The 144179-nt window shown below is 43.6% G+C and overlaps 1 protein-coding gene and 1 long non-coding RNA gene across 6 annotated transcripts; one reads left to right on the top strand and one right to left on the bottom strand.

Annotated features, from left to right (window-relative positions):
- Nucleotides 1-27111: 27111 nt before the first annotated feature.
- On the bottom strand, nucleotides 27112-133329 carry LOC135914303 (uncharacterized). 5 transcript variants are annotated; one of them, XM_070522853.1, is made up of 4 exons: nucleotides 133250-133329; nucleotides 129083-129223; nucleotides 46620-46684; nucleotides 27112-27734 (listed from the first exon to the last, which is right to left on the bottom strand). In XM_070522853.1, the coding sequence occupies exons 1-4, from the start codon at nucleotides 133300-133302 to the stop codon at nucleotides 27454-27456; spliced, it is 540 nt and encodes a 179-aa protein (XP_070378954.1). In that variant the 5' UTR covers nucleotides 133303-133329; the 3' UTR covers nucleotides 27112-27453. The 5 variants fall into 5 exon arrangements, 2 of the variants coding, with proteins under 2 accessions (XP_070378954.1, XP_070378955.1); XM_070522854.1 differs by lacking the exons at nucleotides 27112-27734; nucleotides 46620-46684 and adding exons at nucleotides 101489-101619; nucleotides 107017-107081; XR_010568265.2 differs by lacking the exons at nucleotides 27112-27734; nucleotides 129083-129223; nucleotides 133250-133329 and adding exons at nucleotides 40955-41111; nucleotides 47107-47143.
- Nucleotides 73204-86937, top strand: LOC135914267 (uncharacterized). The gene is made up of 3 exons (XR_010568258.1): nucleotides 73204-73256; nucleotides 84678-84731; nucleotides 86881-86937. It is a non-coding gene; the product is annotated as an uncharacterized lncRNA (long non-coding RNA).
- Nucleotides 133330-144179: the final 10850 nt, after the last annotated feature.

Genomic DNA, 144179 nt, shown 5'->3' with positions numbered 1-144179 from the left:
GACAATGTAGGTCATCATGCAATACTGGACGCCTTAGAAGCTGTCGGGATTGGTGGACGCACCTTTCGCTGGATATGCAACTATTTGAATGGGAGATCTCTTTATATTTTGACTGAAGATGGACCAACGCAGCCTAGCTATACCAGTCGTGGTGTACCGCAAGGCGGAGTACTCAGCCCTACCCTTTTCAACCTGGTGCTCGTTGGTCTCGCTGATTCGTTACCGCAAACCGTTCAACTCTCCGTATATGCAGACGACATTTGCATATGGGCTTCAGGCGTGACACGTGTACAAGTCCGCGCACGACTTCAAAAAGCCTCAACGGCTGTGTCAAGATACCTAAGAAAACAAGGCCTGGAGCTTTCCGCTGAGAAATGTGCACTCGTTCCTTTTACTCGCAAATAGATGGCCCCTTATGCTTTGCGGATTAATGACCAAATTATACGATATAGCCGAAAGCACCGATTTCTTGGCGTCATCATTGATAGAGACTTGTCTTGGAGCCCTCACATCTCGTACATGACAAAGCGTTTGGCCGCCATTGTGGACCTTCTTGCGTTTCTCGGCGGGAAGTCCTGGGGCGCGACAGTACCGTCAATGTTGCAGCTATACAAAGCACTGTTTTTGGGCTTCCTGCGGTACAGCTTACCTGTAATAGGAAATACTTGCACTACGAATATTCGCAAACTCCAGAGCGTGCAAGCCCAAGCACTCAGGACTTGTCTCGGTCTCCCCAAAACAACGTCATCGATTGCGACAGTGGCTATAGCCAGAGACGCTCCTTTGACAGTATACATTGATACAGATGTCCTGAGAGCGCACATCCGACACCTGACTCGGATCCCCTCACACCATCTTGCTTACTTGCCAGCAAAAAGGCCACTTTCAACTTTTGCTAAAACTATTGCAAGACATCAATCGTACTTACCATCAGACTTTACGCCCGCTACACGATTGTCAGATCCACTGTGGTGTCTGCACCAGCCCCAAGTTCAACTGACAATTCCAGGAATCGGAAAAAAAGCTGGAGCGCCATTGCAAGCTTTGAAACAAGCAACATTGGAGCACATTCACAACGTGCACAGATTCCGGCAACATGTCTACACAGATGGTTCGGTGAAACTCAACAGCTCTGCTGCTGCAGTCATCATCCCGGCACAATCTGAGAAAATCAAATTAAGAACTTCATGTGTGACCACATCGACGGGTGCAGAACTCGCGGCGCTCCGTGCTGCACTTGATTTCATTAAGCAGAAGCCTCCGCAACAATGGACAGTCTTTAGTGACTCCAAGGCAGCCCTTCAGTGCATACGAAGCCCAATGCGCCACGGACCGAATGAACAACTGGCCTCAGAAATTCGGCACATATATCATCAAAGCTATGACAAGGGACACGACATAATATTTCAGTGGCTTCCAGGACATAGTAACATCAGCGGGAATGACCACGCCGACGAAGCCGCCCGATCTGCACATGAAAGTGGTCAGCGAGTCGTCATTCCGTTTTCGCGAACAGACGCTGCGGCTGAGTTGCGATTGATGTCCCGTGAGTGTACCTTGCCCCTGTGGGACTCAAATGTTTTCACCATGTGTCGGTTGCGTTCATTGTCTCCGGACATACGGATGCACCTCCCGCCTGGATTACCACGACGTGAACAGACCATGCTCTACCGTCTGTGGCTAGGCGTTGCCTTTACAAACGCCTATGCTTTCCTCATAGGAATGGCCAACAGCCCCACGTGCGACACATGTAACATCGACGAGACGCTCGCACACATTATCTGTGTCTGCCCGCGATACAGTGCTGAGAGACAAGTGATGTGCAGTGTACTGGACCAGTTGGACAATCGTCCACTTTCAGAACTAAAAGCTTTAGGCCAATGCTCCGATAGGACATCCGCGTTGAAGGCCTTACACGCGCTAGTAAGGTTCTTGCGGTCTACGGGGCTTCACGAAAGACTCTAAAGGGCAAGATATAGTCCGGCGTAACGCGCGCGCGCGGCCACGCGCGGCGCGGTTAAGCGACGTTGGTGAAAAACGCGCACTCTACAGTTCGGCGTCACGGCGTAGCCGGCGTGCCCAGGCGCGCTTGGCGAACTCAACGCCGCCGGCGCGGAGATAGAGCGTGTTCTATTTCACGCGGCTGACGCTAGAGCAGAATGCACTGCGCGCTGTAGCGGCAGCGAGCAGAAGGCAGAATGGCGGCCTGCGGTGCGCGTACTGGTTTTTCAACATCCGTGTGTGATGACAGCGCGAGTGAGGACGCCTGCTTGAAGCGATTATCAACCATCCATGTGTATACGATGTGAAACGCACGCTACCCGAACGGCGCGCATGCGCCATGTAAACAGCTGTTCGCCGCGGCGAAGTTGCGCTCCCGGACGCACAGATGGCGCCAGCCTCGAGCTGCGCGCGCACGCCGAACTCTAGAGGAAGCAAATTTCTTGCACCCCTGGCGTCGCTAGCGCAGCGTATCCGACTTCGCCTGCCGCGGCCTGGCGCGCCGAGAACGCCGGACTATATCTTGGCCTTAAGAATGCCGCCTCCTACCGCTCTGTAGTGTACGCGCTTTGTTTGTGCTTGTCTCCCTTTCTATCTCCCCCTTCTACTCTGTTTCTCTTTTTATCCCTCTTAACCCTTCCCCCTGCGCAGGGTAGCCAGCCGGAACTACCTCTGGTTAACCTCCCTGCCTTTCTCTGCATTATTTTCTCTCTCTCTCTCTAGTACTCAACAACTCGTTGCTCAAGACATCCTTGTATTATAGTACAAGACGAACTAAAATGGTGCTTGTCCAGTTTTGTTTCACTTTTAGAAAAAATAAATTATTGAACGTTCCGTCGACAACGACCCGGGTTGTCGAAAGGTTTCGTTTTCGCTCCGCACCGCCCACGCTTTCGCGTTTCAGTAGTTATCGCGTGGTGCTGCGCTGGTTTTGCTGGCTCGCGAAACTGGGACAAACTGCGAGTAGCAGAGAATTCGACTTCCATGAGATTTCGCGGTATGCCCGAATGGTCTGCGCCACTTGACCGAAAAGAAGCTGCAACGGCGACTCCGCCACTCTGCGGTGGCTCGGTGCCGCCGTCTGTCGGGCGCTGCTTTACTCACCGACGGCAGCAAAGCGTCGCGATGGCGTATGCAACGTCACCACTCCCCCGGTCGGTAGGCGGGAGATTTGAATTTCGAAAAACGTATTCGAATCCTTCAGGCGCAATTTTCTCGTAAGCCAAATTTCTCCTTGGCAAGAAACTAGCGTTGCGGGGTTTCCGCAATGGTATCCAAACAGTCCACGTAGACATAGTATTTGCCTTTAGTACCCATTTAAGACATTCCACGAGCTATAGCTTTACGCGCAATAATTTCTCGTGTAGCATCCCTTTCTTTGATCACGCAGAACAAAATAAGGCGACTGTTGCATCTCCAGTGTTTAGAAATATTTTAGAGTCGCCCGTTAGTATATGCACGCGCCTCTCCAGATGTCATTTTCGCTTCCTGTGAATGCGGTACATCAGTGAGTCGAAGAGAGGCAACGTCATTTAATTACACACAGTTTTAATAGACTGTAAGCATTGGGCCTTCTATATATAAATAAACTGAGAAAACTCTGCTGTATTCGTGCTCTTTGCCCGCATGTCAGAAATCACGCATACATGTATTATTGTGCTAAGATAGCGAGATATTTCAGGAGTGTCTTTATTGTAGCCTGATATTGACGCCTTTAAGAAATACCATTGGTTAATTTACCTGTGCTAAACAGTAACGTTCTGTTCATCTACTCTCAATAGTAAATGTTTCTGCATTCGGTCTCTTTCATATGGAGTACGTCTTTAAACGATGCCAATTAGCTTTGACTACAGGCTATGTAGTTGCTATTTCTTCTTTATTGCTATGATTAAGCAGAATAAATTTCTAGTACCCTATCTCTCATGTAATTTCTCACAAAGTATTTGTGAGAAATATCAGTATCAGTAGCATGCAAAATATCAGAAAATTACCAGTAGTCACAGATTTGTCTTCTCACGGGCGTTCCCTGTTTACCGGAAGATACCTGGTTGTAGCGCACCCTTGTTTAGCCCACTACAAAAGACTTTCCTGCAGAATGTTCCGAAAGTAGGTTCAAACCTAATGATAAGCTTCAATTACGGACTTACCTACTAAATGCGATAAAATATTCGACCAGACCACCCAGCATTTTAACCGATTCTTTTGTTGGTTTACTTTACTCATTTCCAGCAATGCTGCTTCATGCATCAAGTCAAGTCCATGGCATCAGGCGGCGTCCCGGTTTTACACACGGTGATGTTAAATTGCGATTGCGTGGTCGATCTGACGATGCGCCAGAGCCAGAAGCCTGAAATCACGGACGCAGACCCGGCGTTTCAGGGATCTTCTGCAAATTGCCTTTAATCGCTTTGAAATAAATAAAGAGCGTTTATATTCTTTAGCGCCCTGCTACCCCATTAATTTCCAAGTCGTCACTATTGGTTTTCGCACCTATGCCAGTAAACAGAATGCTATGTTTTACTAAGTTGTCGAAGATACCACTGAGAATTTTTCGTTCACACACGTGACCAGAAAATTCTGAAATTCACGCGTAGTTCGTTCGTGGACAGCGTACTAATGCGTATTCAAGACAAGGTCTCTCTAAGCGAGTTACCGGCACTTTTCCTTATCGTGTATATTCTACCGTCTTATGTATGCCGATACCGGAGATGGTGCCTCATAAAAATCTTTTTATTTATGGGTTTTTACGTGCCAAAACCACTTCCTGATTATGAGGCACGCCGTAGTGGAGGACTCCGGAAATTTTGACCACCTGAGGTTCTTTAACGTGCACCTAAATATAAGCACACGGGTGTTTTCGCATTTCGCCCCCATCGAAATGCGGCCGCCGTGGCCGGGATTCGATCTCGCGACCTCGTGCTCAGCAGCCCACCGCCATAGCCACTGAGCAACCATGGCGGATATAAAAATCTTGGCTGATATGTTATACTGGGTGAGCATCCCTCACGCCATTGATCGCGGTGATATTTCCAATACATAGAGTTTTTCATGTTGCTCTAGAATTTTTTCATGTAAATTATTCATGTGATTACAATGATGCAGAAGTTGAATAAATACGCAAAGTTGAACTTTGTCAACGTTGGTCACGCGCAAGGATATGGTTGCTGTTGCGGAGCTCCCAAGCAATGCTTCTTGCCTAACACACCCGTTTTGTCGTCAGCCATGTGGAATCTTCGGCAGTCTCCTGGGCAAGTATTATCCGCGTCTTTTGCCGGTCTTGTTCACCACGTGACCGGCGCTTGCTTCGGGGTCGGTCCACTCGCGCTCGACCTGCCGCTGCTTGCTTTTCTGCTCCGTCCTTATCGCTCGGCGTTCGGACTCTGAATCGCCAGAGGTAACCAGTGCGTCCACAGCGCACGCAGAGCCCCTAGCTACTGTCAGAGGAGGTGAACGCGGCGCGCACTCGCATACCCTACGCCTGCGCGACGCTCCACCTCTTTCATCTTGCCCAAACTCCACCCCGCGCTCCCCCATACCTTCCCCGTCGAGTGCTCGTCTTCCCCACCTGCCGACGCCATCCTCCTAAGGCGCGCGCTTCCCTCTCCCAGTTCGTCGGCCTGCGACTGAGTCTCGCTGGTTCCAAACACGGGGTAATTATGCTTGCGCCTAAAAAAAATTAATTCCATAGCACCCGACACACCTGCATGAACCTAGTCCGTAGAGGTTGAAGGACCAATGAGGGAAAGAAATGTTAAGAAGAAACAAACTCGCGCACTTGCGTGACAGGCGTTCAACTTATAAAGTTTGTTCTCCTTGTACGGCGTACAACCTGGCTTGAACGAAGCACCTACGGATGTTCAGTACCTTAATTTAAAGGCCGGAAATATTATAGCCGTCATACATTTTTTTGCACAAATGTTTCAATTAACACGCCCATCAATGTGCGTGAATTTCGCGTAATTTGTTTCTCCCCGTGTTCCTTTCATTGTTGTATTGACATTAGGCACTCGCACGGATCACTTGACACAAAACACAGTTGACAAGAACGTCTGGTTTCAATATAATAGATTTCTCTTGAAAAGTTGAGTTGGGCTGCAGCTCAGTGGATGAGCTACAGCTATAATCAGAAGAGGAAGTGGAACTGAATTGTTCCTATCTGTTCGTTGCAGCAAAATGTCGCACGCGTAAGACACTTGACTTTTTCATGGCATAAAGGGCAGCCTTCGTTAAAAAACATATCCCCCCAATATGCGTTCGAACTGAGTTGACGTTATCTTAAGTTCTTTTTCTGAGACTTGCATGTAGCATGGGAATCGTTCATAGACTAACGAAGGTTACGAACGTACTGCCTGTAGCTGACGCGCCCTACACGGTGTCCGTATGGTATTTTCAGCCATTTGTCGATGCAGTTCCTGACAAGTCCTCAATAAGTTTAGGTTCAATTTCGGCAAAAATATAGTGGGAACATAATGGTTCGCTTTCGTTCTAGTTGAACACGCAATTGCATCTCAGCTACGCTTGTAAGCTAATTTCCAGTCCGTTTCGATGTCCTAGTCAGCACACACGAACTACTTCCTGCATAGATAATACGTATATGGTCCTAAAAACAGGATTAGGATGCAAGCGGGAAAATTTTAGAAGACGCAGTAGATTTTGAACTGGTATCGTGCATTGTTGTAAAATCTAGGAAGAGGGTATCATATGCATTACAGCTTACTACGTTCATAAATATAGTTTATCGGTATCGCGACATATACCTATTCAGAAGGCACGTTAGGCTGGAGCAAGACTATAATTATCCATCTTGTGGACGCTGATGGTGTGCAAGAGGACATCTACACAACAAGGAGCAAATGCATAGCTTCCCGTGAGACGACGCTGCTCAGCCTCTGTGAAGAGATGGAAACCATTTCGGGCCTGAGAACTGCTCCGCCAAGCACCCTGACCTGATTCTTATGTCTCCGGGAACAACCCATACTTGATTACATAGTCTCTTGTTCTGGAGCATTATACTTCAGCACTCAGCCATTTATACATAGTGGGGGGAAGCGTCAAAGAAAACTGATTTATAGCAAGCACATATGTTTGCTCCGATGGGCAACTGTGGCCGACAGGGCTTTCCGGCCTTAAGAGTACCTTCTCTTGCAACGCTACATGTCTGGAATGTAATCCACCCACTATGCGAAGGTAATTTTCGGGAGCAAGTGGCGAGATAAGTTTTACTGGCTCGTGAGTTATCCTTCTGGGACGGTAAAATTCATGAAAGAACAAGCACTTTCGATTAGATTCTGTGGTCATGTAGTACACAACATCATGTGCGTGAACATTTGGGTCAACTTATTACACAACACAGGACGCCGATGACAGACTGGGCTTCTTCGATTTTCCACTTCTGGCTACCCGCGGGCTGCCAGGACCTGCCAGGACGATTTTGGTCTGGCTGCTCTCTGGAAGTTCTCTGGCTAGCAGACGACTAAAAGAGGCGATGGCTGCTCGCCGCCATCTTTGCGGGGATTTCACGGATTGCAACGCGGGCGTTTGAGGACTTAAATTTACCTCGCTAAGCCAAGTGTCTACGCTCATCTTCGGATTTCAATACTTCTAGCGTAATCTTTTTAGGTGCTAACGCTCCGTTACGCAACGCGAAGTGGTATGATACGAGCCGTGGTGAACCATTTGAAGCTTTTGTGTGCGTATATGTGTGTGTGTACCCTGATTGCTTCTTCGCGGTAGTGATCAGCGCCCTGCGCTCTCATGCGTGCATGTTATCTGCATCGTGTTCCACGCAAGTTGTAGACGCTCATTCACACATTGCGGTACATTTTGGTTTCGTCTTTCTCTGGTGGCGTTCCTTTTCACATATCTCGCGTATGTATGTATTTTCTTTTTCTCCAGTTAGCGAAGGCATTGCAGCTAGCCCGTGTTTGCTCCGTTTCTCCGTCGTATGCTTAGGTGGCAGCTCGAAACCGATATGTGTTCGAACTGCAGGCCGTTGATCTAAGAATGCACTGATTGCACTCGGTACATTAGACACACGTACATTAGCTTATTGCTCAACCTCCCGGTTCCGTCGTGGGAGACGCCCATTCCATGAGAGCCCAAAGCTCTCGTGGCTTGCAGGACCTCGAATAGAGTTGATTTCCTTCCTTCCTTGTCATGATCGCGACCAATGTGTGAAACATCTCGCTGGTCACAGGCGGCGTGCATTTTCATGCGCCAGCCACGTTCCCAAGTCCTTAGGGTCAAAATGAGAAGCACAGTCAGCCACAACAAACTTTCCGAAATCGAAGCCCAAGCAGGTCGGCACGAAATTTTATGCGTATGAGACGTACCCGATAACCTGCTTTTTTATGTCTTGTGATGACACAACGCCAACTCATCAATGTCGCCGGTGGGCGATGTGATCGCTGCGAGCAGGCATCCTCGAGCTATCGCTTTCGAGTGTACAATCACTTACGTGCGATTTCGCGTCTTGTCATCCGCCGCGTTGAAGGCCATCTGTTGCGCTGCGCAAGGTGAGGTGAGGTTGGCCCAGTGCGTGTCCTGCGCCGAGTCGCGCGAAATCGCGCGAGATTGATCGTATCCCTCAATGCAACTACATATTTTCAAGCTGTCAACGCATAAATAGCCCGACTACCGCGAGCGCGCGCCGGCCTCGCCGGGCGCTGCCCTGCTGGTAGCATGTTTACATGTTTACATTTGGCCAGCTGTCCCGGCGTTCGATTTTGCCAACTTTGGGCAGGTTAGGGTTGTCTTAGGATCCCAGCCACGTGACTTCCTATCAGAACCGGAACTAGCTGGCTGCCATCTGGCTGCCAGTGGGCTGCGAGAACTCCGAAAATCGAACAGGCCCACTGGCTATTGTATCTACTTACGCCTTTTATTAGTGCAAATGACATTATTTGCATGATACATCGGTGACGTTCTTCATTCTACTACTTTGTGTCATTATTATTTTAAAGCTTTTATATAACAAAAGCTTTAAGGAAATTAGAAATGAAACACTTTGAAGGGGACATCTCATTTGATGCACATATTTGTGGTGAAAAAGTAGAGCATCTAGAAATTGAAAAACACTTGCTGCCAGTACCTATACCAGTACAGGGCTTCTCCTCGTCTGTTTCATAACGATCGACCATCTTTAGTACGACCTTGCAGATTCACACAAGCGTAGCTTTATTGAATAAGAAACAAAATTGAAATGTAAGTAATGAAAGACGTAGCAATGTACTTAAGGAAGTCTCATCATCATCTTCATCATCAACCTATTTTAAGTCCACTGGAGGACGAAGGCCTCTCGCTCAAATGTCCAATTACCGCTGTGCTGCGCCAAACGATTCCAACTTGCGCCGGCGAATTTCTTCATCACCCAACTTAGTCTTCTGCCATCCTCGACTGTGTTTCCCTCCTCTAGGCATGCATTCTGCAACGCTAACAATCTTCCGGTTATCTAACCTACGCATTACATGCACTGCCCAGCTACATTTCTTTCTCTTAATGTCGATTACAATATCGGCAAAGCCCATTAGCTCTCTGATACACACCGCACTCTTCCTGTCTCTTATCGTTACGCATATCATTATTCGTTCCATTTCTTTTCTTGCTCTTCTTAACTCGTTTTTGAGCTTCGTTGTCAGTCTCGAAGTTTCCTCCCCACTTGATAGCACCGGTAGACTGCATTGATTGTACACCTTTCCTTCAGTGATAATGGTAAGCCACCGGTAAGGATCTCAGTATGTCTGCCGTATGCGCTTCAACCCAATTTTATTCTTCTGTCAATTTCCTTCTCATGATCAGGGTGAGTAATTGTGCAAGGCAAACGTATTCATTCGCATACTCTAGAGGCTGACTTGCGATCTTGAACTCTTGTTCCCTTGCCATGCTATTGAACATTATCTTTGCTTTCAGCATGTTGCCCTTCAATCCCATTCGCTCACGCACAATGTTGGTGTAGCGGCTTTGGCGTTGCGCTGCCAAGCACGATCGTGCTACGTCAAATCGAGGTCGCAGCGCCTGCACTTCGATAGAGTCAAAATGATAAAAGGCCCGTGCACCGTGCATTAGGTAAAATTGAGTGAACACTAGGTGTTTACAATTATTGTGGAGTCCTTGGCTGTAGCTTGTACTGTAATCCTACCATGATCATGGCAGATAAAACCAACATATGGTTTCATTTTTATTTCTTTGTCTCATCATAGGCATATTATTCTGGTCGGTAGGTAGGTATTTAGGTGTCTGTATCGCACTAATACGGGCCTCGGCATTAGAAAAAATGGCTGTGGCTTAGCTAAGGTTAAGACCAGGATGCGAAGCAAAAGCTAGCCTTTATTTTATTTGTTGAACCACTGTTTAGCCTGGTGAACTGCTGTTGCTTGGCTATATTTGGTTCGGCTAGACGAAGAAACAACTCATGCGTTACTCTGCTTCGCCTTCAAGAGTGGAACGCGACAGCGTTCCCGTCGACCCGCCAGCGACTACGCGCCCCGCATTGGACGCGGTGAGCGTCGAGCAACGCAGCGTTCGGCGCGGCAACGAAATGTGCGTCTGAGCAAGCGACGCACGCCTGCGCCATAGAAACAGCTCGTTTCTAAGGCAACACCGCATTCACTAGAGGCGCTTTTGTACCGCTTTGAAGCATCGTACTCGTGGCTCAGTGGTAGCGTCTCCGTCTCACACTCCGGAGACCCTGGTTCGATTCCCACCCAGCCCATCTTGCGAGAGTTGAGCGACGCTGCGAGCGACGGCGCGAGTTGGAGCCCCATTTCTCCTCTGTCGTGACGTCACCATGTCACGTGGTATGGCATGGGGTTAAAGGTCATTGAAGGCGACACCGCCGCGTCTGTGGAGCTGGGTTGAGCTCTCGTAATATGCTTCGCATAAAAACATGACTTCAGTGTGCAACACTGCGATCAAACCTTAGGCTCCGAGCTCAACATGCCGATCTTCTAAACGTTAGGTCAGGATAGGGTTTCTCGTTTCTCATTTGCTGATCAGCACATACACGCATCAACAACACATGATATCACGGTTTACGATGGCGCAACGACATGTAGCTTATACCATCCCGTTCTATATACTGCATATTCCTCAACATTCAATTGGCGTTCTCAGTGGTTAAAACTTTGGCATCTATTGCAGAGGGTATTTTATCTTCATACATGCCGTCATGCTTTCTCTGAAGTTAATCCGCACAGGTCGTGCATCTTAATTGCAGTATTACTCAATCTTGCGGGGGTGCCAGAGTCTGTAAAGGAACAGCAGCGTTAGTAAATGAACATTTTTCGAATGACAATACATAGTAAATGTTTACCCATAATTCTTTTTATCTGGCCTTTTTACAGCTTTCCATAAATCCATCCCTTCCCAACAATACATGAATACATAATCTCTTGTCTCATCTCCTATGCGGTATAAACGATCAGTTGTGCACGATGCAACATCAGCCTTCTATTTCGGAATTGTATTCTCTGAGAAAGTTCTATGCTAAAAACCCGTAACTCGCTGCGAGCCCGTAAAAATGTTCTCCGGCAGGACACACGCGCTCTTATCCCACCGTGTGTCTGCTCCCTCCCCCTTCACCTTACTAGGGCGGAGGAAGTTGTGCTTAGGAGGCTTCGGGCCGGGGTGGCCCTTACACCGGCTGTTGTCTCAAGGTGGAACTGGTCGCATTTACCACTGGGTGCTAGGTGTCCATACTGCTCCGTTCCTGCAGTGGAATCAGATGCATACCACGTAATATAGACATGTACGGGTTTACAATCGGAACGCTCACGTCTCCTACTGCAAGCCGGCCTCCGCTACAGTGTGAGAACCAGCTATGACCGCTGGATACATGACAACAAATTTCACAAAACACTGCTTCAATTCATACACAACACAGGCCTCACAGCAAACATATAATACACATATACGCTCCAAGAATTATGCCTTAAGGGCAAGCCTTCATCGCAATTAAAAAAAGTGTGACATGGTTAATTTTTCGCTGGAAAAAATATTGTTGTCTAAAGTAAGGGAGATATACTCTGTTGAGGCGCGGCACGAGGTTGACAAATCGGGCCAGTCAATTTGTGGGAAATTGAAGTCACCAACCACGCTATTGATTTCAGCTGGGAATGCTTAGATGGCAGAATATAAAAGCCGTGGAATGTTTAGTAATAAACGAGTGATCAGATTGAGGTGCACGGTAGCAGAAGCCAGCCAGTAATTTTGACAGATCACTGTTTAGTTTCAAATTCAGCAAAAGTACAGATTTATCCGAGAGGGCAGCATTCCTATCGTCTGCGTATAATCTAGGTAGGGTATAGCTAAGGCAGTCAGGTAAATCATTTATATGAATGGAAAATTATATTGGACCTAAAATCGAGCCCTGAGGCACTCCTTAGTTGATAATTTTGCTTTCTGAGAAAGCCCCACCTGCGTACACTGTTAATTCACGATTCAATAGTTAACTTTTTAATATATTAAGAGCTGAATCAGATATTTCAATGGACACCAATTTAGTAAACAAACCTTTATGGTTTATTGTATCGAAGGCTTTAGTAAAGTCTAAGAAGGCCAAACCAGCAAAGTATCCGAGATCATGTGAATGTCGAATATAGTCACTTAATGTTAGCAAAGCCGTGTTATTGGAGTTTCCTGAACGACAAATGAACTGACAGGGTTTCAGCAAGCTATTTTTTTAAGGTAGCTGTTAATACAACCAAGTAATAATTTTTCTACAACATTACTAATTGAAGGTAAAATACATATTGGACGATAGCCTCCCACTTGAAGTTTGTCACCCTTTTTATGAACAGGAACTAATTTAGCTTTTTTCTGCTTCTAGCGAATATACCGGTTTTAAACATAAGGATAATTAGGTTACTGAAAACATCAGAAGTATACGGACCAATAAGCTTTAAATGAAATGCAGAAATTTCATCAAGAGCAGGACTTGTGTTCTTTAAATTGCCAATCTCAGTAAGGACTTCTTCAGATCTTACAGGAAACAAAAAGAAAGATTGGTCTATGGGCTCGTACGATAAACAGAAGGAATATGGGTAGCATTATAAATTTCGTAAAAGTGATTACTGAACGCAGAAGCAACACTAGGTGGGTCTGGGATAGTTACATTATGATTTAAATAGGTTAACTATATAATTAAATTAATTTTTCAATGGAAGTGCCACAATGCGGTACATTCAAAAACTCGTTGATAAATTGTCAATATATTTTTGGATGAAAAATATTTTTCATGAATTCATTTTCCTAATGTTGCCTTATTGATTTCTTCAATAAATTACTCAACATGCTGCAGTATTTTTTATAGCGTAAGGCTAAATTAATATTCAAAGGCTGTTTTTTATTCTTCCGATATATTTTTTATTTTTTTCCTCATGCTCACAAGTAGCCCATTAGTGATCCAAGGTTTATGCGGAAATTTACATTTATTTTCGCATTTAACTGGGACAGTGGTAGCATGAACAGCTTTTAAAAATAAAGAAAACAATAACTGAAGTTCTTCTGGATTTCGATTGGAAGCTATAACTGTCCAGTCAATTTTCTCAATTGTATCAACAAAATTTATCTTTTATCAAGACGAGACCTCAAATAACAGGAATCTGACCTAGGAGGGTTAGCTTTAAAAGTGAGGATTGCAAGATAATTATCTGATATGTTTGTGTCAATTATACCAGACTCTGGTGAAGGCAAAATATTAGTGAGGGTATCGTCTAAGGGGGAGCTTCTTCCTTGAGTGGAAAACCTGGTAGCCCTACTGCCTCATCGGGGCCTTTCGGGAGTAAGGCGCTGGAAGCGTGCGCTGTACAAAAAGCTATCATCGCGAAAGCGGCTTCAAGAGAGAAGACGGGTAAGAAACGTTTGGAGCTGATAACATGCAACAAACGGACTTTAAAAAATTAATATTGAGTTGATGTTGAATGGTTCTTCATTACAAAAAAAAAAACACATTGCTGGATTAAGAGGGATAGGTTGTGTGTATGCTAGAGGAAAGTAATTTTTTTCTTTTCGCCATCTACATCCAAGCACTCCAGTAAGACATGAATAACAGTCAGCCTCTCGCATCATTTCGCCCAGATCCGAGGTTCATTGTCAGTAAACTAGTAGTTGTGCGTGCCGTACGTATGTTTTATTCCCATCCGAGCTAACAGGGCAACTCGGACCCGTCATTTCTTTGTTGATGGCCAAGAGCATAATTGTGGTTTTATTAGGTGAAGCTTGTTAGAGGTTTCAGCATCTCAAAGGTGCCGCCAATAGCTTCTCAGTTTTCTTCGCAGGAAAGGTTTGAGGTCTACATCTGCGACAGCTATATGAGCGTTGCGAGGTTTCGTTGATGTAGATGTAGCGAGTTAGTCGGCAAGCACATTCCCAAAAATGCCTCTGTGGCCAGGAATCCAGCATATTACGATACATAGTTTAGCATCATAAATAGCGCGCAAAAGTGGATGGAGTTCTATTAAAAGAGGATTAATTTACTTTTGTGGCGATATTAAAATTTCAACTACGCTTAATAAATCTGTAAATATGTTTGCCTTCTCTAACTTTATAAGCGTGACACGCTTCATAACCGACAATAATATATAGGCCTCCGCTGTAAAGATGCTCGGTAATGGGTGCATAAGGCCTGATTCCGGAAAAGATGGTTCAACTGCTGCATGGCACGCGAGTTTGATCCACCCGCGTCAAATTCCACGCATGAGGATTTTGTTCGCAGTTCTGCAAAGCGCATTCGAATGTGTTCTTGTGGAGCGTGCTTCGACACTTGTACAAATGACGTGTGACATTCTACAATTACCCAGTGTCACGGCGGATATGGCCCCGCTGAGGTTACTAGACGGTGTTCCAGAAGCGAGATACCCATTTCTTCACTAAGCCTCCTAATACGCAGCGAGACGGGTTCTCTGAATTTTGGATAATTATGACCTGTGTAGCGCGCGCATGTCATTTACAGTTGGGTAACAAGGATGTTCGAGGAGTGAAAACACTTTGAGGAAATACTTAAAACTTCAGTATGATCTTTGCAGGTTAAGTAACCGCTCGTTTCACTCCACCCGCAGACTTGGTACAGGGCTCGTCTTGAAGGCGCCTGTCACCAGGCTGATCCCTAAATGATAAATGGCATCCAGTATCTTCAATGCGCTCGGAGTGGCAGAGTGATAGACTACAGCACCATCATCCAAACGAGATAGTATGAGGGTCTTGCACAGGTTCATGAGACACTTCCTATCAATGCCCGATGTCTTATGCGACAAAACTTTAGCATTATATCTCTTTAATCACTTATTCCTAATATATTTAATGTGGTCTATGAAGGGTAGTTTCGAGCAAAGTATGACACCCAAAAATTTCTGATCTATGTGCAGAGCTATGCGTTGTCCATCGAATTCAATATCAAGATTTGAGACCAGGCCTGTCCTCCTCCTAAAAAGGACGCAAGAGGTATTCTGCGGATTTAACTTGAACCCATCTTCGTTTGCCCGTTTCGACACCCTTTTCAGGCCAAGCTGAACTTGCCGTTCACAAATTGCGAGATTACACCATTTGAAACATATTTGCAAGTCATCCACGTATACTGAATAAAGCATGGTACGAGCAATTGATGAGAGTAAAGAATTCATTTTTGCGATAGAAAGAGTACAGCTTAGTGTACCACCCTGAGGCGCCCCCGTTTCCTGGAGAAATGAACTATAGAGAGCATTTGCTATTCTAACACGGAGTACACGCTTTGACAAATAGCTTGTTATAACGTTAAGCATGCTTCCGCAAATGCCCATCTCCGACAAATCGCGCAATACCTCATAGCGCCACGTCGTGTTGTACGCCTTCTCGATATCGAGAAATATGAACACGAAGTACTGTTTGTACGGAGCAATCCAGGCAGCCTTCGCAACCAGGCAGAGGCTAACCGCCTTCTTCGTTCATTGCAGAAATGCGCGTTTGAGGAGCGGAATCCGAAGCTGCTACCGTCACTGCTGGTGGAACCTACACGTGTCCACGGATCGTCCCCCTCCCTCCGTTCTCTACTGGCAAGCCGCACCTGCGCACTACTGTCCGATATCAACGGCGTCCCCTATATAACCGCTGCACGACGGTCCCCACATCATTCACGGAGCAATCCAGGCAGCCTTCGCAACCAGGCAGAGGCTAACCGCCTTCTTCGTTCATTGCAGAAATGCGCGTTTGAGGAGCGGAATCCGAAGCTGCTACCGTCACTGCTGGTGGAACCTACACGTGTCCACGGATCGTCCCCCTCCCTCCGTTCTCTACTGGCAAGCCGCACCTGCGCACTACTGTCCGATATCAACGGCGTCCCCTATATAACCGCTGCACGACGGTCCCCACATCATTCACGGAGCTATCCAGGCAGCCTTCGCAACCAGGCAGAGGCTAACCGCCTTCTTCGTTCATTGCAGGTGTGTATCCTGTATCTTTGATTACATCGATCTTAGGCTACTGGATTGCTCCGTTCGTGTTTGTGTCCAGCATGGGTGATAAGCCTCCTTCAACTATAAAAGAACTTGTAAAGGCTATGACTGACTTGAGTGCACAGTTTAACTCTAAGCAAAGTGAACTAAAGCAAGATATAAAGCATGTGATTGAATCTGAAATGGAATCTGTCAAAACTTCAATGGGCTTTATCAATGAAAAGTTCGAAGAATTTAGAACAGAGATCTCTGAGCTCAAAAAGACCCTGTCTGACGTGAAAAACGTAAACCTGGAAATGAAAAAAGAAAACAACCGACTCACAAATGAAGTGAAAACTCTCAGGCACGAATTGACTGAACTGCAGCAGTACAGTAGAAGAAATAACCTTGAAATCAAAGGCATCCCTCCAGCACCCACTGAAAATCTGATTTCAGTGATGACATCGATCTGTCATCTCTTGAGCACCAAGTTCGATGAATCCGATGTTGAAGCTATCCATCGTGTGCCCTCAAAAAACAAGGACGAACCCAACATCATTGTTAAGTTTGCTTCCAGGAAAGTGAGAGACAGCATTCTGAAAACAGCGAAAAAGCAATGGCTGAACACTACACTTCTGAGCTTAGACGATCACGAAAATCCCGTGTTCATCAACGAACATTTGTGCCCGGCAAACAAAATTTTGCTAGGTAAAGCACGGAAAGCCAAAAAGGAAAAAACAGTGGAAACACGCATGGGTATCAGATGGCAAGATCCTGATGCGCAAGACAGATACCTCGCATGTTCTACATATAACCTGTGACGCTGATCTTGCTCAGGTAGTCTAGAAACATGGCCTTTTCCGTCGAGGAAATCAGTGCTAAGTGGCACGAGAGCGAAAACCTTTCCATTTTTCATTGCAATGTCCGCAGTATAAATAAAAATTTAGACCAACTCACTGTACATTTATCGCAACATTCTTTCCAGTATGATCTTATCGCTGTAACTGAAACCTGGCTTAAGAAAGGAGAAATACCGTACATACCGGGTTACACAACGCTATCTTTACCAAGAGATAGCACCGCACGAGGGGTGGCGTTGCTCTTTTTATAAAAAACGGCATAGATTATCAACAGCTCTCGGATTCCTCTCTGTGCTCTAATACCACAGAAGCACTTTTTATTCGCCTTAAGACAGACGTCGTAATAGGCGTGGTATATCGTCCGCCAAACACGTGCACAAGTCAGTTCATATCTGATATGGAGTCCATTCTGGTTCCTCTGATGTCTTTTAATAATCAGTTAGCAATAGTTGGTGATTTCAATATCGACTTATCAAAGGATGACTGTCCAGATTATATTTTCTTACTGGAATCGTTCAACCTCAAGAATGTTATCAATGTGCCCACTAGAATTACACATCAGTCTGCAACAATTATTGATCACATCTTATGTAACCGTGATATGGATGCCTGCGCTGGTGTTTGTAACCAAAACATTGCTGATCACTGTTCAACTTTTCTGTTTCTGCCACGGTCGGGTATCGATTGTATTTGCCCTACCCATACCAATGTATTTTCACGGGTGGACTACGCGCATGTCAGGCGTTTGCTCGAATCTATTCATTTCGAAAATCTGTGTCACAGTGACGTTCACACAGAATTTGCTAACTTCGTATCTGCTGTTTCCGATGCAATTACTAAGTCAACACTGAAGTTTTCTCGGCGCAACTACAAACATGCCATATGTCCTTGGATTACTGAGGAAATACTCACAGTATTGAAAAAGAAGGATTCGTACTATAATAAGCTCAAAAACAACAGAACAAATGCTTATTACTTGAAACAGTTTAAGTATTACAGAAACAAATCCGTGGCGCTGATGAGAAAATCAAAGAAATTGTATTATACTAATTTGGTTAATCGTCAAGGAAATGACACAAAGCAAGTATGGAAGATTGTAGGAGAAGTTACGGGAACAGCTAAAAGAAAACAGATTGTTCCTGTCAACTTGTCAATAGAGACTGCAGACCAGTTTAATCAGTTCTTCACAAGATACGGTCAGAACAGTGCGCAACCTACTCCCTTAGCTTCAGTGACATCCGACATACCTCGATGTATTAATAATGAATTCAGTTTCTCGAACATTACTAGCGATGAAGTTGCAAGTGTTGTGGCGAACATGCCCACGAATAAAGCGGCCGGGCCAGACGGCATAATGGCTAAGGTAATCAAGGACAACATTGATTTGTTTTGTGTTCCTTTGTGCAGAATATTCAATCATGCGATACACTCTAGCTTATACCCCGATACTTTAAAAGTTGCAAAAGTTGTTCCGATATTTAAAACTGGTGACCCTAACAACCCGTCTAGTTACAGGCCAATATATGTACTGAGTGTCGTCAATACCATTTTTGAAAAATTAATTGCTTTCCAACTGAAAACCTTTCTTGATGTTAATCACATTATTTGTCCTCAGCAACACGGATTTGTTTCTAGCAGGTCCACGTCCACGGCTGTAGTTACTCTATCACAGCTTATCCTATCTGCTCTTCATAACCATAATGTTGCTGTAAGCGTATTTATAGACATCAAAAAAGCTTTCGACACAGTTTCACACTCCATTCTTTTAATGAAACTGGAAGCATATGGTGTGCGTAGCGGGGCCCTTGAATTCTTTAAAAGTTATCTTTCTTCACGACAGCAGCAAGTTGTCCTCAAACAGTTCAAGTCTGCATACCAAACTGTTACGTGTGGTGTACCCCAGGGGTCAGTTCTGGGACCGCTTTTATTTTCGCTCTTTATTAATGACCTCCCCAATGCAATACAGTGTTCTCAAATTTTGATGTATGCGGATGACACTGCACTTATCTTTACTGGCAACTCACTTGAATCAATAGAAAATCCTATTAACAATGAACTCCAACGTATCTCGACCTGGTTTCGTAATAATCATCTAACTTTAAACACTGAAAAAACTAAATATGTTATTTTTCGTTCAAAACAAAAGTGTATTGAATTAAGTGATTTTTCTATATGTGTTGACAACAATGTTATTGATAGTGTGTCTTCTTTTAAATATTTAGGGGTCATGTTCGACTGCCACTTGTCTTGGAAGGAACAGGTGCACAGTGTGTGTAAAAAGGTTGCGTACGGTTGTTTTACCTTGTCTAAGGCACGGCGGCACTTTCCACCTGCTATTCTTAGATCACTGTATTTTTCATTATGTCACAGTCATCTCAGTTATTGCAGTGAATCATGGGGAATCACATACAAAACGTATTTAACACCATTGCTAAGACTACAAAAACGTGCCTTGAAAACCATGGGATTACCTTCTTCGAATAGTTCTAACAATAACATTTTTGACGCAATGCAAATCATGTCATTCACAACCTTACGCGATTACAAAATAGCTCTTATGGTTAATAATATTATAAATACCAACTACCCCTTACCTCTTGGTGCATTCAGTATTCCCGTCCGCAACACTAGACAAGCCAGCAATGGCAATTTTAACCTTCCTATTTGCCATAATGCGTACGGAGAAAGACGAATAGAATTTACAGGAGCGAAAATTTGGAACTCGTTGCCAATTGAAGTAAAGCAAGCTAGGAATTTCAAACTGACATGCAAGAAACATTTTTTGGGAATGGAAGCAAGGCTACAAAGTTAGTTTTTCTTCAATGTGTTTGTGATTGCTGTCCTATATGTTATTTTGTATTGGACCGCTTACTAGCCTCATTGGCTATCGGTCCAAATATCTGTGTATACATTTTGTTTGTGTTACTCAATAAAGACTTCTTGATTCTTGATTCTTGAAATGAAGGCATCAGGTATGTTTGGCTCTATACGTACTAGACTGTAGACCGAAGGGCGACCTCCCTGCAGCCACATTGATAAGCGTCAAGTATTTTGTTAGAATCGAGGAAATGTAACAAACGGGGACTTGAATGTTTTCTCAAATAGCTTGCAAAGACAACTTGTAAGCTCTAACGGACGATAACTATTCACGGAGGATGTATCTTTACCTTGTTTCACAATAGGAATTGCAATAGCCTCTCTCCATGTGGAAGGCATGTATCCAGAAGCCCAAATGGTGTTAGAAAGTGCGAGAAGTTTTATTTGTGTATGTTTGCGTAATATTTTGATCATGTCATATGCAATCCTGTTAGCTCCGGGTGCTGAGCTCTGCCATACATTTAGAGAGTATTTCAGCTCGGCAACGTTGAAAGCAAGGTTATGTTTCATTTAGTCAGCATCTGCGATCTAGTGTCTCACGTTCTGCTATATCATTATATCTAAGTAACTATCTAGAATAATGCATTGAGCTAGAGCCACAATCGACGTGCTCCCAAAGTGCGTCTGCCTGCTCTTCCAAAGCATTCTCTTGATCATCGACCAAGGGTATTGGCTGGGTTTGCTGCCCGTTAATCCTCTTAAGCGCATTCCAAATTTTCGCATATTGTGCTAGGAGTTTATGGTTGAAATAAATATTTTCGAGCACGTTCTCCTTGCCTTTCACCTTGTCCGCCTTCACTGCGATTTGAGGTGTTCGAATTCGACGAGATTTCCTGCTGTTGATGTTCAACGAAGCGTACTTCCTGCCTTGTTTTGCTTCCGTGCCTGTCTACAATCGTCATAAAACCATGGAAGACGTCGTTTACATGAACTACCATATGTTTGAGGGATGCATTTTTCTGCTTCGCCGATATGAAAAGCTGTAAAATATTGCACTGCCTCATCTAGAGTAAAATCATGCATAAAATTTTGTGTTAAAAGGTCTATTCATTAAGCTGCTTCCAATCAGGCGTTTCAATTCTCCATAGATGCATATGTGGTCAAAGGTCTTGTTGCTCTGCTAGCTTGAACGAGAAGAAAAGCGGTTAACCGAGGGGCCCAATTTTTATTAGTCATATGATAAGATGCCAACAAACACTGACACCAAGGACTGCATAGGGGAAATTACTTGTGCTAGTTATATGAACATAAAGAAGTGTTAAAGTAATGGAAATTAAAGGGGATGGTAAAACAACTTGGCGGAAGTAGGGAACGATCACACAACTTTCGTATTTCGCGAAGGTTGCGAAACCGGTTCTCTTCAACCAAAAAGATCACGTTCTCCTTACGCCTGCGGCAGAAAACATGTTCCACAACCGCCGCCAATGTTTGTGAGTGGTGGCGCTGGCTAACGCTCCCAGGCTTCTTCTAGGAAACATAAATACCCAAGAAAGTGGATGGCGAAACGGCACCGCGGTAGCTGAATTGATAGATCATCGCACGGGCAATGTGAAGACTGTGGGATCGTTCCCCACCTCCTCAAGTTGTTTTTCTATTCAATTTCATTTCCATTAATTTATCGTTTTCTTTAGATTCATTTATTAGGCACCAGTAATTTCCCCTTTGTTGTCCTTGGTATCAGTGTTTGTTGGCTTCGTATGATCTGCTAGCTAGAGTAATAAAAGAAAATTGTCACTCCGTAGGGGATGTTTGATTATCTCCCATTTCAGGTGAGCAATCAATGAAGCGGAGCCTAAAGCCAGATGAATAGATGAGTACGAGTTATGCGTGAAGTTAAGATATGTGGATTCCTTCTTACTAAAAAGCCATGCACCAGAGTTTAAACGAATGTTTTAGATGAGTCGCTCTTTGACGCCGTGCTGGGCGTCTCCCCGGAGACTACTGTGGGCACTGAAATCACCTGCGATCATGAATAATTCAAGAAGTTGATCCACTAGGCAATAGATATCTGTATTTTTGAGCTGTTGATTATGTGGCAAGTACAATGAGTAGATTGTAAATAACTTGGTAAAAATGATCGCTTGTGCAGCGACTACCTCAAGGTGCGTCCGTTGTACAAATAAGCGACATGCTACACTCTTATCAACTATGATCGCTACACCACCGGACGAGGCATCATCATCGTCATGATCTTTCCGAAAAATAGTCTATTGTCGGATGAAGTTTGTATCTGTAGGCTTCAAGTGCGTCTCTAGAACACGCAGCATCTTTGGATTGTAGCTGTGGAGAAGTTCACTGAAATCGTCAAGGTTTTGGAGAAGTCCTCTGATGTTCCACTGTAATATCAGTGTTTGCATTTTAGCAGAAGTCCTTACGCTATCCGTTGAAAAAAAGAAGATTTAGGTCACGGGGCCTTTTGTGGGTGCCATGACACAAAGCTCCTCTTTTGTATAGCGGTCAATAGAATCGCGCCGCACCTTAGGCGCTAAATGCGCCGTCGCGATCGGTGTTACGTCCGTCGCTTCTTGCGAGGCGCTAGACACCCGCTCTTTCGAGTGTGGTGTTTGACAACAGGACTTCCTCTCAACGGACGATACCTTTGAGGCCACCAACCGGGAGGTCGATGGCCCCTACTTGTGGGACGACAGAGCAGCGCTGGCTAAGCCGGCAAGTGGACAGATGCCGCCACTGCCAGCTCACTCTGTGTGCGCTGGACAGGGGCCGGGGGCTGCTGGGGCGCTCGGCCACGACGCGACACTTTGGCGAAGCTAACATTAGGCAGGTAAGAGAGCCGCCTTCCTAGAATGAGATGTTTTCTTTAGCTTTTATTTTGCAATTTCTTTTCCTTTGTTCCACAATGGGCACGACCGCGACTACGCAGCATGCTCCCCATAACAGTTTACACAGTGGAGAGAGTTCTCACACGATGCACAGGAGTGCTCTGAGCACTGAATTTTGCACAATTTTGGCGGCCTTGCCAGTTCTGTGAGCTGTGGCCAAATCGCTGGTACTCGAAAGATCTTAGAGGGTTTAGCACATACGGTCTGACTCGGACCTCCACATATTCTGTCTCAATACCCTCAGAGAGCATACTTGAACCAACGGCAACTGTTATATGTCTCGTTTTATTATCTTTTCCGTCGCGCGCTTTTGCAAAATTTTCTTAACATTGATTACGTTTTGATCGCTCCAGCCTTATAATAGTTCAACTTCAGCAAGCTCCATCAGATCTCCGTCGTAAACTACACCACGGGTGGTGTTCATCGTGTGATGCGGGGTCAGTGTCATTGGGACATCTCCAAATGACACTAGGTGAAACAGTTTCTCGTGTTACTTTTTATCACGGATTTCCAAAAGGAGATCACCGCCAGCCATCTTTGATGCTTTATAGCCTGGTCCGTGTGTCTCAGTGAGGGATTTGGAAACGACAACAGGTGAGATTCGTCGTGCTTGTTTTTCTTGTTTTTCAGAGTTCATCACATAAAATCGAGGGAAAGAGTTTTTTTGCATCCAAAAAATTTGAAGATTTCATCGGTGAGCACCCTCTTCAGTAAGCGATCAGGGAGGGTGGGCCAAGGAAGTATCTATTAGTGAGTGTATTTTCCGGCAGTAACGCCAGCCAGCCACCATGAAGCCCAACAGGGGGACGCTGTAGGACGTGTAAAAGAGACCCTGCAAACAGCAGCTGTACGTTACCGCTATTATCATATATTACATAGCCTAGGTGGGCTACAGATGCAAGGTGAACCCTTGCTGCACAGAAGATTAGAAGTAATAAGGAAATGAGTAGGAGACTTTAAATATCGAATGTGAGAAAATACGAAGGTTGGAGGGAGAGAGAGAAAGGAAGAGGCAACTACCGATTTCCCCCCGGTTAGTCAGTCCGGAGGTGCTGCCTGCGTGAAGCCGAGGCCGAACAGGTGTGCTGCCGTCCGTCGAGGGGCCGTAAAGGTCCAAACACTCAGCATCGGCTGGACTCCCAGGATCCTCTTTTCCCCGAACAAGGCTAAGCCACGCACGGTTACACGTTGGTGGGTCCAAACCTGATGTACTCGCGTAAGTGGTGTCGTGACACACCAAACGCCTGCTGACGCAGACGCTCATTCGAAACTAAAGATGGTGTTAGCAATTCACTGTCTGACCTGACGGACACATTTAATAACAAAGGTGATAGCATGTGCGGTGCGCCTGTAGGGTCACGATGACTACATATCGGGACTATGAATATGTTCGTACCTTTGCTCAAATTTTTGTAATAATTTTGTGTCGTGTGCTATTGGCTGATCATCAACCTTTATATAGTGAAATGCCTCGTGATTTTTACATCGAATCTCTTAAGGGCTACTTTCCCCACTATTGTGGCAGCGTGTAGAAAAGACCGAAGATAGTACGATGCCGGGTGGACCTGCGACGGAAATGCATTTCGCCGTTAGGGGGCCCACATACACAGATTCGCTGGTCACCCTTCTTCACAGAGTGGAGGGGCACTGACTCTGTTTCTTTTTGTTTAATATGTTCGCTCTACACCCCATTTTCTGATTTTAATACAGGTCGCTGCCTTTATGTCTAGTGCAAGTCAGTTGCAAATCAGTTACCCTAGTTACAGGTCAGTACTCGCTGCGCCTTCTCCGCCTTGATTTTAAGATTTTGCTAAGTTCGCTTGAATGAGGTAAGTGGATGCGCTCATGAGCACCATACCTAGTACGAATTATAACACAAACTGTACCGCCAAAATATACGCGTTCATGTTCCCCGATAGCGACTTATCCATGTCGTAGAAAAATTCCCGCAGCAGCGACTATATATATTCTAGAATGGGGTCATTCCGGTGATGTATAGGACTATATTATTCTATACATGAGTGACGCAACTGTGAACTTACCTGTTAAAATGAGGATACATTCAAGCATTCCAGTAAATTTGGCATTTTCCACGGCTTTTGATATGTGAAATACTAAATAACCATAATTTCTCTTCGAAGACGTCTTGAAATGTAATAAAGTACATGCATGCCAACCAAACTTTGGAGAAGCCTTACTTTTATTCCAATACGGAGATATGGACATATTAATGCCCTGAAAAATTTTTGACTATACAAAAGTTTTAATAGACTTTGAGCTTTGGGACCATCTAGTAACGTAGCAGATTGAACAGGAGCTTTGCATTTGGCTGATAATTACAAATGAAATTGGTAATACCATTGCCATTTTATATCTATTAAGGTTGAGTATACACTTTTTTGCGAAACAACCGCGGTCAGCTAATTGGTATTTTCAGTACTACCGCTGAGATGAAGGATTAACTTACAAAATGCTGGGAAATATAGGGTATGTCACCTATTTCTACAAGCGCTACTTTAATGACTACACTCGCCATCGATAGCAATGGAGGCACGTGTGCAAAGTAAAAGGATCGAAATATAAGCACCCTAAGCACTTTGCTTGCAGCTGTTTTAAATAGAATGAATAAAGCAAAGATGAGGGTGTTTTCGTGTTCTGCCATATCCTATTTTGCTTTCCTGTCGACGTTAATTTTTCCGGCAGCTGGTGTCGCTTCTCTGACATTTGCGAGCAAAAACAGTGAAGAAAGATATGACTATGCAAATCGGTCACAGGAAGTTTCTTGTGAATTAAACTACACGAGACTTTTAGTACAGGTACTATGTAAAAGTACAGAGAAACTTACAGTTCTCGTTGTTCATTTTTCCACAGTGTGATGGCATTAAAAATAAAGGGAAACTTTTCACGTCTATGAACTTTGAATACTATAGTTACCAACAATACTGACCTCAAAGTCTTTGTAACTAATAAATTGATTGAGTTACGGAATTTGGTTTATTAATGCTTGTAGGACAAAGTGCTTCAGAATATATACTACGAATAAGTTTGCCGGGCAGTGAACAGTTTCCCAAAATGTTGGCTTCTGTCATCACCGAAACTGTAATTTAAAATCTGCAATCATTGTAGATGAATCGTGTTGTCTGATAGCTAGTTTAGGTATAAGTATTATTAATACTGCGCCTATTGTACTTGTACATCCATTTTTTTCTCTAGAGCCATTCTTCGGTGATATCAGCTTCGCAATGCGGTATGGTGCCGCTAGTTTGTTCAAATGATAGAGCATACATCTCAAAAAGGGATCGCTCTAGGCTTTGACGCCGACACCAAAACAAATTATTTCTGCCATTTCAATAATTTTTTTCTTGGAAGTATTCTCAGAAGCCCGTATGGGCAATAATGTAATTGATAATATTGTGAATTGGTGAAAGAATGACCAAGTTAAAGCCTCCGTATATGAATAGATACCTAAATGCCAAGGATAGCAACGAATCCATGAGTATCTGGTTGCCGAACATCAAGAGAAGCAACAGCCTCTGTCAAGTCGGACTTGAGCACGTACTCCTCTTTCGGTATATAAGATTATGCAGTCTACCCCCATAGGCGCAATGCCTTTAAATTAGGACACCGCCTTTTTCAAGCGTAATTATGGTATTGGCTGAGTTATGATTTCGCTTGTACACTTATACTGAAATACTACATAGATATAGTATAAAAAACAAGAGATACAAGAGAAAGTTTTTACGGCACAGTAAGATTTAAAAACGAAAATGATTTCGGGATTTTAGGAATATTTTCGCAATTTATTAGCACCTACTACTGCTTATTCTGCCACGTGTTCTGAAAAAACTGACGTAAGCTTGGTAACTGGCATAGCACATAATCAATGAAGCGATAAACAACCTTAAACAATATTGCTAGTGCGCAGGAGCACGTGGGTCGCGTGCTTTGTAATCTTATTCACTTAAAACTTTCCCACCTAACTGTTCGCACGCGGTTAATGCTCGTTCAATTCTGTAAGCTAAATAAGCCCTGCTGCAGCCGCTGCTTACTCGGTGACTTTTTTCATTTAGGGGATTCTGGTTTTTGGCTAGATTTGTTCAATTAAAGCAAGATCCAGCGTTGGGTGATGAACAAAGTTTATTGCAGGGGTAAAGGCGATTATAGGGGTGAAACAGATGTGACGCGTAGCCCATGCATGCATCGTGCTTGATGCTTAGTTGGACGATGTCATGCTACGTGATGCTGCTACATCTTCCTTGTTTACATTTTTAATAGTTAAGTCCGGCAGAGCTCGCGTCTTTGCCTTGCGCTTCGGCGTAGCACTTGCACAGGTTCTGCGGTTTCTTCGTGAACCGTTTGAAGGGCCACACAATGAATCCTGGTGGTCTGCAAACCTAATGGGCTCAGTTGTGCAACGAACGTCTTGAGCACCCGCCGTTCGCAGAGCCACAGATCGATGTTCGTCAGCTAGCTTCAGGAAGGAAGCTGCCGACCAGCTCCACGAGACGGGGCTGTACGTAGTGACCACCTGGCCACGCGGATAAGTGGCAAGTTTCTGCTACCACGGTTGTAGCAGATTTTCTGGTCGAGCTGTATGATGTGAAGTCGTCCATGAGCTATGCTGCTGGATAATGTCTGGTGTTCTAAGTGCCTTTTTGGTAAGGGAAGCAGGGTGCGGGTACGTCGTTCCATCAGCCTGTGCACAGGTGGCTTGAGGTCGTCATCACGGGGAGTGTTGCTCCACTCGAGCAAACCTGCAGGAAAGTCAGAAATGTTAAGGATTACTTTTTTTAAGTTTCGCTCGCTGAACCGCTCTTTATGTCATCCAATGGAACGAGGATGTTACGCACTTGAAATAACCTACGTAATGTTTAGCTTTCGCAAATATTCCTTGAAGCCTCCGCTGCAAAATGGCGGGCTGTTGTACAGTACAGACGTTCATTGCCAATCCATGGAAGAACCAAAAATGGGAACACCATGCCATGAGCATGCGTGGCCATGTGCGAATTTCTAGAACGTCACAAAGGAAAGCCTAAAAATCAACCATGAAGGCGAGCTGGTGCCCACCACTTTAAAACAAACCCATTCCTACAACCTGCCCTGGCAAGGTTAGAACGTCATAGCTTAAAAGTGGCATCTATCTGTTACTCGGCTTGTATTTCCGGCACACCTTTCAACTTTGCAAGACTATTCAATGTCAATCGACATGGTGGGCCAGAACATGACCGTTATTGCTCTCACTTTCAATTTCTCTGTTCTCGCATGCGCGTAGTGCAGACGTCTAAGCATTTCCATTTTTTTTTACTTGCGTACGATTGCCTTGTAGTTGCGGAAACAATGTCACCTTGCGCATGTATATCCTCCTGGTACCACCAGTAAGCAGGGAAGGTCTTCGGAGCTTCTTGCTTTATATGGGGCCAAGTTGGCACTGCCTATTTGTGGAGCTTCTTCAAGGGGCTGACAGAGTTTGTTGTTGTTAGCATGTCGTGAAGACTGCGCTTCAAGGCTGAAACATGATAAAGCAGCTTTAATGTAAAGTGCTCCGCATCTTCTTCCATCCATTCTTTGCTGGGAAATATTGATAGAGCATCGGCAAGGAACAGTTCCTTTCCAGGCTTCTGTATCACGTTGGTAGGCTACCGCTTCAATGTCAGACGCATGTGCTGCAAGGGTAGGGTGCATTGATGTACTGGTATGGAAAATATGGAGAGTAGAAGTCGGTGCTCTGTTTCAGAAGTTACCTTCTTACCGAAAAAAATAGTGATCAAACTTTCTTCCGCCATGTACAGTCGCAAGCGTTTCCTTTCTATTTGTGCGTGTCTCTACTGCATATCTCTGAGTGACCTAGAAGAAAATGCAATGGCGTGGCCATCTTGCAAAATGGTTGCTCGAACACCCAACTGAGGTGTGTCGACTAATATGGACACTGGTCTCGTAGAGTCAAAATAGCCGAAGACCGGAGCCGTTTGGGAAAGCTTTCTTGTGAAAGCTTTCTTGAGGATTTTTGGTTCATAAGCACGTAACATATTTGCTTATAAAAGTGCGGTGAACGGCCGTTACGAGAGACATGTTCCAGGTGAACCGGAGTACACATTCCATTGCTCAAAGAAAAGCTTCCAGTTTCTTGCCGTTCTTAGCTGTTATCATTCCCAGAATTCCTTGGATGTCTTGCAGGTCCACCTCTAGGCATTCGGTGGCAAACATGCACCCCAGGTAACGAAACTCATGCTACAAAAGCGAGCATTTTTTCACTTTCAGTTCAAGTCCTAAGTTATGCTCCCAGCAACGACTCAACAATTGCTCTAATTTGTAGTTGTATTCTCTCATTTTTTTTACACAGCAGAATACCACCTATGTATAACCCTCTGTCATAGGGTGCATTGCCTCCTGAAAGTTTGCAGGGGGCGGAAGCAATGCGAAAAAGCATGCGGAGGCACTGGTAGGGCCATACCTCCTGCTCATTGTACAAAGATTCGAACTAGAATGTAACAACTTTGTTTTCCAGAAACGAGATCCGGCGTCAAAAGTGAAAAAAAACTTTGCACCAAGAAATCTCGGCACACGTTCTCAAGAGTTGGTATGGGATAATTTTCGTGCAGTAGGAATTTTAAGTGCCGCTCAATCCATGTCAATGTGCACTTTGTCTTTTTTAAAACTGTAACCATGGGAATAGACCATTCAATAGGCTCCTTTACTTGGGTAATGACTCTTTGGTCTTCTAGGCAATTTATTTCCTCGTTGAACTTTATTGGAAGCGTTCCCGGAACTGAACTTATGGCCACAACGAGTAAGGTTGTGGCTTGCACTTGCTTTGATTGTTCTGTCAACTGAGTTAACATATAAGATGGTTCGAACTCACTTCTCCACGTCTTCCATCTGAGCCATGAGTCGGCGGATGGTTCCAAAGGTTTCAAAGGAGAAAGCAGCGTTGACGGATCCGATATGAGGGCTAGGCAACGCTGCCACCATGTGAGTGCGCGGACATTGGGGTGAGGAAAAACTCAAAAGAGGTGAGGCGTGCAGACAGGAAACAAGATTAGAGAAGTGGACAACACGAACGCCGACTATCAACTGAAGGCAGCACTGAGGCGGAAAAAGAAAGAAGACACAAAACTAATCTGCCCTTTTGCTCTATCGTTCAGTGGCAACAAGTGGATAATAGTTGCGACGGATTACACCACGCAATACGCGATCACACTGGTTCTCCCCACCAGTTGTCAACCGACGCCGCTGACTTCCTTGTCGACGCAGTGATACTACACCACAGCGCACTGCCGCAACTGCTTACCGACCGTGGCTATTACTTGGTCTCACAGCTCGTCCAGGAGATCTTGTCACGGGTGCCACAAAACAGAAGTTTACAATGGCGTATGACCCGCAGACCTCACAGAACGGCTCACTAGAAATATCGCAGTAATGCTCGCTGTGTAGCCCTCCACCGACAACCATGACACCGGATCCCCTTCCGCTATTCGTCACATTGGATTAGAATACGTCCCGTCATGATTCCGCTGCTTTCTCTCCATTTTTTTTAATATGTGCGAGCCGATGCTACCGTCTGACACAATCTTCGCAGTCGTCCTCGATACAACGTCAGATTATGCTCGAAATGCCATAACTAGAGCAACCGAGGCACGAGATGTGGCACGCCTGCGTCTCACCATTTCCCAAGAAAAGCAGCAACGCATATTTGACGCTCGTCACCGTGATTTAACCTTCTTTTTTAGAATCCTTTAGCATGCTTCTTTGGAAGCCTGGACAGTCAGTTGATCAGTGAAATATGATGGCTAGCGGTTTCAAAAAATTTCACGTGCGAAATGGTTTTGCGATTGCATTTTATGAAACGGAAGTCATGAGAAAAAACATTTGTTTTCGTAAACAGGGAGAGCAGAACAATATGACTTTACGCATGCAATGTATTTTTCCAAAGTCCATCAAGTGTTCGTGAGCGTGGCGTTTTCGTACAGACTTTTTTGTTTTATTTCGATAATGACGGAACACCTTATTCGACCATAGCGTATATTTGTATTGGAAATAGAGGCGACACATTCGGGAAATGGATTACGTATGGTGGTCTTAAAACGAACCCATTTGTGCTCAACACACCTATCGGAAAATGAGGCCAAGAACATGCGTCTGAAAAACCGTAGGTGTGTTATTTATTTCTTTAAAATTGGCTCTAATGAAATCATCCATTCTTAGGGTTGCAGTATTTAGAAATGTTGATGGCACATTAAGCCCAAATTGAAAACACAAGTGCAGCGGTGGCGTAGAGGTAGAACACCCGCCTCGCGTGCAAGAGGTCCGTGGTTCGAATCCCGGTGCCGGCAATTTTCCACCGGATTAAAAAAAAAAATCCGCGTGTTGATAAAATTGCACAAACAGGCCTGGAGTGTGGCCTGATTCCGGTGACCAGAACCGGTAACGCACTCCCTCACCAGAGCAGGATTGGCCACCCTGGTGCAGTACTTGGCCACAACCTCCTATGAACACAACAATCAAACCCCGGCCCTCAGTCCCCAGCAGCTGCAAAGCAACTGACCACGGCGGCGGTCAGACCTGCGACGCAGTAGAGGGTGCTAAGAATCACTGGCTCCGGACAGGCCGCCATTGGAATATGAACCTGGCAACGTTTAACGCTAGAACGTTATCTAGTGAGGCGAGTCTAGCAGTGCTATTGGAGGAATTAGAGGGCAGTAAATGGGATATAATAGGGCTCAGTGAAGTTAGGAGGCCAAAAGAAGCATATACAGTGCTAAAAAGCGGGCACGTCCTGTGCTACCGGGGCTTAGCGGAGAGAAGGGAACTGGGAGTCGGATTCCTGGTTAATAAGAATATAGCTGGTAACATACAGGAATTCTATAGCATTGACGAGAGGGTAGCAGGTCTTGTTGTGAAACTTAATAAGAGGTACAAAATGAAGATTGTACAGGTCTACGCCCCTACATCCAATCATGATGACCAGGAAGTCGAAAGCTTCTATGAAGACGTGGAATCGGCGATGGGTAGAGTGAAAACTAAATACACTATACTAATGGGCGACTTTAATGCCAAGGTAGGCAAGAAGCAGGCTGGAGACAAGGCAGTGGGCGAATATGGTATAGGCACTAGGAATAGCAGGGGAGAGTTATTAGTAGAGTTTGCGGAACAGAACAATATGAGGATAATGAATACCTTCTTCCGCAAGCGGGATAGCCGAAAGTGGACGTGGAGGAGCCCGAACGGCGAGACTAGAAATGAAATAGACTTCATACTCTGCGCTAACCCTGGCATCATACAAGATGTGGACGTGCTCAACAAGGTGCGCTGCAGTGACCACAGGATGGTAAGAACTCGAATTAGCCTAGACCTGAGGAGGGAACGGAAGAAACTGGTACATAAGAAGCCGATTAATGAGTTAGCGCTAAGAGGGAAAATAGAGGAATTCCAGATCAAGCTACAGAACAGGTATTCAGCTCTAACTCAGGAAGAGGACCTTAGTGTTGAAGCAATGAACGACAATCTTGTGGGCATCATTAAGGAGTGTGCAATGGAAGTCGGTGGTAACTCCGTTAGGCAGGATACCAGCAAACTATCGCAGGAGACGAAAGATCTGATCAAGAAACGCCAATGTATGAAAGCATCTAACCCTACAGCTAGAATAGAACTGGCAGAACTTTCGAAGTTAATCAACAAGCGTAAGACAGCTGACATAAGGAAGTGTAATATGGATAGAATTGAACATGCTCTCAGGAACGGAGGAAGCCTAAAAACAGTGAAGAAGAAACTACGAATTGGCAAGAATTGGATGTATGCGTTAAGAGACAAAGCCGGCAATATCATTACTAATATGGATGAGATAGTTCAAGTGGCTGAGGAGTTCTATAGAGATTTATACAGTACCAGTGGCACCCACGACGATAATGTAAGAGAAAATAGTCTAGAAGAATTCGAAATCCCGAAGGTAACGCCGGAAGAAGTAAAGAAAGCCTTAGGAGATATGCAAAGGGGGAAGGCAGCTGGGGAGGATCAGGTAACAGCAGATTTGTTGAAGGATGGTGGACAGATTGTTCTAGAGAAACTGGCCACCCTGTATACGCAATGCCTCATGACCTCGAGCGTACCGGAATCATGGAAGAACGCTAACATAATCCTAATCCATAAGAAAGGGGACACCAAAGACTTGAAAAATTATAGACCGATCAGCTTACTGTCCGTTGCCTACAAAGTATTTACTAAGGTAATTACAAATAGAATCAGGAACACCTTAGACTTCTGTCAACCAAAGGACCAGGCAGGATTCCGTAAAGGCTACTCAACAATAGACCATATTCACACTATCAATCAAGTGATAGAGAAATGTGCAGAATATAACCAACCCTTATAAACAGCTTTCATTGATTACGAGAAAGCGTTTGATTCAGTCGAAACCTCAGCAGTCATGGAGGCATTACGAAATCAGGGTGTAGATGAGCCATATGTAAAAATACTGGTAGATATCTACAGCGGCTCCACAGCCACCGTAGTCCTCCATAAAGCAAGCAACAAAATCCCAATAAAGAAAGGCGTCAGGCAGGGAGATACGATATCTCCAATGCTATTCACAGCGTGTTTACAGGAGGTATTCAGAGACCTGGATTGGGAAGAATTGGGGATAAAAGTTAATGGAGAATACCTTAGTAACTTGTGATTCGCTGATGATATTGCCTTGCTTAGTAACTCAGGGGACCAATTGCAATGCATGCTCACTGACCTGGAGAGGCAAAGCAGAAGAGTGGGTCTAAAAATTAATCTGCAGAAAACTAAAGTAATGATTAACAGTCTCGGGAGAGAACAGCAATTTACAATAGGCAACGAGGCACTGGAAGTCGTAAGGGAATACATCTACTTAGGGCAGGTAGTGACGGCGGATCCGGATCATGAGACGGAAATAATCAGAAGAATAAGAATGGGCTGGGGTGCGTTTGGCAGGCATTCCCAAATCATGAACAGCAGGTTGCCATTATCCCTCAAGAGAAAAGTATATAATAGCTGTGTCTTACCAGTACTCACCTACGGGGCAGAAACCTGGAGGCTTACGAAAAGGGTTCTACTCAAATTGAGGACGACACAACGAGCTATGGAAAGAAGAATGATAGGTGTAACGTTAAGGGATAAGAAAAGAGCAGATTGGGTGAGGGAACAAACGCGAGGTAATGACATCTTAGTTGAAATCAAGAAAAAGAAATGGGCATGGGCAGGACATGTAATGAGGAAGGAAGATAACCGATGGTCATTAAGGGTTACGGACTGGATCCCAAGGGAAGGGAAGCGTAGCAGGGGGCGGCAGAAAGTTAGGTGGGCGGATGAGATTAAGAAGTTTGCAGGCACGGCATGGCCACAATTAGTACATGACCGGGGCTGTTGGAGAAGCATGGGAGAGGCCTTTGCCCTGCAGTGGGCGCAACCAGGCTGATGATGATGATGATGATGATGATGAAAACACTTCTGATCACTAAATCCATTGAAGTGCCAAACAACACCCATCGTTTTCGGTGCACTGGTGAAGACAAGATATAATATATAAGAAGAGCGAATTGGTTGATTTATAGCTTCAAAAAAATTGTTTCTAAAGTAAGGGTAATAAGCTCTGCTGAGGCGCGACACGAGGATGTCAAACTGTACCTGTGAATCTGCCGGAAATTGAAGTCAACAACCAGGCAATTGATTTCAACTGGGAATGTTTAGATGGCAGAATGAATACTCGTGAGAAGTTTAGTAATGAACGAGTGATCAGATTCAGGTGGACGGTAGCAGAATCCAACCTATTGGCGGCGAGGAGTTACGGAGTCGCCATCTAGCGGAAGCGCGTCGCTGGCGTAGTATGAGGGATCACGTGGCGCGCTCCTCATAGGTTTTGCTGTCAGCGCTCACTGAAAACAGCACGCGCGAGCTCTCCCGGACATTTCTGTAAGTACTTTCGAAAGGAGAGAAGTTTTTTACTGTCTAAATAATAACCTTGGGCAAACTGAAAGCACACAATCGTTTACAGACGCTATCTCTTTACCGAATACGTACCGTGAAGGCCACTGCGCGCGGTCGCCGCGATGGAGGCTCCCGAACCAGCTTCTTGCGTGAAAGGTTGTTAAACGCTGTGAGGAATCTATGTGAAATATGTTCTTATAGTGTTTCTATAGCTAAATGGAGCGAAATAGAACGAAGCCTCAATGCAGCGATCGCGCAGATTCCCAGCGACCGGCAGGTCTGGATGCTTGTCCGCGCACAGTTTCGCTTCCTCCGCGCGCGCGTTTTCGCACCGCGCCATGAGCTTTAGGCCGCAGAATATGAGCATTTGACAGAATACAAGCAACCATTGTTGCGTGGGCGCTATCAGAGCTGTTCAAAGATAACTTCATTGTGGAGACTTCGACGCCTACCGGGACTGTGATGTGCCGTCGCGACGATTCAATCTTTTTTTTCTTCTAAATTCTTTGACCTTTCAATATTATTTCTCGAGTTGCGTCGCACTGTATGTTTATCGGTGTTCTCAGCGTGCAATTTCCCGCTGCTCTTTTTTTGTAATCCAGTGCATGCATTAATTCATAACACAAACATGACCATATGCCAGGCTTTTTTTTAATGTCCTTCTTACCGCTGCCTTTCCACTCCACTCAACTTGCCAGTAGCTATAGCATCGACAAGTTCATAGACCAAACCGTCATGACATTAGTCGGGCGAGCGTCTCAGTGCACGTTTTCAGAACATCGCAGACCGTGCGCCGTAGCAGAAATGTTCCTCGCGTCTGTGCTTGCTGCATACCCGAGTTGTAGCCGATGACTGTTTGCCGGTTTTATGTTTCGCGAGCCAAACTTCACGCAGCTTCTTGTCCTGCGGCTACGTGTGAATAAGGCTGACACCGGCCTCTGTTACGTGCGTTCGGCCCTGCGGCACTGAGCAGTAGGCTACTATGTTGCGCGCCTTCAAAGGCAGCCACTACCTATTGTAGTGCTTTCAAGCGTTGTAAAGGAGACGCTCGAAGCGGGAAAATTTCGGCACCTAATGAGGACCGCAGCATACGAGAGACTTTAACCTCGTTTTCAGCTCGCTTCGGCGCTGCCGAAGCAGCCGACGCGGCCGCTATGTCCACGTGATCCCTCCTAGCACGTCACGCCGACGGTGGCGCCAGCTTTTCCAGTGGTGGAGCTCGAGGCCAATAGCTTCACTGACGCCCTTTCAAAAGGAGCCTACACTATGTGCAAGGAAGGAATCGCAATATGTATTATACGATGCGAGCGCTTTTTCAATGGTGGTACGGACACCACGAGCTCTCTTAACGAAACCATCTCGCTTGCACATGTTATATGTACTTTGGCGGGGGAATATTTCTTTGTGCATTACGTCTTTCTGTAGCAAGGTTACCGTCATTGAAAGAATATTGCAGTTAAATCATCATGAATAGGACACATTGCACCATATTTAATCTTGGATGACAGTATATGATAGTTATGTAGAAGAAAAGGAAGATAAAGAAGAAAATAATTTCTTTTTAGAAATTAGCATTAAGACTTAGCGAAAGAAGCCGTTGGGATGTGGACAAATGTGTAGCGTCAGGCGGCGCTCTGAGTGACGCCGTGATGGAGCAGTGAAAACGTTCAACAAGACTATTGGCGATGGGGTGGTGTGCCGCGGTGTGTGTGAAAAGTGCCTCAAAGCGCAGCAGGAGGGTATTGAATAATGGAAGGATCGACATTTGGGCGAGTTCGTACTCGTTGAACATCTTGGAGGAGCAGAGCAATATGACGAACACAATAGACAGTAACGCAGGGGAACACACAGTGACTATTCAAACTGACGTCCTTTGTCGATTGCAACAATAAACGGTACGCTGTATCGCGAAACCCAGCCTGCGGCGAACGCGTTTGACATAATTTCAGTAGGGATGTTGGGCAGAGGGACAACTTCTGGCAGTCGGGTAAAGCGATCTATGCAGGTCATAAATTCGGTGTTCCCGTGTGATGGTGGCCATGGCCCCTGAATTTCAATGTGTACTTTGTCGAATGGCTCGGATGATGTAAAGGCGCCCAAAGGTGCCTGTGTTCGTCGGTGAACTTTTGTCTGACAACAAAATAGAACTCGTTTTTTTTTGCTTTCTTGTAAGCTATACGCAGGCGTGAGTCGGGTCAGACGGCAATACGACATGAACTGAGGGGATTCAAGGAAAAAACAAGATGCGACAGATATGATATTTAAGCGGTATTCCGACATAGCTACACCGCTAGAAGCCAAGGTAGAGTCACGCAGACAAAGCGATATATATAGGTTCGATTGAAATATGAGGATGCCGAGGACAAAATACGTCGGTCAAACATTACGTTATTTGGTCTTAAACAAGATGAGAACAAGAACTAGGATGGCTTGGAGCAGAAAATATTTACCATTTGCTCTAATTAACAAGCACCTGCTGCAACGTAATTCCAATTTCAACGTGTGAATCTTTTGGGAAAGTTCACTGTTAACCAGCAAGACAGATCATTGCAAGAGTGGTGTTTTTTTTAGACAAACAGTGAATTCTGGCATCCGCACAAGAGCTGAAAGACTGGAATAGTTTTATATGCAACGATATATTTTGCGAACCAAGTAATCGAGGTTCAAAGAACTCGAACTCGCCAGAAACCAGAATGGAATTAACTAATCGCTGATAATCTTCGTATTGACAACAAAGCCTTCGCGCCTAACTCAGTTATACTATGAGCAAGATAGGCAAGAACAAATGCACTCTGGGGCTGCCTAGGCCACACAACACTAATCGATGGTTATCACTATCACTTATTGTCACCCAAGCCAAAGCGTGATGCGGTGTGTCCTGTTTACGATGAATTAAGGGCAATTATGTTGCGCTGATAGAAAGCTGGCTATAAAAAGATGTAATGCACAATGAAATTTTCCTCCACCAAAATACATGCAAGATATACAGGCTTAATCGCTCCGTTAAGTAAGGCAGCGTTGTCCTTGTCGCCAATGAAGAATAGTTGGCATCACATCATACATTACGCTTCATACATCATCATACAATACATTACGTGATTCTCGAAATAGTGTGGGCCGCTTGTGCAAGGTCATCGACGAAGGTATTGGCTCCCTTCTGTTACCGTCCGCCACAATATGATCACTCGATCAATAATAAACATCCCACGAGTATGATATTCTGCCATCTGAACATTCCCAGCTGTAGTCGATTGCCTCGTTGGTGACTTCAATTTCCCGCAACTCGACTGGTCCGATATGTCGTCCTCGCGCCGGAGCCTCAGTGCAGTTTATCTGCCTTACTTTAGACACCAACTTTTTTTCAGGCGACAAATTAAGCATGTCGTAGTTCTTACATGCGATATATTGTCTCCTCTAGTGCACCTAAAACGATTGTTGAAGTTCTGCACTTCGATGGGTTCAGTGATCGCAAGCTCTTTACAATTAGGGTTTAATGTCCCGTCAACATTTCGAGATACTACAACCCGGCAAATTTTTCCTTCGAAATGTCTTGGCCGCATTTTCCGACAGGTCTGTTGAACACAACTGCGTGCTTTTAGGAACATCATACATCCTCTAGCTAACCGATAGATCCCCTTCATTTCCACAGACAAATCGAAAGATTGGTTCAATAAAGTGTTCGTCGTCATCAAAAAAAAAAAACGACTGCACAAATAGGGCAACATTATTTAGATGTCATTGGCTTGAAAAAATACAGGTAATGCCAAAGTCTTGTACTGCCGCCTACTTTTATACAGGCAAATATTTTTCGCACGAATTTCCTCTCTCTTAAAACGCCATCAAAAAATGTTTTCGCGCATGATATCAAGTGAAACAGCACGTCATCATATTTCACTCAGCAATGATGACCATCCACAACTGTCAGTCAGTGACTGTGCATATGCATTTAATGATACTTTGCATCTGTATTCCCAACGCAACATCACTCCTACTTGGTCATTGTTCCTGATCAGGATTGACAATTTATGATCCCTATTAATGTCACCTCTGCAGGTACTGCTCATCTACTTGCTAACCTAAATATTTCTACAATTCTTAGTGTTGAGAACATTCCCTCGAAAATATCAATAAGTACCGTATCCAACTCCAGTGATGTTCTTTGCCTCCTTTCCCAGCAATCAATAGCATCTGGCTTGCTCTCTTCAAACTAGAAAATTGCCAAAATGATCCCTGTGTTTAAAGTCGGAAATATCAGTTCACCTCTATACTACAGTCCAATTTCAGTGAAGTACATTTGCTGTATATTTCTGGCACATATTATCGCCTTTAACATTTACTGTGACCTCAATGATAATTCTTTCTTTTTTCCTAAACAGCACAGCTTATGGAAGTCATTATCTTCGCCCTCAACTGCTGCAATTTTTCTCTGATTTGGATTTCAACATCAAGAAACATACACACTGGCTCCACCTTTTTAAAATTTTGATGAAGCTTTTCACTGCGTTGCGCATTCCAGTTATTTTTACGAAACTACGTAATTTTTGCCTAGAGTATTATCCACTGTCATTGGCTCCGAGACAATCCTTTCGGCAAAAAATTTACAACAGTTACCGGTTTTATCTCACCACTATATGACGTATCCTTAGGTGTATTTCAAGAAACAGTTCTTCGCCCTTTGTTGTTTCTTATATACACTAACAACCTGTCAACTATGATATCGTGTCACCTACGATTCTTAGGGGAAAACATCATGGCTAACCACTCCATCAATTCCATGGTTGACTATCGTGCCCTCAAAAACAAGCGTAATCCTTAGTTCCATATGATGTAATAAATGGCAAATGGCACTTTGCACGAATAAAAGAAAGGGTACTTCTTTGAGCCACAAGCGTAACGAATTTAATACCTCGTATCTCGTAATTGCACTGTAGTGTCTCACGGATCGTCATACAAGTGTTTAGATATACATCTCACGCGTACCTTTCCAAGGGTAACGCACATTAGCGCTTCTGTACCAAAGCTGCCACGACACTGGGGTATAGATGCCGGCATTCCTCTAATAGAGTGAGAAAACGTTCCTAGCCAACACTTGTGCGACCGCATCCAGAATATGCAGCCTCGACATCGTCTCCATAACAAAACTACTTAATAAACCTGCCTAAATTCGTGCAAAATACACGCGCTCGCTTCATTACACGTAACTCAAGCATAGCAAAAATGAAACACATTTCTCTGCAGTCATTGTATACCTGTCGTTCAATTGACATTTTAGCCTTATTTCATTATTACCGACGCAACACCAAACAATATTCGTTACCAGTACAGATGAACGCACATAGGGAGGAACAGATGCCTTCAATTCGTCATCGACCTCCCATGGAACGTCGTAACTTTATTAATACTTTATTTCTATTCAATATTCTGTTTATGGCTACGATATCCCTTCTGAACCCATGCATTTCTCTTAAGTCATTTAACCGACACCTGTGCTACATTTATATACTTCTTTAATAATAACTTATTGTACCTTGCACTTTTGTATGCTGCAACTTTTATTCCTAGGCTTTTGCGTTGCTTTCCGTTTCTTTCCCTGCATATTTTGCATTCCCTTATATCTTTATTCGCCCTCATTACTCAATACCTTCTGGACCCCGTAAGGTATAATGAAATATTAATGTGTGTATTTCGAGAAACTAGCTGATCTCGCAGTAAAAGCATTTTGCTAAGGTGTGTTATCTTTTTTATTAGAAGTGGGCTTTATGAATGTGAAATAAAGCAGACTAGAAGGAAAAATATTGTCGACAACTGAAAAATTTCCGTGAGACGTTGCAGCATATTTCTCAGCTATTGTCCACATCACACGGGTGTCTTTTACCTAGATCAAAACACACAGACAACAAGTTACGCATCGCTGTATGGAGATCGCAACCGATCGAGATTGTGTCTTTGTTGAAGCTGCTAATTTTTTCACACAAACTCAGAGTATCGCTTGTTTGCCAAGCCATTTATTTATTGTGGCTAATAACACAGTCGTCCTATTGTTTGTGTGTTTTAGCTCTATTAGCACATTTGTCTTCAAGACTCGAGCTTCGATTCAACATCGGAACGGTCGTTCAAATCTCTCCCATCTTGGAGGGTCCAAAGCGGCACAAGTGCTTCCGCTACATTGATAGACATCAGGAGAGTCACTGAAAAAGCAGAATCTGGGTAAATTTTTGTCCGAGAAGCAATACAGTGGAAAACTTCTACGCATTACCTGTTAATTTCCCTTACACTTATAGCAATAAAAATCTCATGGGAACCATTGTGATGTTCTACAATTCTAGTTTTATTTTTGGAGACTCTGAAGTAACCGGTGGGAAAAGTGTCATTGACAAGCTAGGTAATAAACGTTTACTGCGTTAACATGTTGAACTGTAGAGTAGGGGTGCTTATTGAAGCACAGAAATGAAGTCGAAGACTTTATAAATGTGTGGTGTTGTCCGCTTCAGCTTAAATCTGAAGATTAGCACGCTTACGAAAATACTGTTCCGAAACCCTTTTAGGTAATGATATGATGCTCAAAGTGCTATATTAATAGACTGGTCGTGCAAGCTTTTTTTTTTCGATTGCTAACCGGAAGGCCTTTTGTGGCAAATTTTATCGCTCAGAGGTGTCAAAAACATTTGCTAGTCTTGATTTTTGCTACGCAGGCATTACTTCACTACTGCTAAATTTTCAGTTCGCAGTTTTAAGTTATGATCTAAAGTCTATAGCTAAATGAGGTAATTTTGATGTTCCTTATTCAGGTAAGTGGATGTTTCGATCAGTTTGATATTCCACTTCTTTTTATTTGAGACATTTGAAAAGGTAAATTAGCGCTTGAGGCTCCCTGACTTTTTTAACTGAACGTATTTAATTTATAAAAGGTACACTTTGGGCCTTAGTCAGAAGACAATGAAAAATATAAGACCAATTACGCTGGTAAAGCAACCGATATACACGTAGGTAAAAATACGCTCTAAGATAGCGTTTAAACGGATGTTTTATCGAGTGGTAGTTACAGCGGAGCTGTGCAGGTAAGTATTACACAAAACTAAGGTCATCGTAGATGTACTTGAATCGTCGTTTGAGGAACAACCGCCATGCTGGAGTTTTCGAATTTCGCCCTTGCGAGGAAAGCGCCAAACATCACCCATCCACAATTTGCCTCGTTCAAACTCTCCTCCTTTGAGTTCGCTAGCTCGCAACGATGTCTTTATTGCGATAGCGTGGCGCAGTTTTCCACACAATGATGGAAGTACAAGCTCTTGTGGGAAAAGCAGTATTTACTCGTCTTGAAGTGCTTTCAATCTCTTTCAGTAAATACTTGACCAATTGCACAGTGAAAGCTTGGTCTTTCTGACCAAACTGTTAGCTTCTTTGGAGTATATAGGACGCCACCTGTAGTAAAATTTCCTCAAGTTTTCAAGCTACATCAAAAGATTGGTAACACTGAGACGCACGTATCTGCGTGAAAAACAATCAGCATTCTCGAGCAACTGCACTTAAAAAATGCCTTTCTTCCTCATGCACTAAATATTTTTGGACACTCATGGACACTCTTGGCAAATTGTCATCTTTGACGCGGGGGTAAGCGTGTTGCTTTGGTACACATTGATTGTGAAGTATGCTAGAATGATGCCGTAATAGTGAAGCACGAAACGTGTTCCGACCGCATTTTATGGCCATGATTCATTTATCGGTCAGAATATCGGCAATGGCAGAGGGAACGAAAAATATGAAATATCTTATTTGCACTAAATGCCTTTTCCCATGAACCGGCCAAACGCAAAACAATATTTGTGCTCCCAATATCAAAGTGATGCAGTTTCGCTTGTACCCTCACCAAGGTTGTTAAACAATCTAATATTTCACTGGGAGTTGAATAATGCCTGTGGTTAGCCTATCCTCTCACCTTGTCTCGCCTCTGGCAGCGCCGAGCTGCAAGATTTTCAACGCCATTTGTGGCGCTCATGACGATAGCATTTTCGCACACAACGTGGTTGCGAGATCACGGTCTCTTTTTTCCAGGAAAAGCAACCTTGCGTGCAGTTCCAGCCATGTTGTCGACGCACGTATTGAAAACTACGGCCGGCGAAGTCGAACCCAACGCTAATCCTCGCTAACGTTGTCAATTATTTGTCCTCAGGGCGAAACTTCGAAATTATACTTCTGTCACCGTTTCTCATAGCCTCTGCCCCTCATAGCTGACGTTCGAGACGGCATAAAATGCAGGAGTCTGGCGAATAAACCTGATACGTTCTGCGTTTACTCTGGTCTTAGATATGTAAATGAAAACATTCATTTTCATTGACATTGTTCTCGTGTTTGCTGCCCTTGGGTGACTATGATACGCTTGATCATGTCGTGTTGCAAATGCACATCCCGGGTGTGGACGAGTCTGCGGTGCATGTATTTCCCCTGCACAATCTTACGAGGCGCATGAACACAATTTAGAGTTTGCGATGATTCCTCAAAAACGTTGTATACTTCAAACAATAACCTCTACCCACTGTGCATTGCAAAATATTGTAGGTGTATTTTTCCGCCGTGTAGCTGCTATATATACGACACAAAAATCGGTACTCTAATAATTGCTTTGCGCCCCTAGCACTGTTCTGCACAATAAATTCAGCAACACAGCCACGTGGATTTCTAGTGAAGTGTACTATTTACGTGATAACTTCCTCAAACAAGAATTTCATTACTTGAAGCTTGCTCTACGAACACGGGCTAAGAAATTCAATCAATCATGTGATTTTACGTGCCAAAACCACTTTTTGACTATGAGGCACGCCGTAGTGGAGTACTCCGTGAATTTCGACCACTTGGGTTTCTTTAACGTGCACCTAAATCAAAGTACACGGGTTTTGTCGCATTTAGGCCCCCCCTCGAAATGCGGCTGCCATGGCCGGTATTCGATCCCGCGACCTCGTGCTCAGCAAACAAACACCATGGCCACTGAGCAAGAACGGCGGGTGTGCTAAGCAATTCGTCTGCGCAAAAGCGACAGCCAAAAATAAAGACGTAGAATGGGTGACCGGTCACTTTTGTTCCTGATAAAGCGCTGACATTTGCCCAATGTGTGCGGCGTAACAACAAAATCGGTACAAACATACAAAAATACCGTACGTGGATTTCAGCTATTTCTTTAACTAGGTACTTATCTATTGCGGCAATGGGACATCCAACCAGCGGACATTACCATCTTTTTCACAGAACACTCCTTCTTTGGGAAGGAGACAATCTCTTTTTTACTAAAGTATTGCCGGCTGTGGCCAATTCTAATCATGCAATAAATGCGACCACTTTCAGAGTGGTTGTAAGGTGCCGAACCCACAATGTAAACACCACTACTGCTGAGCCCAAGCATAGTGAATAGTGCATTCATGTCCGTATTGAATTGTGTTGCAAGGGCCTTGCAATAAGCCCCATCAGTTGTTGTCGGCAACGCTCTGTTGTATTCGTCAATAGGCGAGGTTGAACTTTAAGAAAAGTGGGTGCCATGATAACGATGGCTTGGCAGTTGCAACGACACTGTCTATCTAATCGAGGGGTCACAAAACTGGCCATAGTAAGCTGTCCGTGAAGATATAACTGCCAATACAATGATAGATATAGGGAATGAATCGTGCTATTGTGAGGGCAGGGTAGATAAATTGCTTGTGCCCTGGAGAATGAACAGCATGATGGGCGATTTGCAGTCCATATCGGGTGATAGATCCGAATGTCAAGCAGTGCGGTTTTATTATTGGGGATAATCGCTCTATAAATAAAAAACCGTAGCCACCCGACCTTTTCAAAGTACATAGAAAGGAACAAGATGCTAGCTGAGAGACAATCACCTTTAGGAAGAAATAATAGTAGAATCGATAACGGGTTGTATTTGGGCCTTGCAATTTTGCAGTGGGAACCAAATAACAAGTAACAGAAAAATAGATATTACAAAAATAATCCTCTGAAATGCACAATATTCCTGTTTCAACATTGCAAAAGACTGTAACTGCAATCAATTCCTGCATAAAACAGATATTTCATATTTTTACAAAAGAACTATAATAGAAATAACAAAGAAACAATGCCGGGCATTGCCATTGAGGCATACAACATCCAAAAAAGAAAGGGGGAGCACATATCCCATGAAAACAACCAAGATCCCGGCATGACAAAGATGACACATGGTGTAAAAGTGAAGATTTCTTCTTCGACAGCAGGCTTATCTCTAGGGGACGGATAAGGCCTTCTGCAGATACACACAGCGAACGTTGAGTTTGTGACACTAAAAAATTGTCCTATCTGGGCGTACTTCCGCACTTATTTTGCATCTCTTCCTCGAAGCGAGTGAGATACAGGACTTCTCTCTATATTCAATCTGACAACAGTAACGCTAACCATGTCTTCTCACTCTGTCTTATTTTTTTTTTCCAACGAAGCTTTATAAGTCGAAGTTTCATCATTTCGTGGCGTCTGTGTGTAAAAATTACGATTATGTGGGCCGACCCTGGTGATAGTGCAGAAGACATTCCAGCTCAGTGGCCCATAACCCTGTAGACTCGGGGACCAGTAAGTAAAGCGCTCTTGATCTACCCTTGTCACGCATTGGACGGAAATAGCTTCCAGGGAGAAGGCAAAGGACTGATTCTTACAGATGAACGTTTTGCACAACTTTCCCGAAAGAGGAGTGTTGCAAAATTACATGCGCCATGGGCGCAAAGGCGCATGTGTCACTGCTCGCGTGTTAATTGTCTACGTCTTCGTCCTCAGCTGGCTTCGTTGTGAAAAAAACATCACCATCAGAAATGGCTCGAGCGTCGTCGATTTACACAGCTGGCTCATTGGCGCATCTCGACGCAATAAGCGAACGCACTCATGCCACTGCTGGCGCGTTCGTCGTTGTATTCTCCTGCAGCTGGCTCCATTGCCGCACATCATTGCAGCGTAGTGTGACACTTCTGTCGTCGTAATGGGGAGGCCGCGTTTACGGGGATTTGGGTCATTGCTTAAGGGGGTATAAGACATTCACTGTCTTACGTGACGGACACGTATAACAACAGACGTGATACGTGCATGTATGTGCGTTCCTGTACCGTCACGATGACCACAGATGAGGACAATAAATGTGTTGTACCTTGGCTCAAAATTCCGTGTGACCTCTGTGTTGCGCCTTATTCACTGGTCATCCACTTTAACTGAGTGGAATGGCTCGTGAGTTTCATAGCCAAGCTGTGGAGGGCTACTTTCCCCACTATCGTGTCCGCCTGCAAAAAAATAATTCTGAAGGTGGTGTAATGTCGGACTGAACTGCGGCGGAGGCAACGCATGCGTTAAACACTCCTCCACGTATGATGATCCCGAAGATGGTATGATAGCGGGCCGCTCATCACCGGAAGTGAAGCAGGTGCTAAACGCTCCTCATTCGTGAACCGACCCGAAAGATGGTCCAATACCGGGCCGACCCACTGCGGAGGTGAAGCAGGCGTTAAGCACTTCCCATACGGGTGCCGAGGCCGAAGATCCGACTGATCCCGAAGATACCAGTTCGTGTTCCTAAGTTGTGGTTTATCGATATTGTATAATCGTAATACTAGGGACTATATTTGTTCTAGAATGAGGCCATGCTGGTGATGTACATAATTAAAATTTTGTGGATGTGAGTGAAGTAGCTGCGAACTTACCTGTTAAAAATAGGGCGCATTTCAGCATTCCAGGAAATGTCGACATTTTCTGCGGCTTTTGATACCTGAAATAATACATAACCATAATTTGTCTTCGAAGACACCTTTAAATGTAATAAAGTACGGGCATGCCGACCAAACTTTGAGGGAGCCGTGCATTTATCCGAATATTAGCGTATTAATTGCCTTACAAATTTTCGCCTCTACAGAAGCTTTTTGATAGCACCTTGAACTTCGAGTCGTCTGGTAGCGTACCAGATTGAACGAAAGCGGAGAATTTGGATGAGAATTACAAATGAATTTGGTAATAACAATGCCGTTTTATATCGAATAAGGTGCATTATAAACTTTTTTTAGGAAATTAAAATGGTCACCTACATAGTATTTCCAATAGTACCACTAACATGAAGGCACAGCTTAGAAAAGTCTGCGGAAAATACGGTAAGTCATCTATTTCTACAAGCGCCACTGAAATGCCCCCACTCACCGTCGATAGCTATGAAGCCACGTGTGCAAAGTAAAATGGTCGAAGCAGAAACACCTTAAGCGCTTTGGTTGCAGCCGTTTTAAGTAGAATGAATGAAGCAAAGACATTTGCATTTTCCGGTTCTGTCATATCGTATTTTGCTTTCCTGTCGACGTAAATCTTTCCGGCAGCTGGTGTCCCTTCTCTGGCATTTGCGAGCAAAACAACAGTGAAGATAGGTATGGCTATGCAAAGCGGACACAGGACGTTTGACGTGAATAAAGCAAGGCGAAAACTTTAGTACACGTACTCTCCGGAGGTACATAGAAAAACACCGGACCTCGTTCTTCATTTTTCGTTAGTGTGATAATATTAAAAAATAAGGTTGGAAAGCTTTGAAGTCCACCTTAACAAAAGACTATTATTACGAGCAAAACGACCCTGGGTGTTCTTGCAATTAGGTGTCGATTGAGTTACAAAATTTGGTTGATTATTGCGTGTAGGACAAACTGTTTTATAGGGTATCCTGCAACTAATTCTGCCGTCCAGCGAACAGTTTTCCAAAATGTTCGGTTCTGCATTGTCATAATTCAAGCTCAAATATAAGATCTGTAATCATCGTATAGTAATGCATTGCCAGATAACTATTATTGTTATAACTATGAATATTAGTGCACCTGTGGTGCTCTTGCAGTGCTTTCTACTTATTTAACTAAAGTCTTTTTCGGTTATGTGTACTTCGCGCGGCGATATGGTGCCTCCTGGTTCGCTCCAATAATGGAGCTCACACCTCAAAAAGTCATCGCTCTCGGCTTTGACCCACAGACCAGGATAATTGTTTTTTGCAACTGCGAGAATTTCTTTCTCCGAAGCGTTGTCGAAAGCCCGTATGAGCTCCTAAGATAGCTTCGTTGCACACTCAGGTGGATGGCAATGTTTTCGTTCATGAAATCAATCTCTATGAACTTCTGCAGAACCTTATTAGCGAGGTTTCCTTGCCTTGCTTGCTCGACATATATATATATATATATATATATATATATATATATATATTGAAATGCGCTCTTAAAGGTGCCTGTTTGAATTCACTTACGTAGTTGAGCGGGCTAGTTAATTTACGTTACGGACAGCTCACTCGATTGAACTGGACTTTGGAAAATCTAAACGTCGCAAGTGGAGAGCCACTCGGCGAATAGTACACTCAGTACGGAGTGCGTTCAAGGAAAGGACTTTGCTGGCGGGTATCGTAGCCTCGCCGCCAGTGGTTTCAATGGTACAGCGAATTGACTGCAAAAATTACGCTACAATGAGCACTCAATCGTACTAGCTGCTGATCTGCTCTTTTCTTCTGTCGGCCGGTATTATAACCAAATTCCTAGGTAAAATGCTCTGTTCTATTCAAAACCAATTAACAACGCCTCTAGTGTATAATATCTAGAGATGGTGCAATAAATGTTCTACAAGAATTCAAGCCTGCAGACATATTAACATCTAGTTCACAGACAATCAGCAAAACAACAACCCCACACGTTGTTTCAATTTAAGGCGAAATGACACGTGCCGTACCAGAGAATGATTTAAATTAAGGCTGTCAATCTAGCATGGCAGTATCGATTTGAACGCTGTGCCAATTGTCAGATAACAACACTTACGCCACGAGGTTTGCTGTAGAAGTGACATTTGCTTTTCAAGAACGATGTACATTATAAGGAAAATTTCTGACGTAGCATGTATTTGATGATCGGACGCTTGTCACTTGTCTCAATGGAAATTTCTTGCGAAAATGACCGTAGAAGCTTCACGCATTGTCTTTGTGCCCCTCTGCGCAAATATTCAATTACCGACATGGCTCAATCAGTAATATACAACTCGCAAAACTTTAAACGAAATGCTGCGTACAACGAAACGTCAGTTTTTCGTCTCAAAAATTTGTGCGGCTTGTATGAGAAAGTAAAAAAAAATACTTCACGCAAAGCCTGTCATTAAACCACACTAGTTCATTAGCAGTGTAACGCCAAAAACCGTCGAATAAGGTTGCTGCGATTTATAGGAAACTATAAGTACTCTTTAAAATAAGAAACCTAACCGACTTTTCTACAGTATTTCAGAAAACGATACAAAGTTGCCTGAAATTTCTGGATTCCTTCGGTCGTCTTTGTTTCTTGTTGTTGCCGTAGGTGATTCGGCCATGCGCCAGCTTTGTTGGTCGGTCTTGTCACAATCACGAACCCTGGACTAGTCGTGACTTCTCCCACCAGAAATATAACAAAACCACTAGACAGCACTCCTCTTTAAATCACTGTTTCACTATATCCACAAGTATTTTCACTGTCGCACGCGTCGCCCGTGAATAGTTCAGATACGAAGAAGTGTTATGACTAGATAGGGCTTACGTAAGTTGAGAGTCGTTGGTTTATATCTCAGGGGGCATAAAACAGTGTTCGTGCTTCATTTTTGATTCCTAAATTGCATGTTTGTTGTGGTGCACTGTAATAATTTTCCGGCATATCTGCTTTCTTATTGTGCACAATTTTAAGGGTAACTATTGCGGCTTACACCCATGTACTTAGATTTAGGTGCACGTTAAAGAACCCCAGGTGGTCGAAATTTCCGGAGTCCTCCACTACGGCGTGCCTCATAATATGAAAGTGGTTTTGTCACGTGAAACCCCATATAATAATTTTTTATTTTAACTCCTGCGGGGACGGTAGAGTATCTGCCTCCCGTGCAAGAGGACCGTGGTTCAAACCCCGGTGCCGCGCAATTCTCCACCGGAAAATACAAAAAAAACGTGCGTTGAGAAAATTGCAGAAACAGGCCTGGAGTACGGCCTGACCCCGGTGACCAGAACCGGTAACGCACTCTCTTACCAGAGCAGGCTTGGCCACCCTGGTGCAGTACTTGGCCACAACCTCCTATATGAATACAACAATCAAACCCCGGCACACAGTCTCCAGCAGCCGCGAAGAAACTGACCACGGCAGTGGTCAGATCTGTGACGCAGCAAAGGGTGCTAAGAATATCTGGCTCCGGACAGACCGCCATTGGAATCTGAACCGGGCAACGTTTAACGTTAGAACGTTATCTAGTGAGGCGAGTCTAGCAGTGTTATTGGAGGAATTAGAGGGTAGTAAATGAGATATATATTAGGACTCAGTGAGGTTAGGAGGACAAAAGAAGCATATACAGTGCTAAAAAGCGGGCACGTCCTGTGCTACTGGGGATTAGCGGAGAGAAGAGAACTAGGAGTCGGATTCCTGATTAATAAGAATACAGCTGGTAACATACAGGAATTCTATAGCATTAACGAGAGGGTGGCAGGTCTTGTTGTGAAACTTGATAAGAGGTACAAATTGAAGGTAGTACAAGTCTACGCCCCTACATCCAGTCATGTTGACCAGGAAGTCTAAAGCTTTTATGAAGACGGGGAATCGGCGATGGGTAAAGTCAAAACAAGATACACTATACTGATGGGCGACTTCAATGCCAAGGTAGGCAAGAAGCAGGCTGGAGACAAGTCAGTGGTGGAATATGGCACAGGCTCTAGGAATAGCAGAGGAGGGTTATTAGTAGAATTTGCAGAACAGAATAATATGCGGATAATGAACACCTTTTTCCGCAAGCGGGTTAGCCAAAAGTGGACGTGGAGGAGCCCGAATGGTGAGACTAGAAATGAAATCAACTTCATACTCTGCGCGAACCCTGACATCATGCAATATGTAGACGTGCTCGGCAAGGTGCGCTGCAGTGACCATATGATGGTAAGAACTCGAATTAGCCTTGACTTGAGGAGGGAACGGAAGAAACTGGTACATAAGAAGCCAATCAATGAGTTAGCGGTAAGAGGGAAACTACAGGAATTCCGGATCAAGCTACAGAACAGGTATTCGGCTTTAACTCTGGAAGAGGACCTAAGTGTTGAAGCAATGAACGACAATCTTATGGGCATCATTAAGGAGTGCGCAATAGAAGTCGGTGGTAACGCCATTAGACAGGAAACCAGTAAGCTATCACAGGAGACGAAAGATCTGATCAAGAAACACCAATGTATGAAAGCCTCTAACCCTACAGCTAGAATAGAACTGGCAGAACTTTCTAAGTTAATCAACAAGCGTAAGACAGCGGACATAAGGAACTATAATATGGATAGAATTGAACAGGCTCCCAGGAACGGAGGAAGACTAAAAGCAGTGGAGAAGAAACTAGGAATAGGCAAGAATTAGATGTTTGCGTTAAGAGACAAAACTTCTTGTGTACCAGTTTCTTCCGTTCCCTCAAGTCTAGGCTAATTCGAGTTCTTACCATCCTATGGCCACTGCAGCGTACCTTGCCGAGCACGTCTACATCTTGTATGATGCCAGGGTTCGCGCAGAGTATGAAGTCGATTTCATTTCTAGTCTCACAATTCGGGCTCCTCCACGTCCACTATCGACTAACCCGCTTTCGGAAAAAAGGTATTCATTATCCGCATATTATTCTGTTCAGCAAACTCTACTAATAACTCTCCTCTGCTATTCCTAGAGCCTATGCCGTACTCCCCCACTGACTTGTCTCCAGCCTGCTTCTTGCCTACGCTGGCATTGAAGTCGCCCATCAGTATAGCGTATTTTGTTTTGACTTTACCCATCGCCGATTCCACGTCTTCATAAAAGCTTTCGACTTCCTGGTCATCATGACTGCATGTAGGGGCATAGACTTGTACCACCTTCAATTTGTACCTCTTATTAAGTTTCACAACAAGACCTGCCACCCCCTCGTTAATGCTATAGAATTCCTGTATGTTACCAGCTATTTCCTTATTAATAAGGAATCCAACTCCTAGTTCTCGTCTCTCCGCTAAGCCCCGGTAGCACAGTACGTGCCCGCTTTTTAGCACTACGTATGCTTCTTTTGTCCTCCTAACCTCACTGAGCCCTATTATATCGCATTTACTACCCTCCAATTCCTCCAATAACACTGCTAGACTCGCCTCACTAGATAACGTTCTAACGTTAAACGTTTCCAAGTTCAGATTCCAATGGCAGCCTGTCCGGAGCCAGGTAATCTTAGCACCCTCTGCAGCGTCACAGATCTGACCACTGCCGTGGTCAGTTGCTTCGCGGCTGCTGGGGACTGAGGGCCGGGGTTTGATTGTTGTATTCATATGGGAGGTTGTGACCAAGTACTGCACCAGGGTGGCCAATCCTGCTCTGGTGAGAGAGTGCGTCACCGGTTCTGGTCGCCGGGATCAGGCCGCACTCCAGGCTTGTTTGTGCAATTTTCTCAACACACGTTTTTTTTGTATTTTCCGGTGGAGAATTGCGCGGCACCGGGATTTGAACCACAGTCCTCTTGCATGGGAGACGGATACTCTACCGTCCCCGCAGTAGCTAAATTAAAAAATTAAATTATGGGGTTTTACGTGACAAAACCACTTTCTGATTATAAAGCACGCCATAGTGGGGGACTCCGGAAATTTCGACCACCTGGGGTTCTTTAACGTGCACCTAATTCTAAGTACACGGGTGTTTTCGCATTTCGCCCCCATCGAAATGCGGCCGCCGTGGCCGGGATCCGATCCCGCGCCCTCGTGCTCAGTAGTGTAACACCATAGCCACTGAGCAACAACGGCGGGTCCCGCAGGAGTTGTACGCCTCATTTGACCTACAGTGGCGCCCTATTTGATCAGTCAAGGTTGACTAATCTGAGCTCGGTTATAATGCACGGATGGCACTCGGCTAGATAACCTGGTATTTATGACTTGCACATGTGTCGCCATACCTAATTGAGGATGTATAAAATTTTTTTGGGAGGGTTCCCGTACAGTCATAAAATGAAGGAAAAGACATTGAAAAGAAAGAAAGAAAAGAAAAAAAAGGGGGGAAAAAGAACATGACAGGTGGTTTGAACTCATGACCCTTGGATGTTGCCCGGAAAGATAGCTCAGTCGGTTGGTTCGTCAGGTCCCAGGTTACTTTCAAGCGCCATAGCTCCTGCTCCGAGCCTCATACTTACGTGGACAGGGACTGCTGTCGTAGGCATAATTTCTTGGGAAAATGGGGGGGGGGGAATGATGAGGGGGGGAAATATGCGCTCACCGAGAGGGCATCGACAGCACGAGACCACCACCAGGCACCTTACTGAGATGTGGGGAGCTTCGCGGCCGGAACGAAGCCTCCCTTCTCCGCCGGCCAAGAGGGGAAAACGCGCTTTCCGATCGCTCAAGGTTGCGCGGACATAGTAGTATGCTCAAGCGTCTAGGAAAAGCTTAAACAGGTTTGAGGGCGGCACGCATAGCGTGGGAAGCTAGCCGCCAGAATAGCTATCTCAAAGGCTGCTGCTGACGAGGGCGAAATACCTTCGTGTAATAATAATACCCGTAATATGACTACTTTCGAAAGAACAAAAAAAAAGAAAGGAAACGGCCCAGAAGGCTATACTACGAGAGCTATGACTGATAATTTTCTATATATATATCTGTATTCATCTCATCTATGGGATCACATGCGCGCGTTGTTGCCTTGTCTCTGCGTGTGTTAGTGAAGAGAGCCAGTTTAAGGACGGAAGTTTAAATTGCAGCGCCGTGGTTTTAAAACGCACCCGTGGTAGAGAAACGGAAGGTTATATAAGCGTGCGTGGCTATGATACGCACACGATAGCACATCAATCAGCACTCGAGTATAATCAAAACCCTAATGATAATTGTAAATATTCATCTCATCTATGGGATCTAATGCGCGCATTGTTGCTTTGTCTCTGCGTGTAGTAGTGAAGAGAGCCAGTTTAAGGGCGGAGAAGAATGAAGGAAGGGAAAGCAAAATTGCAGCGCCGTGGTTTTAAAGCACACCCGTGGTAGAGAAACGGAAGGCGATATAAGCGTGTGGGGCTATGATACGCACACGAAAAACTGCCTTAAAATAGTTAGACTTGAGGGGAAAGCTTCGTTAACAAACTATAACACGGCAATCAGCACTCGAATACGATGAGAGAAATTATTGAGACATGGAAAAATTCCCTTGAAATAAATATGGTAAGTGAGACAAATGCTTGTAAGTATTGAACCTCTTAAAATATGTGGGGGGGAAATATGCGCTCACCGAGAGGGCATCGTCAGCACGAGACTACCACCAGGCACCTTACTGAGATGTGGGGAGCTTCGCGGCCGGAACGAAGCCTCCCTTCTCCGCCGGCCAAGAGGGGAAAACGCGCTTTCCGATCACTCAAGGTTGCGCGGACATAGTAGTATAGCTCTAGCGTCTAGGAAAAGCTTAAACAGGTGCGAGGGCGGCACGCATAGCGTGGGAAGCTAGCCGCCAGAACAGCTATCTCAAGGGCTGCTGCTGACATTCATAGTGGAACGTAAACACGGAACAATGAAATACTATCTTTTATTAAAAGTATCAAGCTTTAGTCAAGTGAATGCAACAATTTTGTTTGCACAAGTATTCATTTGTACTATTTGCTGCAATGCTGTTTTGTTCGCTCGGCCGCTACTGTATGCAAATTCCGGGGCAAAATTTTATTTAGTACACGAAACGAAATAACAGCGTCTTTAGTGTATAATATGTACAGACTGCTAAGCCAACGTTCTACATGAATTCAAGCCTGCAGAGACATTATGCGATTCACAGTAATACCGACAGCAAGAAAAAAAGCTCCACATATTGTTTAAACTGTAGATGAAATGACACGGGCCGCTGCAGAAGAACTTTTCACATGAGACCGTCATTCTAGCAAGCGAGAATTGTTTTGAACCCTGTGTAACTTGGCAGACTACAGAACATACGCACTGAGTTTTGCAGCAGAAGTGACATTTGCTCGTCAAAGACAATTTACAACACTGACGAAACATTCAAATGTAGAATACGTTCAATGATCTTACTACTGTCAGTTGTCCCAATGGCTGTGGAAGTGGCTGCGAGAACATGGCGTATTTTTTTTTTGTCCTTCTCCGCACAAATACTTTAATATCCGCTCCACTCAAATGGAGTCGCACATAATGTGCAAAAATTTATAAACGAAACGCTATATACAGCAAACCTTCCAGCTGTGATAAGTCTGTGATAGATGCGATAAGCTGTCGCATACTCATTGATCGATTTTTGCTTCCTTTGTAATCACCCATATTATTAGTTTGCTTTCTATTTGAAAGCAACGATGCAGTTGGGTTCTACACTGAATACCCATCGTACCCGCGACGGTGCTCAATTGTTGATTTTCGGGCTTAAGTACAAAGACCGTTACAACTACTGCTAAAACAGCTAGTTCGCAATAGCATTATTGGCCCTTTGAGGAGCATCAGTTAAAGCAACCAGTTGAAGTGAGGCCGCTAATCAGCGCCTTTATCAATGAAAAAATCGGTGCCTCTATGCAACTACATAATGTCGATGTTTCTTTTGAACAAAGTAATTGTTTCCCTTCTTCGACGTCTGGCGTGAATGAAAGCTCGGCGCGCGTATATCTAATTTTCTCTTAGCATTACCTGCATAGCTGCTGTATGTTGCTGAGATATGAGAATGTCCCCTGACGGCTGTTCATCCATGAAACGCTGCAGAAACGACGGATAATAGAATTAGAACAATGATACGTTAACTTTACACCAAAATTATGCGGCTTTCGTCGCGGACAAGGACGCATTTTTCTTCAACTGTGAGGCTTTTCTTTCAAGGAACCGATATGGGTTTTCTTTGTAGCAATTGCTATTATTATGTGGATGTCTCATTTTCCCTAATGAAATTAACGGTTTGTTCATGGTTGTGTTACCTCTACTACTGTAATAACGATAAAGATGAAGATGAACGCACCCGAAAATGTTAAATACGAATTTCTAAAGAAAAATATTACGTGGAAGACAGTGCGGCGCAGTTGTAATAAACAACGGCAAAATAATTTATTGAAACACGCCTTCGAGAAATTTACAAGCAAGTCATCAAGACCTCAACTGCAGGCGAACTTGAAATAATGCTAACACATTACTCAATTATTTTGATGAAGATGTCAGCTCAATGAATAAAAAGGCTACAGAAACCTAATATTGTCTCCGTATCCTAATAAAATTACCTTAGGCAAGTGTAAATGTTCTCAAATACCAGTGGACAAATTTTTACCAAATTAGCATTATAACAGATAATTAAAAGTACAGAAAATATATTATGCCAAAATTAACATTATCGAGAAATATTGGCCGGAAGGCCAATTTTCGCATATCGCCATGGCAATTAATAATAATCATTTCGCTTATTAGGGATCAAATTATTTCCAAAAATTTTCATACGTGTAATGACTGACTGTATGAGAGAGCGCATGCGTTCATGTACTAGAAATATTTCTTATATAGCCAGTGCCAATCCCATGCTACACTACAATATAATAAAGAAACATGACAGGACATCCTGTGAGGCAACATATGCTCTTTTTTGTTGCTCCGTGGAGAAGTGCAAAATGCATCAAAGGTGCCATTGTCAAAAAAGCAGCTTGGAAGGTCGTGCCAAGCAAGCCTTTTTGTCAACGGCGCCTTTAGACACTTTCCTAAACAACAATAAATTACAATTACAATGATAATACACTGCTGCCCTTCTTTATTCTGAGCACATATTTCTTCCTAAGGTTATAGAACTGAGGTTGCACTTGATGACAAAAATTTATATCTCATCCATTATAAGAGATGTTTGTTGAATGTGCAGCAGGAGTGATGGTGGTCTTTGATACATGTGCCTATAGCGAAACAAAGCTAACCAGGTTAACGCTATTGGGTCAATGCTCAGGGATGTATACTCGTGGCTTCAAGTAGAGGTTCGTGCTATCCGTTTGCCAAGGCACGTATTTGCTCATCAGATGGCATGAAGTACAAAACATGTATATGTGACGCTTCACACTGCTTTTCTACAATACGCACGATATTCGGAAGAAATTATGTGCCGACAAAATAATTGACATTTCCGCTGACATCTCCCTGTTTTATGCGCGAGAAAAGTATGGTGTGGCATTAGTAAAAGCTAGAATGGTTTCCGGGAAGTCAGGAAATCATACTTATTTTTCTTCTGATTCAAAGTAGGATTCTTAGGAACGGAAGCAATCATTTTTTACCATCAAAAATGTAAACATTTTACCACAGCCTAACGCCGCTGTATATATTCTGAGAATGAAAGTTATATTGTGTCTCCACTTCACCAAACGCTTCGACTGCTGCTTAGTTAGTGAGAAGTAGAACAACAGTAAGTATACGTCATCTATTTCGCGCCAAAAGCACCACATACAGCTTACAGGGAAATAGATACGATACAGAGGGAACAACGCACTATGAAACTACTTGCTATTTAGTATCCAGCAAAAGCACTTGAGGTTTATGAGTGATTCCTTAATGGGGTAACAGGAACAAAGCTTGGAAAACTTTTGAACAATGTTGGTGATTCTCCAACTTATCTTACAAAGGAAAGAGTATAGTGTTTTTACCACTGCCTAATAATCCGTTAGTGGATTAAAACATTTACGAACCTTTCTCAAAGTAATTGAAAGCCCGTAAAAATACTCCTGCAAAACACAACCGTTCGCTAGCTTGTAGGTTAACGTTATTTAAAGGTGCTCAAAGTGAAAGAACTCAATGCTTTGGAAAAATTATCGGGAATATAAGGCGCAAAATATGCATTAACAAGTCATATTTTTCAACAGCAGACAGGTCTGAAGTTTCGACTACGCCATTCTGCCGAGTTTCTTTTGCAGAAATCACGTAGCGCATGCACTTGACCTTGCGAAGGCTTAAGTTGGCCTAAAGAGCATGCTCTAAAAAGGCCATAGAACATGCCGTTATGACTTACTTGCAGAATACCGCCTTTGGCTACGTTACTATTACGTACTTTTGATGTCTTTTAGTAGTGATCTTTTTATTTTAAATTCAACCTGAAATGTGGTTGATAATTTGCTTTTTCGTTATGTTGGAAACGAATGACCTGTAACGCAGATGGCATGGCTGTTGCGCTTGTATGGAGGTAACTCTCCATGCCTAATAACCAGCGCTTTCAATTTTCTTCGCAGGAAAAGTCATGGCATCTACCACCTATATGCTTATGCTTGCGGTTCTTGTTTTGGGTGCGTTAACACTACCTTTCTACTTTGCACGAAAAGCTCACTAATAAGTTCAACAAGTTGCGAAATATACCTGCATAGCAAGTCTATCATTTCTGCTTAAAGGATAAGTATTATTTTTAGGGACGGGACAGGCAGGGATGGACACGAGATCGCTTGCCATTTCTAGGAAAAATTGCCTTCCGATGGCGTGGAACAATGTGACACCTTCAAATGTACACTTCACTGTCATAAAAGAGATGCTATCACAGCACACTATTGCGTTATCTTGCTTTTGTCAAGTGGAGTAAGTAGTCCCGCAGTGAGCTGTCTACTTTCAATGTGAAAAAAAGGCTATTTTGAAGCCCAAAACCTGCATACAATTTACGAAAGAGCAAAATTGTATTTACATGACTTGGCTATAGGAGGTGCAGGACACCCAACATGGGTTTCTTATGAAGAAATCTTCACGGTTCAATGAAACTTGGACCAGGACAAACCTTTCCTCATGTGCAATGCTTCCCTTGTAAAAAAAAAAGTCGCTTTGGATTTCCTTTGTAGTCTCGGGCTACCGTCGGGTGGACACAATACAAATAATAAATGTTTTTCTTTCGTCAGTAAAAGGATTGGGCATTAGCTAGAAGCTACTTTTACGAGGAACTTGAGGAGGCGGCGGCCAAAATACGGCCTGTCAAAGAACCAAAGCATATACGCGATAACCGCTGTCTTCATGGGAAACAGACAATATAAAGGACGTTTGCTCAGCACTGTAAAAGGAATTTAAAATAATCCTAGCACCTACGTCATACGGGGCGATTTTTCTTTGCACAGCAAGATGAAACAAAATGGCATAATTTAACCGCAGAAAATACAACGTTTAGGACATCTCAGCAATAAATATGATTTTAATGAATTGGTGTAAAATTTTCCCTTCCTTTTTTTAAATTAACACAAGAATGATGTTTGTCACTGTATCCTACGCAGCTTAGGGGCCTGGGTGCCTTTCCCTTCAGTCTTTATTGGCCTCAATGCATTTTATGTGCTCTTTTCGTAAAAATTGTATATTGATTCCCAGTATTTAACTACAGATTTATAAACAGTTTTCATCGAAAATTTCAACATGCTGTAGTTTTAGTCGCATATTTTATGTGGTTGCTTTGTGTATTTTGTTTACGTTCTCTTAGGTATCAGCTAAGTCAGCTTTCTTTTTCTCCATAGTAAGGTGATATGTATATTTTATGTCTATATTGTTCTACTTGTTCCTGCTCAAGAACTTCAACTAGCTCCAGCTTTACGCTCAATACTATCTCGCTAGCATCATTTTCTTTCATCACGCCGAAGAAAATAAATTGCCTGTCGCATCTCCAGTGTTTAGAAATTTTGTAGAGTCGCCCCTTTGTATATGCGTGGGGCTCTCCAGATGTCATTTTCGCTTCACGTAGTTGCCGGCACATCATTCAGTGGAGGAGAGGCAGCGCCATCCAATTACACAGAGATTTAGTGGACTGTAAGCATGGCGCCTACTATAAAGAAGGGAACTTGCACCACTCTGATGCACTCGTGCTCTTTGCTCACATGTCAAAAATGCCGCACACAGGAATTATTGTGCTACCACAGCGAGATCTTCCAGGAATGTCTTATTTGTTGCTTGATATTATCACCTTTAAGAAATAACACTGGTTTATTTATGTGTACTGACGGGTTATGTTCTTTTCATGTACACTCAATAGTAAATGTTTCTGCATTTGGTGAATTTCCTATCGTTTACATCTGTAAATCATGCCCACTAGCTTCTACTACAGGCTCTATAGTTGGGTGTTTTTTTTATTGTTATAATTAGGCAAAGTAAAATGGAATCCGTGAACAAATGAGAGGTAGTTACTACCATATGTCTCATATCATTGCTCAGAAAGTATGCGAAATATTTAAAAAAAACATCAGTATTCCTTCAGCTATTTTCTCAGGGGCGTTCCCGGTTTACCGAAACATACTTGGTTATAGCACACCCTGGATGAGCCCTTTACGACATACTCCCCTACAAGAAGTTTGGAAAGTTAATTCAAACCAGATGATGCGCTTCAAGTACGGACGTATTTAATAAAAGTGATAAAATATTCTACGAAAACACGTGGCAGTTTGTTTGATTCTTTTATTGGTTCATTTTGCTTCTTCCCAGTAATGCTGCTTCATGCTACGAGCCAAGTCCATGGCATGAAGCGGGGTCCCCGTGCTGCATTGGATGCCACTTCATGGCGTTCGCATGATCGCTCGGACGATGCATCAGAGCCAGAAGCATGAAATCCCGGACGCAGACCTGGCGTTTCAGGCATCTACTGCGATTTGCATTTATTCGCTTTGAAATAAATGCTGAACGTCTCTCTATTTATCGTTTTGCTACCCAATCGATTTCCCAGTCCTCACTGTTTGTTTCCACCCCTATGCCAGGAACCAGAATGCTAAATTTTAGTACACCGCAAAATAAACGGCTACCTGTGTTACTTGTTTGATAGAAACTGGCCGAAGATGCCACTGAGAATTTTTCTTCCTCATAAATCAGCAGCAAATTACAAAATTCATGCATCGTTCATTCGTGGACAGCGTAGAAATGCGTATTCAAGACAGAGTCTCTCTAAGCGAGTTATCAGCACTTTACCGTATCCTGTATGCTTTCAGCGTTTTACCTAGGCCGATCCCAGAGATGGTGCCACATAAAAATCCTGGCTGATAAGTGCTACTAGGTGTGCGTCTCTCGCGCCACTGATCGCGGTAATGTATCCAATACGTAGAGGTTCTCATGTTGCTCTAAATTTTTTTCATTGAAACTTTTCATCTAATTATGATAAAGCAGATGTTGAACAATTGAACAAAGTCGAACTTCGTCAACGTTGGTCAAGGGCGAGCATTTGCTGTTGCGAAGTTTCTATGCAACGCTTCTTGCCTAGTATACCTGTATTGTCATAAGCCATCTCGGTATGTTGTTTGGCAGTCTTCTGGGGAAAATCCCGTCTGCGTCGTTTGCCGGGTTTCTTTAGCTCGGTACCGGCACTGGCCGACAGTTTCGGGCTCGGTGGGCTCGCGCTCGGTCTGCGGTTTCTCGTGTTACTGCTCCGTCCTTCTCGCTCAGCCCTCAGAATCTCCATTGCCAGAGGAACCCGGTGCGCCCACAGCGCACACTGAGCCCCTTGCACGTGCCAGATGAGGCGAACCCGGCGTGCACTCATCCACCCTACACTCTCGCGACGCTCGACCTGCTTCGCCTCGCATCAACTCCCACCACGCGCTCCTCCATACTTTCCCCGGCACGCAGTCCTCTTCCCCAACTCCAGCGCTCACTTCCCTCTCTCATTTCGTCCATTAACGCGCTCATCCAGTTGCGGGCGTTTCGTCCAATTTGTTTCTGCTTATCTTCATTTCATAGTCGTATTCGCATTGAGCAGTGACAAGGAGCACTTGACCCAAAACACAGTTCGCAAGAACGTATGGTTCCAATTACATTTCTCTTGAGAAGTTGAATTAGGACTGCAGCTCAGCCGATCACCTACAGCTAGAAACATAACAGGAAGTGGAACCGAATTGTTCCTATCTTTTCGTTGTGGAACAATTTCACACGCGTAAGATGAGCAGAACAGGAAATGGAACCGAATTGTTCCTTCTGTTCCTTGAAGCAGAATTTCATAAGCGTAAGGTGGTTAAATATTTATGGCATAAAGGGCAGCCTTCTTTTCAAAAAGAATATATAACCCCCAAATATGTTAGAACTTAGTAAACGTTTTTTGAGACTTGCACGTAGCGTGGGAATTGTTCAAACGCTACCGAAGGTTAAGAACGTATTGCCTGGGCCCACGTGCCCTACACTTTGGCCGCATAGTATCTTCAGCTATTTGTCGATCCAGTTCATGACGGCTCCTCCAATTAATTTCAATTAACTTTTGGTTTAATTATAGCGGGAATATAACGGTTGGTTTCGGTTGCTGTTGAGCTTGAAATTGCACTTCAGCTACGCTTGTAATCTAATTTGCAGTTCATTTGTACATCTTGGTTGGCCCACACGAGCTGCTTCCTCCCTAGATATTACGTATTTGGCGCCAAAGAAGAGGATTATGATGCAATAGAGAAAATCTTAGGCGACTGTCGATTCGGAACTGTGTCATACACCACTGCAATATCTAGGAAGAGAGCATCACGTGGAATTCCAGAACAACAGTACAGCTTACTACGTTCATAGAGTTAATGGGGGTCGCGACGTATACCTATTCCGAAGGTATGTTAGTTAGGGTAGAGCAATATCATACTTACATATCTTGTACACGCTGATTGTACGTAAAAAGATATCTAGACAACGTGCAAGAAATGCATAGCTTCCCGTGAGACGACACCTCTCGGCCTCTGGGACCCGGTGAAAGCCATTCCGGACCTAATTACTTGCCTCTACCTTGCGGGTTTCCGCAGAACTATTACGTCAAACAATTGCCTTGCTTCGAGTTGTCGATGAATTCGACATCGCCCTGTGATCTGCTAGCCATCTGGTTAGCTCAGGTGGTAGAGTGGCTGCCCCGGAAAGACGGTGGTCCAGAGTGCTAGTCCCGGAACAGGACGAATTTTTCCTCAACTGCGAGGCTTTTCTTTCGAGGAACCGGTAAGGGTTTACTTTGTAGCAATTGACACGATTGGGAAGATGTTTCATTTTCCCTTTGTTAATTACTTTCCTCTACTTTTCGGGTTTTCGCTGAACGTCAAGTATACAAACAAATGCAGCACAGATCGTACTTACATGACTAAAGAAAAAAGCAGGGATTCAGAAAAGGCACAATAGCCAAAACAGAATATTATACAGAATAAAGGTATTATGAACTTCACGATGTCAGATGGAATGATTGATGGTTGCATGCGAATGCAATAAAACCAAGAAGGTAATTCCAAAGAACGATGTCACGAGAGAGGCCGCTGACGCATTGAAGGCATGTGTTCTTTCGTGTATAAGCTTGTTAGTTTACCGATTATTTACACGGCGGCAAATGCACAAGGACGCCTCGAGGGATAACGAAGTTTGTCTGGTTTTGCGTCAGTATCTATGACATAAGCATAAATGTCCGATTGAACGACGAATATACGATGGTTTGCAAGAAATGTGTGTCAGCTTTCTTATGCTCAAATGGGGACTGCAGTTACGTGTAATTAAGCGAGCGGCTTTATTTTGCATGCTTTCTGGGAGGTTTATGAAATGGTTTTGAGATGAGAACCATGCGCAGGCTGCATATATTAGCTGCGGCTGCGCAAATGTTCGCTTGGAAAGATTTGTCACATCTATAGGGGAATGCCAGCGCCAATGCCCCAGAGTCCTAGGAGTTTGGTATATATAACGGTTGAGACGAATACCTAAATACTTGTATAATGATGCATGAAGCACTACCGTGCTATCTTGAGATAAAAGAAGTTTGGTTTGGTACGTTTGCGACTGAAAGAAATAACCGTTAATTTATTCGAGTGAAGTGTCATTTGCTATTTCTCGCACCAAACGGAAGTTAGGTTTAAATTAACTTCAGAGGGCGAGATTGTCAACCATGGAATTAATGGAGCGATAAATGATGAAGTTGTCCGCAAAGAATCGTGGGCGACAAGATACTGCTACGAACTGCATCATCGTCCTCTCATCATCGTGCGCACTGCAGTTGCGCACGATGATGAGCGGACTCACAAAGACGCCGATCAGCGATAGTCGTGGGCACGGTCTCTATCTTGTATGCCTGCCTTCTGCCCGAGAAACAAGGGGTTAACCGAGAAGGCCAATTTTTATTACTCATATCATGAGAAGCCGACAAAGACACAATGGAAACATAGGGGAAATTACGTTTACATACCTAGTGAATAAAAAAAAAATGATAAATAAATGGCACTGAAAGTGGATGAAAAACAACTAGCCGCTGATGGGGAAAGACCCAGCGCGTAATGCGAAGACGTGTCAGGCTCACCTGTCGGAGGTGTGCTCCGAGAGGTGAGCCTGCCACGACGACCCGACCCGAAATTCCTCTGCTAACACTACCTGGACATCACAACCTCCTGAACGTAAGCGTGGACGGTATTAATTTCATCGCGCTTATTGACACCGGAGCCCGCAAATCGGTTTAGAACTCAAACCTCCGGATGCGTCTGAAGAAACTTCTTACCCCTGCTGCGATCGCTGTAGTCCGTATAACCGATGGTCTAGAGAGGCGATGCGATATCAGTGCAAATAATAAAATTGCGGCAGCACATACGTTTTCTTAGTTTACCACTCAGCTGATTGTTCATCACAATGAATGGTATTGCGAAGTTGCCACAAAGGAGGCCCTTCACGGTAGTGTAAAATGTCGTTTACATGAAACATATGGGCACACAAATTTTATTGGTTGGTGCTCTTTTCTATGGGGAGGCATGAGCTTGGGTTCAAAAATATACAACGTATGAAAAGCAAAAGAAGTGCTGAGGTACAATTGCTGTTGATGGTTAAGGCATTACATATTTCAAATTTATTGCAATTATATTACGCGGTCACTTTTGGTGCATTAGAATACATCGTTGTTGCTAAAGCTATACAACTTCTAAATTATTCCCTGAAAAATGCGTGCCTCCTTTCCTAAAGAATAGCATGTTTAAATGCAGAGAAATTATGTTGGTGTTTACTAAAATATACATAGTTTGACCTAAATATTAGTCAAAGCGACCCGTTGTCTGCTATCAACAATAAGGCAGCAGACATATCAGGAAACACACCTGCAGATAACTTGCGCAAAAGAGTAGCCTCGTAGGCGTAAGCATCGCGATGAAAATGATAATGAGCAAGGCGATGTTTCAAACAGCGACTGCGCTTTATTGCTAAAACGTTGTCGATACTGTTCTTCCATGTAAGTTGTTATGCTGATGACGATAGGTGTCATACTCGACTACTATTTCTTTTGGTTCTTTTATTTTTCGTCGACAGGCTACTATTCTTAAACTCAGCTGCATAATCGCCATCTCGCGAACAAAAAGTAAACTTTGTCAAAGACGGCGACGCCTGGAATTCGAGTTCGTGTCAGTGCTCTAATGCGCACTTGTGAGTGCTACATCTACACACGTCGAACTTAGTGCAAGGCGTTGCACTATACACAGGCTCCCAGAAAGATGGCATCTGTGCATGTATTTCGGGGGCCACAAAAAGCAATACTGTAGCTAATGAAGATGATATGATGACCACCGCGGAAGGTGTTCACGATATGGTGCCATGCCTAAGTGTTTTTTTAGGCCTTCATAAGGGTCAAAATAGCGCGATGCCTAAAAAAAGTGCACATGGCAGTAAATAATGAATAAAGGAAACTCTGTTCTACTCGTGACGACGGAGTAAGAGATGCCAGGTGACAAGAAAAAGTTTTGTAGCGAGACTCAGTATTTTGCCCCATGCACCAGATGCGTGCATTCAAACATAAGATTGTGCTGTTTCAACAATAAAGAAATGCGTCAATACATCTAAAATAAAGAAATCATACAAAACCAAAGTACATCATGCGGGTGAAGTCTAGTAACAAATTTAAGGTAGCCAGCATCCGTCGTCTAAGGTTGAGGTAATATCACAATCCGCAAATTGTATATATTGGGAAAATAGATCATGTTACACTGAAACATAATTTTTTTTAATAATAATATAGGTTTAGTTCCCATGAAGAAAGCATTTATTTGTATGTTATGTCTTGCTAAATTCCACGATGTGTGAGAATGCTTTTTAATACTGCGAATATATTATTCAGGTTCGTTTTTCTTGTTATGCCTGTAATCATAAATCAGTGTTTCAGATTATCAATAGCTTTTTTAAGACGCGTAGAAAAAATTACAGTGAGATCGGCGGAGCATGTGAACTGACCAAGATGGCCTTATAACCATGTACATTATAGTATATCTTAGTACATTCCTTTTGTAGCATGAAGAAGGAAAGACGAAACTTAAAACATTTGACTCACGTAGGATCAGTTGTCCACGACCAGCCAGGAAAATGTCAGCTCAGCAACAAATTGCTGAGGACCTTATCCGAGACTGAGTAAAATTAAGTTTGAAGATTACTATGCGGAAGACAAAATTAGTGTTTAATAGACTGGCAAGGAAACAAGAATTCATGATTGGCAAACAGACTCTAGAATGTGTGCATCAGAAAGTTTACCTAGTCATTAATCACATGAGACTCTGATCATGAGTAGTCAATTTACAGAATAAGACTAGGTTGGACTGCACACGGCAGCATCACGGAATCCTTCCTGGAACCTTACCACCGTAATTGAATAGAAAAGTGTACAATTGTTGCATTCTGCCGGGGCACAAACATATTGGGCAAAAACTTGGAAGTGAACAAAGCGCTCGAGAATGACCTATGGGTGGCTCACAGCAGTCGAACGGGAAATGTTAGGCTGAACGTGCAGAGAGAGGAAAAGAGCGATGTGGATCAGAGAGAAATCTGGTCTAGCCATTACTCTAGCGGACACGAAGAAAAGAAATTGGGCTGCGCAGGTCATCTAATGTATAGGGCAGATTAGCCTGTGGACCAATAGAGTAACATAGTACGTGCCAAGGTAAGGGATGCACAGTGCAAAAATACCATTGGGTGATAAGATATTCAAATGTGCATGCGAAAGCTCCTGTGAGATAGCACAAGTCAATGGCAATTTCATATCTCTGTGAGAGGCTTTCGTCGTTCACCGAACATAAAATTAGGTTAATGTTGATAATGATGCTCGGCTCAGGGGTAACGTCTTTATAAGGTTGGAAAAATAAATGAAGAACTTTCTAGGTCACAATCCCGTGATGACCTATCACATCCTGCCAACACAAACGTGATGACCTACAATGTGGATCGCAAATCGAAAATAAAATATTACCTTCCAGCGTCTTTTGAATTTCTGAACATTTTAGTAAAAAATGCCTATAATATTTGCGTAAAACTGCGAGTTCCAGAGCCCACTATTCTCACTGTGACCTCGCCGGAGTTCGGCCAAGCAGTCGCACGGGTTCCTATTCGAAGCATCGCAATACGCCATAGGCGAGAAAAGCCACAGACGGTGAAGGGCTCTTTACCAAACCTAGGATTACATATTTTTAGGCTGCTTGCTTTTATGCAATTATTCGGACCATGGCGCTTATTTGACGCGGATGAGACATGCGATAGGTCAAGATAGATAGGATAGGTCAAGACAAGATAGGCCCGGTTCGTGAAGCTACTAGTATCTCCTTTATCTGGTGAAGCGGACTCGGCCTAGGCGGGCCCTGAACAAAGTTCCGCTATTTGATACGTCGATACGTCATAAGCGGTCAATATGGAATATTACGATTTCATTTTACCCTCTCGCGTTCAGCTTCCACACCAGCCTCTTAGCTCAATTTTACATATCAATGCTCGCTCCGCTAATAATAAAGAAGACCAGATAACAGAACTGCTCAGCGAATTTAGTTTTCATTTTAGTATTATGCTAACCGAAACATGGTTCAATAGCGATAGTAACGCACTGCGGTTAAATGGATACAGCAATTATTTCATAAACCGGCCGAACAGGCGCGGTGGCGGTGTTGCCGCATATATTGAAACACAGCGCCATTGCGTGGCTGTTCCGGAGTTCTGCATTTCAACAAGTGATTATGAGATGTTAACCTTGAAATGCAACTTGGAAATAATAACGGTAGTATACCAGCCTCCGAATGGCATTATTTCAAGTTTCATAGACTTCTTTGAAACATTTTTAGACTACGTTAGCGCAAATAATTTTCGCCTCATCTGCGGAGGAGATTTCAATATAGATGTCGCAGGGGATAGCACCTTAACCCAACGTTTTCTTATTACCATTCAGTCGACTGGTTTCATGAATTTAATCAACACACCTACACGTGTTACGCAGACTACTTTATCCTGTATTGATCTCCTCATTACCAATATTGAAACTATCGTCAACCAAGCTGGTACCATTACCTCAGATATTAGCGATCATTGTCCTGTGTATCTGTTCTATTACACAGATCCGAAAAATTGCAAGCGTCCTGAAACGCCAATTTATGCTCAATATATATCAAATAGCGCTCTGGAAACATTCAAGTACAACAATAGTATTCACGATTGGTCCCACTTATACAGGATAAAAGACGCAGATATTGCGTACACAAAGTTCATTTCTGAATTCATAGCAATCTACTCTTCACATTTTCCTTTCAAAGAAATTAAACACTAAAAAAAAACAGAAAACCGTGGGTCACGCCCGCACATATTAAAATGATAAAGAACAAGAATAAGCTGTACCACGCTTTTCTGCGTACTCGGTTCCCAGAAATTTTGATTAGATTCAAAAGCGCACGAAACAAACTAAACGGTGAGCTTAGATACGCCAAGCGAACGTACTATCAACAAATATTTTCTGAGCTTGCGAGGAAACAGCCCAGTGTAGTTTGGAAATTGATAAATAACGTTATGGGCCGCGCCAGAAAGAACGCGTCAGTAGGAAGAATAAACCATAAAGGAAGTGAGCTATCGGGGAAAGCACTTGCTGACCATTTCAATAGTCACTTCACGAACATTGGAATACCAGTAAATCAGATACCGAATTCAGAAATGCCGCTGAACACATGCACCGACAGCGTTTTCCTTGAGCCTGCCGACGAAGTAGAGGTTTACAGGACATTTATGAACTTAAACAATAGCAAGGCCTTAGAAATAGATAACCTTCAAATAAAACCAGTTAAGTATGTCACAGAATTCATAGCTCCTGTGCTTGCTCATATTTGTAACCTGATTCTAGAAACTGGCGTCTATCCTGTTGAAATGAAGAAAAGTAGGGTGACCGTCTTATTCAAGGGTGGTGACAGAAACGACACAAGCAATTATAGGCCAGCCTCTGTCATTCCTATCTTTTCGAAAGGATTAGAAAAGGTGATATTCGCTCGTTTGTCTAAATTTTTCCACTGTAAGAATATTATATGTGACGCCCAATTCGGCTTCCGGAAAGGGCGATCAACCGAAAGCGCCCTGCTAACCATTAAAGAAATCATCGTGCAAAATATTCAAGACAACCTTTTCACTCTCGGCCTGTTTATCGATTTTAGCAAGGCGTTTGACTGTCTCAAACATAATATTTTAATTTACAAGCTTTCACTTAGTGGAATCCGCGGAACACCTCTGGCTCTAATAAAGTCTTACTTAGAAAACAGGAAGCAGGCAGTATATATAGACAATCAACAATCCTTTTTTTACCAGTGCGAAACGGTGTACCACAAGGCAGCGTGTTAAGGCCTTTGCTTTTTAATATATATATTAATGATATTGTGAGCATTGATTCAACCGTAAAATTAATCATATATGCGGACGACACCAGCATATTAATTTCGGGTCCTAATGCAGACGATCTCATTATCAAATGAAATCAAATACTTGACAAATTACACTTCTGGTCCAATTTGAATTGCATTAGAATAAGTCCAAAGACGAAAGTAGTAATATTTAGAGCTAAAAATAAGATAGTCAAAACATACCCTGCTGTCAAATGCCAAGGCCAAGAAGTTAAAGTAGTGAACGAACACAAAATTCTCGGGGTTACGTTTTCTTCAAACTTAAGTTGGGATAAACACATAGAAGATGTTTGTAGTAAACTAGCCGCAGTGACAGGAATCTTATCTCGTTGCCGACATCTTCTTCCAACACAGGTTAAATCCAAATTTATCATGCACTGTTTGCTTCATATATTAACTACTGTGGTCTTGTATGGGCTACAACGACAAAAAGAAACATTGCAAAGATAGGTGCACTTCAAAAGAGGATCGTGCAACATATTGCAAACCTTGATCACCAGCCTCCCACGCGAAGTGCTTTTATAAGCTACAATATAATTAGGGCGGAATATATGTATCCGTATCGCTTGCTCCGCTCCTTTTACTTTTCCACTGTAGCTTCCAAATATTTTCTAATGAATCTAGCATCGCTAAGAAAAAGACATATTACACTATCCACACGTAACGATGACGTTTGGCTTCAACCGAAATTTCGAAATAATTATAAAGTTCAGTCATTACAGCATAATCTTCCATTTATTCTAAATGAGCATAAATGTGTGATCAGTTACTGCGTAAAAGGACTGAGAATGTATTTTGTATCTAAATAATGAATGGCTATGTATGTTTGCCTTTTGTTTTGCAAGTACTGTTTCACATGAACATGCATGTATTCTATTTTCTTTATACTCTGGTGTTTTAAACTTATTTTTGTTTATATTGTCATATGTTCACAACTATAGATAAAGATATTACGCACATTTTGAAATCATATGCTGTAGATTTAGTAATTAATTACCCTTATGCTACTCTATAATTCATTGTTATTCGCATTTCGTGATGTCATGCATACTACCTGTTGTTGTACATCAATACTGCCTTGTAGAGGGGGTCATGAGCCTAGTCAAGCTGTCGAGACAGCTTTTAGCTCTTGACCCTTTCCAGGACCTAATATTTCTGGAAAAATAAAAATTGAATTGAAATTGAAATTGAATCGTACAAGTGAATTTATATGTGCGCAGGCAATCGCGAAAGCAAATTGGATAGCAAAAGCTGGTTCGGGCTGCGAAGAGGGTGAGCGAGTTTGAGCGAACGGGTCCATTTCGACAGCCCAGGGGGCACTTACGTTGATTGGTGACTTCAGTATCTGTGTGGTTGTATGTTGTAGGTCTAAATATGTCACTTAAAGAAATAAAAATCAGGCGAAGACACCCGTCCCTGTGTTCTTCCTCGTCATTCATTAATTGATTCTTCGTTTCATTCATTGATTCACTCTTTACATATTTATGTATGACAAATTTTACCCAATTCAAAAGCATTGCTTGGCCCATAGCCATTGGGTAGTCCCGGGTTCATAGCAAACTTAGGGTACAAAAAACACAGCACGCGAGCAAACAAAACAGCAGACATAATACACAATAATAATATTAACATACATAACTTAGGCACGAAGGTAAATCTAATCTCAGTGTATTTTAATCCTTCACGGACGCGAACAAACGGAATAACCGTAACACATATCAATGAAATTGGCATGGATAACTCAGGCAGGAATGTAAGTAATAACAACTGTTTAAAGTATTTTCTTACACTATATCTAAAGTTACAGGCTTCTTTTATTTGTATCGCCAGAGAATTCCAAAGAAGTGTGCCGCTCAACTCCACGAGCCTTTTCCCGTAAAGATTATGAGATGGAGGCAGATTAAAACACTGGTTAGTTGCAGCTCTTGTTAGTTGCAGCTCTCGTAACGGGATTATAAACAAAGTTAGAGGAAGTCGATCATTGGTTTTGATAATACTATGCGTGACCACAGGAATTTTGAATTAATATATTGCATGCATGGCAGCACATGTAATTAGCTATGCAAGTGCTTACGACATTGTGTGTTTCCAGATGAAGCGATAATTCCGAACGCTCTTTTGCAGACGGAATAGAGAATCAACGTAAGTTATAAAAGTGTTTCCCCATGAAACAATACAATAAGATATGTGACTCTGAATGAAGGAAAGTACAAAATGTGTAGGACAGGTTATAGGAAGCATTCTCTAGCCTTAAGAAGAACATAACGTCCGTAAGCAAGCTTGAAACGAAGGTGTTTATTATAAGTTTTTCATTGCATGTCTGAATCAAAGAAAATACCTTAATTTTTGCGAGAGACTACGAGTTGTAGTTTTTAACCTTGTATTCGAGTATTTCAGTAGTGAGTGTTTTCTTCCTGGAATGGAAAGGTGTATATTTAGTGTTTCTCATATTAAGTATCAGTTGTTTGGACGTGAATGACTTAAAAACATAGTCCTAAGTGTGCATTTATCTAACTCCGGGTAAGCTAAGCGCTATTGTACGAATAAGTTTAGCAAATCGTAGCCTTCAAAATATGTTTCAAAAAATTTAGCACTGGTTCAAAACACGCCTCATCTTCTGCACTTGTAGCCTCTTCTTAGACATTGAGTCATTGCTCAGGAACTTCAGCTGAAATTTCATTTTCTTGTGGCGTTAGCATTTATTCTTTCCTCAGTCAATCATAGTTTCAAAACTACACATTTTCAATTGAAGGCGAGGGCAGAAAAAGAGACTACGAACATTTATTAAAGTTACGAAACTTAATTTATTTAGGTTACTCCAAATATTACGCTACAATAAACAGTAATTTGTACTAACTGCTGATATGCTATTTTGTTCCCTCAGCAGGATGCTATCTTGATTCCTAAAAAAATGTTCTGTTTTTCTCGAAACTAAATAACAACATCTCTCGTGTATAGAATGTAGGGATGGCCAGAAACATGTTCTACATGAGTTCAAGCCTGAAGAGATAATACCATGGAATTCACACTAATCCCGACAGCGAAAAAACGGCCCATCATTTTGTCTCAGCTGAAGGCGAAAAGACATAGGGTTCCTCCGGAAAGAAATTTTAAAATGAGGCTGCCAATCGAGTGTGCCCGAATTGTTTTGAACGCTTAGCCAACTGACACAGAACAAAACACATGTCACGAGTTTTGCAGCAGAAGTGACATTTGCTCTTCAAAAACTATGTACATCACACGGAAAAGTTATAACATAGAATGTTTTGAACGATCGGACGCCTGTCACTTATCCCAAAGAATGCTGTTGTGTCCAAATAGCTTGGCCCTCTCGGAGCTAATACTTCACCCCTGCAAGAAATTTAAACGAAAGTTGCGTAGAATGAAACTTCCAGCTGTCATAGGTCAGCTGTTTGCCCTAAAAATATATAGCTATTTGGCCTCCAAAATATATAGCGATTGGTATATGAAAGTAAAAAAAACTACATCCCGTGCGGTATTCTTAAAATTCAGGCTTACTTTTTGTTGAGCTTGATGGGCTCATCAAGTACACGAGCTTTTTGCGGTAAATAATTCCAGAAGGAGAACTGGGATATGCCATGATGGCAGAGAATATTGCAGAGCATAATTGGAAAACTTATATTTTATGAGTATTGCTAAACTTTCGGCGAATACGCAATCATATTTTTTTCTTTTCGTACTATAAAGCTGTTGGAGCAGCTATATTTCCGGTCATTGCAGGCGAACAAACGGAACCACCACACGAACTATCAAGAGAAGTCTCATTGAACCTGCGGTTGCACGTGAGTCTGTTCATTGTTCCAGCACTTGTACGTAATGGAGCTGATAAAACTGTTGTGATCATATCAAACAGACAATATTGTCCTGCGCAGGAACGCTTGAAGAGACCTAAAAGAAATTAACAGAAGTATTGGTTTAAGGAATGATAGGCATGTGTACACAATATTAGTTTGCGTTGAAAGAATACCAGATTTTGTGATAAGTACAGTGCTGAAAAGAGGAACTAAGATAGCATTTTTGTTGAGGTCAATAAGTCACATTACATATGGGTTAAGTAAATAACATTCAAAATGGTTTCTAAGGCTTATGGCGCGATTTCGTATGAAGTTCAGCAACGCATGGCTAATCTTGACGAGAAAAAAATTCACAGTCATTCTCTCAGGTGACGCGTCTGCGTCAGCAGGCGTTTTGTGTGTGGAGACACCATGGACCTGAGCTCATGGGAATCGGACCGTCACGCGAGTAGCCATGCACGGCTTAGCCGTGTCCGGAAAAAAGTGGATCCTTGGAGTTGAGCCAAGGCCGCTTCTTTGGACCTATAAGGCCCCTCGCCGAAGGCAACACACCCCTTTGCCCTCGGCTTCACGTAGACGGTGCTCCCGGACTGACGCTGAATGACAAGTCACTGGAGGACCACTGCTTACTACTCGCAGAAGAATGGCAAACCGAAACGTCTGGCCAAGAGTGTAGACGACATGTCCCGATCTACGTCGATGGCTAACACAAGATTTCACACTACGACATCACTGTGACTGCGCATCTCACAACCTTCGCCCCGTACAACTCTCGGATTGCAGAACCCCACACTACTAACGACGGCCGCTGCCACTACCAATTACACTACCAATTACACTACCGACGCCACTGCCACCACTGCGCGCCGTTCGATGGCACCGTCCTCAGCGCTGTTTCCCTCAATATCCTGAACTCTCATCACGCGCCATGAACTGGGCAATACGCATGCATTCTGCGCATATCCTAATCGTGCTTTGCACTAGGTGGGGGGCCTTGCAGCGACGCAACTAGGAGACCGCAGGGCACAAAAGCTATCAATTCTACATTTATTTTGCTGCAAGGAATGAAGAAAATATTTGCACTGCATGCGCACTTGTACTGCACAGTTCTTTCAGAAAGCGAGCACTAGTTAAATACAAAAACATAACACTACTTTCATAAAAAACAGAAATAATGAGCACGGAGTGATTGCTCTTCCACGTCATCCAGAGAGCATTCCTCTTTGTCATGTGCTCATAATAGGGCTGATTTTGTTTGTCAATCGGTTGCCGCTGATGAACAAACCAGATGAATCATCTAAACCTGGCATGCAGCATCAGTCGTGTCAATGCATCATCCCGTGGGATACGTATACTTGTCCCTTGGTTGAATTATGTAGCTCGTGGTGCGGAGGCATACTAAGACTACAACGCATTACTTGGGATTGTGAATCACACCCGTTTGATAAAACACACCACACAATGAAGCAATGGGAGGGACAGCTAACCAGCTCAGACCTGGCATGACAACAGTCCTTCATAAGACAGGTCAAGCGGGCGGCCGAGGCCTGCGGGGCCTTGGACTAAAGTGTCTCCGACCCCTTCACGCAAATCGTTTGTCAATAAAGGTTTCTCTCTCTCTCTCCTGGGTGCATGTTGAGGCACCAGCCAGTCTGCCCCTTGTACATTTGACCACATATAAAAATGACCAGAGGAATAGACGACAATACCCCTGATGCACACCAGACAAATTTGTTGGTATCTATAATTGAGCAAGCCTCCCTTGCCTGGATGCCCTTGTCACTTTACTTGTGGATTGTTATGCACGAATATCTCCAACAACATAAATGTATACACATTTATTTACATACAAAAGCAGTACATACACGAGTACACTAGTGAATCAAAGAAAGGCTAGCAGGCAAGCGAGGTTTGCTTGTTTGCAGGTATCACCAAATTTGTGAAGTATTTGTCGGAGGCAGTGTACTGTATTCCTTTCACATGTGGCGAAATTTACACAGGGCTGACCGACCGGTAACTAAACGTGTGCCAAAAAATTACTCTATTTCATCCAAAAAGACAGTATGCTCATCTGACTTGGTCGTGCATTGCCGCAATCAGGCTTCAGGCGGGATACTTTAACTCACACTCACAATTTTCACTCACAGTGAAAAATTTACAAGAGAAATGAGTGACCACTTAAGCAGTGCCACATAAATAAGACGTGTGAGCTAGGACCTACTATCGATGCACGAAAAAAAGGCACCCTTACTCAATGACAAGAAATAGAAATCAAGAAATCAGTCTGTGTCCATTTACTTTTTATACACAACTACCGTTTATTGTGACTTTATGCCTTTGTACAAGAACTTATACTTCCCCACTAAGAAGTGTTGTGCGCTACATAAGCACACATCCAGTGCTAATTATATTTTTAATCTTTCCATCAAAATAGTCAGTTAGCATTGATCATGTTGTATGTTCTCCCTTCTCTCCATGCATAAATTTTGTCCTGAAGAGTTATATGAACTGACGGGCAAACTCCAAGGGACACTTCAAATTTCACCTAGCGGACATGGCTGGTCTTCAGAAGATGCACAAATACTGCGATAGATATGTGAAAGCCTACTGTAGCAAAAGCAGGTGCAAGCTAGCTTCGACATTGTTGCAATAATCGAGCTTTGACACGGCGACACTGCTTAAAGGGACCCTAAAACAATTTAGTACAAATGTACTGAGTTGGTAGAGTAGGCCCTTCTGATCATTAATTGTGGTATCTACGTGCTTCGCGTAAATTGTGTATTTATGATGATGCTTTAAAAACGTACATTGCTGCCGATCGCAGCACACCGCTCAGCTGAATTTTCAGCCCCCCCTATCCATTTGACGTAAATTGTCCTAATGACGATAGTAGGGCGAGATATCCGATTGGCGGCCCGTGGCAGGTCGTCAATAATTTTTTCTACTTTATGGTGAACAAATGTTCGTAATAGTTGGAACGCTAGGTGATTTATTTCTATAAAAATAAAGTAAAAAGAAAGTAACAGAAAGAGAATGAACAAGAAATGTTTTTTCACTAATGTTAAATACTTCCGGCAGAGAGCAAGCGTCGTCTGCTTGAGTTACAACGTGCTTCACTTTGATGAGAGCTCTGCGGTCAGTGTCGGGGCAGCATCATGTTGTTGCGTGGTGGGCTGCAAACGTAGCGACTGGCAATATTTCAAGCCGCGTCATCGTGTCCCTTTGCAAGACAGCAGACGAGCAGAGTGGCAGCCGTGCATCGGAGTGTCGCTATGCGGTCGGCGCCAGAATTGGCGCTCTTTCGGCTGTCATTAACGTTACGCCGAAGGATTACTTCCACAACAGTGTTTTTCGTGTCCGGGCTGCGGGTAAATCCAAGCGCACAGGGACAGGGCATGACCGTTTGAGCGTGCCACTTCACGGGATGAGCAGAAGCACAAATGTAAATAGTCTGCACGGTGCGGCCACCTGGTGGTACAGAGCTCAACCAAACACAGTACCAGTAAAGAAGTGTATTCTTTGCTGCTGGTGTAAATCTTTCGCAGGAGTGTAATCGTCTACACATTGTTTTTCTAAAAGTTCAAAACGTTTTACACTTGGTTAGAGCAATATTAGCTCTTTGTTTGGCTGGTTAAGCTCTGTACCAACATGTGGCTGAACCGTGCAGACCATTCAGTCCACTCACATACGTCTACGCTTAAGTTCCTCGATCAGCTTGAGTTTATGCCTCTACCCATCGCTCTAAACACCCGGCTCACCGGTGGTTGCCGGAATACAAGACACGTTCGGCGCTGCGATAGAATGCTCGCAACTCACGCTGATTCCATAGCTCTCGCTTGGGATCGACCGTCCTGTAGCTGATGGAGAGACTGCAGCGGCTTCTTGCGCTCGCTCCTAGTGAACCGGAAGTAGACGACAGAATGTTCAATAATGACGCACAGCCAGTGAAGGCGGAGCATAGCACCGATTACTCCGCGAACGAGTTGAGGAGAAAGTGCATAGCTACGGAGGATGATAACATGTAATCGTGCGTAGCTCTCTTAATCTGCAACACTTCACATGAATTATGTTGAGAATGATAACTTTAGCTCCGCGCTTTGCGTCAACGAAGTTTTCCCGAACCGTTTCAAGGGCCCTTTAAGCACCACAGAACTGTAAGTGCACAACAACAAAAAATAACAATCACTCCGGGGAACTTGACTGGCGCAACAGAATACCGGCAACTTCCCAGTAGCCTCATAAGACATGGGCGACACGTGCTTCAAGAAAATGTGGCGCTTAAAACCAAGTCGGTTCAGCAAAACAATTAACTACGACCCTCTAATTCGTGCGCGTCTGCACTGCCACGTCAACTAAGGGAGTGAAAACGCCGACACCGCCAATTTTGCCAGTTGATATGCGTTTCTTTGGCTCGCATGGCGTCAGCGGGCGCAGCGCCTGTCAAACTGGCAATGTTTCTATCTAACACATTGTTGGCAGTGACGATTATTTTTGAACTAAATTTATACTTTAAATAAACTCACCTTTGCTCATGTTGAACGCCCATGCACAGCAGCGTTGCAACCAAGACGGAAAAGCAGCTCTAGTCAAAATAGACGTGCCATCTATGTGCATTTCTATGTAAAGCCGGGGCGAAAGCGGTGGGTTGCATCCGCCGGAAAGTATTAAAGCGCCAAACACCTGGAATCGTCTCAAACCCCAGGATCCCCCTTACACCGGACACGGCTATGCCGCGCACGGCCATACGCGGGAGGGGCCAACCCTCGTGTGCTCGGGTACCGGGTGTCGGGAAACACCAAACGCCTGCTGACGCAGATGCCCTTGCGGGGACACTACGCACGTTTACTAGTGCCATGCTACACTACACTAGCCAAGATAGATATTCCAGCATCCTCCCTTAAGAGGAAGCTTCAGTTTGTGGGCTCCTATCTATGTTATTCTCGGCAACCACTGCGCCAAACTTGGCGAGGTTTGTTGCATTTAAAATTAAAACTTAAAATCTCATGACTTCTTGTTTCGAATTTTTTATTAGGTCGTAAATTTGAAAAATAATTGCATGATTTGAAAAGTTTCAGAAAGAAAGACTAATAGGTTTACTACTCTGTGATTCAGCAATAAAAATGATAGCACAATTATGTGAATTGCGCCTAACAGTGCATCTAAAGCACACAAAAATGATAAGCTACACATGAGTCTGAAAAAAATTACTGATACGTAAATACGGCTTTTGCATAACCCTTGTACAAAACCTAACAAATTCACGTAGGATGTAAAATGACATATCAAATTTGTCAGCTTTCAATGATCTCATGAGAGTCGTTCATCGAATCTCGATATCTGTTTTGAAGCACATCTATTTGTAAATTTCGTGCTGCTGTTTTTTTTCAAAACTGCTGAATATTTGAAAATCTTTTTAGCAAAGTTTAAATACAATATTTTGCTGCAACAATCACTATATTTTACCCTTCTCTCTCAGATAAAACATATTTAATTCAAATCGGTCCGGGGGTTATCTCAGAAAAACGTTTTTTGCGTTTTACATGTATCTGAATAGGCCGTGCGGGAGTTGGGCCCGGGCTAAGCCATCCTCTTAAACATTGCCACAGATTGGTCGGAAGGTACCTAATAGATGAAACCGAAAAAAGCTTGTCCCAACCTTGATATCAAACTGGGATATCACACGTGACAAGCTAATTAATTTTTCAAAGCATACCTTGGCGCCCCTTAGCCATTTCTCGGTGGTGTGCAGTTAGGTTACTGTGTCTCGCAATGTCTCTGTCCTTTTAAATAGAAAAAAAAAAGTGGTAGTACGTCGATCGTTTATATATTGCTGGAAATTGCTTTGCTCTTAGCTGTCCATCTTATTCCTGGGTAAATTTTGACGATATCACTTCTATATTATTTATTTTAAGAGGCGCTACAAAACCAGTGACACATGCCCAGTGGCAAAAGTTGGACTGAAACACGTTTATTGAAGAAGGCCACTACTCTGTTGGCAAACCCATTGTTCCAAGTTGACATGGGAGATCATAAATGAAGAGCACAGCTAACCGCGTAATTTTTTCGTCGACGACTCATGCTGGTCGGACGGTTGCTCCCGGGCCCGGTTTCATCAGCACAACAGCCTGTAGCTCTAACCAGTTTACCTAGGACAATCTAGATACACACCTGTAGGCGGTAAGGAGGTCAGGCATGGACATATATACATAAATACATAGATACGTACCCCACGCTCTAGCAACTCCCCAGAGAACTCATGCTAGGATTATTTCGTTTAAATAGACGTCTGCATAGTGATTGATTAGAGCAGTTTCCTGAAGAAGTGTCAACAAAGATTTGCTTTGAGCGGCTAAGCAGCCTGTACGGATACGGTTGCTCTCACCTGTTTGCGAACGAAAGCTTAAGGTGACTTTAAGAGCGGTTAATGCAGCGAACTCTTCACAGAAGAGTTGCAGTGGTGTGCCTTCGTTAATCGATATTTCTCGTAATTTGTGGATCGCTCCTTCGATTTACAAATCTTGGTAACTGCGAAATGATCCAACACGGATGCATTTTAACCAACCACTTAGCTACGCTACTACACTACTACACTAGGTAGCTGGGCGCAATTGCATAATTGGTCTATTTGCGACAAGCACACGTTTTCATGGCATCTGGTCGACAGGCACTGAATGCAATGCCTTTTGCTGCTATGAAAGGGTGCATCAATGCTGTGGGAGCAGATGTCGCACTTGTTGCAGGAATGATGAACATACCTATGCGCGATGCTTGCGCCAACCCAAGCACGATGCACAATAAAACGCAAAGGATGAGCACTGACGTAAGGCGAAGCATGTATTCAGCTTTTCATCATTAGCATGACCGACGTATTTTAACAGGAAACACGTAACAAACAACGACATACGTCGAAAGTACTCCCATAGAAACATTGCCGCGTCCGTCTAACGTACCTGCGAAAAAATCGAAGGGAGACGTCAGACATGCTTTTAACCACATCCGTCCCGGATTTCCCGTAGTAGCGATGTCGTGATGAGCGAGGCAGCTAAGGTGTGTCCAGCACTTATTTATTAATTTACGTATATTAGGAAATACGATAAGAGGCGCTACTTGCATGAAAACAAATATCTGGGCAGAGAAAAGTCTCCTGCTGCTGCTCCTGTCACCAAGGAAATAAAATGCACCATATTGCTTCACATCAGGGTGGCATTGTCAAATCACTGAGTTGCAGCGTTAAAGCACCGCCTTGTGGTGCAAATAAATGCAGAGCCTGTTCCGTTAATTTGGCTCCCCAGATATTTTTCTTTAGCTGGTAAATAACGACTGCTTGAAAGCGTTCATTTTATACCTGCTATTAATTTTAATGTGCTTTCAGTCATACAAAAATACTTTATGAGGAGGCTGGAGTATTAGCCGTATTCCCTCCTATTGATGGTTATCAAGGTTGCATAAGGCATGTAATTGACGTATGTGATCGGTGCATTTCCTTTTAAAGGATTGATTGCGAAACCATGTGTTACGTGTCTGCACCCATTGGGAAGGTCACCGTAGCTGGTTTCATGTAATATCTCTGTAAGAAGTATTTTTTGCAGCGAAGGCATGTACATATACCGCCCAGTGCATTTGTTGTGTCCGTCAGCAAAAAATGAACCAATTACTGCCGGAGGCAGGGGTCACGTGCGCCGCTGGGTTCTTTGCAGCACCACGAGATGGCGTTCACGCCCACGCATCTGCGGCAGCGGCCGTGCAGGGCGAATACAAAAAGAAGAACGAGAAAGTTAATATTTGCACTTAGCGCTCAGTGCAAACGTTTCGAAGAAAATATTACGGCTGCTCAGGCAAAGTAAGACGCAGCAGTTCCTGTCGGAAGCAATCCATGCACAGTTAGGATGCCTGAAGAGGACTGCGAATATGAGGAGCGACGAAAGGAACAGCAGCGTCAGCATGCACCAAGGTATCGTTCTCAGGCTCAGCAGGACCCAGCTTAAGGCCACGTCATATTGTTCTGTTTTATCAGTACATATCACAGATGCACAGGCCTAACAACACAGTGTGGATTGGATACAATATTTCTCGTCCCATTGGGGCATCACTCAAAAATTGATAGCAGCCTAATTGTGTAAGTGTACCTTCACTGCCCGTGTGCTTTGCATGACCTGTAGAGTAAAGTTAGCGCCGGGTGTCGCAAAACACCGAAACCGAAAAGTGAAGTTTCACCAACGTGGCCATATTCCCCGAATGGCAGATATTTAAACAGGGGCTTTGAACGATAAGCAATGATGAAGCTTCTATAAAAGTCTTCAAAAATATAGCACCAGCTTCGTGTAATTTTAGTTGGAACTAATATATACTTTCAACCTATGTCTTGACACCGGGAATCGTAAGAAAAGCTCCACAGTTGAAGGAAAATTCGTCCCGGACCAGGACAAATTTTTCTTCAACTGTGAGGGTTTTCTTTTGAGGAAACCGCACGGGTATCCTTTGTAGCAATTGCTACGATTAGGTGGATGTTTAATTTTTCCTTAATGTAATTAACGGTTGGTTCCCGGTTGTTTTGCCTCTACTCCTCTAATAACGATAAAGATGAAGATGAACGCACACGAAGTTATAAGTACAAATTTATATAAAAAATAATATGTGGAAGAGAGTTCGGCTGTAATAAACAACGGCATAATAATTTATTGAAACATGCCACTATGAAATTTACAAACAATTCATCATGACCTCAAATGCAGCGAACTTGAAATAGTGCCACCATATTACTCAATTTTGTTGATGGTTATGTCACCTCATTAAATAAAAAGGCTAAGGAAACCTAATTATTGTCTTCGTATCCTAATAAAATTGCGTTAGGCAAGTCTAAATCTTCTCAAATACCGGCGCACATATTTTAACGAAGGTACACATTATAAAACATAACCAAAAGTACAGAAAATATTTTGTTTGTTTGTTTATTTATTTATTGACAAAACAACGCCAACAGCGGTTTGTCCTGATGCCAAGGCAAAAGGCGGCACTAAAAGCCACCTGACAAGGCCTTTGACACCAGGCAGTACGCGCAGCACACAACATGAGTGCAACATGCTTCAAAACACACTGCAAAGTATCAAACTCATACAAATAAAAACGCATGTACCGAGTATCAAACACGATAAAGCAAGATAAGGAAGAATGACAGAATTAGTCGTCAACCAATTCATCATCAACAAGACGCAGAACTATTAAGGCCTATGGACTACGATTGGATTTGAAGAGAACAAAACAAATGTACAAGAAGATAACAACTGTTGGAGGAAATACATTTTAGTTAGTTTTCTGAAGGCAAGCAAGGAGGGAGAACTCTCCATTGTGTCTAAAAACGATGGATAACAATTAAGTAGGTTTGGAATGTGCCATTTTAATATTTGCACACCGTTTCTAGTTCTCGTTTTAATCTTTACAAAGTTTTCATTTCTGAAATAGAATGGTGTCTCGGTATTTGTATATGCATGAAAAAACAGCTCACGATTTGCTTTTAATTCGAGAAATATCAATTCCAACAAACGCTGTTTATATAACATTTCTATGTGATGTATGCGGATCTCGGCAAAATGTGGGGATGTATGATCACGACTAGATAGGTTTTGAATGAATCATATACTTTTTTTCTGCATTATGTATAGTCGTTCAGAATTATACTTTGATGTAACCCCCAAACTAGTAGACAATATTGTATACGGGTATGTACAATACTAAAATGAAGTTGCTGTTTTAATCTTATTGGCAACAACGTCCGAAATCTATTTAGCATTCCAATTGATTTAGCAATGATACCTTTTATAAAATTCACGTGACTTGTCCATCGAAGATTTTCATTATATTACCCCTAAAAGCTTGGGGTACGCGGGATGGCAGCAATTGCTACGAACGGGTGGGTGTCTGAGTTTCCCTTTATTCATTACTTCTCTCCACCTTGTGGGTTCCCGCAGAACTACTACATCAAGAGATGTCTGTTGAATGTGCAGCAGGGGTGATGGCCTTCCTTGATATATGTGCCTACAGCGAAACAAAACAAACCACGTTAACGCGATTGGGTCAGTGCTCAGGGGAGTATACGCGTAGCGTCTAGAGGTTCCTGCTACCCGTTCGCCAAGCCACGTATTTGCTCATCAGATAGCATGAAGTACAAAACATGTAAATGTTACGCTTCACACTGCTTTTCTACAATACGCACGATATACGGAAGAAAATATGTGCCGACAAAATACTTGACATTTCCACTGACACCTCCCTGTGTTATGCGGGGAAAAAGTATAGTGTGACATTAGTAAAAGCTAGAATGGTTTCCGGGCAGTCAGGGAATCATACTTATTTTTTTTTTCAGATTTAAAGTAAGATTCTTAGGAACGGAACACAGACAAAGAACATTACGGAGAAGCAGCTCACGAGATCCGGACCGAACTGAAGCAATTATTTTTTATCATGAAAAATTGAAACATTTTAGCACAGCCTAACGGCGCTGTATATATTCTGAGAACGAAAGTTATATCGTGTCTTCCAATTCACTAAACGCTTCTGCTGCTGCTTAGCTGGTGAGAAGTAGGACAACAGTAAGTATACATCATCTCTTCTGTGCCAAAAGCACAACATAGAACTTACAGAGAAATAAATACGACACAGAGGGAGCAATGCAGTATGATATTACTTACTATTTTGTATTCAGCAAAAGTACTCCAGGTTTATGAGCTATTCCTTAATGGGGTAACAGGAACAAAGCTTGAAAAACTGTTGAACAATATGGGTGATTCTCCTACTAATTTTGCAAAGGAAAGAAGAGTATAGTGTTTTTAGCACTGCCTAATAATCTGTGCATAGATTAAAACATTTACGAGCCTTTTTCAATGTAATTCTAAGCCTGTAAAAATACTCCTGTAAAACACAACCGTTCGCTAGCTTATAGGCTAACACTATTTAAAGGTGCTCGAAGTGAAATAACTCATTGTTTTGGAAAAATTATCGGGAATATAAGGCGCAAAATATGTATTACCAAGGCATATTTTCCAACAGTAGACAGGTCTGAAGGCTCGACTACGCCATTCTGCCACGTTTCTTTTGCAGAAATCACGTAGCGCATGCACTTGACCTTGCGAAGGCTTAAGTTTGCCTAAAAGAGCATGCGCTAAAAAAGCCATTGAATATGCCGTTATGATTGACTTGCAGAATACCACCTTTGGCTAAGTTCCTACTACATACTTTTGATGCCTTTTAGTGGTTATCTTTTTATTTTAATTTCAACTTGAAATGTGGTAATGATAATTTGCGTTTTTGTTATTTTGGAAATGAGTGACCTGTAACGCAGATGACATGGCTGTTGCGTTTGTATGGAGGTAACTCTCCGTGCCTAATAACCAGCGCTTTCAATTTTCTTCGCAGGAAAAGTCATGGCATCTACCACATATATGCTTATGCTTGCTGTTCTTGTTTTGGGTGCGTTAACACTACCTTTCTACTTTCGCGAAAAGCTCACTAACAAGTTCAATGGGTTGCAAAATATACCTGTATAGCAAGTGCATCATTTCTGCGTAAAGAAAACGTAATATTTTTAGGGACGGAACAGGCGGAGATAGACAAGAGATCGCTTGCCATTTATAGGAAGAATTGCCTTCCGATGGCGTTGAACAATGTGACACCTTAAACTGTACACTTCGCTGTCATAAAAGAGACGCAGTCACAGCACACTATTGCGTTATCTTGCTTTTGTCAAGTGGAGTAAGTAGTCCCGCAGTAAGCTGTCTACTTTCCATGTGAAAAAAAGGCTATTTTGAAGCCCACAACCTGCATACAATTTACGAAAGAGCAAAATTGTATTTACATGAAATGCCTCTAGAAGGTGCAGGATACCCAACATGGGCTTCTTATGAAGAAATCTTCACGGTTCAATGAAACTTGGACCAGGACAAACGTTTCCTCATGTGCAATGCTACCCCTGTAAAAAAAAAAAGTCGCTTTGGATTGCCTTTGTATTCTCGGGCTACCGCCGGGTGGACACAAGTAGAAATAATTAATTTTTTTCTTTCGTTAGTAAAAGGATGGGGCATCAGCTAGAAGCTACTTTAACAAGGAAGTTGAGGAGGCGGCGGCCAAAATACGGCCTGTCAAAGAACCAAAGCATATACGCGATAACCGCTGTCTTCATGGGAAACAGACATATAAACGACGTTTGCTCAGCACAGTAAAAGGAATTCAAGATAATCTTAGCACCTACGTCATAGGGGGCGATAATTCTTTGCACAACAAGATCAAACAAAATGGCATAATTTAACCGCAGCAAATACAACGTTTAGGACATCTCAACAATAAATATGATTTTAATGAATTGGTGTAAAATTTTTCTTTCATTTTTTTAAATAACACGAGTATGATGGTTGTCACTGTATCCTACGCAGCTTAGGGGCCTGGGTGCCTTTTCCTTCAGTCTTTATTGCCGTCAATGTATTTTATGTGCTCTTTTCGTAAAAATTGTATATTGATTCCCAGTATTTCACTAGGGATTTATAAACAGTTTTCATCGAAATTTTCAACATGCTGTAGTTTTAGCCACATATGTTATGTGGTTGCTTTGTGTATTTTGTTTATGTTCCCTTAGCTATCAGCTAAGCCAGCTTTCTTTTCTCCATAGTAAGGTGATATGTATATTTTATGTCTATATTGTTCTACATGTTCCTGCTCAAGAACTTCCACTAGCTCCAGCTTTACGCTCAATACAATCTCTCTAGCATCATTTACTTTCATCATGCAGAAGAAAATAAGGTGACTGTCGCATCTCCAGTGTTTAGAAATTTTGTAGTGTCGCCCCTTTGTATATGCGTGGGGCTCTCTAGATGTCATTTTCGCTTCTCGTAGTTGACGGCACAGCAGTAAGTGGAGGAGAGGCAGCGCCATCCAATTACACACATATTTAGTGGACTGTAAGCATTGCGCCTACTATAAAGAAGGGAACTTGCACCACTCTGATGCACTCGTGCTCTTTGCTCACATGTCAAGAATCCCGCGTGCAGGAATTATTGTGCTACCACAGCGAGATCTTCCAGGAATGTCTTTATTGTTGCTTGATATTATCACCTTTAAGAAATACCACTGGTTTATTTATGTGTACTGACGGGTTATGTTCTTTTCATGTACACTCAATAGTATATGTTTCTGCATTTGGTGAATTTCATATAATTTACATCTGTAAATGATGCCCACTAGCTTCGACTACAGGGTCTATAGTTGGGTGTTCTTTTATTGTTATAATTAGGCAAAGTAAAATGAAATCCGTGAAGAAATGAGAGGTAGTTACTACCATATGTCTCATATCATTTCTCACAAAGTATTCGAAATATGAAAAAAAAACATCAGTATTCCTTCAGCTATTTTCTCAGGGGCGTTCCCGGTTTACCGAAACATACTTGGTTATAGCACACCCTGGATAAGCCCACTACAACATACTTCCCTACAAAAAGTTTGGAAAGTTAATTCAAACCAGATGATGCGCTTCAAGCACGGACGCATCTAATAAAAGCGATAAAATATTCTACGAAAACACGTAGCAGTTTGTTTGATTCTTTTATTGGTTCATTTCGCTTCTTCCCAGTAATGCTGCTTCATGCTACGAGCCAAGTCCATGGCATGAGGCGGGCTCCCCCTCCTGCATCGCATGCCGCTGGATGGCGTTCGGATGATCGCTCGGACGATGCGTCAGAGCCAGAAGCTTGAAATCCCGGACGCAGACCTGGCGTTTCAGGCATCTTCTGCGATTTGCATTCATTCGCTTTGAAATAAATACTGAACGTCTCTCTATTTATCGTTCTCATACCCAATCGATTTCGCAGTTCTGACTGTTCATTTTCGCCTCTATGCCAGGAACCAGAATGCTAAATTTTAGTACACCGCAAAATAAACGGTTACCTGTGTTACTTGTTTGAACTGGCCGTAGATGCCACTGAGAATTTTTCTTCCCCACAGGTCAGCAGCAAATTACGAAATTCATGCATCGTTCGTTCGTGGACAGCGTAGAAATGCGTATTCAAGACAAAGTCTCTCTAAGCGAGTTAACAGCACTTTTCCGTATCCTGTAAGCTTCCAGCGTCTTACCTAGGCCGATCCGAGAGATGATGCCACATAAAAATCTTGGCTGATATGTGCTGCTAGGTGCGCGTCTCTCGCGCCACTGATCGCGGTAATGTTTCCAATACGTAGACGCTTTCATGTTGCTCTACATTTTTTTTTCATTGACACTTTTCATGTAATTATGATAAAGCAGATGTTGAACAATTGAACAAAGTCGAACTTCGTCAACGTTGGTCAAGGGCAAGCATTTGCTGTTGCGAAGTTTCTATGCAACGCTTCTTGCCTAGCGTACCCGTACTGTCATAAGCCATTTCGGTATGTTGTTAGGCAGTCTTCTGGGGAAAATCTCTTCTGCGTCGTTTGCCGGGCTTCTTTAGCTCGGTACCGGCACTGACCGAGAGTTTCGGGCTCGGTGGTCTCGCGCTCCGCCTGCGGTTTCTCGCGTTACTGCTCCGTCCTTCTCGCTCGGCCCTCAGAATCTCCTTTGCCAGAGGAACCCGGTTCACCCACGGCGCACACTGAGCCCCTTGCACGTGCCAGAGTAGGCGAACCCGGCGTGCGCTCACCCACCCTACTCCTCCGCGACGCTCCACCTGTTTCACCTCGCACCAACTCCCACCACGCACTCCTCCGCACTTTGCCCGGCACGCAGTCCTCTTCCCCAACTCCAGCGCTCACTTCCCTCTCTAAGTTCATCCATTAACGCGCCCATCCAGTTGCGGGCATTTCGCTCAATTTGTTTCTGCTTATCTTCATTTTTATTTTTTTTATTTATTTTTATTTATTTATAGATACTGCGATCTGAAATCAGATCATAGCAGGGTGGGTATACATAGAAATGTACAAGCATGTAAACACATACAAATCCATCACATATGCAGGCATTTTAGGACATTGGTGAAGAATACATACAAGAAAAAAACATACAACAGATAACGCACACGAATTCATACCATTTGCAAGCATTTTTCAAACATTGATAAGGAATTCTGGGTAACAATATGAGAATTAAGATTATTCCAGTCTGTTATTGTCCTAGGAAAAAGAATATTTGAAACAGTTATTCCGTGCGTTGATGGGGGTTATCGATAAAGCATGCCTTCGTCTCGTGTTATAACCTGATGAGTAAGTAAAGAACTTGGAAGTGTTAACCTTATAATGGCCGTTTGCAAATTGGAAGAGGAACTTTAATCGACAGATACGGTTGCGCACAGTCACCGGGGGTAATCCACTGCACCTTACGAGCTCACCAACTGACGCGCGGCCGTATGAATTAAAAACAAACCTAACTACCTTATGCTGTACACGTTCCAGTTTTTTAATATTGGTTAAAGTGAATGGGCCCAAATATTTACGGCATATTCCAACAACGGACGAATGTAGGAATTGTACGCCAGTAAACGAACACCAGACGTAGATGATTTCAGTGAGCGCCTTAAGAAAAACAGTTTACGCAAAGAATTCGCAACAACAGTATCTATGTGCTTCGTCCAGGAAAGCTCATTGGTCATCCATAGGCCCAAATATAACTACTCTCTTACCTCTGATAGAGATACGTTGTCAACATTATATGCAAACTGAAGAGGTTCTTTCTTATGTGTGATTCTCATAAAAACAGTTTTTTCAAAATTAATAGACATTTGCCATTGTTCTCACCAAGCAGTGACCTTTGCCAGGCCATTATTTAGACGCACCTGATCATCAACAGAAGATATCTTTTCATACAAAATACAGTAATCTGCGTAAAGTTTCACGGAAACTGAAAGTTCTGCGACTATGTCATTTATAAATAATAGAAATAAAAGTGGTCCCAAAACTGATCCCTGGGGGACTCCAGACGCAACCTCTGTATTGTTAGAAGAAGTATTGTTTAAGGTGACAAATTGGTGTCTGTTAGTAAGATAGGCTTTGATCCATGTATCTGTTCATTTTTTATATAATACCCTAATTTATGGATTAATTTGTTATGTGATACCTTGTCAAATGCTTTACGAAAATCCATGAACACAATATCTGTTTGCTTCCCTTCATTAATTGTCTGTGCGAGATCGTGAACAGTCTCAACTAATTGAGTACATGTAGAAAAGCTATGCCTGAAGCGATGTTGGACATCTGTAAGTACCTTGTGCTCTTCTAAGAAACCTAATATATGTTTATGAATTATATGCTCTAAAATTTTGAATGATGTAGATATAAGAGATACTGGTCGGTAATTGTCTATGTGTGTTTTTTTCCCGGATTTATGTAAAGGTTTGATTTCGGCCGTCCTCCAGTCATCCGGTAGGGAACCATCGCGTAAAGATCTGGTGAACACGACATACAGGTACTTAGCGCACCATTCCGCATAACGCTTTAAAAACGCGTTTGGTATTTTATCTGGTCCTGGAGACTTTTTAGTATCAACGTTCAATAGCAAATTAAAAACGCCGCTCTCAGAAATGACGTCAGATATAACAGCAATAGTCGTATTCGCATTGAGCAGTGACAAGAAGCACTTGACCCAAAACACGGTTCGCAAGAACGTATGGTTTCAATTACATTTCTCTTGAGAAGTTGAATTAGGACTGCAGCTCAGCCGATCACCTACAGCTATAAACATAACAGGAAATGGAACCGAATTGTTCTGATCTGTTCGTTGTGGAACAATTTCACACGCGTAAGATGAGCAGAACAGGAAGTGGAACCGAATTGTTCCTGTCTGTTCCTTGCAGCAGAATTTCATAAGCGTAAGGTGGATAAATTTTAATGGCATAAAGGGCAGTCTTCTTTTCAAAAAGAATATATAACCCCCAAATATGTTAGAACTGAGTTAACGTTCTTTGAGACTTGCACGTAGCGTGGGAATCGTTCAAACACTACCGAAGGCTATGAACGTATTGCCTGGGCCCACGTGCCCTACACTTTGGCCGCATAGTATCTTCAGCTATTTGTCGATCCAGTTCGTTACGGCTCCTCCAATTTCAATTCACTTTCGGTTTAATTATAGCGGGGATATAACGGTTGGTTTTGGTTGCTGTTGAGCTTGAAATCGCACTTCAGCTACGCTTATAATCTAATTTGCAGTTCATTTCTACATCTTGGTTGGCCCATACGAGCTGCTTCCTTCTTAGATATCACGTATTTGGTGCCAAAGAAGAGGATTATGATGCTATAGAGAAAATGTTAGGCAACTGTCGATTCGGAACTGTGTCAGACACCACTGCAATATTTAGGAAGAGGGCATCACGTGGAATACCAGAACAACATTACAGCTTACTACGTTCATAGAGTTAATCGGGGTCGCGACATATACCTATTCCGAAGGTGTGTTAGTTAGGGTAGAGCAATAGCATACTTACCCATCTTGTGCACGCTGATCGTACGTAAAAAGATATCTAGACAACGTGCAAGAAATGCATAGCTTCCCGTGAGACGACACCTCTCAGCCTCTGGGACCCGGTGAAAGCCATTCCGGACCTAATTACTTGCCTCTACCTAGCGGGTTTCCGCAGAACTATTACGTCAAACACTTGCAGGGCTTCGAGTTGTCGATGAATTTGACTTCGCCCTGCCATCTGCTAGCCACCTGGTTAGCTCAGGTGGTAGAGCGGCTGCTCCGCAAAGACGGTGGTCCCGGGTGCTAGTCCCGGAACAGGACGAATTTTTCTTCAACTGCGAGGCTTTTCTTTCGAGGAACCAGTATGAGTTTACTTTGTAGCGGTTGATACAATTGGGAGGATGTCTCATTTTCCCTTTGTTAATTACTTTCCTGTACTTTGCGGGGTTTTGCTGAACGTCAAGTATACAAAAAAATGCAGCACAGATCGTACTTACATGACTAAAGTATAAAGCAGGGATTCAGAAAAGGCACAATAGCCAAAACAGAATATTATACGAAATAAAGGTATTAGGAAGTTCACGATGTCAGATGGAATGATTGACGGTTGCATACGAATGCAATAAAACCAAGAAGGTAATTCCAAAGAACGATGTCACAAGAGAAGTCGCTGACGCATTGAAGACATGTGTTCTTTCGTATATAAGCTTGTTGCTTTACCGATTATGTAAACGGCGGCAAATGCACAGTAATTTCAGTGTTTCGCAAGGCGAGATTTAATCTCAATTTGACAAAATGTCACTTCGACAGCGGGCACCTAACTGTGCTCGGCCACCTCGTCGACTCCTCCATTGTTCATCCCGATCCGGAGAAAGTTCGCGCGGTCAAGGATTTTCCGGTCACCACCTGCGCAACCGACGTTCGAAGCATTGTAGGCCTCGTCTCCTACTTCCGCAGATTCGTGAGAAATTTTCCTGAAATCGCAAGAACTCTAACGGACCTTCTTTAGGACGACGCGAATTTTCTTTGGGGTCCCGACTAAGCTAGTGCACTCACTGAGCTGACGACGTGCCCACGTCGCCACCGATTCTCGGCCACTTTGACGTGTCCGCCCCAACAGAGGTTTGCACCGACACTAGCCGAGGCGGTACTGGCGCTGTTTTGGCATGAGAGCACGGTTGCGGCGGGGCCATTGCGTACGCTAGTCCTCTTCTGTCACCAGCCGAACGCAATTAGTCGATCACCGAACGTGAATGGCTCGCCCTCGTTTGGGAAGTTGGTAAATTTCACTCCTACCTCTGTGGACGGCCTTTTCGGTTATCACCGATGACCACGAACTATGGTGGCTTTCATCTTTTAAAGATCCAGCTCGACGCCTCGTTTGATGGGCTCTACGGCTCCAAGAGTACTCTTACACAGCGATGTATGAGACAAGCCGACTCCATTAGGGAACTGATAGCTTGTCACGTCATCCGGCAGACTCACCTGACCAGCCTGAGACGGGTGAGTGAACTTGCGTCTTCGCTCTTACCGAGTTTGGCGACCTTAAAGATGCGCGATGATGAGACCCTTACCTGAGAGAAATCATTCTTAGTTTTATGTACCTGACACTTTCCCCCTCTTTGCGTATGTTTGTGCTTCAAGATGGCATATTTTATCGTTATAACATGCACCCTAATGGACTTGAACTGCTACTGGTCATTCCCAAGTACATGCGTGGGACTGTACTCGCAGAGTTTATATTTATTTATTTATTTATTTATTTATTTATTTATTTGCATGAAGGCCTAACCGCTGGTCTGCTGGGAGTCTCAAAGACATATGACAGTTTTCGGCGTCGTTTCTTTTGGCCCGCTATTTACCGTTCCGTTTGCCGCTATGTCACCTCCTGTAAATCATGTCAGCACCGCAAAAAAAAAAAAAACCGCAGCTCTGCCAGCTGGCCATCTCGAGCCCATTGAAATACCATCCGCGCCATTCTTTCGGGTTGGTCTTGATCTCCTTGGCCCTTTTCCACTATCGCGTAGTGGGAACAAGTGGATAGCAATTGCTACCGACTACACCACTTGGTACGCGATCACGCTGGCTCTCTCTACTAGTTGTGCAAACGATGTCGCTGACTTCTTTCTCGAGGCAGCGATAGTTCACCACGGTGCTCTTCCACAATTCCTTACCGACTGGGGCCACTAGTTTCTCTCACAGATTGTCCAGGACACCTTGCACACCTGCTCTACGAAGCGCAAGTTTACAACGGCATATCATCCTCAGCCTAACAGCCCCAAAGAGCTGCTCAATAGGACTCTCACAGTAATGTTCGCTATGTACGTCTCTACCGACCACCATCACTGGGATGCCTCTCTGCCTGTCGTCACTTTGGCCTACAATACGTCCCGCCATGATTATGCTGGTTTCTCTACATTTTTATGTGGTGTGGACACACCGTTTGACATGATCCTCGCAGTCCTTCTCGATACAATGTCAGAATAAGCCCTAAATGTCACATCTATTGCTACGGAAGCACCTGAAATTGCACACCTGCGTCTGACCACTTCAAAAAAAAAAAGAGCAACGACGCAGATATGCCGCTCTTCACTGCGGTGCCCACTTGAACGCTGGTGACACCATGCTTCTTTGAAAATCAGCTTCGTTAGTTGGACATAGTGAGAAGCTGATTTCACCATACTCAGACATATACCGTGTCTTGCGTCGAGCGACAGACGTGACCTATGAGTTAGAACCTCTCGATACATGCGCACCGCGATTCAGCACTGATATTGTTCGCGTCGCTCGGCTGAAGCGATATCACGCAGTTTTTCCAAGAGCTGGGACAGCGCCTCCACCACCTTGGGTCATGCCACCAGGCGCTGCAATAGCAAACTGACAAAGCCGACGATCGCCGATAGTCGTGTGCACTTGCTCTGTCTTCTCCCTGTTGTATATATCCTTTAATTATATTGTCAAGCATCTCTTCCACAAGTAACATTATGTTTGTGGGCAGGTACGTTGTGTGTATAACAAACAACAATGGGCCAAGAGGTCTATCTTGAGCTGCACCTGAAGTTACGTCATAGAGTATTGAAGTTTTAACAGTTAACCGTTGTAAATTTTTGCCGGAAGAAAGGAAAGTTACGAAGCCATGACAGTGTAAAATAATCTAAGCAAAGATCACACAATTTCTTGAAAAACAGGAATGTGCCACGCCTGTCAATACCTTAGGAAAATTTAAAAGGTTCCATTCAGTTCCTATGTTAGCGTCGATATTGAAATCCGAGTCAGTCGCTAATTCTAGGGATTGAGTGTGAATAAAAAAATTTCGATAAGCCGTGTTGCTCAGAAAAAAGAAAGAACGATGTTCGAGGTGACAGTAAATGTGGTTAGGTATAATGTGCACCAGTAATTTAGAGCAAATGCACCTTATTGAAATGCGACTCTAGTTTACGGTGAGTTAAAGCTTCCGCTTTTAAAGAGAAGGATGCGTTTACAAACACAAAACTTTCCATTTTGTAGGGAGCAAGTCTGAAAACATTGATTGCAGGAAACTCCGGCAAAGAATGTCACTGGAGTTGGATGCGATGCTTTTTAATATTTTGGAGTGAATGTTGTCAAAACCAGCGCTTGTAGAAATATTTGGGTTAGCAGTGTGTTGAGCGATACCTTTAGTGGTGAGATTAGTAGGGACAATACATTGCCAATACTGGTTAGGAACACTGTCCACATTGGAGTGATGTTCGCTTGTCAATACAGATGCAAAGTATTGTTAAATGCGTGGGAACACTCAGTAACTGCAAGTGGCCGATGGTTGTCATTGCTCAGTGAAATATGTTGACCAGCGGTTTCACAGGATGTCACGCCCGTAATGTTTTTGCGATTGCACTTTATGAGAGAGATAGGTCGTGAGAAAAATATTTATCTCTACAAACACGGACAGCATAACAATAAGACTTTAAGCATGTACTGCATTTTCCCCAAGCTGATCACGCGTTCACGAGCTTGGCCTTTTCGCGCAGGTTCTTTTGTTTTATTTCGATATTGGCGGTACGCCTTATTGAGCTATGGTTTAGATTTGTAGTGGGAATCAAGGCGACATATTTGTAAACTAGATCACATATGATGTTCATAAAAGGCACCCAGTTCTGTTCAACAGGCCTATCAGAAAATGAGGCTAAGAACGTTTGAATTAAAAATAAATTAGCTGTATTATTTATTTCTTTGTAATTGGCTCTATTGTAATCGCCGGTTTGCTGTGTGGCTGTATCTCGAAATTTCGCGGGATATTAAGACCTAATTGAAAAAGTTTCTGATCATTCAACTTATGGAAGTACAGAACTTCACCAATCGTTTTAGGTGCACTGGAGAAGACAAGATATAAGATGCTAGGAAACGCGAATCGGTTGATTTATGACTTTTAAAGAAAGATGTCTAAAGGCTGATCAGCTATGCCGAGGCGCGACAGGAGGATGACAAATTGGACCAGTCAATCCGCAGGAAATTGAAGTCACCATCCAGGCAATTTATTTCAGCTGGGAATGTTTAGATGGCAGAATTAACACTGGTGGGACGTTTAGTAAAGAACGAGTGATCCTATTCAGAAGGACGGTATCAGAATCCAACCAATACCTTCACTGATGCCCTTGCACATGGGGCCCACACTATTTGAAGGGAGTAATCAGTGTTGGTATGCTGTGATGCCAGCGCTTTTTCACTGGCGATAAGGACACCGCGAGCACTCTTAGCGAAACAATCGCGCCTGTACATGATATTTGCACATTGGTCGGGAAAAATTTCATTGTGCATAACATGTTGTTGTAGCCAGGTTTGCCTCAGTGCAGCAATATCGCAGTTAAATCGTGGTGAATACAACACACTGCACCACCTTTAAGCTTGGATGACAGCAAGTGCTAATGATAGAGAAGAAGAAGAAGATAAAGACGAAAAAAATTTCTCGTTAGAAATTACCATAAACACTTGGGATAACCAGTCGTGATGTGGAACACTGAGTGGCGTCAGGCTGCGCCGTGAGCGAGGCCTTGATTGAGTAGTGAAAACGTTCAACAAGACTATTGGCGATGTTGTGGTGTGCCCTGGTGTGGATGCGAGAAGTGCCCCCAAGGTTCATCGGGTTATTGAATAGTGCCTATTCAAACTGGCGTCCTTTATCGGTTGTAACAGTAGATGTTACGCAGTATCGCGAAACACAGCCCACGACGAACGTGTTTGAGATCGTTTCAGTAAGGATATTGCGCAGAGGGAAAGCTTCTGGCATTCGGGTAAAGCGATCTAAGCAGGTCAGGAATTAGGTGTTCCCGTTTGACGTTATCCATGGCCCCAGAATATCAATGCGTACCTTGTTGAATTATTCAGATGACGGGGTAAACGAGCCGAAAGGTGCTCGTGTATCAGTGAACCTTTGATTGACAACTAGAGAGAAATTGTTTTCTTCTTTGCTGTAAACTATACGCAGGCTTTAGTCAGGTCAGGCAGCAATACAACATTAACTGAAGGACATAAAGGAAAAGAAGATGTCACCAATATGACATTTAAACAGCATTCCGATATACTTACAACGCTGGAAGCCAAGGTAGAATCAAGCAGACAGAGTGATGACGTCTTAAAATTTGAATAAAATATGAGGACGCCAAGAACAAGAAGCGTCGGTGAAACCTTATGTTATTTGCTCTTGAGCATGGTGAGAGTAAACTAGAACTGGGACGGCTCGGAACAGAAAATAATTACCATTCGCTCTAATTAACAAGAAACTACTGTAACGGAATTTGAATTTCAACGTGTGCATCTGTTGGGAAAGTGCATTCTTAACAAGCAGCAACCCATCATTGCAAGACTGATGCTTTTTTAGTCAAACAGCGAATTCTGGCATCCGCACACAAGATGAAAGATTGGATCATTTTATTCACAAAGATTTCTTTTGCGATCCGAATAATCTAGACTCGAACTACTTGAACTCGCCAGAAACCAGAATGAAATAAACTATAATAAACTATTCGCTGACAATCTGAGTATTCACAACGAAACATTGAAGCCTAACTCAGTTGTAGTATCAGCAAGATAGTTAGGCAAGAACAAGTGCACTCCGGTGCTGCCTAGGCAACCATGAACTAATCGACGGTTATCACTTTCACTTACTCTCGTCCAAGCCAAAGCGTGACGTGGCGTGTTCTCTTTACGATGATCTAATAACGATATTGTTGCACTGCTGGGAAGCTGACTACAAAAAGATGCAATGCACGATGAAATCTTCCCCGAGCAAAATACGTTTAACATCTAGTGGCTTGATTGTTCCATTGAGAAAGGTACCGGTGTCCTTATCGCCAATGAAAAGGAGGTAGCATCACATCATACATTGAGTGATTCCTCTCTTGAAATAGTGTGGGCCACTTGTGCAAGGGCATAAGGGAAGGTACCGAGGGGCTTCTGCTACCGTGCGCCTCAATATGATCACTCGTTCATTACTAAACATTCCACGAGTATCGTATTCTGCCATCTAAACATTCCCAGCTGAAATCAATAGCCTGGTTGGTGACTTCCATTTCCCGCAAATTGACTGGTCCGATTTTTCAACCTCGTGCCACGCCTCAGCTGAGCTTATCTGCATTACTTTAGACAACAATACTTTTTCAAGCGAAAAATTAACCATGTCACAGTTCTAACATTTTATATCTTGTCTTCTCCAGTGCCCCTAAACCAATTGGTGAAGTTATATACTCTGATGGGTTTAGCGATCGCAAGCATATTGAAATGGGGCTCAATGTCCCGTCAATATCGCTATTTACTACAACCCTTCAAATTTTTCATTCGAACGGCCCTGGCCTCATTTTCCGATACGTCTGTTGAACACAACTGTGTGAATTTAAGTTCATACGCCCTCTAGCTTACAAAGATGTCCCCTTGATTTTCATAGGCAAATTGAAACAATGGTTCAATAAAGTATTCCGTCGTCACCGAAATTAAAAAAAAAGGCATCTGTACAAAAAGTTCAAGCTCGTGTAAATGTCATCGGCTTGGGAAAAGACACATTCTATGCATAAAGTCTTAGTGTTTTGCTGTCCGCTTTTATAAAGACAAATTTTTTTACACGAATTTTCTCTCTTAAATTTTCATCACCAGAAAGTTTGCCTGCGTGATATCCCGTGAAGTCGCTCGTCATCATATTTCGCTGATCAATGATGACAATCTACCACTTTCAGTCATTGACTGTGCTTATGCATTTAATATTACTTTGCATCTCAATTCACAAGGCAACATCACTCCAACGGGGTCATTGTTCCTGATGAGGATCGGCAAATTATGATCCTCTTTATTGTCACCACTGCAGGTATCGTTCAGCTCATTGCTAATCTGAATATTTTTACAATTGGCGGCGAGGAGTTACGTAGTCGCCATCTATCGGAAGCGCCTCACTGGCGTAGTATGAGGGATCACGGGGCACGCTCCTCATAGGTTTTGATGTCAGCGCTCACTGAAAACACCACGCGCGAGCTCTCCCGGACATTTCTGTAAGTACCTTCGAAACGAGAGAAGTTTCTTACTGTCTAAATAATAATCTTGGGCAAACTGAAAGCACAGAATCGTTTACAGACGCCATCTCTTTGCCGAATACGTACAGTGAACGCCACTACGCGTGGTCGCCGCGATGGAGTCTCCTGAACCGGCTTCTTGCGTGAAAGGTAGCCAAACGCTGAGAGTAAACTATGTGAAATATGTTGTTAGCGTGGGCTGTCTGTATAACCAAATGGGGCGTAACAGAATGAAGCCTCATTGCAGCGATCGCACGGTTCGCAGCGACCGACTCCGTGTCTGCATGCATGTCCGCACACTGTTCCGCTTTCTCCGCGCGCGCGTTTTCGCACCGTGCCATGAGCTTTAGGCCGCAGAATATGAGCATTCGACAGTATGCAAGCAACCATTGTTGCGTGGGTGCTATCAGAGCTGTTCAAAAATAACTTCACTGTAGAGACTTCGACGCCTATGGGGACTGTGATGTGCCGTGGCGATGATTCAATCTTTTTTTCTTCTAAATTCTTTGCTCTTTCAATATTATTTCACGAGTTGCGTCGCACTGTATGTTTATCGGTGTTCTCAGCGTGCCATTTCCCGGTGCTCCTGTTTTTGTAATCCAGTGCATTAATTCATAACACAAACATGACCATATGCCATGCTTTTTTAATGTGCTTCTTACCGTTGCCTTTCCACTCCATTCAACTTGCCAGTATCTATAGCATCGACAAGCAAACCGTCGTAACATTAGTCGGGCAGCTGACTCGGGTGAGCGTCTCAGTGCGCGTTTTCAGAACATCGCACACAGGGCGCCGTAGCAGAAATCTTCCTCGCGTCTGTGTTTGCTGCACACCCGAGTTGTAGCCGATGACTGTTTGCCGGTTTTATGTTTCGCGAGCCAAGCTTCACGCAGCTTCTTGTCCGGCGGCTACGTGTGAATAAGGCTGACACCAGCCTCCGTTACGTGCGTTCGGCCCTGCGGCACCGAGCAGTAGCCTACCATGTTGTGCGCCTTCAAAGGCAGCCACTACCTATTGTAGTGCTTTCAAGCGTTGTAAAGGAGACACTGGAAGAGGGAAAATATCGCCATTAAATGAGGACGGCAGCGTACGAGGGCAGCTCGCTTCGGTGTTCCCGAAGCAGCCGACGCGGCCGCTATGTCCACGTGATCCCTCCTAGCACGTCACGCCGACGGCGGCGCCAGCTTTTCCAGTGGTGGAGCTCGATGCAATAGCTGGTGCTGAGAACATTCACTCGAAAATGTTGAAAAGCACCGTATCTAACTCTGGTGATATTCTTTCCCTCATTTTCCATCAATCAATATCTTCTGATTTGCTTCCTACGCAACTGGAAAGTTGCCAAGATCGTCCTTGTTTTTAAAAGCGGAAGCATGAATTCATTCGTAAACTACAGTCCCATTTCACCAACGTACATTCGCGGTAAATTACTGGCAGACATTATTGCGTCTAACATTTACTGTGACCGCGAACATAATTCTTTCTTTTTTACTGAACAAGGGGCTTTAGGAAATAATTTTTTTGGCCCTCAACTGCTTTAATTCCTGACTGCCTTTGATGTAAACATCGACGCTAACATACACACTGGTTGCATCTTTTTAAACTTTTTAAATTTAAATTTTTTAAATTGAATCTTTTAAATGTTATTAAAAGGTTGTCACGGTGTGGCAGATCCCCATTTATTTCGAAATTACCCGATTCCTTTACAGAATGGATTCTTTTACACTGTCAATGCCCCTTAACTGTCCTTCTTCCCACCAAAAATTTACAACAGTTAACAGTCTTAAGTAATTACTCTGTTACGCATTTTCAGGTGTAGCTCAAGACAGAGTTCTTCGCCCATGGTTGTTCCTTTATACACTACTGACCTGCCCACTAAAATATCGTGTCCCCTAGGGCTATTTGCGGAAAACATCATGATGTACAGCTCCATCAATTCAAGGCTTGACTATCTCGCCCACACAGGTAAACTTATGCCTCATTTCCATTTAGTGTAATAAATGACAAATGATACTTTGGTGGATAAATGAAAGGGTATTTGTTTGAGCCACAAGCGTACCAAACCTAAATTCTGGTGTCTCAAAGATAGCACTCTAGTGCCTCACGCATCATCATACAAGTATTTAGGTATTCACTTCATGCATAGCTTTCCAAGGTCCACACATATTAACACTTTTGTGCCAAAGCTCCAAGGAGATTGGGGTATCGGCGCACGAATTCCCTTAACAATGTGAAGAAACTTCCGTACCCAACACGTGTGCGACCGCAGCCAGAATATGCAACGTCCACATGATTGCCATCACAAAACTACCCAATAAACCTGCCAGAAATCGTGGAAAATAGACCTGCTTGCTTCATTACACGTAACTGCAGTCCCATTCGAGCATAGCAAAAATAAAACAATGTTTCTATCGAATCATTGCATATTTGTCGTTCAGTGGACCTTTTAGGCTGACTTCTTTAATACCGACGCAGCACCAAACTATATTCGTTACCTCTCTAAGCGCCGTCGTGCATTTTCCGCCATTTACATTATAAGTACAGCTTGAAGCGCATATGCGAAAGAACACATGCCTTCAATTCGTGATCGACCTCCCATGTCCCATCGTGACCCTATTAATAATTTTATGCTAATAAATATTCTGTTTCTGGCTATTGTGTTGTTTCTGAACACCTGCATTTCTCTTTATCATTAAACTGACATCTGCGCTGCGTGTACATACTTGTTTCGTGATAACTTCTTGTAGCTTGCACTTACATCTGTTGCCACGTCTAGCCCTAGACTTTTGCATTGCTGTACCATTTTCTTTTTGCCCTGTACATATTGCATTTCCTCATATATTTGTTCGCCATCTTTACTCAATACCCTCTGGGCTACGTAAGGTATCTCAAAAACAAATGCGCACATTTAGAGAAACTAGCTGATTTCGCGTTAAAACCATTTTGCTATGGTGTGTCTACTTTTTGTTTCGTAGTGGGCTTTATGAATGTAAAACGAAGCAGACTGGCAGCAAAAGAAATTGTCGACAGCTCAAAATTTCCGTGAGACAATTACAGCATATTTCTCAGCTGTTGTCTATATCACTCGGGCGACTTTTCCCTAGACTACAACACACGGAAAACAAGTAGCTCATCGCTGCATGGAGGTCGTGACCAATGGAAATTGCGATGTGCTTAAGCTTCAATTTTTTGACACAAACTCAGAATTTCGCTTGTAGCTCAAGCCATTCATTTATTGTCGCTAACAACACAGTTGTCCTATTTCTTTCTGTGTTTTAGCTCGATCAGCACATTTGTCTTCAAGACTCGAGGTTCGTTTCAACATCGGAACGGCCATTCCAGTATTCTTGAGCCTTTTGGGAGCCATAGTTTAGCGCCGCAAGGGCTTCCACTACGTTGGTAGACATCAGTAGAGACACTGAAAAAGCAGAATTTTGGTAAATTTTTGTGCGAGAAGCACTACAGCGCCAAATGTCTACGCATCGCCTGCTGGTTTTTCTTACGTTTAGAGCAATAAAAAATCACATGGGTGCTATGGTGACGTTCCACCATTTCACGTTTATTTCTGGAGACTCTTGCGTAACCGGTGGGAAATGTAGCATTGACAAGTTAGGCAATAAGCGTTTACTACCTTAACATGTTCAATGCTATAGTGGGGACGTTTCTTGAAGCAGAGAAATGAAGTCGAGAACTGTAGAACAGTGTAGTGATGTCTGCTTCAGCTTAAATCTGAAGATTGGCATGCTTACGAAATTACTGTTTCTAAAGCTTTTCAGGTAATGGTATGCTGCTCAAAGTGCTACATTTCTAGACCAGTCGTGGAAGTTTTCTTTAGATTGTTAACATGAAGGCCTTTTGTAGCGTATATAATTGGTCATATATGTCAAAAAAGCTTGCTAGTCTTTTGATTTCTGCTACGCAGACATTAAATCACAATTGCTAAGTTCTCCGTTCACAATTTAAACATACGATATAAAGTCCCTAACCAAATAAGGTCATTTCAAAGTTCGTTTTACAGGTCAGTGGATGTTTTCACCTGTTATGCATTATACTTTTTTAGTCAAGACCTTTAAAAGGTACATAAGCGCGTCAGGCTTCCTGACATTTTTAACTGAATGTATTTGATATTAAAAAAGTGCACTTTGGTCTTAGTCAGGAGAAGGTGAAAAACAAAAGGCCAATTACACTGGTAAAACTACTGATATGCACGTGCGTAAAAATACACACTAGATTATCGTGTCAAGGGAGCTTTTACCACGTAGTAGCTCCAGCGGAGCTGAGCAAGTAAGTGTTATCCAAAATTAGCGCCATCATAGATGTTCTTGAAGTGTTGTTTGAGGAACAACCGCCATACTTGCGTTTTCAAATTTTGTACTTCTGAAGACAGCGCCAGGCATCACCCCACCCCTATTTGCCCCGTTCAAACCCTCCCCTTTGAGTTCACAAGCTAGCAACGGTGTTTCTACCGTGATAGCGCTCACTCTTGCACAAAATGACGGAACTACAAATTATTGTAGGAAAATTAGTATTATCTCGGTTATTGCTATCAGCAATATTTGAGCACATCTGGGCCAGCAGAAATCAAGTGTTTTCACTCTGCTTCAGTAAATGTTTGGTCATTTAAAAGTGAAAGGTGGTTCTTTATGATGAGACTTATCTCCGGCAAAGAATTGAGGACAAGATCTTCAATATAATTTGCTGAAGTTTTCAGGCTACATCCTGAGATCGGTAACACAGAGACGCACGTTCACCCTGTATCTGTGCGAAAAAATCAGCTGTGTCGAGCAACCGTTCTTAAAGAAATGCATTTGTTGCTCATGCACTAAACATTTTTGAAAATAATCATTAACATGGACCCTCTTGGCATATTGTCATTTTTGACGTGGGCGTAAGCGTGGTGCTTTGGTACACATTGATTGTGTAGTATCCTAGAATGGTGCTGCATTATTCAAGTACAACACGTGTCCTGACCGCATTTTGTGGCCATTAATAATTTATTGGTCAAAATTTACGCAATTGCAGAGGCAACGAGAGATATGAAAGATTTTATTTGCACTGAATGCTATATCCCCTAAACCATTAAATGTGCAAAACTATATTTGGGCTCGCAACATCAAAATGATACAATTTCACTGGTACCATCACCAAAGCACTTAAAAAATCTAATATTTCACTATGACCTGAATAATGCCTGCGGTTTCCCGGTGGTGTCACCTAGTCACACCTCTGGCGGCATCGAGCTGCAAGACTTCCAACGCTATTGGTGGCGCTCGTGACGATAGCATTCCCATATACGTACTAGCTGCAAGAACGCGGTCTCATTTTTCCAGGAAAAGTAACCTTGCGTGTATTTGTAGACATGTCGTACGCGCATGTAGTTAAAACTATGTCCACGAAGTCAAACATAATGCTAAACCTTGCTAACATTGTCAATTCTTTGTCCTTGGGGCGAAACGTCCCGCTTCTTTTGGTCACTGTTCCTCATAACCTCTGCCACTCATGGCTGAGGTTAGAGAGCGCATTAAATGCAACAATCTGGAGATTAAACCTGATGCACTCTGCAATGAATAAGGCCTTAGAATTGTAAATCAAAAGCATTCATTTTCATGGACATTTTCAAATTGTTTGCTGCTCTTGAGTGACTAAGATATCTTGATTACGTCATGTTGCAACTAGACAAGCTGACTTTTGACGAGCCTGTGGTGCATGTACTTTCCCTGCACAACCTTAGGAGGCACATGCCTACAATTGACAGTATACGAAGATTCCTAAAAAACACTGTTTACTTCAAATATTAGCTCCTAACCGCTTTGCATTGCACAGCATTATAGGTTTATTTTTCCGCCATGTGGCTGCTATATATACGCTACAATAGTATGTGCGCTAAAAATATCTACTCGCCCTTATGACAGTTCTGCACAAAGTATTCAGGGACACAGCCACGTGGACTTCTAATAAAATGTACTATTTATGGGATATCTTCCTGAAACAAGAATTTTATTGCTTCAAGCCTGCTCTACGAATACGTACTAAGAAAGCAGTTTCCCCCCAAAGCTTCAGCGAAGAATAAACTATAGAAGGATGTATATTTGGGCGAGTTGGTACCAGTTGAACATCTTGAAGGGGCAGCGCAATATGACGAAGACAGAAGGCAGCGCGGTCCTGCGTGTTCCTGCCTTCTGTTTTCGTCATATTTCGCTGCCCCTTCAAGATGTTCAGCCAAAAATAAAGGCGTAGACTGTGTTAACCATCACGTTTCTTCCTGATAAAGCGCTAACATTTATTAATATAAATATGATGTGTGTGGTGTAAAAACACAATGTGTACAAAAATACAAGGAAAGGCGTGAATTTCAGCCTTTTCTTTAGCTATGAGCCTATCTACTGTGACAGCGGGTCATCCATACAGTGGACATTGGCACCTTTTTCAAAACACTCCTTCTGTGCGGAAAAGAGAATCTCTGCCACTTTTGCTACAGTAGTGCCTGTTGTGGCCAACGATGTGCATGCATAAATGCGACCACTTTGAGAGTGGTTGTAAGGTGCCAAATCCCAGCAAACAAACTCAACGCCAGTGCTAAGGCAAAACATAGCGAATAGAGCATACGTGTCCCTATTGAATTGTGGTACGAGAGCATTACATAAAATCCCATAAATTGTTGTCGGCAAAGTTCTTTTGTATTTGTCAGAAGGCGAGGTTCAACTTGAAGAAGATTGGGTGCTATGCTAACGATAGTTTGGCTGTTGCAATGACACTGTCTATGTAATGGAAGGGTCCCACAACTGGCCAAAGCAAACTCGCCTTGGAGGTATAACTGCCAATAGAATTATACATATAGGGCACGGATCGCGGTATTGGCGGGGCCACGTACATAAACTACTTGTCTCTTGGAGAATCAAGGGCTTGCGGGGCCATTTGCTTTCAATATTACGTGACAGGTCCGAATGTGAATCAGCGGGGTTTCAGTATTGTGGATAATGGTTTTATAAATCAAGGAACGGTAGCCAGCCGACGCTTAGAAAGTACAAAGAAAGTAAACAAAGATGCCAGCTGAGAAACAATCGCCTTTAGTGCAAAATATTAGTAGAGTTGATAACGCGTTGTGTTTGGGCATTGCAATGTTCGTGGTGGGAACTAAATGCTAAGTAACAGAATAACTAATGGTACAAAATTATTCATCCGAAATCCACAACATTCCTGTTTCAATAGTGCAAACCACCACAACTGCTATCAATTCCGCCATAAAACAAATATTTCGTATTTTTACAAAAATGACAATCATAAAGATAACAAAGACCCAATGCACGGCATTGTCATTGAGGTATATAACAACAACAAAAAAAGGCGGGGGAGCACATATCTCAGGAAACCCACCAAGACCCCTGCATGACGAAGATTAGACATGGTGTAACGCTGAAGCTATCTTCTTAGGATGGCAGGCTTATCTTTAGGGGACGGACAAGGCCCTGTAGAGATACACACAGTGAACGTTCAGTTTGTCATACCAAAGAAGTGTCTAGATGGGCCTACTTCTGCCCCTATTTCTCTTCTCTTCGTCAAAGCGAGCGAGATATAACACTTCTATTCTATTTACGCTGGCAGCAATAACACTAATCCTGTCTTCTGTTTCACACTCGCTTTTAAATATTTTTCGAAGAAAGCTTTATAGGTCTATGTTGCATGGTTTTCTGGTGTCTGTGCGAAGAAAATACGATCATGTGGGCTGGTCCTGGTGATAGTGCAGAAGATGCCCAAGCTCAGTGGCACAAGCCCCTGTAGGCTCGCTGACCTGCAACGCGCCCTCTATCTACGCATGTCACCCCTGAGACCCAAAGAGCTTCCAGGAAAAAGGAAAGAACTGATGTTTTTGGATAAACGTTTCGCACAACGTTTCCAAAAAAGGAGTTTTATAAAATGACCTGTGCCATGCACGCAAACGCGCTTGTGCCACTGCTCACGCGTTAGTTGCCTACGTTTTCTTCCTCAGCAGACTCTATTGCGAAAAAAAATAGATCATCATCAGAAATGGCTCGAGCGTCGTCTTCTTCCACAGCTGGCTCTGTTGCTGCTTATCTTCCCAGCGTTGAATTACACATCTGTCGCCGTAATGTAGAGGCCGCGTTTACGGGGGTGTGAGTCATTGCTTAAGGAGGTATAAGCCATTCACGGTCTTACGTGACGGACATATTTATTAACAGAGTTGGTATGCGAATGTATGTGAGTTCCTATACCGTCACAATGACCACAGATGAGGACAATAAATATGTTCGTACCTTGACTCAAAATTCTGTGCAACCTCTGTTTCGTGCATTATTCGTCATCCACCTCTACAGAGTGTAATGGCTCGTGATTTTGACAGCCAAGCTGTTAAGGGCTAGTTTCCCCACTATCGTGCCCACCTGTGGAAAAATACCCTTAGGGTAGTGGAATGTCGGGCCAAACCACGGCGGAGGTGACGCAGGCGATAAGCAAGCCCCCACGTAGGCCTATCCTGAAGGCAGTGTAATTCCGGGACGCCCCTTGCCGGAAGTGAAGCCGGCGCTCAACACTCCCCATACGTGAGCCAACCGGAAAGATGGTGCAATACCGGGCCGACCCACGGTGGAGGTGAAGCAGGCATTAAGCACTCCCCATACGGGCGCCGATGCCGAAGATCCGACCGATCCCGAAGATGCCAGTTCGTGTTCCTAAGTTGTAGTTTATAGATATCGTATAGTAGTCACACCAGGGAATATATTTATTCTAGAATGGGGTCATGCTGGGGACGTACAGGATTATATTAATGTAGATGTCAGCGAAGTAGCTGCGAACTTACCTGCTATAAAGAGAGCGCATTTCAGCATTCCAGGAAATTGCGACATATTCTCCGGATTTTGATATCTGAAATAGTAAGAAAGCATAATTTGTCTTTGAAGACATCTTGAAATGTAATAAAGTACGGACATGCCGACCGAGCTTTGGGCAAGCCTTGCATTCATTTGAATAGGGTGATATGGGCACGTAATTGCCTTACAAGCTTTTGCCTCTACAGGAGTTTTTGATAGCACCTTGAGCTTCGAGTCGTCCGGTAACGTACCAGATTGACCAGAAGCGGAGCATTTGGATGAGAATTACAAATGAACTTGTTAATAGCAATAACGTTTTATATCAATTAATGTGCATTATAATTTTTTTTGAAAATTACCATGATCATCTACATGGTATTTTCACTACTACCACCTAAATGAAGGCACAAATTAGGAATGTCTGGGGAAAATATGGTATGTCGACTATTTCTACAAGCCCCACTTAAATGTCCACACTCACCGTCAATAGCTATGTAGCCACGTGTGCAAAGCAAAGTGGTCGAAGTAGGAATACTTTAAGCGCTTTGGTTGCAGCGGCTTTTATAGGATGAATGAAGCAAAGATAATTGCTTTTTCGTGTTCTGTGATATCATCTTTTGCGTCCCCATGGACGTAAATCTTTCCGGCAGGCGGTATAGCTTATCTGACGTTTGCGAGCAACAAAACAGTGAAGAATGATATGTCTACGCAAAGCGGACACCGGAAGTTTCACGTGCTTAAAGCTAGACGAGACTTTTAGTACACGTGCTCTCCAGAAGTAAAGAAAAAAATAACAGATCTCATTGTTCATTTTGCTTAGTGTGATCGTATAAAAAAATAAACTGGGAAACTTTTCAGGTCTATAAGCTTTGAAGACTATAATTACCAACAAAACGAACATTAATGGCTTTGTAATTAAGAAATCAATTGAGTTACAAAATTTGGTTTAATAATGCTTGTAATACCAATAGTTTCGTAAGATATACTACAAATACATTTGCCGGGCAGTGAATAGTTCCCCAAAATGTTGGCTTCTGCCTTGTCATGGTCCAAACTGTAATATAAAATCTGTAATTATTGTAGATTAATCGTATTTTCTGATAACTCTTATTGGTATAAGTATTATTTTTACTGCCCCTTTAGCGCTTTTAGATCGTTTTGAATTAACTAGAGTCATTTTTCGCTGATATTAGCTTCGCTAAGCAATATGGTGCCTGCTAGTTCGTTCGAATTATGAAGCATACATCTCACAAAGGCATCGCTCTCGCCTTCGATGCCCACACCAGCAAAAATGTTTTTTGCAACTGCAACAATTTCTTTTTTGAAAGCATTCATGGAAGCCCAGATGGGCTCCTAGAATATCTTCGCTGTACACTCAGGTGGAGGGCAATTTTTCCCTTATCTAACCTATCTTTATGAGTTCTGCAGAACCTCATTAGCAAGATTTTCTTGCTTTACTTGCTCGATATAAATCTTGACCTTTCTAATCGAAGTGACCTCTGAAATTTGGCACTTAGAACTCACTATTTTACTATTCGCTACGTATTTGACAAAGTATGCATGTATGAATGTAATATGAAGGTAAATATTTTACGCAAGGTATGTTCCACCCTAATGAAAGACTACAAATAGTTGCAAAAGGAACCTCAATGCCTTTCTAACTAAGAAATCGATTGAGCTACAAAATTTGCTTTAATAACGCATGTAGGACGAACTGTTTCATAAGATATACTGAAAATAAATTTGCCGTCCAGTGAACAGCATCCCAAAATGTTGGGCTTCGCCATATCGTGATTCAAACTCTATTATAAAATCTGTGATCATTGTAGTTAAATGGTATTGTGCGATAACTATTATTGCTATAACTATAGTTATTGGTGAAGCCATTGTACTCTTACAGCGATTTCTACTTATTTACCTAACCTAAAGTCATTTTTCGGTGATATTGGGCTCGCAAAGCAATATGGTGCCTCTTTGCTCGCTCAAATAATCAAGCTTACACCTCAAAAAGGCGTCGCTCTCGGCTTCGGCGCCCAGAGCAGGACAGATGTGACGTAATAGGTCGCGTGTGCATCGTGCTTGATGCTTGGCTGGGTGACATCATGCTACATGATTGTGCTACATCTTTCGCTTTTTTACATGTTTCATATTTAACAACCTTCGGCCTACAGGCATCAGCGCAATGAGCGTCCACCGCAGTAAAACAAACCCATTACTACAACCTGCCACTGCAAGGTTGGAACGTGATGGATTAAAAGTGACGACTTTGCGTTCCTCGGGTTGCATTTCTGGAACACCTTGCAAACTTCGTAAAACTGTCCAATGTCACTCGACATGTTGGACAAGAATATGACCGTTCCAGCTTTTACTCTCAATTTCTGTGTCCCCGAACGTGCCGAGTGTAGAATGCAATAATTTCCATTCTTTTTGACAGGGGTACGATTATTTTATTGTTGCAGAACACGAAGCCATCTTGCGCATGTATCTCCTCCTGGTACGGCCAGTAAGCAAGGATGGGCTTGGAAACTCCTTGCTTCTCAGGGCGCCACGTTAACTCTGAAAAGTCGCGAAGCTTCGTCAAGGTGCTGTCGTCGTTTGTAGTGGCTAGTAGATTGTTCACACTGCGCTGCGAGGCTGAAATACAATCGTACACGTTTGTTTGAATGCGCTACATACAAAACATCATATTGGGAAAATTGCCATAGCACACTAGACGTAAATCACATGACCTGGACGTGTGGGCGGACCCATGCAAACGAGGATCTAGACTGCGCCAGGCTACAAGAAGCATTGCGCAGCACGGACCAGGCGGATCAGCTCTGGACTGCGCCGAGAGAGTTACAACTCCCGGTCCCAACGTGGGAGTAGCCCGCTCTATGGGACCTTGCGCCCCGTAGCTTGCAGGACCTTTCATTAAAGTTATTCCATCCATCCACCCATTTTTTCTTTCATGCATATTTTGATATAAAATTGTGATAAAGCATCGGCAAGAAACAGTTCCTTTCCAGCCTTATATATCACGTTGATAGAGTACCACTGCAATGACAGACGCATTTGCTGCAAGCGTATTGGGTACTCAAGTAGTTGTTTGGTAAATATGGAAAGTAAAGGTCGGTGCTCAGTTTCTATCGCTACCTTGTTTTGACTGGAAAAATAATGGTGAAAAGAGTATTTTATTAAAAATTGAACAATGTTGGAGATGTAAGGCCTATGAAATATAGATAGCCGATAAATGTGGCATAAGGAGATTAAAATAGGTGGTGTCATGCGAAGGACACTGTAATACAGTACGGCTAAAGCTTGAGTGCTGTGTTGTTATGAGAAAAAGGGCTGTCATGTTAGGGTAATACCTGAGAGCAGGCATGGTATTTCGTCATCTCCGAGACAAGCCTCCGCATTTGAACGGTGAGAATGAAATGGGCTGATTGCGGAAATGATGATAATGGTATGGCTTCCGTAATCACCACACATTTTTCAAAATTGTGAAATAAACTGAGATTTGTGTATTGATTCACATCCAGCTAAGGCATCCTTACTTACAGAAAAAAATACACCACCACTCTTTTCTAGAGAGTTCTCGATGCACTGAGGCCAAAGTTTCCGTTATATGTAGGAGTACCGAAAAAAGTATGTCATTAAACCATACTAGTTAATTAGCAGTGCAAAGGCAAAAGCACTTCAATAAGGACTCTGCAATTTAGAGGTAATAATGAGTATCCTTGAACATAAGAAACCTAACCGACCTTTCTAGAGTATTTCAGACAACAATTCAACGATGTCTGAATTTTCTGGATTCTTTATGTCCTCTTTCTTGTGGCCGTAAATGACTCGGAAATCATGAACAGTGGGCTAGTCGTGATCTATTCCATCAGAAATATAACAAAACCACCATAGCACTCCTCTTCAAATTTCTGCTTCACTATATCCACAAATAATTTCACTGCAGCACGTGTCACCCATGAATTGTTCAAATACGGAGAAGTGTTATGACTAGATAGGGCTCGTCTAAGTTCACAGTGATTGGTTTATCTCTCAGGAGGCATAAATGAGCGTTCGTGCTTCATTTCTGATTTCTCGCTTGCATGTTTATTGTGGTGCGCTGTAGTAATTTTCGGGCATTTGTGTTTTTATTGTGCACGAGTTTAAGGGTAACAACTACGGGCTCCCTTTTCAAGTGTCTATTTCTGGAATAGCTTTCTGCATGATAAAAACTGGCAGCAGATTCTTTTCCTTTCCCATGAAAGGCAAACCACTAACTGTAAAAACTGGGTTCACTACTAAAAGTTTCTCTCGTCTTGCCTACACCGAGTACTAGACTAGATTTGATGTGGCCTGGTTCGGCCAATGTGAGTCACAGCATGGGAACACAAAGTGCATAAAGATCACAATGTCACCCGCCACGATTGCTTAGTGGCTGTGGTGTTGGTGCTTCTAAGCACGAGGTCACGGGTTCGAATCCTGTCCGCTGCAACTGCATTTAAATCGGGGCAAAATGCAGAACACACTCGTGTACTTAGGTTTACATGCACGTTAAAGGACGCCCAGGTGGTCCTAATTTCTGGGGTTTAACACTACGGCGTGCTTCATAGTCAGATCATGGCCACGTAAAACCCCATAAAAGAACAATGTCACACGAATACCACGAACCTCAGTTTGGCTAAATGGGAGATGTCACCCCACGGGCACATATCGAAGGCTTGGGTGATCTAAGATGGCGTCGTGCTCTTATTTGCGAAGCCGCGTTCGAGATATATAATTGCTGCTGACCAACAGCCACTTCCATGTCTTAGGCCCAGATTCTGTAACCTTCTTTGTCTTAGTAAGCAAGGCTCAGTTGTCATTAGGCCCCCTTACGTGAACTTATGAGTGCTATTTATTTTGTACAGACGCTACGCCTCGTGGAAATCTAAGAGGAAAAAAAATTTAAAATTTGAATTTACCACTTAGAAGCGGGCAAGTGCCGTTACGGAGAGCTCACTTGGTTTAACTGCACTTTGCCAAATCTAAACGTCGCAAGTGGAGCGACACTCGGAGAATAATGCATTGCAGTCGGCGTGCTTTCACGAAATGCACTTTTCTGGCCGATTTCGTAGCCTCAACATCAGTGATTTCAATATTACAGCGAAGTGACTGCAAAAATTACGTTAGAATGAGCAGTCAATCGTATTAACTGCAAATATGCTCTTTTCTTCTGTCGGCCGGCATTATATCCGAATTCCTAGGCAAAATGTTGTTTTATTCGAAACCAATTAACAACGTCTCTACTGCATAATATGTAAAGATGGGGAAAGACATGTTCTACATGAGTTCAAGCCTGCAGACATATTACCATCCAATTCACATCAAATCAGCAACACAACTGCCCCATATTTTGTTTCAGTTGAAGGCGAAATGACACGTGCCGCTCCAGAGATAATTTTAAAATGAGGCTGTCAGTCTAGCATGCGAGAATCGTTTTGAACGCTGTGCCAATTGACAGAGAAGAAAACGTACGGCACCAGTTTTGATGAAGAAGAGACATTTGCTTTTGGAAAAGAGTGTACGTACATAATAAGAAAAATTTTTGACGTGGCATGTATTTCATTATCGGACGCCTGTCACTTGTCTTACCGGAGGTTTTTTTCTTCAAACGGCCGTAAAAGCTTCATGCAATTTCTTTGTTATTTTCTGCACAAATATTATGTTACCCGCACCGCTCAATCAGAGTATTATATAGCCTGCAAAAAAATGTTACGCGACGCTGAGTACGAATAAACATTAGCTTTGTCGCCTCAAAAACATTGTGCGGCTGGTATTTGAAAGTAAAAAGAAAACACACCACGCAACAGCATCTGTAATGAGTGGAGTGTTGCAGTGTTCTTAACCAATGAGGCATCCTTAATGTCGCTTGTGATGGAGGCATCAAGAAAGCAAGGTTTTGGGTGAAACAGGTCGAGCCAGACGACTGGGAGGACATATGGAGGCATAGGCTATATCAGAAGGTTGTAACGCTTTAACTTTATGAGTAATGTGAAAATTCTGGCAAATGTGGATTATTTATTTTCTCGTCGTACGATATTACCTGTAGGAGCGGCCACATTGGCGGGTATTTTAGGCGAACAAACGGAAGCACAATATGAAATATAAAGACAAGTTCCATTGGAGTTGGAATTGCGTGTTTCTGTTTATTGTTTCAGCACTTGTGCCTAACGGACCGCAAAAAAAGAACGCGTTTGATTATACAGAACAGATAACTTTGTCCTGTGCTGCAACGCATGAAGCCACCTAAAACAAATGAACGGAAGTGTTGGTTTGAGGAATAATAGGCATATTTACAAAATAATAATTCAGGTTCTAAGAAGACAAGTTCTTGTGATAAGTCGTGAGTTGAAAAGCGGATATAAATTAGTATTTTCGTTGAGAATAATAAGTAACAGGATACATGGGTGAAGTAAAGAATATTCAAAATGGTTTCAAACACGTATGGCGGACGATTTTTTATGAAGTCAGGCTACGCACCGCTAACCTTGAAGAGATAAAAAAAAGTTCACATTCCTTACACGAAAAGAGGACCAGATATTGTGCCAGCACCCTGCAGAAGAGGAAAAAAAATGAGAATAAATTAAAGACCGCGCAATGGTTACTAAACAAAAGCGGCATATCCTACTAATTTAAACAAGAACACTGCAATGTGTATTCTTGAGGGCATCAGCAAGGTAATTATACTTGGTAATGAAGGTTGCATAGAAGCCCATACGTTCATAACACGGTGGTTCATAAGATGGGGCTTATCCCCATCTGTGTGACGAGGGTGCACTTCTGGCGGAAGAAAAAATACTGTCACGCCATACCCGTTAAAAACTAAAGCGACGTCATTTTCTTCTACAAAGCGCTAAATTTGTTTTGGCAGCCTGCCATTAGAGCGGCATATTCAAATGTCCCGCTATTCGACTTGATGGACGTTTCGAGCTTTCAGCGCAGAAAGTCATGCAGGAAAAGGCCAGCCATGCGGGTGTTGAAATCGCACCCCTGCACAGAACGTACTTTCTTTGGAGGCCGACGAAAGCTTTAGGTGTAGAGTGCCCGACCTATCGTCGGACGCCGAGCCCGTCCACCAGCGCAGTCGCACGAAAACAACGAAAGTGAACAATTACCTGGAGGGTGTAACTCTTAACTTTTGACTGAAGAAGTTATGAAACTGTGAAGCTACCCGCGTTACCAAATTCAGACAAACGTCTACAAGCAAAACAGCACAACGTGTGAGGGGGGAGGGAGGGCGTATTATAACAGGTGATCTTTACGAGTGTGTTTTTCTGCGCAGTTCAATGGCGGCATTGCATTACAAGTGTAGCGACATAGCGTCGCTACGCCACTTCTTACGATTGGCGCTGAAGAAAAGGTATTTATTGGAAATAATGAAATTAAACAGAGTTTTATTTTCTTTACTCGTCAAGCACATATAAAATCGATTAGGAATATTATTTTCGTTGAAGGAATATAACTGCCTCTCGCTTGAAATAAAAAGCGCCAATTTCTTTCCGAATGTTCGTTCCTTCCAAACATAGTCGTGCTTGAATCGCTGCTCGCAGAACCACCCTTGCTGATGTCAGTGAAAATTTGTTCTGTATCGCTTTTCACCCGATGTATCGCGAGCTTTTTGGATTGACCTTGGAAAGCGCGACGGTTATAATACAGTTCTGATTCGAAGGATAAAATTGTAGATGTCAGGGGCTTTGAATAATGAATAGCCCACAACTGTGGCATAGGAACATCGGACAGCACCTTCAAGAAGCTCGGTGAGTATACAGAGTGAACGTGGCCCCCCCAGAAGCAAGATGTTTCCAAGAAGACGTGTACCTTTTACCTCGGACAGGTGACGCCCTTGACTGTCTCAGTGGTTCCAAGTATTTTTCTTTGATAGATTTTCGTTCCGGGCATTGGCAGATTGCAGTTGCCATGGATTGTGAAAAGACGGCGTTTATTACACCTAATGGGCTCTATCAGCTGGGTGCCCTCCTTCACGGTTTAAAGCAGTCAACCTACTTGAGCTACCTTGACGACATCATTGTCTTTTCGGCGAGTTTTGACACAAACCTCGAGCGTGTGTCGACATTTCTTTCAGTCTTCCACAAGGGGAGACTTCAGCTCAATTCAACGAAATGTCACTTCAGCCGCCGTAACCTACTGTGCTCAGAAACCTCGTCGACTCTTCAGGTGTTCCTCCCGATTCGGAGAAACTTTGCGCTGTCCAGGATTTTCTAGTGCCCACCTGCGCAACCGACTTTCGAAGCATTGTAGGCTTCTGCTCCTTCTTTCTTAGATTGATGAGGAATGGATGGATGGATGTGGATGGATCTTATGAGCATCCCCTTTGGAACGGGGTGGTACGTTTCGCTACGAAGCTCTTGCTATTATACGGTCTATTGTCCTACCTAGGTTAAAAAGAAAAAAAAAAGCCATATGAACTCCCACAACCAAATTTTCTGATCCCCTATTGTGAACTTTGCTTTCGTAGGTCTCCGTTTTTTGTCGTTTCCATACTTTTCTTCCACCAATCTTCCAATCGCCTCTTACTAGTCTCTATTGTGGACATGTTTACTTCTCCACTGCTCTCGCTGAACCCAAAGGCTGCAAGGAGGCCAGTGGTGCCTAAATCGACCTCTGCGCATACATCTTCGCATCCTAATCAAATATGCTCCATCGTTTCCTTAGCTTTACCGCAGCAACCACATGCTTCTTATTCCTTCTTATACCTCCTTTTATAGGTGCCTGTTCTAAGGCATCCCGACCTCGCTTCGAAAAGTAATGTGCTTCGGTTTGAGCTATCATAAATTGTTTCTTTCCTGATTTCGGTTTTCCTCTTAAGAAGTTACTCATGGCAGGTTTCTTTTCCATTGCGACCACCCATGAGATTATTTCAGCCTCTCTGACTTTCCGTTTGACGTTCTTTGTTGCTGTGTTGCCCACCCTACAGGTCGTATGCTCGTTGGTAAGCTTCCTAGTTCTTTTCCTCCACTGTGAACCAATGTTTTTCCTGTACAGATAACTCAACACTCTCGCAGCCCATTTACTTTCCTCCATATTCCTCAGTCGTTCTTCATAATCAAATTTACTGCGAGCTTCCCTCATTTCAAAATTAGTGGGCCCATATCAACCTGCACAGCTTCATTTGTAGTCTTCCCGTGAGCGCGCGCCAATGCGAGGCGTCCCACTAACCTTTGGTTCCCATCGAGTCCTGATTGTACCCTAGATTAAATGCAAACAACCGCATTTACAAAAGTAAGTCCTGGAACCATTACACCTTTCCACGTACTCCGGAAAACCTCGTACCTATTGTACCCCCACTACGGCTGCATTTCTCTTTCCTTTCACTGTTATTGTTTTTCCCTGTGTTTCCATGCATCTATTACTTTCCTTTATCGACATACCAAGGTATTTATGTTATCTTACCCGAGGTATTTCCTTTCCCTGTATGTCCACTGTCTGTTCACTGGTTTCATTGAATATCATAACACACAATTTTCTAACACTAAATTTCAAGCCTAAATGATGCATTTCAAACCTAAATTTCAAACCTAAATATTAGCCAGACGTTGCAAATCACTTTGTTAGTTAGCTAGCAACACAATGTCGTCCACATAAAATAAACCTGGAAGCTGCTACCCTAGTACTGTACCCACCTGTCTGTATGAGAGATTAAACCTGATATTGCTTCCTTCTAGCGCCCTCTATATCTTCACCATTTACATCACAAACAGCAATGGGGATAAAGGGCTCCCCTGCCTCACTTCCTTGTTGATATCAAGTTTGTCCTCATACTTCATCCCTTACCATTCAAGGCAAGCGGTATATTATAGATAAATCTCTCTCAAAAGCTGTAGACAATCGTCCACTAAGCCTTCCCCATTACAGGTTATCCCACAAAATGTTGTGGTCTACGTTATCATAGGCTCCGCTAGTGACCAAAAATGCCACATATAATGGTCTGCTTTCTACTTTTCATATTTCAATACATTGAGTAAGAACAAATAAGTTACCATACAAACTTCTACCTATTCTGAACCCATGCTGAAGTTATCCCATAGTGCCATTATTCTCTGCCCTGGATGCTGTCTATCATTCGGTGATTGCTTTTCGTATCTCCCTGTTTCAGCAGCTTGTCGGTTTCGTTTGTCCTTTCCAATGAACATGTTGTTTTTCTTTCCGTATTTCTGTCGTTATTACAGTTAAAAGCTAACTGTATTCCCACTCTTGGCCATTTGCCAAGTTTTTCTCCACTCTAGTGACTACATTTGCTATTTGTTCAGCGTTCGAATTTAGACTGGCCATTTCGCACTCCTTGCTCTCTTTCCGAACTACATATCTCATTTTCAAAATGATGCGTTGATCGTCCCACCCTCTGCTGCTACATCCTTGCTCATCAATGACCATTTCTCTCAACTTATCAAGAATTCATCCTGTCATCAGACAGTATTCAATGGTCGATTGCCGGTTACCCGCTTCCCACGTGATCTACATTTCATACTTAGGCCCTGTATTCACGATAACGAAGTTATGTTAGTCACAAAGTTCAAGCATTGATTTCCCGTTGTTGTAGGTATAGCCATATAAATCCTGTATGTTGGCATTCATGTCCACTAATACGATAATTTCAGCATCATTCCCGAAACCTTAATATCAGCACTTACGCATTCCACTAACCTTTATTCTTCTCTGTGCAATTATTTCCGGTCCACAAATACGTAACGCCCAGCCAATTTTTTTCCCAGTCATTGTACCTGATAACCAAAGATCTTGACATTTTGAATTTACTCTTTTCTGTACGGCTTCCTGATGGATGAGCATTCCGACTCCCCCTCCCTTTCATTCTGACTTCGTTCTGTTGCATTCTTCCCAAACATAACTCTCCGTCACTGGCGGCTCTTCCGAGTCTCTAAGCTGCGTTTCTGTAACCGCATACACCCCTATTTGTTCTCTATGTACCTGCTCGTCAATCTCTGCCCACCTTCGCTTGCTTCTGTCGCCCAGCATGTTTATGTAGCCTATTCATGGCGAGCTCTCTTTCTTGCTTTCCTCCTTTTTCTGTTATCGACGGCGATGCTCTTCTGAAGTTCCCCAGGGGACCTTCTTCATTACTACCTACTCTGGCCTCCTGAACGCCCGTGCTCCCCCTAAAAAAACAACAACGCGACCAGCAATTCGCCAGCCCACTTCTCGTGCAAGCCTGTAATTGAAGTGTATCCCGTCTGGTTAGAAATTACCACACCTTCTCCGTTCCCTGTTTACTTCGACAACCTCGAAGCCTTTTTCTCGGCTCATTTTCCATACCGCCTCATTAGCAGCCACTACGGATCTTTGTACGTGATTCTCAAGTACAGGCACCTCCGGCACCGCGCACAGCACGATCTGCAGCTGAGGGGACAGCTCGCGCAAGTCGTCCACCCCCTTTGCCAAGTGCTGGCCCCGTCCCTTTCCTGTTTAGGACGTCATTTAGCCCACCTATTACTATGACAAGGTTGCGCATGTGGGCATTTTCCGTGAGCTTTGATTTTGCTCGCTCTATGAGAGAATCCAATGTTCGCCCCGGTAATGTCTCTACCGCCACTTTTTATCACCTTTCACCCTCTCCAGAATTTCTCCTGAGCACCAATCCAGGTTTGAGTCGCCGGCGATAATCACCATTTCACTCTCTCCTACATCTCCCTGCTTCCATTTGTCCTTTTACACGTGACTCGGACTTGATATGGGCATTGATCTATGCACTCCTGCTTTTTTCGCGTGGCGCCTCAAGGTAGGTACCGCTCTTTCAAGCTAACCCCTCACCACGTTGCCCGCATTCCACGTACTTTGCTGGCACTCCCTCTCCTGTCACGCCGAGGGACTGCGTTTCATTGTCACGACCATACTCGTTCACAATGGCGGCCCTGTTCAGCTTTTACTCGCCTACTTCAAGTCTTTCTTCCGCTACCTTCCATCCATCGCGTTCCCTATTTAGCTAATTTTGAGCTCTTGAACCTGTTTGACAAGCTCTTTATGGAAAGCCTTCATTTTCTTCAGCCTCGCATCGACATCACAGTGTGTGCCGATTAACTCGATTCCCTCTACATTTTCATCCGTCACCTCGTCAGCCTTGAGGGACACCGCGCACACTTCACGCGTTCCGGGCTTTCTTTCCATGTATTGCTCGGCTTTTTCTACTGCAAATACTATAATACTACATTACTATAATAATGCAGAGCACGTGATTTCCAGCGAAAAACCGATACGCACAGGATTTAAATCCTCAAAATCTCGCAAAGTAATTCTCAGTAACCATTTAAAAGCAATCAATGCCGCAGAGATTTAAGGTACGACACGTTTTCGCACGTGTTCAACCACGCGGCAACGCTTTTACTTTCCTATCAAAACACACACAGCAAAACCACAAATAGCGACTTCCAAGCTATTATTTAAAGGCTATACATAGGTATAGTCCCATCCGATGGCCTGTGTTGAAGTACGTGGCGCGAAAGGTGCTCTGACTATCCTGCGAAACTAAATGTACAGGAGAAACACCCGCGTACACGAAAAGAAGAGGGACAAAAAAGAAGAAAAAAAAGTACCCAATAATTATTTAAAGGCTAAAAAACAATCACCAAATAAAAACAGAAGCAAGCTCAAAGCATTCACAAAAAGTTATGATTTAGACGCCGCCATGGGGCCCTAAAAACCACGTCCATCCTGCACAAAAGCTCAAGCCACTCTAGCTGATTTTCGCGGACATCGCACGCCCTGTAGCGGAACTTTTTACGAAAGACGCGAATTCTGTCTGGGTTCCCTACGAAGCTAGTGCATTCGCTGAGCTGACGACTTGACTCACGTCGCGAGTGATTCTCGGCCACTTTGACGTGTCCGCCCCAATAGAGGATCGCATCGACGCCAGCGGCCACGGTACCGGCGCTATTTTGGCACATCGACAGCACGGTTGCTACCGTGTCATTGCATACACTAGCTACCTTCTGTCAGCAGCCGAACGCAATTACTCAATCACTGGACGTGAATGCCTCGCCCGCCTTTGGGGAGTAGGTAATTTTCGCCTCTACCTCTATGGACGTCCTTTCACGGTGGTCCCCAATCACCACCCACTATGCAGGCTTTCGTGTTTAAAAGATCCAGCTTCACGTCTCGGTCGGTGGGCTGTACGTCTCGAAGAGTACTCTTACACAGTGGTGTATAAGACAGGCCGACTGCACGAGAACACAGATACCTTGTCACGTTATTCAGTAGACCTACCAGACCAACCTGAGACCTGCGAGTCAACTTGCAGCCATGCGCTTACCGTGTTCTTTGACATCGCCGATGAGCAACGACGCGACCATTACCTGAGAGACATCATTCTCAGCCTGACGGACCTGACAAGTTCCCCTTCGCGTATGTTTATGCTGCAAGATGGCATATTGTACCGTTATAGCATGCGCCCTGAGGGCCCTCAACTGCTATTGGTTGTTCCCAAGCGCATTCGTAAGACTGTGCTCATAAAGTTGCCTGATGCGCCAACCGCTGGTCACCTGGAAGTCTTGAAGACATATGACCGTGTTCGCCGTCTTTCCTTTGGCCGGTATTTACCATTGCATTTTCCGTTACATCGCCTCCTGTAAATCTTATCACCACCGCAATAAACCAGCAGCCCTACCAGCTGGCAGACTTCAGCACATTGAATTACCATCTGTGCCATTCTTTCGGGTTGGTCTTGATCTCCTTCGCCCTTTTCCTCTATCACTTAGTGGAAACAAGTGGATAGCAGTTGCTTCGGGCTACACCACCCGGTACGCGATCACGCTGGCTCTCCCTACCAGTTGTGCAACCGACATCGCTGACTCCCTTCTCAAGGCAGTGATACTTCACCGCGGTGTTTTCCGACAACTACTTACCGACCGGGGTCGCTACTTTCTCTCACAGATTGTCCAGGACATCTTGCACACCTCCTCTACGACGTACAAGTCTACAGTGGCATATCATCCTCAGACCAACGGCCTCAAAGAGCTGCTCAATTGAACTACCACAAAAATGATCGCTATGCACGTCTCTACCAACCACCGCCACTGGGAGGCCTCTCTGCCTGTTGTCCCTTTGGCCTACAATACGTCGCATTATGATTATGGTGATTTCTCTCCATTTTTATGTGGTGTGGACGAAACCCTATACTACAGTTTGATGCGATCCTGGCAGTCGTTCTCGATACGACGTCAGAATATGCCCGAGATGCCATATCCATTACTACCAAAGCACCTGAAATTAAACGCCTGCGTCTGACTACTTCCCAAGAAACGCAACCACGCAGATATGACGCTCGTCGCCGCGGTGCTCACTTGAACCCTGGTCACATCATGCTTCTTTGAAAACCAGCACGACGAGCTGGACTTTGTGAGAAGCTTATTTCACCATACTCAGACCCTTACCGTGTCTTGCGTCAAGAAAAAGACGTGACCTACGAAATGCAACCTCTCGATACCTCCCCACCGCGATCCTCCACTGATAATCTTCACGTCGCTCGACTGAAGCGACCTCACTAAAATCTACCAAGCACCTGGACAGCGCCTTTGCCGGAAGGCGTCATGCTACGAGGCGTTGCCGTAGCAAACAATGATGAGAGGACTGACAACAGCAACAATCACTCAGAGTTGTGCGCACGTGTTCCATCTTGTATACCTGTCTACTGCCTGTAGTATATATATCCTGTAAATATATTGTCAAGCGTTCTTTCTCTCGGTAGCAATCTGTTAGGGGGCAGGTAGGTAGCGTATATAACAAAACACAAAGGGCCAACAAGTATGTCTTGAGCTACAACTGACGTTACGTCACTGAGTGACGAAAAAAAAGAAACTGCTCACTGTTGTAAATTTTTGGCGGAAAAAGGTAATGTTACTAGGGAATGACAGTGCAAAAGAATCTAGGCCGAGATCACAAAATTTTGACAAAGGAAACGGGAAGGTGCAAAGCAGTCAAAAGCTTTAGCAAAATTAAAAACGATGCAGTCAGTTTCTATGTCAGCATCAATGTTGAAATCCAAGTCAGTTGTTAATTCTACAGTTGAATGCCAAGAAAATCATTTCGATCAGCTGACCTGAAAGAAGAATGAACTTTGTTCGAGGTGACAGTGAATGTGGGAAGCGATAATGTCTGCCAGTAATTTACACCAAATGCACAATAGTGAGATGAGACTGTAGTTTACGGGTGAATTCATGCTTCCGCTTTTAAACACAAGGATGATCTTGGCAACTTTCCAGTTTTGTGGGGAGCAACTTATAACATTTGATTGCTGGAAAATGAGGCAAAGAATATCACTGTAGTTGGATACGGTGATTTTCAATATTTTCGAGTGAATGCTGTTAACACTAGCACTTATCAAATTTTATGGGTTAGCAGAGTTGAGCGATAGCTTTAGTGGGGACATTATTAGGGATCATAAACTGCCAATCCTGATGAGGAACACAGGCCACATGGGAGTGATGTTCCCGTGTGCATACAGATGCAAAGTATGGGTAAATGCGTGGGTACACTAACTCACTGAAAGTGGTAGATTGTCATCATTGCTCAGTGAAATATGATGACTAGTGGTTTCACATGATATCAGGCACGAACACATTTTGTGATTGCATTTTAAGAGAAAGGAAATCGAGAGAAAAATATTTGTCTTTATAAAGGCGGACAGCAGCATGTACTGTATTCTTCCCAAGCCGATCACGTGTTTACGAGCTTGGCCTTTCGGTACTGACGTTTTGTTTTATTTCGATGATGACGGAACACTTTATTAGACCTTGGTTTAGATTTGCCTATGGAAATTAAGGGGACATATTTGTAAACTGGATTACGTATGATGTTCTTCAACGCACAAAGTTCTGTTCAACAAACCTATCGGAAAAAGAGACCAAGAAGGTTTGAATAGAAAAACCTATTAGGTGTGTTATGTAACTCTTTATTATTGGCAATTTATAATCGCCAATTTTCCGGGTTGTAGTATCTCGAAATGTCGACGGGACATTGAGCCCTAATTGAAAACGCTTCTGATCCCTAAATCCATTGAAGTACAGAACTTCACCAATCGTTTCAGGTGCACTGGAGAAGATGTAAAATGCTAGAACCGTTAATTGGTTAATTTAGTTTATTTAGCATAAAACTGGTGCACTTGTTTGCAGTACATACTACGAGGCGTATATAAGCCGGTTGGATAGTGATTTCGTTAGGCACACGTATAACCTTCTCCTATATATGCGCAAATGTTCTCGCCGAGATACTAACCGACGCTGAAGCGACACAAAATACAGAAGGGTAGGAAAAGATATTTCTCTTTAGTTAGTTATCACTCAACTCCTTCGCAGTGTAGGCAAGTTTCCCTGTAGGAAAGAGTAGTGCTTGTTGTGGAGCTTGAAATTCGTACATAGAGAGACGTTAACACTTACACAGCCACATGCATATTAGCATAACCCGCCGTGGTTGCTCAGTGGCTATGGTGTTGGGCTGCTGAGCACGAGGTCGCGGGATCGAATCCCGGCCACGGCGGCCGCATTTCGATGGGGGCGAAATGCGAAAACACCCGTGTACTTAGATTTAGGTGCACGTTAAAGAACCCCAGGTGGTCAAAATTTCCGGAGTCCTCCACTACGGCGTGCCTCATAATCAGAAAGTGGTTTTGGCACGTAAAACCCCAAATATTATTATTATGCATATTAGCATAGATTCATTTAGCTTAATTGTCTAACTTTATGGAACATATTGTCCCCAGCATAATTGCAATATGTCTATAATATGTATATATATTGCATATTTAAGGACGTTTCAGCATTCAGCGTTCAAGGTGATCTTGGCTCAGCGACCACCAGAAATGAGGAATATTCTGTGCTAAAAGCTACTTCCTTTTTCACGGTGCAAGAGTTGTCTTGAAGTTTCGCGCCAATATGAACAGCTTTCTTTTGGTAGTGTCGCGATGGTGTTCCTAAGCGCTGTCTTTGTTGCTATGCTAACGACCTGACTCAAGCTGTAAACTATGCTGCTGGGTACTGTGTGGGGTTCCAAGTGGGTTCTTGGTACGTGAAGCAGGGTCAGGGTCAGGCGTCCCATCAACCTCTGCACAAGCGACTTGAGCACATTATCACGGGAAATATTGCGCCACTTGAGCAAAGCTGTATCAAAGTGAGACATGTTAAAGGAGCACTTTTCTAAAAGCTTCTTCCCTCATTGGACGGCTCTTTCTGTCATGCCATTCACACGCGGATGATATGGGCTTGAAGTGACCGGAGCAATATCTAGCTTTGCCAGATATTCCTTGAACACACGGCTGGTAATTGGCACACCCTGCTGAGTGCACAGTTTCAATGACAATCCATGGACAAAAAAAAATTTGAGCAGATCGCCGTGAGCCTGCGCGCACTTGTGGGCATTTCTGGTACGAAAAAAAGAGGAGTTAAAATCAACCATCAAGGCGAACTGGCCTCCACCACAGTAAAACAAACCCATTCCTACAACTTGTCGCGGCAAGGTTGGAATGTCAAGGATTAAAAGTGGCCTCCTTGCGTTTCTCGGCTTGTATTTCTGGGAAACCCTGCAACTTTGTAAATCGGTTCAATGTCGCTCGACATGTTGGACCAAAAAGTGATCGTTCCTGTTTTCCCTTTCCTTTTATCTGTCCTTGCATGCGCCTAGTGCAGAATACGAATAATTTCCATTCTTTTTCACTGGGGTACAATGCCCTTATGGCTGCGGATCACGAAGCCTTGCGCTTGTATCTAGTACGCCTAATAAGTTTCCACGCCAGGCTTGGGAACTTCTGGGTTCTCAAGCAACCACGTTCACCCTGAATATTTGCGGAGCTTCGTCAAGGTGTGGCCGTCATTTGTTGAAGCTGGTAGGTCATTCCGACTGCGGTGCGAGGCTGAAATTCAATTAGGCACTTTTGCCTGAAAGAGCTCTGTTTCTTCTTCCATGCACGTTTTTCTAGAAAATCTCGATAGAGCATTGGCAAAGAACAATTCCTTTCCAACCTTCTATATCATGTTGATAGAGTATCGTTGCAATGTCAGGCGCATCCGCTGCAAGCATAGTAGGCGTTGATGTCGTGGTTTGGAAAATATGTAAAGTAACGATCGGTGATCAGTTCCAACTGTAACATTGTTCTGACCGACTAAAAGAGTGATGAAATTTTATGCAGCCATGTACAGTCGCAAGCGTTTCCTTTTCTATTTGTGCGTGTCTGTGCTGCACATCTGCGAGTCACCTAAAAGAAAATGTGATGGCATGGCCATCTTGAAAAAGGACGGCTCGTGTGCCCAACTGACTTGTGTCAACTGATACTGTGTCATATTTCTTATATGGTCGAAATAACCAAGAACCGCTGCCGTTTGTAAACACTCGCGCAACTTGTGAAAGCTTTCTTCCGGGTTTTTGGTTGATACCTACGCAATATCTTTGTATAGGAAAGTGCAGTATGCGGCCGTTAGGACAGACATGTTCCAGATGAACCACTGTACGAAATTCATTGTGCCAAGAAAAGCTTTCAACGACAGAAAGTTGAGCTAGTTGGTAAGGATTCATAATGCAAAATAGAAGTGAGGCGTGCAGACAGGACACAAGAGTAGAGAAGTGGACAACACGAACGCCGACTAGAAATGAAGCTTAGAACGACAGAAAGCTGAGCTAGTTGGTAAGGATTCATAATGCAAAATAGAAGTGTTAGGCGTTCGTGTTGTCCACTTCTCTACTCTTGTGTCCTGTCTGCACGCCTCACTTCTATTTTGCATTATAAAAGCTTTCAGTTCCTTACCCTCCTTCATCATCATTATTGTCATCAGCGTGGTTACGCCCATTGCAGGGCATATGCCTCTCCCACACGTCTATGACCACGCCGGTCATGTACTAATTGTAGCCATGTTGTCCCTGCAAACTTCATAATCTCATCTGCTAACCTAACTTTCTTCCGCCTCTGCTACGCTTCGCTTCCCTTGGAATCCCGTCCGTAACCGTTAATGACGATCGGTTATCTTCCCTTGTCATTGCATGTCCTGCCCATGTACATTTATTTTTCTTGATTTCAACTAAGATGTCATTAACTCGCGCTTGTTCCCTCAACCAATCTGCTCTTTTCTCATCCCTTAACGTTATACCCATCATTCTACTTTCCATAACTCGCTGCATCATCCTCAATTTAAGTAGAACTGTTTTCGTAAGCCAGCAGGTTTCTGCCCGTACGTCAGTGCTGGTAAGACACAGCTTTTATACACTTTTCTCTTGAGAATAATGGCAGCCTGCTGTTCATGATATGAGAATGCCTGCCAAACGCAACCCTGCCCATTCTCATTCTTCTGATTATTTCAGCCTCATGATCCGGATCCGGGGTCACTACCTGCCCTAAGTAGATGTATTCCCTTACTACTTCCAGTGCCTCGCTACCTATCGTAAACTGCTGTTCTCTTCTGAGACTGTTAAACATTACTTCAGGTTTCTGCAGATTAATTTTTAGACCCACCCTTCTGCTTTGCCTCACCAGGTCACTGAGCATGCAGTGCAATTTGTCCACTGAGTTACTAAGCAAGGCAATATCATCAGCGAATCGCAAGTTACTAAGGTATTCTCCATTAACTCTGATCCCCGAATCTTCCCAATCCAGGTCACGGAATACGTCCTGTAAGCACGCTGTGAATAGCGTTGGAGAGATCGTATCTCCCTGCCTGACACCTTTCTTTATTGATATTTTCTTGCTTTCTTTATGGAGGTCTTCGGTGGCTGTGGAGCCGCTATAGATATCTTTCGGTATTTTTACATACGGCTCGTCTACACCCTGATTCCGTAATGCCTTCATTATTCCTGAAGTTTCGACTGAATCAAACACTTTCTCGTAATCAACGAAAGCTATATATAAGGGTTGCTTATATTCCGCACATTTCTCTATCACCTGATTTATAGTGTGAATGTGGTCTCTTGTTGAGTAGCCGTTACGGAATTCTGCCTGGTCTTTTGGTTGACAGAAGTCTAAGGTGTTCCTGATTCTATTTGCGAATACTTTAGTAAATACTTTGTAGGTAACGTACTACTGATCTACTGACTACTGACTACTGAGTGAACTGAGCGGTCTATTATTTTTCAAGTATTTGGCATCCCCTTATGGATTAGGATCATGTTAGCGATCTTCCAAGGTTGCGGTACGCTCTAGGTCATGAGTCAGTGCGTGTACAGGGTGGCCAGTTTTTCTAGAACAATCTGCCCACCATCCTTGAACAAATCTGCTGTTACCTAGGTCATAAGGCATTGCGTATACAGGGTGGCCAGTTTTTCTAGAACAATCTGCCCACCATCCTTGAACAAATCTGCTGTTACTTAGGTCATAAGGCACTGCGTATACAGGGTGGCCAGTTTTTCTAGAACAATCTGCCCACCATCCTTTAACAAATCTGCTGTTATCTGATCCTCCCCAGCTGCCTTCCCCCTTTGCATAGCTCTCAAGGATTTGTTTACTTATTCCGGCCTAACTTGTGGGATTTCAATATCCTCTAGACTATTCTCTCTTCCATTATCTTCATGGGTGCCACTGGTACTGTATAAATCTCTAGAGAACTTCTCAGCCACTTGAACTATCTCATCCATATTAGTAATGATATTGCCTGCTTTTTCTCTTAACGCATACATATGATTCTTGCCTAGTCCTAGTTTATTCTTCCCTGCTTGCTTCAGTGTTTTTCACTGCTTCACTGCCTTACCCTTCTTAGGTGTTGTCATTTCCAGAATTCTCTGGGCAGCTTGGGGGTCCACCTTCAGGTATTCGGTGGCAATCGTGCGTCGAAGGTAACGAAACTACGGCTGCAAAAGCGACCATTTCTTCATGTTAAGGCCAAAGTTACGCTCCCGGCAAGAAGTGAATAAACGCTCTAGGCTGTAGTCCTGTTCTATCGTTTTTCCCCACAGTAGAATGTCAACCATGACAATTAAGACACAGGGCAGCCTCTTGCGCAATGCAAAAATGCATGCAGAGCAAGCGGTAGGGCCATACCGCGTTCTCATCCTACAAAGCTTCGCACTAGAATGCCGCAGTATGATTCCCCAGAAAGCCGTTTTTCAAAAACTTCGTGCAAAGAAGCCTCGGCGCACATCTTCAAGAGCTGGTATGGGGTATTTTTCGCAGAGTAGGAATATGGTAAGTGCTGCTGGGTACAGGTCGATGCGCAGTTTGTTTATTTTTATGATCGTAACCATGGGAATAGACCATGCTGTAGGCTCCCTCATTTTTATAATGACTCCTTAGTCTTCCATGTTATTTGATTCCTCATTCATCTTCGTTTCATTTGTGATCGCTACAATCGTGATTTTTCGCCCTCATCTGCAATGAACACCTTTACTTTATCTCTTCTATGCGCAAGGTGGCATGTAGATTCGATGAAACTATTACATTCAATTATTCACTCATGTTGTCGACTATCCGCTCATGATCACATGTCGTATGCCAGTGCTGTTCCAACTACATGTTTTCACACCCTCAACCTAAAGCCTTTCTTTGCGAGCACTAACACTTTCAATAGATGAAGCGCCAATAGTGACGGTACACAGGAAGGAGTACAGACAGGACAAGCCGACAGACAGGAAACGCCTTGTCCTGTCTCTATTCCTTCCTGTGTGCCATCAGTATTGGCGCTTCATCTATTGAAAACTATGCACCAACTAGCTCGACAACGTGTTTTACCACACTAACACGTTCAAACACAGTTATTTCCCGAGAATTGTCGACTGTTGGAACGAATTACCCGGTTCCGTTCGTGAATTGGCACTGTCTGATTTTGTAGACGCACTAGTGTGATAAGATTGCTGTTCCTTTTTTTCTTTTTTTAAACCTATTATGTTCGACTGCCTTTTTTTTGTTGTTTCTTGCGTGTTGTTCGACTCCACTGCTGCGAGAGCCCTGAATAGGGCTGCAATATTTGAATATAATAATAATTGTACTTTACTTGAAGCGATACCTCGACTAGCCTTACTTGCACAGCGAGTAAGGATGTGGCTTGCACTTCCTTTGGTTGTTCTGTCTGTCAACTGATTATCCATAAAACGGTTCTAACTCACTTTTCCACGTCTTCCATCCAGGCCGTGCATCGGCGGGTGCCCCTAAAAGTTCCAAAGGATGGAGCAGCGTTGAGGGAGCCAACGTGGCGCCTAGGCACTGCCACCATAGGAGCGGGCCGACAGTCGGGTAACGAAGCACGTCTATTGGGGGAGCAAAGGCGATTATAAAGGCAGAACAGATGTGACGTAATAGGTCACGTATGCATCGTGGTTGATGCTTAGCTGGGTGACGTCATGCTACATGATTGTACTACAGAATGAATTGTGTGGGTGAGGGCATAGGTGTTTCAAACATTGTCGAGGTAATTCCATGTTTTGCGCTCCGGTAGTTCTGCCGTAATCGCATTTGCAGTATTCTCGCTCAAATCTGCTCTTTCGTTTACTTTGTTGCTCTGAGAATACTATGTTGTTAAAGAAGGCACAGTGAAACAGAAACTTCGAACAATATTTGTGCAATAAAATGAAGCCTATCATGTTTACCGCATTTTTAGAGATCGCGTTTTGCCGCTACTTACACGAAACCGTTGTAATATGTTTCTTTACGGAGCAGAGCGTGGAAGCTGCGTCTCTAGCCGCATTCAGATAGATGGCTTTCTGTTTAAGTTACCTTAATCAAATACACACCTACCACATAAAAACACCACGCAGAGTGCTTGGGCTGAGGCGCTGCTTACTAGTGCACAGGGCTATCATCAGCGCCGTACAAATCTGCACGCTGGCTCCAAAGAACATGGGCTGAAGTCTGTCTTCGAGAAGAGCGCGCGCTTGAGCTTCTGCAGTATTTGGGAGACACCTGACTATAAACGACATTTTGTAGTTATGCGAAACAATGAGCACGCGATATATGGATTTCAGAATCAATAACAATTTTAAGCAGCCCAGCAGGAGTGATTAAACTGTAAAGCACCTCGTAGTTTTTTTTTTACTCTATTGCTCCAAGCTAAGAAGGTGCAGATGGCATTTTCTTGCATTTGTGGTGTTCACTTCTGCCTAATCAGTCGACATTTCCCTATATACTTGCTTGCATTTGTCCGTAATGTGGAGGTCTAAAAAGACGTTTGCTACATCTTGCATTATTATTATTTCAATATCTTCCTGTTCAGGCAAGCTACGCTTGTGTGAGTCTGCTTAGTCGGGCGAAACGTGATCGATCGTTCTGAAACAGACGAGCCCAATCATTGCAATAGTAAAAGTTGTGGTATTATCACAATACCCTTGTAAGCAAGCGTTTTTCAATTTCCACATGCTGTGCTCGTTAACTACAATGCAGGTATCAAATCAGATGTCCTCTTCAAGGTGTTTCATTACTAATTTCTTTAAAACTTTTGTCATATAAAAGCTTTAAAGCAACAATTACACAAAGTGCCAGAAGAAAGAATGGCCGTGCAGATTCGTGCAGTTGATGGCATTTACAGCAAATAAAATATATAAGCAGATACGAAAGCCAGATTATCCTCGGCGTCCTATGTTATGTACTGAGTTGACCTTAATGCTCACGCCCGTTATGTTGTTCTACTATAGGGCGAAAGAATGTACTCGAAACTGCTCTTTTTTATATCAGTTTTTATCCTATCAGAAACATAACTCAAGAGCCAGTAAAACTGATCTCGCCACTCACTCACGAAAAGTAGCTTCCATTTCCATAGCGGGCGAATTAGTTTACAGGCATGTAGCTTTGCAAGAGCCAGTCTTCTATCGGCCGGAAAACGCTGTCAGCTACTGATGCCCATCAGAGCAAATATATGATCTTGCTATAAATTGTTTTTTTTACGTCCCCCCCCCCAACCCTTTGTACGGATGGCTGTGTAGCCAAGCATAATGGGGCAGAACAGAAGACCGTGTAATGAGGTATGGGTTGGTCCGAGAGACATTATGATCATGTCAGGCTACTAGGGGAGTCAGTTCTTAGGTATATGTGTCCGGAATGGTTTCCATTGGGTCCCAGAGGCTGAAAAGCACCGTCTGATGGGAAGCTCTCCATATATAGCTTGTGTACATATCTTGCATACGAGCAGCGTGCACAAGATAACTTAATCTAATCTTGATATACCCTAACTAACATGCTTCGGAATAGGTATATGTGGTGAAACCCATTAACTGTGCTTATGAACTTAGTAAGCGGAAATGTTGGTCTGTAATTCCAGATTATGCCTTCTTCCTGCATTTAGCAGCAGTGTTTCTCGCTTGCATCCTAATCGTGTTCTTTAGGCGAGTATACGTAATATCTAGGCAGGAAACAGTTCGTGTGTTCTAACCAGGATGTTGAAATGAACTGGAAATGAGCTTACAAGTCTAGATGAACTGCAACATCGAGCTCAGCCGGAACCAAAGCAAGCCGTTATTTTCCCGCTATATTGTAGCCGAAACTGAACCGAAACTTTTTGGAGGAGCCATCGCAAACTACATCGACAAACGGCTGAAAATACCATGCGAACACCGCGTAGGGCGCGTCGGTAACAGGCAATACGTGGACAGCCTTCGGCAGTCGATGAACGATTCCCACGCTACATGAAAGTCGCAAAAAACCTAAAATAACGTCAACTCAGAACTAACAGATCTTGGGGGATAACTTTTTTTTTTTGATACGAAGGCTCGCCTTTATGTCACTAAAATTTCACCACGTTAGGTGTGTGAAACTTAGCTGCAACGGATAGGAACAATTCAATTCCACTTCCTGTTCTGTTTATAGCTGCAGGTGATCCACTGGAGCTGCAGTCCTAATTCAACTTCTCGAGAGAAATCTATAATTTGAAACCTGACGGTCTTGTCAATCGGGTTTGGCGTGAAGTGCCCCGTGTCAATGTGAATACGACAATGAAAGGAAGACGGAGAGATAAAAATTGCGCGAAATGCCAGCAACGTGATGGGCGTGGTAATTGAAACACTTGCTCAAAAAAATGTTTGACGTTAATAAAGTTCCCGACCTTTTAATTAAGGTACGGAACACTCGTAGTTGCGTCGTCCAAGCTGCTTTGTACGCTGTACAAAGAGCACACACTTTATAAGTTGAAAGCCTATCACACATGTGCGCGGCATTGTTTCTTCTTAACATTTATTTCCCTCATCGTCCCTTCAACCTCACTGGATTGAGTTTTCGCAGGTGTATTGCGCGCTATGGACTTATTTTTTAAGCGCAAGCGTAATTACCCCGTGCGTGGAGCCGGCGAGACTCACTCAAAGGCCGATGAACTGGCAGAGGGAAGCGAGCGCCGGAGGAGGATGGCGCCTGGAGGTGGGGAAGAGGAGCTCGCGCTGGGGAAGGTATGGAGGAGCGCGTGGTGGAGTTGGAGCAAGACGAAACAAGTGAAGCGTCGCGGAGGGGTAGGGTAGGCGAGTGCGCGCCGGGTTCGCCTCCTGTGGTAGTTGCTAGGGTCTCTGTGTGCGCTATGGGCGTACCGGGTTCCTACGGCAATGCAGAGTCTGAGGGCCGAGCGAGAAGGACGGAGCAGTAACGCAAGCAGCGGCAGGTCGAGCGCGAGTCGGCCGACCCCGAAGTCGTCGGCAAACGCCGGGCATGAGCTTCGAAAGAACATGCTAGGCGGCTTACGGCAACATGGGTGCGTTAGCAAGAAACGTTGCTCAGATTCTCAGCAACAGCAACCAGATGCTTGCGCCTGACCAACGTTGACAAAGTGAAACACCATGATTATTTTTTTACCTGTTTGGGCAAATGTAGGCCAGAATAAGGTGCCCTTCGCTCAAATAGGTTTGCAGGTGAGGCTGAGAATCACTGTTCATTAAAACTTTTCATTTCTTAATTTTCGAATGACCCATAACAACCAGTTCGTACCGATTCAGACTGGTTCATCATTTGTGAAAGATATGGGTAACAGTGCAAACAAACAACAAAAAGGGAGACACGTATACACAAGCACTGCTCATCATTTGTGCGGGAACATAACGTGAACCTGAAACGAACCCGCGGAATTATTGGTTAGACGCCGCGATGCTAAGAATCGCTCATCTATAGGCCAAATTCTACGCGGAGTGCCCCAACGCTTAGTCTTGTGGCCCGTTGTCATCCTCACATATATTAGGAATTTCCTTGCTAATCGTGCTTCTACCATTCGCCTTTGTGCTGACGACTGTCATTTATCGCGCAATCGATAATACTACAACGCCGGTACAGACAAGGTTGAAATCCATATAGACAAAATCGAGACTCACATAGGCCTTCGCCCAGGCATGGAAACGATGCCCACCATGGGTCCTAGAGTCATTCACCCTAGCCATATTTCAGGTAACGCACAAGTACAGCACCACGATGGCCAGCCCCACTAACGAGCTCGTGGTGTGGCAGTGGAACTGTCGGGGCTTCACTAAGAAGCAACCACTGCTGCAACAATACGTACGTCCGACACGCGCAACCCACACCCGACATCATAATGATACAAGAAACAGTAGGTACCGTACCAAAGCTTCCAGGTTACACTGCGCATGCCTCGCCGATTCCCGTTGATCGCGGACTTGCAATTTTATTTCGGAAAGGGACAGTAGTGCAAGAACACAGCGTAAGCGGCAGACATGCGGAAAACGTGCTTGTAGAGCTCCTTCGCAATCGAACACGCAACCACAGTGTATTTCTCCTCAACATATATAGTAATCCGGCTCACTCACGGGCTCGTTTCCTCTCTCTGTTCCGAGGGGCGCTTGCCTTGGCGGGCGCAAACCTGTTTCTGGTGGGGGGAGATTTTAACGCCCCGAACGAGGCCTGTGGCTATGGCTACACTACCGCCAAACGTCGAAGCCTGTGGCAGGACTTACATGAAGCCGAATTAACTCTCATTACCGATCCCACGGCGCCGACCCGCACGGGCACCTCTACGGCACGGGACACGACACCAGACCTGACGGCGGTCCGTAACATCCCTCAAGCAATGTGGCGCAATACCTTTGAAGATCTCGGTAGTGACAACATGATCATAGAAACAGGAATTCCTCAGGCGGGTACACCCCCTTTTCCTAAGCTATTCAAATGGACGGACTGGGACAAATTCCGAAAGTAGCGAGCTGAACAGAGAGGTGAGGAGAACATCGATGACATCGATGCATGGATGGAGACGCTCAACGACGACATGAACAAGGCGACGCAGACGCTCGCACCCGAAGTCCAGGTTGACAAGATCGACAGCCGACTAGCCCACCTCTGGGAAGCCAAGACGTCACTAAACGCAAGATGGAAAAAGCAAAGACACAACCGAAAGCTTCGTAAGAAGATCGCACATATCAATCGCCAGCTGGAAGAACATTGCCGGACCTTAAGCCGCCAACAGTGGTATGACATCTGCAACGTGGTCGATGGGCAGCTCCACAATGGCAGCACGTGGCGTCTCCTTCGTCACCTCTTGGGGGAAACGCAGAGCAAGTCTGCTCAGCAAGCAAACCTGCAACGCCTTTTGCACAAGGAACAGGCTACCACGAGTGATCACCAGCTCGTGACACGCATGCTAGCCAAGTACTTCCCCCAACGGCCCGATTTTCAACACCACTGGAGAGACAAATGTGACACTCGATGAAGAATTTCACGAGTCAGAGATCCGTGCAGCTCTCCACGACCTTAATGGCAAATCAGCACCTGGTCCCGACAAGGTTACGAACAAGACTCTAAGAAACCTCGATGATGCCTCGATAACCGCTCTTACGGCGTACAGCAACAAATGCTGGCGCGCAGGTTTCATCCCAGAGGCGTGGAAACGCTCTAAAGCAGTCCTGATACCGAAGCCAGGCAAGCCGTCCAGCCTCGATCACTTGCTGCCCATTTCCCTCACATCCTGCGTTGGCAAGGTGATGGAGCACGCGTTCCCCTCCCGCATCAACCACCACCTCGAGGACACTGGAGCCTACCCTCCCACTATTGTGGGCTTCCGGTCACACCTCTGCACTCAAGACGTCATGCTCCAGCTCTACCACCAGATTATCAATGGCCCAACTAGTGGCAACCGGGCCATCCTCGGCCTAGATTTGGAAAAGGCATTTGACAATGTAGCACATGCAGCAATCCTGAGCCGCATAAACAAGCTCAACTTGGGTGAGCGAAGCTACAACTACGTCAGAGACTTCCTGTCGCACCGCACAGTCACCCTCGCGGTCGGCAGCATGACATCCGACGAACATACACTAGGAAGCACCGGCACTCCTCGAGAATGGGTCATATCCCCGCTCCTTTTCAACCTCGTGATGCTAGGTCTCCCGGCCTACCTCGACGAGATCGATGGCCTCCATCACGCCTTGTACACAGATGACATCACCCTGTGGGTCAACAAAAGCAGTAACGGTCAGATAGAATGCACCTTACAAGCAGCGGTCTTTGCAGTCGAGACCTACCTTCAAGACACCGGTCTCCGACCATCTGCACTGAAATCGCAGCTGCTCGTCTACCGCTCACGCTGCCGGCCCAAGCCTACAGCCGAATCGCGACGATGTGACGACATAATCCTCTATACGCAAGACGGCTCCTGCATTCCCCGAGTCCCGAAGATACGCATCCTAGGCATGCATATAACAGCCAACGGGTCAAACGAAGAAGCTATTTGCAAAATCGAAGGCAAGGTTACAGCGGCTACCCGCCTGATCAAACGCATTACAAACAAGCACACGGGCATGAAGGAGGACAGTGTCATGCGCCTCATACACTCTTTCGCAATCAGTCACATCACTTATGTGGCTGCCTTCCACAACTGGAATGTCACTGAAAAGGAGAAAATCAACACCCTTATACGCAAGACTTACAAGATCGCCCTTGGCCTACCGGAGTCCACAAGCACTGCTCGTCTGCTACACCTGGGGGTATACAACACTCTTGAGGAAATCGTGGATGCGCAAAGAACCTCTCAACTCGAACGCATGTCTCTGACAGCCACGGGCCGGTACATCCTGCAGAAACTCGGCTTCAACTACCACGTCCAACACGGTCAGAAACAGGTCATTCCACCTGACCTCAGCGACACGCTGATTGTCGCCCCTATACCTCGAAACATGCACCCCGAATTTAATCGGGGCCGACGCCAGGCCCGTGCCAAGGCACTGCTGCGCTCCTTGGGTGGAAAGAGGACTACGCGCTTTGTAGACGCCGTAGAATACACACGAGAACACCGGTTCACGGCGGTAGTCGTAGACGTTAGCTCCCGGCTTACGCACGCGTGTAGTGTCGCAACGGAATACCCCGAAACAGCAGAATAGGTAGCGATTGCGCTTGCGCACCGACCCCCTCTGCGAGGTAGTTTTTAGCGACTCACAATCCGCAGTTCGCAACTACGCGCGGGGGCGCATTTCCTCCGAAGTTCTCCAGATTCTAAGGAAAGCTGGTCGACAGCACTTCAATAACACCGCCATCATAAGGTTTCCAGCGCACGTCGCCACCACCACCGATGAGGGCCTCATTAACTTGAACGAGGTAGCACACCGCTCTGCGCGAGAACTGACCCGCCGCACCGAATCGGAGACCACATCTTCGAGTCCGGAACTGCTGGATCAAAACACGCGAGAACGCCTGGTCAGGTACAATGACATCACCAAGCACTACCAGCTAGGCAGGCGGTTGCTGCCCCCACCTCACCCCATGCTGAAACGTCGCCAGGCAGTCATCTGGCGACAATTGCAAACACAAACATTTCCCCAGTCCGGTGCGATTGCAGCACATTTTCCCCGCGTAATACCCGACTGCTCTTTGCAAATTATGTCAGGAAACTAGAGCGACGATGTCACACATGTTGTGGGAGTGTCGGGTTACGTCAGCTACAATGGCAGTAGCTCCGGAGGCTCTTGCGTCGAAGTGGGCCGCCGCTCTGCGCAGCTCCAACCTGAAGACACAAGAGTGGGCTGTCCAGCAAGCCAGAGAGGCGGCGACGAGGCAAGGCCTCGAAGTCCCCTCATGGGAGACCTGAGCCCGGGTCGTCAAATTTGCCGGATTCAGAATAAAGTTGTTTCCATCCATCCATAATACTACAAATAACCGCACTCTACAAGATCATCTCGTCAAATTTACCACATGGTTCAACTTCTGAAAATATGTCACTAACGATTATAAACATTGCCAGCCTCTTTTCATCATAGGAAACATTCCTTTTCTCCAAAGAATGTTATTTGCAACTTCAAAATATTACGTGTGAAATCATACAAACACATTAGCCTGCGTTTTTATATAACCTTTCTTGGTCCTGCCAGGTTATGAGTATTATTAACAAACCAACCATCCCAATGGCTACTTCTGCCAGAGATTCGTGTTTTTTCCCACCTCGTTGAAATTAGAAAATTACAGCTTTGTCAGGCTTAAGCTGGCGTACGTATGATCTGTTTGTATCCCACGCAATTCATTCGTTTGTAAGACTAGACGTTCAAAATTACACAGGTCGTTTTAGTTAGCTCAAAGAGTCATATCACATTTGTGTTTATCAGCTAAAATTGAAATAGAAAATTTCGAGGGCAGATGTAAAACGTCATGTTTTCAAGACTGCGATGTTGTTACAAATTATGTTCTCTTTCTTCAAGTATTTTAGTCCTTAGGTATATGTACTTCAAGTATATAGTCCTTATGCTGTCATCTTCATGCTTCCGCATTCATGTGTAGCTGTAATTACAGCATTGTATTCCTCAAGCAGTCGTCGTTGTTTCAAGAGTCATTTTCCCTTGTCATCATACCGTCGTCGCCATTCCTTCTTCTACACTGCTTCGTTGTAATGTTATTGTGATCTGTGCATGCTCATCATGCCGTTCTTATCGCTACGTCATTGTCATTGATTTGTTGCTATTTCAGTGTCATCATTCACTCATCTCCATGCCATCTTTGTTACTTCGTCGTGATTTTGTCGTCATCCAATCTCCGTAATCCCATTGCCGTTACTCCGTTGTCGCCAGGCCATCCTGGTCCTGTAGTCGTGGTTTTTCCAGCTTGGTCAATCCATTGTCGGCATGTCGTCACCGCCAAGCCCTTGTCATGGCTTCGTCCTCAATGGACACTGTCATCACATTATCTTAATGCCATCGCCGTATTACCATCGTTGTCACTCCTCTCACATTGTGATCTTGCTGCCGTTGTTAGGCCATTGTAGTCATAGAGACTTCGTATTGGTTTATTTATTCTAATTACCGCCTTCGTTATGTTCACGTCGTCACTACATCGCCGCCTTGCCTTCGTAATCGTTTTATCATTGTAATTTTTCCGTCATCATTCCACTGTGGTGAAGGCATCGTCATCCTTCCGTCGTTGGTCATACCATTATCGTTATGTCATTATTTCGCTGTAATTTGAGTAATGCGCAGGTTGCAGTGCCCCTGCTTTGGCGGAGACAAGCGTCTACTGTTGAGAATGTGTGCATGTTGAGCGTGTGTCAAGATAACTGTTATTCGCAAACATGAACAAATTCCTTGCCTAAACTCCTTCCAGCATCGCATGGGCTCCGCAGATTTCGTTTGTTTCTCTATATACTTTCTCTACAATATTCAATCCACCTCTCTGCAATATCTTTTACATGCGACAGTATTGCTTTCATTTTTAGCAGTTAGATTCAAACCGACTCCTCCCGAAAAGAAAAAACAAACGTTTTTTCACTGCCGACATGCGAGTCGTTGCTCCAAACTTTAGCTGAAAGTGTGTTTCTTTGTGGTGTTCACATTTATTACTTCACATACGTCAACATAATTTGAAAACCACACAATCGTAGTGGAACGCAAGAACGGAACAATGAAATGATTTCTTTTATTTAAACTAAGAAACATTATTCAACTGATTGCAAAAATTTGGTTTTTTTGAATAGTCAGTTCTACTAATTACTGAAATGCTCTTTTGTTCACCCTGCCGGTATTCTATGCAGATTCCTAGACAAGATTTTCTGTAATATATGAAGCGAAATAACAACGTCTTTAGTGTATAATTAGCATATATGGCTAAACAAATGCTCTACATGAGTTGAAGCCTGCCGACATAATTCAGAGTAATCCCGACAGCAACACAAAGCCCTAAATAATGTTTAAAATGAATACGAAATGACGCGGGCCGCTGGAGAAGAACGTTTCAGATGGGATTGCTGCTCTAGCATGTCAGAATTGTGTTAAACGCTATATCAATTGGCACACAACAAAACGTACGCCCCGAGTTTTGCAGTAGAAGTGACATTTGGTCTTCAAAAAATAATGTACAACACACACGAAACATTCAAATGTAGAATGTGTCCGATGATCGTATGCCTGTCACTTGTCCCTCCCAATGGTCGTTTTCGTATATATGGCTGCGGAAACATGACTCACTTTCTTTGTTGTTTTTGGCGCAAATTCTTTAATTCCCACTCGACTCAATCGCATTCATATATACCATGAAAAAATTATAAAGGAAAAGATGTGTACAATGGAACTTTCAGTTGTGATAAGTCTGTGATAGCTGTGATGACTTTTAATATTTTCATTCAACAATGAAAGACCGCGTCCACCTAAATACGGCCGCCGTGGTCTTGATCCAACACGCTGCGTCGACTTCGGCAGCGCAGCATCAGCGCCACTATGTCAAAGTCATTGGCCCAAGATAAGTTGCTCATCATCGCAATTACTGGCGTTCCGGCAGTCTTCACATGACACAGGCTTTCCAGGGCACATTTTCTATACACTGCAGCGGAGCCTACACGTAAACTACGCGTGTAGCCCCGTCACCCTCTAAGCGTCTTTATCGGTGAATAGGAAGAGGCTCCGCTCTGTAGCTGGTATCCTCGTGCTCTGCTGGCAGTGATAAGGCCTCCTATTCGATTCTTTGAGCGCAGCTCCGTGCTGCCCGTTCCCGCGCTTCGCGTCGCCGTCGTGCTGCGTCGTATCCAAGGTCATCATCCACGCACTGCTCTAGCTGCGCGCGCTACTGCTAGCATCTCTCTCACGGTGCTGGTCTTGCTCTCCCTTGGTCCTCCAAAGCCTGATCACGTGTTCTGGCCTATCCTATCACCTCCTTCCTTCGCTAAATCCACCGACAAGATTCTGCGAAGTGGTCTTAACGTTCAACCACAAAACTTAATGTATCGAAATTACAGAACAGGAAGGATGCACCGAACACTTACAAAAGTAGTATATATGGACCGAAACCTTTCCAATAACCTTTTCTTATAGCATTTTCTAAATGCTCATTGAGGAAGACAAAAATATTTTCATTGTTTTGGTAAGGTGTATGCATCAGCAACAGAAGAATCAATGCACACTCCACTGATTGCTACCTGTTTGTAATTTTCAAAACTAGTGAAGTCCACGTAACATTTGAATAGATTCTCGAGTAATGCCTTCATCTTCAAAAAATCTATGCGGAAGTAGCATTCCCATTACAGTTGTTGTGCAAGTTGGAGGAATAAATGAATAATGCGCGTGTATCGTCTAGGCGGAAATTTGTAACGTGGTGGAAAAAATTGTAATGATAAAACGAGCTTTCCAGTTATTATAATAATAACTCCTATGAAGATGTTATTGAAGCAGTTTTATTTCACATACTGGAAAAAAAATCTGCAGAGAGACAAGACTTTTAAACGAGCGTTCTACAGCTATGAATAAATGATAAAATACTGCTGCACAGTCATCACAGGATTCTCCGTTTTGCGAAGTGTGGATATACGGACGCCGGCGTTCGCGACATTTCCCCTTACATGGCGGCCACACAACTGTCGGTGATAGCAGGAAGCACCATGTACATTGCAAATAGTCGTACAGGTGTAGACCGTTTTTTGTTTGTTTTTGAGATACTCTGCAGCCTTCATCACCAAATGTACTCTTTCACTAATAAAAGTCAAATAAAAAATACAATACATATTCCTAGATAACCAACATGATTCCTCAAACTAGAGTCAACTGACTGAATAGCAATGTACAACTGCCATGTATGTCGCAAACAATACTGCCTTACGTTGGACTCTGCATAATGACCACTCGCAAAAACGTAAGAACAAGACCATGATAATTGCTTACATGTTCCTCATTTTCTGTATCTATATGAGCGGTAAGTTGCTTTCGTGGGGGCTGAGTGCTTAGCAGTCATTCTGTATCCATCTCATTTCTGTCAGTTTTTTGTAAAAAACTCGCACTCATGGAATTCAGTGTTGCAAAAGCTAAACAGTAGGATTTTTACCGAAAACAAAGGAGCCAACTTGCCGTGTGGCTAGAAGTTGCGTGAAATAATCCGTGAGTCAGTTGTTTGGCGCTCGGGTGCTTCCCGTTTTTTTCTCGGTGGTTGCGAAGTTCATCAATGAATATGTTTATTCGGAGTAACGGGGAGCAGAGCGGGAACTCCTTTTTAGAGGAAAAAATGCGTTTCACATAAAAGGTGACTGGCGAGTAAACATCGACGGTATTTGTTGCATGCGCATCTTATAGACAGAGTGGATTATTGACACCGAAAGCATTTGCAAAGAACATCGTACCATTTACTGACTGTTTCTAACACAAGTTGCCGATACAAAGTTGGATGCGAGCATATTCGAATAGAAGGAACGCCGACTCCCACAGTTCTATGGTGTGTTATTTTCCTCATATATCAGAAAAGTGAAAGTCAGAAAAAACAGCATGTTTACTACATGAACAAGAACATGTAAAGCATTCTCGGAACATATCGTCCTAGATCCGTCTGCTCTTCTTCCGTTAAGAACAGCTCAGACTTGTGAGCTTTAGCAGATAACAACCAACATTGTTATCTTTATAATAGGGTAACTGGTGCATCTGTTTATGGTGCCATACACCCGCGTGAACATATTTTTCGGCGTTGCCTAATGCAAGGGTGAATAGATTGTCAAGAATTTGTGTACAGCACTTCAATAAAGTACGGTTTATGCTGACTACGGCAAAAATTTTCTTGTACGCATCTGTCGGGTAAATAAGGTTCGCAATATTATTTGGATAATATATGCAAGGACAGTAAAGTTCTGTTTGGGAATTATTTCTTGTATGTGTTTTTTTCAAATGTACTGCTGATATGTTATAGTAAAAAAGTACGGGGATTAGCAGCAGCTGCCGTCACGTTTTTGTGTTGTACTTAACGCATGAGGCATTGTGTGTGAGTCTTGTAATAGGCACTTGAAGGAGACGAGGTTTTGGAAGGCAAATAAGTAAAGCGGAAGACGGTGTAAGTATGGTGCACATGCTATGCTGAGAGATACTAGGAAAGTTCTTTCATGAGTAATATCAACACACTGCCAATAGGGACTCACATCTTCTTTTCATGCCATATAAGCTCTAGGAGAAAGATTTACCATTGTCGCACTGGAACAAGTAGGCCAAGCATAGGGACACAAAGAATGTGCCATTGGAGCTGCAACGGCAAGTGAGTCTGTATAGTCTTCGAGCATCCGAACATAATGAAACCGATAAAGCGCCGTTTACAAATTCAAGCTTAGCTATTCACTTGTTCAGTAAGACTTTAGATAACTTAGAAAATGAGATTGAACATATTAACCAATAAATTTAGTGTGTTCGTTTGAGGATTATAGAGTGTAACATGATAATATTTCTTAGCGTAGGAACAAAACGAATATAAAATTAGTAGTCACATTCTATTGCCAACTCCAGAATCCGCTACTTGAGCTGGCAACACTGTCCAAATAAGCAAAGACAGCTAGGACATCCACGTTCGATGCGGCTCTATCACTTCGTGCTCAGGTCACACTTCTTATTTGTGGCATCGCATCGAGGTGTTTTGTGGAAGCCGAACGGATCCTTGCTGTCACTTTTGTGTAAGATGAGTAATCTTCCTGAAATCTTCAAGCCTGTTCCCACAGTCGTTTAGATGTGACTGAACTGTCAAAAATGAATACCTCATCAATTATAAGAGATGGCTCTTCAATTCAAAAAGTGCAGCAGGAGTGATGGCCGTCTTTGATTTGTTTACCTATAGCGACATAAAGCAACCCAGGTTAACGCAGTTGGGTTACTGCTTAGGGAAATATACTCGTAGGTTCAAGTAGAGGTTCGTTCGCAGCCTTCGCCAAGGCACGTACTTGCTCATCAGATGGCAGGAAGTACAAAACATGTAAATGGTACGCTTCACACTGCCTTTCTACAATACACGCTATATTAGAAATAAAATATACGACGGTGGAATGCGGGACGGCTCACATATCGCCATTTTATGCGGGGAAAGAGTATAGTGTGGCATTAGTAAAAGCTAGAATGATTTCCGGGCAGTCAGGAAATCACACTTATTTTTTTCTGATTTGAAGCAGGATTCTCATGAACGGAAGCAATTATCTTTGAACATCAAAAATTTTAACATATTGCCACAGCCTAACGCCGCTGTATATATTCCAAGAACGAAAGCTATATTGTGTCTCCCACTTCACCAAACGCTTCGACTTCTACTTGGCTTGTGAGAAGTGGAAAAACAGTAAGTATGGGTCATCTCTTTGTGGAAGAAGCACAACATCCAACTTTCAGAAAAATAGATATGAGAGAGAACAATGCATTCTTATATCACTTATTAATTAGTATTCAGCAAAAGTACTCGAGTTTTATGAGCTATTTGTTAATAGGGTCACAGGAAAAAAGCTTGGAAAATTTTTGAAGAATATGGGTGATTCTGCCACTTGTCTTACGAAAGCGAAGGGTAGAGTGTTTTTATCACTGCATAATAATCTGTGCGTGGATTAAAATATTTACGAGCCTTTCTCAAAGCAATTCTAAGCCCGTCAAAAATACCCCTATAAAACATAACTGATCACGGCCTCATACATTAAATTTATTTAAGGGTATTGAAATTGAAGGGACTTATTCTTTTGGGAAAATTACAGGGAACACAAGGCACAAGGTATGCCTTTCCAGAGCATATTTTTCACCAGCAGACAGGTCTGAAGGCTCTATTACGCCATTCTGTCGGGTTTCTTCTGCAGAAATCACGTAGCGCACGCGCTTGGACTTTGCTTTGCTAATGAGTAAAAGATAAAAAATAAAAGAGTGCGCTAAAAAGGACATAGACGATGCCGTTATCATTTACAAGCACAATACCGCCTTTGGCTAAGTTATTATTACATACTTTTGCTGCCTTTTAGTGGTTCTATTTTTACTGTAAGTTGAACCTGAAATGTGGTAAGGACGATTTGCTCTTTTTTCATGTTGGAAACGAATGACATGTAACGCAGATGGCATGGCTGTT

The sequence above is a fragment of the Dermacentor albipictus genome, chromosome 8, assembly GCF_038994185.2.
Source record: "Dermacentor albipictus isolate Rhodes 1998 colony chromosome 8, USDA_Dalb.pri_finalv2, whole genome shotgun sequence".
Classification (NCBI taxonomy): Eukaryota; Metazoa; Arthropoda; class Arachnida; order Ixodida; family Ixodidae; genus Dermacentor; species Dermacentor albipictus.
This window is presented reverse-complemented; position numbering and strand designations above follow the sequence as displayed.

What these genes read in the sequence shown, in the direction of transcription:
- LOC135914303 (XM_070522853.1), bottom strand. Translation starts at nt 133,302, where the DNA reads ATGACTCTAGGACCCATGGTGGGCATCGTTTCCATGCCTGGGCGAAGG. An exon ending in ATGCCTGGGCGAAGGCCTAT is followed by an intron (nt 129,224 to 133,249) that starts GTGAGTCTCGAT and finishes CTCCCCCAATAG; the next exon opens with ACGTGCTTCGTTACCCGACT. An exon ending in TGGATGGAAGACGTGGAAAA is followed by an intron (nt 46,685 to 129,082) that starts GTGAGTTAGAAC and finishes GTATTATTTCAG; the next exon opens with GTATCAAAAGCCGCAGAAAA.